General features: G+C 39.7%; 1 protein-coding gene and 2 long non-coding RNA genes across 9 annotated transcripts in view; 1 reads left to right on the top strand and 2 right to left on the bottom strand.

Moving 5' to 3' along the window:
- The window catches only part of LOC310896504, a 55,453-nt gene extending 20,376 nt beyond the window's left edge, over window positions 1-35,077 (top strand). The window contains exons 2-3 of the long non-coding RNA XR_014581557.1: window positions 27,164-28,501; window positions 33,586-35,077. This is a non-coding gene — a long non-coding RNA (uncharacterized lncRNA). The remainder of the gene's footprint in view (window positions 1-27,163; window positions 28,502-33,585) is intronic.
- LOC310896503 lies at window positions 25,632-31,141 on the bottom strand. 2 transcript variants are annotated; one of them, XR_014581555.1, is made up of 2 exons: window positions 29,949-31,141; window positions 25,632-27,165 (listed from the first exon to the last, which is right to left on the bottom strand). It is a non-coding gene; the product is annotated as an uncharacterized lncRNA (long non-coding RNA). The 2 variants fall into 2 exon arrangements; XR_014581556.1 differs by having other exon boundaries at window positions 29,820-29,955.
- Window positions 35,078-65,373: 30,296 nt separating the features above from the next.
- Window positions 65,374-103,821, bottom strand: LOC310897405 (uncharacterized protein). 6 transcript variants are annotated; one of them, XM_083831026.1, is made up of 7 exons: window positions 101,084-103,821; window positions 85,462-85,525; window positions 83,274-83,323; window positions 74,280-74,371; window positions 73,866-74,012; window positions 72,393-72,471; window positions 65,374-71,533 (listed from the first exon to the last, which is right to left on the bottom strand). In XM_083831026.1, the coding sequence occupies exons 1-7, from the start codon at window positions 101,097-101,099 to the stop codon at window positions 71,451-71,453; spliced, it is 531 nt and encodes a 176-aa protein (XP_083687152.1). In that variant the 5' UTR covers window positions 101,100-103,821; the 3' UTR covers window positions 65,374-71,450. The 6 variants fall into 6 exon arrangements, 1 of the variants encoding a protein (XP_083687152.1); XR_014582319.1 differs by lacking the exons at window positions 74,280-74,371; window positions 85,462-85,525 and having other exon boundaries at window positions 65,374-68,716; window positions 72,393-72,523; window positions 73,866-74,027; XR_014582320.1 differs by lacking the exon at window positions 85,462-85,525 and having other exon boundaries at window positions 65,374-68,716; window positions 72,393-72,523; window positions 73,866-74,371.
- Between the last annotated feature and the right edge of the window lie 40,358 nt (window positions 103,822-144,179).

Below are 144,179 nucleotides of genomic sequence, written 5' to 3' on the forward strand. Positions count from 1 at the left end.
ATGCAGCCTTTGTTATGTGCCTGCATTCCTTTGCACTAACCACCTGTTATTTATCAGTTGCACCACACCATCATTGCCATATGCGGAAGAATTGGCTGTGATTGATACAGACACCATCCCTGGAGCGCAGTCTCGCACGAGGGAATTCTGGGGACGTCAAGGACACTCCTTGTGATGAGGAGCTACAGGCTGGCTGCTGAGTGTAGCCCTTGACTTTGGGAGCTTACATGGAATAAATACTTGTGGCTCTTTGTCACTTCTTTGAAAAGGACAAATTTGCATAATGAGAACAAGAAAAACAAAGTTGTCACATCTGGTACTACACCTTCCACTCATGAATATGATTTTTCAACCCTTCTTGGACCAATTAAAACTATCGGTTAAGTGACTAATGAAATATTGCTCAACATTATTAACCAATATTTCTGATATAAAGATGTTCTGCGATAACTTACGTAAACCAAGAAGCAAGGGCTGTGTCTAGCAGAAAAGAATAGGCACAAAAGAACTAAGCACAAAAGTATAGTTTTCATGCAGAAAACCTGCCTTAGCAATAGTGTCCTGCTTATTCACTTTGTGATCTCTTCTTTGCTGCTCTGGAAAGGACCAGAACAGCTGTCAATAAAAATGAGAGGCAAACCTCCATTGATTCCAGCTGCAATAGGCTCAAATTTTAAAACTCTCCTTTTGCTTCACCCATGCATACTAACATGTGTCTGAACAATCCATATAATAAAGTAAAAACTGTACAGAATTTCGAATAGGCTTTCTAGGAGACTTGGGATATACTGTTGAATATTTTCAAGTAACACCTTTACACTTTGTTCATTTACTGCCTGCTCCCACTAAATCTCACTTTGACTGCAGTCTTTTGTTTTTAGCTTCAGAAAGTTTTGAAATCAGCCCTATAATGTTACTGGAAAAAATAGAATTAAAACGAAATCCTGATTTCTTTGAAGTCAATGACAAAACTTCTATTTTATTTATCTTTTAGTGCCAGTGATAACCTTCCATCAGGAAATTGATTCAATTTATATAATCATATTTTCGTGTACGTAATGACTAATGTTTCCCTGTTATTGTTTAAAAGAGATTTCAAAGTCTGCACAGAAGAGAGAAACACTTAAGAAAAACTTGCTGGGACATTGTATGTCCTAATGATATTATTTTTGATGTTCACTGCTTAAAATCAGCTCTGTCTTTTATTTTGTTTGTCTGCTCTTCCTGAATCTGCCAGGGTCATGCTGAGACGGCCATCATCAGTTGTCAAGACGGTCTGAGTCTGAGTCTGGTAAACACAGATGCAGTTTCACATTTCAGACACAGAGTGTTGTGGACATTTAAAAAAATAAAAAAAGAGGGGTGGGGGGCTGGGGGAATTCAATGTCCACCTGCTAATCTGTGTTAGCTCTTTACTTCTTCCAGACATTTACATGTACTGGAAAATCATCATGGCCTTCTTAGTCTAGGCCTTTCCACGGCTTACATACATAAATGACAGTCCTTCACAGTGGTAAACTCCCAAACTTGTGTTTCCCATTACAGCTCTAATTGTAGTTGGTGGGATATGTGGTACAAGGTTAAAATGATGCCATGGGGACCTTAAAGTTTCTTATTCTTTCTTCTGTTATTTTAACAGGTCATAGAATTATTAGAATTAGTAGAATGGTTTGGGTTGGAAGGGACCTTTAAGATCACCCAGTTCCAACGCCCCTGCCATAGGCAGGGATGCCGTCCACTAGATCAGGCTGCCCAAAGCCCCATCCAGCCTGGCCTTGAACACCTCCAGGCATGGGGCATCCACAGCTTCTCTGGGCAGCCTCTGCCAGTTCCACCCTCTGAGTGAAGAATTTCCTCCTAATATCTCATCTAAGTCTCCCCTCTTTTAGTTTAAAACCATTCCCTCTTGTCCGATCATTATCTGAGTAAAAAGTTGCTCTCCATCTTTTTATAAGCTCCCTTTAGGTATTGGAAGGCTGCAATGAGGTCTCCCTGGGGCCTTCTCTTCTCCAGGCTGAACAACCCCAAGTCCCTCAGCCTGTCTTCAGAGGAGAGGTGCTCCAGCCCTCTGATCTCCTTTCTGGCCCTCCTCTAGACCCTCTCTAACAGCCCCACATCCTTCTTGTGCTGGGGACCCCAGACCTGGATGCAGCGCTCCAGGTGGGGCATCACAAGGGCAGAGCAGAGTGGGGCAATCACCTCCCTCACCCTCCTGGCCACCCCTCTGCTGATGCAGCCCAGGACACAGTTGGCCTTCTGGGCTGCAGGCACTCACTGCTGGCTCGTGTTGAACTTTCCATCCACCAGAACCACCAAGTACTTCTCTGAATGAGTTCTTCATCCAGTCTGTCCTTATGCCTGGGATTGCCCTGACCCAGGTGCAGCACCCTGCACATGGGTCATGACTGAATTCACAAATAAATACCAGGTATGCAGTTGCTGTACCTGTTTGTTTTTATTAATACCCACAGGAATGCTTTCAGTCCTTTGGGTGGTGCTACTCTGGGAGGAAGAGGGTTCCTCTCTGTTATTACACCTGTAAATGTCAGATCTCCATTAGCATTTTTCATGACAAAATCCTCTGTCTAGATGTAATAACAGCTTTTTGCTTGAATGCTCAAGCCTATATTTAACATTTCCCTAAATCTTCCATTTCCAAGATTTCCTTTTAGACAGAGATGTCTTCCAAGTCCTCCTAAATACAGCTGTTAGCCTTAATTTTATTTTAAGGCAGGTCTATCTATGACAACAGGAGTGTTATATAGGTCTAAAAAGACAAGCATACAAAAGCCCAGCATTAAAAAAAAAAAAAAAAAAAAAAAAAAAAAAAAAAAGTTACCTGGCAGAAAAAGCTGGAAAGATAATAGTTAGACTTTGTCAAGTCTTAATCAATGCATTCCCTGAGACGGCCACCCTGACACCAGCCGGGTCTTTATTCACTAATCCGCTGCAGGAAGTGTGGCTGGGCAGCAGATTCCTTCTGCTTGCTCCTAATGGCCAAGTAGATGAGAACACCGTGAGGCCTGCTGTGCCAGTTAACACTGAGCAACACTAAAAATCACTGAGACCTGGACCCTTCTCCGTTGCATACATTTCTAAGCATATTCCAACAGCACACAGTGTGAAGCCAAAGCTATGTATTTATTTGTACTTACAGTGGAATTCTCATTATCCCCAACAGTTTGTGTGTTTGTTTGTTTGTTTTGCCTACAGGCACTGAATGTATGGATTGTTCTCATTTTTTTATGAAGAACACATTTTGCAAGAACTATTTCTATCCTAGCAAAATAACCGCAGTTGCTATTTATAAAGTACGGGATCTGGTATTTTGGTCTGGATGCACCAGTCACACCATTTATTTCTGTTTCATGATTCATCGGGTACAGTCCTTGGAATGATATTTTATTTCAATGTTTTTTTAAATTGTCCCTTTGTTATTGTTTTGAAGTCTAATGTTTGGATTTGGTGAGCTTCCTAGAAAATAGACTTAAGTCGTACTCACTTCCATGCTGGCATCTTTTGGAGAATTCAGTGTTCTCTTCCATCAGCTCTTGGAAAGCGGTGTAATGTGTTTAGCATGACAGAATGTTTTCCTTCTCGTGTGCTCTGCTGTAAACAGTGCATTGCCTTTGACTGTCCATGTCTCCAAACTGTTTCCCAAGTAGTCTGCATTCCCAGTTTAGTGCTCTGCCCTCCCCACAGGTTTCCACTTGTTGAGCAGGAGAGGTAACAAATCCAACCCCCACCACCAAATACCTCTCTCACTAGCCGCAGCCTTCCACTGCAGCCTGAAAAAGCTGTCGGTCTCTTTGAGAGGCAGCAGTGTTAATTATTTATATTTGCCTCAGCCTCTCCTCCTTTTCCATGCAGTCATCGAGTGGTTTTACTCCACCGTGGGTGCAGGAGGTGGACTTTGCAGCTGGAGCCCCAGAGGGACATCAGAGCACCAGCTCCTGGTGGTAGTGCTACACAGTGCCTCCCCAACACCTGGCTCCTAACCCAGCAGCACCTGCCTGGGTAGGTCCCATTTGGTCCCATCTTACCCCCTGGCATCTGCAAAGCCACAATTACAACCTCTGAGTGTTCTTTTCGTAAGTTTTGACAACATTTTGCGTTTGACGAGTGTTCTTTAAAAGATGCACTCTTACCAGAAGAATTTCAGAAATAGGATCCAAAGAGGATGTGAGTATAAATTAAGCAAATTTGATTACTGTTTGGAAAGTACATTTCAGTATAGTTTGTGGCTGTTCTTATCCAGCAGTGCTGTGCACATATGGAGGGAGATCATAATTATTTAGAGAGCGGGAAAAGGACTTGGCTTTCTCCAATGCATTCTGCTAATTCTTTGATACATTAGCTACGACTATGCTATATTCCTGTCCAATTTTTAAAAACAATTCAAAAAGCCCTCATAGCTGCCACTTCCTCACCATTTCATGGGTGGCAGTGTGCCGTGGCAGGGTGACCCCATCCCCATCGCTGCCCAGGGAGGCAGCAGCGGGGGTCCCTGAGCATCCGAGGTCTTGGGACCCAGCACGTTCCTCAGGGAACGCAGCCTGCAGCCTCAGCTCTAGGGTCCAACCATTTTGCAGGCTTCAGCTCTCTCACAAGAGACATGCAGACAGAGGAAATGGTCCTTATTCACGCTCTCTGCCGCGCACACACACTTGAGAGCAGCCAGACTTTGGCCTTCTGTTTTTCATTACGACTGAACATTTGAAATGTGGTGTGCATTTTCCAGAAGGGGTATGTTGTGTATTTAATTTATGGAAGTAAAGAGGAGAGGAAGAGTCGTCTAGATTCCTTCTGGTTCAGTGTTTTGTATATATGTGAGAACTGGGGTAGTATTATGCTATGTCTTCCACTGATTATTAGCCAGATGTCTGTGTATATGCTGTTTGATATGAACAATTCTTTTTTATAAAATACATGTGTCTCTGTTTTATTTATTATGTGGTTATGTGCGGGGGTCTTACATTTCTTGATAAGAAAGATATATACCTAAAGGGAAAAAAAAAAAAGAAAAAAAAAAGCCGCAATATGTGGATGCTATTTCAGCTCTGAAGCCTTGATATTTTTAGCACCTTCATTTTTGGAATAACTTCTACCTTAGCTGTATGAAACTTGGAGATACACAATACGTGCAGGGAATGCAGAAAAAGCCTTATTTTACTTCAACTATGTATATGTCCTGGGCTGCATAGTACAGAGTGTGTATTGGGAACTGGCTTAGAGCTGAGACTTGGCAGTGTGCGGGTGTCCACGGGACAGATAAATGAGCAGTTTGTGCTGACGGACCCTGCTCTGCACCTACAGAACTGTAACAAGACCTCACTTGTCAAAAAAATCAGGAGAAACATGGGGTATCGTAAACATGGTTCTTTCCTGGTTTTAAGAGAAGTAAATCAGGAGTAAGGTTTTTTGATCCAGATCTAAATTGAAAAAATGAGCTATCCTTTTCTGACAAGTGAAAACTCATTTCTATTCTGTGAAAAGTTCTGCAGAGCAAAGGCAGCGTACCTCAGAACACGAGATAATGCTTGAGCGAGCACAAGAGGCACGGACAGAAAATGAATAAACAAAAATCCATCTTTCTTTATGGATGGAAACGAGAACGAGTCCCTCCCTTCAGGTAGAGCTGCTGCCGGCCAGTGTTTGATCCTGTCAGGATTCGGTCAGCATCCTGAACCACCTGGCAAAGCTGCTTCCCGAGAGCAGGACTCTTCCCAGGGAAGTGCCAGGGTTCCAGCACAGGAACAAAATGCTCCCTCGGTGCAACAGTGACTGAAGCAGCGGCACCAGTCCTAGGCATTCAGGAGTCGTAAGTCAGACCACAAAAATCATTAGATTGTTTTAAAAATAATGAGATTTAAATGTAACAGATACACAACTCTTCTCATTTGCTTGGGATTGTTGGAAGTTTTCAAATTCATTGCAACTTTTCTCCGCAATCCCAGGGGCAAATTCATTCTTAAATATGGGACTCTAGGAACCAGAGGTTTTTTTTGTTTGTTTGTTTTGTTTTGTTTTTTAAATACCTCAAATGGTAAGAGTTAGAAATATTACTCTCAAAATATTACATGAGTAGCCAGGAAGGACTGGTTTATTACAATTAAGATAAAGAAAGATGACATCAAATTAATTCCAGAACTTGATACTGCTGACATGATGAGGGAAGGTATAGGACAATATAACTTACTAATACAATGCATATGTTTGCAGTGAATCTATTGTAGTGATGGGAGGTTGCCAAAGGCTTTAAAAAACATACACATACACACAAAAGCCCTTCTGCAAGAGGAGTTAAGCATCTCTCTGCAAATTCTGGAAGTAATAATGATGGCTGTATTTCTTTCTTCCCTAATCTCATAGTGAAGCAGATTGGGTGTCAGCTTGGGAAGGAAAGCTTTACTGCCACCAAGAAATATTCCTGGATTTCCCTTAGTATTTCTATCTCACTCTTCCCCTTTCGTTGAATGAGCCACAGACACAGACAATATTTTTTACTTCTCATTCTTTCTACCTACAGCTCTCTGTTGTTACACATGAGCATTCGGGGATGTCAAAGGCATGTTTTGTCCATGCTCCCATGAATCCTATCAGCATGTCACTTTAATGATGAAAGCAATTAAACATGTTCAAGTTGGAGTGCTGATGTTTTTCAAAGCAAAGGCATTGTGCACACACAGAGCTGGGCTTTTGCAGGACAAAGCTCTGTCTGCACCAGCACCAGCATCAGCAGCATGCTGATGGCACCAACCCAGCATCACTCACCAGTGTTTCAAGGGGACCAGAAATCAGGAACAGATGGCTTTGGGGAGCAGGATAGCCATGTGGCCACTCCTCCAGGAATAACTGGTGGTGCTTCTTGCCTCACAGGGCTTTGCTGGAGGTGGCTGATGCACCTGGGGGTACTGCTCTGGGCAGACGCTACAAGGGGCATGCCACAGCTGACATTTTGCTGTTTATGAGCAGCCCCAGGGTGGCTCCACGAAATCCTAGAACTCCCACTACATCGAGGGCAGCTTTAGAGAGAGCAGAAATGAAACATATTTTCACAGCAGGGAGGAAAAGAGAAAGATGAGAAGTGTGGCACTAAACAAGGAAGAAAATCTGAAGAGCTGGCAGCAGGGAGAGCCAAGTCCAAGTACTAGCCTGTGGGTTGCACGAATTATCCATGCAATTAGGATAATAGCTGCCAGGGCAGTTACTGTGGAAGAAGTCCCATAAGATTTCAAGAGAAATCATTAAAAAAATCCAAATGCAGAAAAGAAAGATAAAATGATAAACAGATGAGAGATCCCATTTAGTATTCTTCAACAAACTTTGCCTGAAATACGTGATGATTTCTTATGTCTTCAGTATTTTTCTTGCTCCCTCTAATCAAGACTTTTCTCTCAACTTTCTTTTCTTTTTGCTTGTGTGTAAATCATCATGGCTGGCACCTTCTTGTTGACCTTATCTGCACTAAGAAGTCTCATGCAAAGTAGTTCATGATATGGTGGCAACATCTGAACCATATTTTACATCAATGCTCATATATCATTGTTTGTAACACTGTGAGTGCACAATTGCTGGAGACAAGTACAAATTACCCCGCTGGAAGGACAGCTGGCGAGATTTATGTCACATTGTTGCCTGTTCTTCCAATAGGAAGTTCTCTCTAGTGGTACAAGTATGACCTCTCTGTTGAGCAATATACTACATGGCCAGACATATGGAGTCTAGCCTTTCTGCCTTTATGGTGCAATACAAAAACACACTACAATACCTGACATAACTCCAACTGAACCAGCTCCAGAACTCTGAACAATCTAGCTGCATCAGCACAGTGGTATGCCCAGGCTAATTAAATTAGGGCAGAGGCTGCACTGATGCAGCTATATTGTTCCTAAAACCCAGATAATACCTCAGCACAGAGTTACACTGTGTGATATAGCTAAACTCTTCAAGACTGTTGAGAAAATATGGATATATCCTTTAAGATTTGGAGATGAGCACCCACATAATAGCTTTCGTCTTACCTACCTGTTTTAAATATTGACACTATCCTAAATGCTTTTCAATCTTTATTCCCCAGTTTCCTTTTACATTCAAGGAGCTGCTGAAGAAAAACAAAAACCCACAGCTAAAGATGACGCAAGGAGGGAGTTCAGAAAAGTCCTCAGCAAGCTCTTATAAAATTCTTATAAAATGGAATAGAAATTGTCCAAACCTTTCCACTAATATCAGACATGAAAATTTGTCCACTTTCTCAAAGTTGTCCATTGTTTTCCAATACATGCATTGAATGACTTAGTCCTTTCATTCCTAATATGTTTTAAGTCTCTTCTCACTGTTCTTAATTGTGCTGACTTTAATTTTCTTTGCTTCCCTTTTCAAGTTTTAACAATGTTTTGTAAAATGCATTTCTAATGTATATTTTTATCATAAACTTATTTTTTTCTTCCACTTGCTAATTTTAAGTTCTCAAAGCTGCTTTCTGTACTTTCTGTGCTAGTGACTCCACTTGAGTCTCCCAGCACGTAGAATTTGACTCAGTTCTTTTTTCTTCGATGGCCATGCCTTGCTGAATATTTTCTGCCTTCTGCTCTATGAAGAGTAAGCTCATGTCCTAGATGTAAGTGGTCAAGCCTCCCAGCTGATTTCTTGTTGGCCACTTCTTTTTACATTGAACAGACGCAAGTGATGCTTCTTTATACACCTAGTAAAGACTGCCTCAGTTTCTCTGTTGCTCTCAGGTCATGTTGGACCTCTTCTGTGGATCCAAACGTGGCAAAATCGCCAAGAGCTGGCTTCACAGAATCACATACAATCACAGAAGGGCTGAGACGGCAGGGACCTCTGGAGGTCACCTGCTCCAAACCCTGCTCAAGCAGGGACACCCGGAGCAGTTTGCCCGGGACCACATCCAGGAAGCTTTTGAGGACCTCCAAGGAAGGAGACTCCATAACCTCTCTGGGAAACCTGTGCCAGTGCTTTGTAAACTGCATGGTAAAGCAATGGTACTAGCTGTTGTATGACTGCATATTGTGGGCACTGTATGTGTAAAAAAATTCTGTAGAGAAGGACAGAAAATTTGCCAGCCATTTCAGTTTTATGTGAGACTTCCCTCCTGAGCTCTCTTGTTTCACTAAAATGCAGACAATTAGAGAGACGCCATCATGTTGAGAGTAGGGATCTGCAAGTTGAGCCAGTGAGAAGCCTGTGCAAATTCAAATACCTCTTCATGAAGCCTTGAATATTTGCTGATTGACTGATGATATATTATGAAGAACTGGACAGCTCTTGGGATGGCATTTCATGCCTTGTCAAGGTATAAAAAGATGAGTTGTGGTTAATGACTGCATGGTGTGCAAGGCAGTGTAGTCCGGACCCATAGCTACTGCAGAACATCTTGAGTTGCTGAATGGTTTGGTTCAAACATTAAATGAGACACCAGAGTGTATCCAAGATAGCTATTTCTGACAAATCTGATTAGAGCCAATATCTGTAAGTCTCAGGGAAGAGTCACCACAAAGAACTTTCAGCAGGTACACACAAAAAATTAAAAAGCAAAACTAACCTTCACCTATTCACTCCAAATGTGTTTATCTGCACTAAATATCTTTTCCCTTTACCTGGGCTCAGTAAAACAACAATAACAACAACAACAAAATTTTGCTTTTTGCAACACTCTAATAGTGAACAATTACTAGTGTTCAGATTTGCACATTTCAGAGGAATGAGCTTGTTTCTAGAAGATGACTTAATCATGCTCATTTTCTCTGGAAGCTGAACCAAATCCTACAGCCAGCAAACAAAAATAATGCCCTCTCTGCTGCTCCATGACACTTCATCTGAGCAGCTCCAAAGGTGTTGTACCACATACAAAATCAGAGAAGGACTGAGTAAATCTATCATCAAAAAAAGAGTTGGAAAAACTGTGATCTAGAAATGGATAGTATATAGGTTAAAGAAGTAGGAAATGTATTTAGTAAGTTATGGTTTAATTTATTCATCTTCACCTGTCTCCTTGTGACACCTCCCTAGGCAAGAATTGTGCAAGCAAGATCCATCACGACAACATGGAATGAAAGAAGGGAAATGTATTTCTAAGTCAGATAGGATACGTATCTTATAATCATTTGCCTTTTTAATGGCAATAGTCATGAACTGCCTGATCCAGAAACCCCCAAGATTTGCAGCTATATCCTGGCAGCACACCAAGGGGCCTGGGCCATGCTTACTTGCTTGTGTATTTGCATACTTGCAAATTTAAAAATAGCATATGGAATTGCATTTGCCTGTACTTTAACTTTCTTGATAAGGGTTAGACAGTGACACCCTCTGCATGAGAAGATACGGGCAGAAAGGACTCTGCTCCATGTCAGCCACAATGTCAGATGCTCCAAGTGCATCCTGGGTGTCACCTGCCCCCATGGGAGCAGGAAGAGCCAGCCCAGAGCCCGAGACCTGCTCTCAGAGCTTGCCAGCTGATGAGAAGCAGGATGCTCAGAATGCAGTGCTTCCCTTCGGATGGTCCCACCCATACAGGTCTCATGCAATAAGCCCTCAGAAAGTAACACAAGCCAGTATTCCCAGGGAAAAAAAGCATGCATATGTGCAGCTTAATGGAAAGGAATTTCCTGTTGTTTGTTTGCCTCTGCCGTCTGTCCAGGGAGAGAAACACCTTTCTACCTGGATTGTATCTGAACTCCCTTATTTCTTGTTGTTGTTGAGCAAGAAAGGTCCTTTCTATCTGCTTTCTTGAGTTACTCATGTTCTCTCATGAAATAAGATCAGATATTTTCATTTCTTATCATAAGAAAGGCACTCAGGTCTATAAAATTTTTCATTGCCCTGGTCTAAATGTTTCATTGTCCTGGTGTCCTTTGATTAGATGAAATATACTGCGTTAACAACAAAACACACAAGGACAGAAGAGTAACATCTGCTGTCAGGCGTAATAACTCTTGCGGTCATTTCCAAGAAAAAAAAAATCCTTCCATTTATTTAAGAACTTTTTTGCGTTACCTCTTATTAATAATTTTTTCCAAAACTTAATTGGATTTATTTACTCATTTATGTATTTAGTCTCAAACTGAGTGACATTTTTCTGATACAGATCTTCATTTAGAGGGAAAAAAAGACAAAAAAAAGAAAAAAAAAAAAGCTGCCTGAGAACAGCTTTACAGCTATATTTACCCACTCTACAATAGCCACTGCCAAAAGTAACTTCTGCTGTGTAGCTTAGTAATCACACTCATGCTGCAATATGCTCAAATTGCCCTGCAGATGATGGGTAAAAATAAGGGAGCTAGACATAAAAGCACAGGGTGAGCGAAAGTGCAGGCAGGAGAGAGATGTCCTCAAAGAGATTATACGGGTCAAGTCATGCAAGTGCTTCTATTACTGCTGATTAATTCTGTCAACTGTTATGTTAATGTGTTGCATGGCATGAGCATGCACAGAGCAAACGTACAAGGAAGCTGAGACTATTCTCTAAATAAGGATGTGGCCCAGACTGCTTGAAATGGTGTGTGTGCGTCTGTGCCTTGCAGAGTGATGATGGATGCTTACAGGACGAGAATGAACCTCTATTGCTGTCCTTTTGCAATACAGATATATCACTCTGCGAACTCAGAGAATTAGAGGCAGGTTTTGTGTTGCCAGCCCCAGGCCTTCAAAAAAAAATGAGATGATTTGACATCATGTATTTTTAAAATAATAACCGTGGATTCTGGTTTTGGTTGTCCTTTATTTTCTGAACAGAGAGCATTTCATTTTCAAGTCTTCCACTTCTACTTCTGAAAGGGCTAGAACTGTACTTAGCAAAACAGAAAGCCCAAACCTTGCTGTATGCCAAGAGGTGAGATTTTAGGAAAATTACAAGATGCGTGAGCTTCTGATAACGATATACAAGCTAACCTTTCTGTATGGTCAGGCTGTATTTCTCAAAATGGGAAGTGCACTAAGAAAAAGATGCACACAAGCTTTGGCATGCTTAATTTGTGAAGATTCAGCATTCAGGAAAAGGGCATCAAAAAGAATTTGGGAGGTGATTGCAACATGAGTCTGGCACTTAAACCAAGAAGGTGCTCGAGAGGAGGTGAAGACGATTAAAGAGGTAGGCAGAGCAGCACACAGCCTGTCCTGAAGCAGAGGGATGTGTGCAGACAGCGGTGTGACAGCTTGCTGGGGTGGCTCCATCCTCGTGAGCCACGTCCCTCGCTGGGTGAGTGATGCTGAGTCCTGCTGGCACCACGGCATCTGCCCCCCGGCTGTCACCCACTGCTGGCGTCACACACATCCTCCACGCCTCTCGTCAGCCACAGGGCGTGCGCACGGCTGCAGTGGCTGGAGTTCTTCCACTGCCACAGACTGTGGTGTCTGTCCTGAAGGAAGCACTCTTCCCCGTCGCTGGCTTGGCATCACGAAGACACAGCATCAGGCAGTCAAACGGGCTGTGAGGGGGGTCATGGGAAAGCCCCTGGTGCTCTCTAACTGTGCTGGACTATGTTGTATGACGGTCTCCTGGGAGCCCCAAAGGAAGACCTGGTCTGGGAACTCCCTTGTCACACCAGTATCACCTGTCTCCTGTCCCAGTTGGTGCTCCCTGCCTGCTGCAGCCCCCAGGGTGCTCATTGCTGGGGCAGGACCAGCTTTCCTCTGTTTAAAAAAAGTTTAAAAAATGTCCCACCAGTTCCTGCACTAGGAGGCATCATGGCTACGTGATACATATGCATCTGTGGTGTAAGATCAATCTGACAGATCAAATTCTGGGAGAGGGTAACTTCGTACATTGGTCTGCTGAACTTCCCCTAACAACAGAAAATCCTCTCCGAGGAGCAAATGGCTGGGGAACAAATGGGTTGAAAACCATTTCAAATGGTGCCTTGAAGTAGAGTTTGTGTTCCTGAAAGCTTGCTCGTTTCTTCCAAATACGAAACTAGTCTAATAAAAGAAATTGTCTTTCCCTAGAAGCCTTGCCTTGTGATAGCCATCTGCTAATGAGAGATACTATTGTGATGAATAATGCCATAATCTTTGGGAACATTTGCTCCAAGAGAGCCTTGTGGCAGCAGGAGGCTTCTCTCCCACTCCTAGATGTAGTTTGCATGGGAGCATAGGCTCACCAGGGAAACGCAGCGATGTCTAAGGGCTTGCATCCATCTCAATTGCCATTTGCTAAATCAAAGATGCCAGCCTGCTACGTTTCAGCCCAGAGCAAAAACTTCTGGTTGTGTGGTGAAGGGTGGAAATTTTTATCATCTCAGCCATAATTGGTACAGCTGTGTGCTGCTCAAGCAAGCAACAGACAAGTAGACAAGCAGATCACCAGAACCTGGTTTCATCAGCGTTGGTGCTGTTTAATAGGCAATCTTTTTTTTTTTTTCCCCTTCCCTGTGGGTATAAAAATTGTCTTTTTTGTTGTTGTTGTTACTGTTGTTGCAAGCACAATCTCTTTCAACTTCCTTTCACTTTCAGGTACCTCTGATGATCTTCTGCCAAAATCAAGGGAAACATGGGTCTGGTTGTAGATCAAAGAAGTAAAAATACTATTTAAAATATTGATTGCGATGTTTCCCTGCAGGGAAAGGAAAAAAAAAAAAAAAGGAGAAGAAGAATGGGTATACAGCAGGAAATACAAATGCTGCCAAAAGCTCCCTTCTTTCTGAGTTTCCCTGAGATAATCTATGCTGTTTCTCAGTCTCCAAATGGAATTGTCTTAGATGTGGGTAGTTTTAGTGCCTGATATTTGCAGATAAGTTTATTCTTCATGAATGTGTCAAAGGTTGTTAGGATAGTTCCATTTTGTCTTCCAGGGGGAAGGGAGGCTGGCTGTGAGTGGCAGGAAATGCAAAGCTGGCTGGAGGGGAGAAAGACAGAGACTGAAAGGCGGAGAATACAGGCAGAAGGTTGAACACTGACAAAAACGGGAAGCGACCATATGCACTAGCAGACACTTGAAGAATTCATTTAGCAGCTTTCAGTCCAGCTAGCAGTGGTGTGAATTTTCCTAGAGAAGGGGATCCATAATTGCTCAGCAGACTGCAGGAGAGAAGGCTCCAAACTGCTGGTGCAGAAGCAGCACGTTGTACTTACAGGAGACAGGATGGAGCAGAAATGCAGAATTACCGTGTGAGAGAGAGTTTTACATAGGGTTGATACAGGGCCTTATCAGGAGACTGAGTGAATGAAATAACTCAGAGGATGGTTTGCTCCTCCTCCACATTTTCTCCTGCTGTTCTCGACTTTGCTCAGCATTCACCTTCAGAAATTTTCTGCCTCTCTGTGCCTGATGAAGGGGAAGTGAGCAGGCTGAGGAAGGAGCAGGTCTGCCCAGATTCTGGGTAAAATAAGCTGCAGGCATTTCCCCTGCCCGTCCTGTCCTGTGGCTTCTCGCCCCTCCTGCAGGAGGTGTAGCCTGCAGCTCTGCCGTCGGCATCGAGGGCTTGGCATGGGAAAGTCTCACATCACTAGCACTGGGTTTCTCGTTATGAGGATGGGATTTATCTGGCCCTTGACTTCCCTGGGTTTTGGCAGAAGATCATCAGAGATACCTGAAAGTGAAAGGAAATTGAAAGGCATTGTGTCTGCAACAACAACAAAATCATGTCACCGCTGATTGTTTTTGCCACTAAAAAGAGTCTCTGAGTAAGTGACCCACCGACATGAAAATTCTTTTTGAAAGCTACCATGCTTTTTCTGGGTACTCAGCACCCTTCCTGTAGCAGACTGGTTGGGGTTTTCTTCTTATGACTCCTTTGTAGCCCTATTTTTAAGGTAGCCGGGCTCAAGTAGCCTTAGATCTCACGTTGTTATGTGTAGGAGAAAAGCCTTGAACTCCGCTCTGCTGAAACAAAGCATACCCTAGCACTGGAAACTTATTTCAGAATATGGACTTTGGGGCTGGCCAGTGGAAAAATAACAGAAGCAGAAGGGGAAAAAGCATGTTTTAAACCAACAGCTTGTTTGGTAGCTTCTGTCTCTTTGTGGACAAATAGGGGTACCTTGTCAGTAAGCCAGGCCAGGCGATGTATGCACAGATATCTACTTGCTTAAATCCTCAGAGAAAAAACAAAACAAAACAAAACAAAACAAAACAAAAAACAAACAAACAAAAAAAAAAACGCACTTGCAATGAGACAGACACAAAAGCTGAAAATATTTGGGATCACATTCAGGAAAAAAATATATATATATATATTTTTTTTTTTACACAGCTTCAGAAACAAACAGCAAATCCATTGCTGCCACATAGTTTATTTGGCTTGTAAATGGTCCAATGGTTCTAACACTTTGTCTTCTCAAGGAAAGACTCTGAAGTTGATGTAAATGAGACTTGTTATCTCCTGCAAAGGAAAATCACATTTGTAATCACTAATGAAACTTGTGAGACACACTGCTACCACAGATAAATGTGATGGATTTTAGAAAGTGTTCATTTTAGGTGCACAGTGGTACAACAAAGTACAGATTGGCTCAGCAGCCATCTGAAAAGGCTGCCAGTTTCTGCTGTCAGGAATATGAATACAGATAAACAAAATCTGAATACAGATAAACAAAATAAATTGAATTGTTCAAAACTAATGCTACCGTAAACAACAGCAGAACCTGCCAAAAAAAAAAAAAAAAAAAATGACCAAGTAATTTCCCTCTTCAGAGAAAGAGGTAGGAGAACAGCATCAGTTTTTAGAACATTTTCGCTGCTCATCATTAAAGACTGCTTAGTGATATAAAGCTTTTAAAATAAGTACGGAACGAAGCTGACTCAAACTAGATGCATATAAATATCTGGGGAAGAAGTCCACTTAAGCTAATGGATAGAAATCAGAGGGGGAAAAAAAAAAAAGTTGACTAAAAAGTTTTAGGTTCTCTGTTCGCACTGGGTCACACTGCTTCCTGAAAAGGAGATATGCATTGACTTTAAAGGACATTTCAGAAATACATTTAGCTAACTGAATATAAATTGTACTTGAGATTCTCTGCTAATAAGAAGGAAGACAAGGCAGACCCTGTAAAGGGAGTAATCTCAGATGTTGCCTGGTGCTGTTACTGCATTTTCCTTTGGTGTTGTCACAGAGGCTCAGTTTGTGGCAATGGCCCACAGCAGAATGCTCGCATAAATGTGAAACTAATATTATTTATCTGCAAAATTGCACGGTACTGTTGAACAGCACTGTGCAAGTTACTCTCGGGCAAAATTTTCCCTGACACTTCAGGCGGGTTAATTGAGTAAAAACCGAAGTCTACAGCATATAAAACAAATAGAGGACATCCACTAAGCAGAACCAATTTCTCTTTCTGTGTGATGACTTTGGCGCTGCTTGGCCCCTTACCAGCAAGTCAGTAAGGCTCCCGGTGAATTTCTGAACAGGAGTTTTCAGGGAAAATCCCGGGTGCCGCAAGCAGTCACCCAGTTTGGTAGACAGCAAATTTTCCTCTGAGTCAGCCCTCCCTCACACCTCCAGAAAGCTGGGAGGCACAGCCCGTAGCCCTGTCTTCCCACCCACCCTGCCGCAGCGCCGACTGCTCCTGGCTGTGGGGACCAGGCCTGAGTCACCCCGGAGCCAGTGGGCGCCTCTGGCCCCCTGCCCTGTGAGGACGTTTTCCTGTGGGAATAAGTGATGTTAATGCTGGTGCCCAGGCTACATCTCTGATTCACCCGTTGTGGTTTTGTTTGTGGAAAGATTTAGACTGAGCCGTAAACTGCAGCTCGGTGATTACTTTGTTTGTCTATAATGCCTCCAACTGCCCTTCTAAGAGAGCAAGGCCATGCCTTCCTTGCCCACCCCAGGCTATTATTATGTGGTGCTGAACTGGCTTTTAAGCAAACAATTGCCAGGCAAGAATTTCCGTCTATTATTTTTCTGAATCCTTCAAGTTTCCTTGGTATTAGCAAAGGCAAAACTTTTGGCTGAAGTTGAAAGAAATCATGTGAGATTCGGTTACCACTGAGTTTTGGTGTCTTGAAATAATTTCTCTCCTTTTGCATCTGTGCTTGCGTGTGTTTCAGAAATAGAACTAGAGAATTCATCCAGATTTATAGATTGATCCCAAATAAGAATCTAAGTATTCAGCATATTGTGATTGCAGTTTTGATTTTCTGCAGTTATAGTGCTTCAGAGAGTAGATCTTTAACAAGATTTAAATGGTGACATAAAAACATAAAATGTGCTTGGAAAAAATAGCATAAGCAAAAAAAAAAAAAAGGTCTGGTTTCTGTATGTGTGGCACAAATAAATGGTTTAGCAAGGAGTCATGGGCTAATACGTTTTGAAAAAATGAAAGCAATAAGTGAGAAACATGGACCGGGCTGTATTTTGAATGGTGAGACCTGGGGTAGTATAAACAGACTGTGCTTGAATCCAAGATTTTATTTAACATCTTAACTTTTAGAAAATGTAATATATAATTTCTGATTTCTGGTGGAACCAACATTTTCTTATTTTTTATCTGTTGTTTCTTTATCCTTCTATTAAATAAGAAGAAAGGAATGGTTTCTAGAGAGGGAAAAATAAACAAAAGGTATTCAGAAGATGTTCAGTGCACACAAGGCCAGAGTTCATTTGTTTCTTCCTGTAACCACACTGAGTCTAATAAAATGTGTTGCTTCTGCTTACCGACCTTGCTTCAACTCCTGTGTAATTGCTGCTCTCTAAATACCACATCATGTGCTCTGTTGACGTCATGGCCATTTGAGACTCTAATTATTGTTAAAAACGAAGCAAAGCTATCTCAAAAGGGGAAGAAATGCACGTAGATTTCAGATCATATAATTTTTTTTTCAGGCTGAACTTGGCATATGCATGTGTTGTTGAAGTACCTAATGCCAGAGGTGCTGATAAATCTGAATTTTGTCACAGTGCCATGGAGGAGTCAGTAAGGCAAGATGCTGAAATCAGTACCACCCAGGAAGAGGCAGAGTTTCCCATCTGACAGATATTCCCTGAGGCACGGCCAGTTCTCCACCTGGCACATCTCTGCCTGGGCTCTCAGTTCACCTCCTACTGAGGACAATCAGCCCAGGTAATAGACCTGGAGGAGAAAAATGAACTTCTCATCAGTCAACAAGTGCTACAGACATTGCCTAAGATTGTGGGAATTTTGGTGCTCTGGTGCATGATGTATGTTGGGCTCAGGTCTACAGGTGTTATCCCGTGTGTTACTCCCCCCCCCTCTCATTTGCAGGTTGCCTTTACACCCAGCATGGTGGGGCTCCCACCTGGGTTTTTCTCTGCCTCCCTGCGAAGGTCACCAGTAGTACAGGACTGCAGGGGGTGGTGGTGGTGGTGGCAGAAAGCGAGTGGGTTTTTTAATAAAAGGAAAAGCTAAGGAAAACTGTAAGGTGGCTGAGGCAAGGTTTGGGACAGGGGCATGATCAGCCATACAGCATTTTGTTCAATATACTCATTGAGGTAGAAATTATAGGAGGAGAACGAAGAGGCCTTGGCTCATATAAGTTGCTTCCTTAAAGCTGTGAAGTACGCTGCTGACCACATGGGGCCAGAAGAAAGTACTGAAGTGAAAGAGCTGTGGAGAGACCCTACCAATGCAGGAAAAGTCTCCTCACGGAGGCAGCACTTCCTCACCCTCCAGGCAGGAAGACCCTCCAAGGAGTCTCTGATCATCATTACGGTAGCCCATGGAAAATCTGCAGACAAAGAGACATTGGAGCTATGTTGTGCGTTTAGACTCATCCTTACTTTGAAAGGCAAATTCAGGACAACTCAGCCCCAGGAGATGTATCCTGAGAGAGGAGAAGCTGAGGCAGCAGCCATACATTTAGCAAAGACCTGCTGTGCCCATATCACAGTGGATGTATGCACCAAAGCCCAACAGCCCCTTAATGGATAACTGCCAGATTATCCACAGGGCTGTTTAATGTACTTTCTGCATCTGGGGCTGCAATGTCCGATCTGAAAATTGGCTAAAAGTTGTGTGAGAGGTTGCGAATTAGAGGCCGCAGCTTGTGTAACTGTGCAGAGTGATCACTTCTAATGCCCAGCTTCCCCCTTCTTGAGGGCTCAAGAGAAATGTCTGAACAGTCCCTCGAGGTTTTGTGTTCTTAGACCTTTGGAGGACAGTGTGTGCTGATATCACTCTTTCCTGCCAGAGAGGAAATCCACTTGATACTGACCATAACTGCTGCTACAAATCTACTTCATAAAGCTGCTCTCACTAGACAGTTTTTTTGTTTTGTTTTGGTTTTTTAAAAAAAAGTAGCAGCAATCAATTTTCTGAGTGTTTAAGCTTGGGAGATTTTTGTGGTCAGTGGGATCTTATGGGAGCTGAGATTTCCCGGATGTTATTACTGGAATGCTGCAGCTGCATTTTTAACTGTCGGTGGGCTGGAAGCTCTTTATTTTCCTGTTCCTCACTAAGCAGCTTTCACATGGGACTGGATAACCAAGGTGCTGCAGAGCCCTCTGGCTTAAACAGCCAGCAGAGCTCTGGAGGTCTGTACTGAAGTGCTTTGTTGGATTAAGGTAATGTCTAATAACCCCTTTGAGAATTGTATCTTTGTTGCCCAAAGCTTCTTAGATAATAAAGAGCAATTCAAGAAAGTGAAGACTTCCACTCAGCATCTGCTTTTTACCAGACTTTGGATGGTTTCTATGCACAAATGTATTCATGCATCATGAAAATACCACGTGTTGGGGCATCAGACCATAAACAGCAGTACCATAAATGCACTAGTCATTAGTCACTCTGTGTTATCAGCTCTTATTCCTATTGTTCTTTTTCCTAAAGTCTTTAGTCATCCAACTGGGCAGCGGGGATAGTTCCATGACAGCTATGCAAAGACAGAAAACCTGCTGAAAAGCAGCATCTTGTCAAAATGAGCTGGACTTGGATCTCCTGAGTTTATAGCTCGCTGAACCAAAAGTGCTGGCATTTCTTTGCGTAAAAACAAATGTAACTTTCTGCTCATTCTTGGCACCTGGGGTAGAGCCTGAGGATGAGTAGGCTCCATTTGTGACACATAACTCTACGGGAATGTGCTTGGTCTTGCTTTTTATAAGCTTTAAATCATTACAGGTTTACAGAAACTGGATGATTCCTTACAGAACCAGGAGACATTATTATCATTTAATTGCATCTTGAATTCTTCCTTAGAAATCCAAAGCAGAAATATAAAAGTATATGAAATGTCACGGAATTGCTTGCAATTGAAAACAAAGCCAAGCACGCTCTTGCACAGGCTCTTTTTACAGCCCCTTTCCCTTCAGCAATACCATTGTCCTGGAATTATTTCTTCCATTTTTCGGTTAGCAAAACAGACAACGTTGTTTGAAGGGCTATTCATCTAGGGCTTGTCAACAGATCAGATATCTAGAAAGTGAACTTGAATTTAATTAAAGGAGTGAATTCCAAAATGAATTAATTAAATTGAATTAAACTGCCCTGTGGACACTGTTAAACAAATCACAGTGGTTGCCAGCGCTTCTTCCCTTTCGACGAGTAAAAGTATCTATGTGGGAGTTTAATTTAGTTTATCCAATCCACTTTAAAGATTAATAAGGATTAGCTTTCCTGGGTGTCCTCATCTGTATGAGCGGACAGCCCTCCCAGAGGCTGGCTGCAGCTTCAGCAATGCTGGGGCATTTTTTCTGTGGTTACTCCCCTGTTGTGGGAAAGCTCTTGCACCACTCGCATCCTGCCCACTCATTTCCAGCAGGGACAGAGCCTGGCCCCAGTTATGTCTAAACACTGCAAAATGTGAGTGGTGGTGGGATTTTTTTCATACAGGCAAAGAGGAGTGGTGAAGGCCATCTGATCTGGCGGTGCTGGAACTCGGGGTAGGGAGGAACATGTGCAGGATCCCCTGAGCAGCCCAGCAGGAGCAGGGACTGAGCCGTAGAGCCCGCTTCAGCCTTCCAAAAATGAATTTCGGTAATCCGTGAGACATCACAGAAGAATGAAAGGGAGCTTCAAAATAGCCTCGCTTGAAATAAAAAACATACTTTGGCAAGGCTACGTAAAATGAAAACTGACGTGCTTGACCATCATATTGACATGTTCATCAAACCACTCGACAGACTGCAAATATCCCCGTGGACTCGGTGCCAGACGTCGGGGCGGCCAACCAGATGTGGAGCAGACCGCGGCTGGGCCTATTTGCTCCTCCAGCAGGGGTGGAGGGAAGCTGCTTGCTGGTCTGCTGGGGCCACAGCCCGCCAGGACCATCCCAGCACCAGAGATCCCAGCATCTTGTCTTTTCATGAGGTGTTTCAGGGGGAGGTTTTCTCTGCCTGTTCTGGGCTGGGGACTTGGCTGATGGAAAGCACAGTAGGGAGAGGGTTGAAGTGAGAGCATGATGAGTTTTAGGATGGGGAGTGGTGCTACAAAATACCAGTTCTCTGCAAGTATTTATTATCATACAAAAGCGTGAAGCTGAGCGTGTTTTTGCAGGATGCAAGTGCTCCAGCACATTCCTTGATCAGATGTCTGTACCTTAGGGAACTGGGCTCCTAGCAAGATTTTGCACGATACCAATTCAAAATAGACTCCTATAAGAGCCACTTCAGACTTGTTTTAACTGAAGAGTATTTGTGCCAATAAAGTCACTTACTAAGAGATTGCCAGGAAGCAAAAGCAATAGCTAGTCCAGTCCTGAGCAGCTTGAAAATCTGCTACATATGTATTTATACAATGTCTGAGTGCAGGTGCCAAGACATAGCTCAGGGCTCACAAGTTCCACCAGCACAGGAATAATGGAGTTGATTACTGCAAACACACGGCAAGCAAACATGCTTAAACATCTTCAGAGGAACATTACAAAGGCCCCATTTTTCACCATATTTTCTAAATGTAGCAGATGCTGGGGACTGGCTGTCACGATGCAGGTTGCCAGGCATCTGAGAACCACAGTGAATGTGCTGTTAATCATTGGTTGCACTTGATCAGCTCTGAGCAATTATGAAATGTTGCAAGACATTCTTCAGTGGCTCAGTTACAGTAAAATAGAAGCTAATCTCAAAACAAAGAGACTGTCGAGAAGTAATAATTTCTTGAGAACACAATGATACAACCTGCTTAATTCTCGGGCAACTAACGGTGTGTGACGATGTCGTCCAGCTCTGCAAACAGTGCAAGCACTAAGCCAGGGCTGTGGGGAGGCAGTACTGTCAGCCAAGCAGCCAGACTGCTCTGACAAGCGCCTTTCCCAAAGGCCGCGACTCCACAAATCCAGTTTGTACAAGAGCTGAGCTGTGGTAGGTCAGTTGCTTTCTTTTTACATCGCTTGAGAGAAAATAGGATGGGCTGGCTTGAGAAGCAAAGGGAACGCAAACAATCAAAGAAAGGGAAAAAGAACTTGAAATGCTGATTCTGAGGGAAAAAGCAACCTTTTTCAGCAATGCTGATTTTGTGATTAGTAAAAGGAATCCTAATAGTGTTCTGCAAATATTAGTAAGTGTTGAAATAAGACTTCAGTGCTGAAACAGTCATAAGAATATATTTCCTTTAACGAATCAGAACTACCTACCTTACGGCAGACTCATCTTACCACACACTTAAAGAGAGGGAGGTTTGAACCAAAGAGTAAAAACTGAGTTGGACAATTGTTGTTGAGCTTGCTCCTGAGCCATGGAGAAGTGGACTGGGCACAAGGGACTGGTGACACACAGTCTTAGGGTCAGAGAAATGGAGTGAGGCGCCAGCTTGACTTCAGAGAGCTCTACCACCCTGACAAGTTTCCTGTGTGATGCTGAGTGAGATACGTGCTCTCTTTATGTCTCACTCTATCACCCTGGGCTGCTTGTCTACTTATACTGAAAACTCTCCTGTGATCTGTATCTTTCTGCGTAGTCTGTATTAACCTCTTCCTTAAAATTATTTAACTGCTGTTTGGAATCCTTTGGTTTTTATTCCTTTCAGAGTTGCATAATAACAGAGAATATCCCAATGGAAACAAAAGGAGTGAGCTTTTTGGGCCGCAGCTGCTATTCTGCTTTGGCCCTTTGACAGAAGTGCTTTGCCTGTCTCAAACCAAAAGCAACCATCAGCTGCACTCTCTCAGAATAAAATGGGATGCACCCATCCTGCAGACAGCAAGCAGACTTGAGAGCCGGGGCAGAGGCAGTGGTGCTAAACATAGGCAATTGCAAGCACAGCATTGCTATGTGCTGGGCTTCCATGTGGACAGCCCAAGCACCAGACACGAAGCACAGGGAGGAGCAGGTTTTGACAGCTTGCCCCTCGCAGCACTGTGGCGTGGGCTGCCCTTTGTCAGCCTGGGGAACTGTGGTTCTGGGTACAGGAGCACTACTACAAGCCTACTTCATGGTAATTCAGGGAAGGATTAAAAGGCTGCCTAAGGTTTGCACGCAGTGTGTGACTAAGGGCCAGAGTGGATAAAAACTGCCCTTTTGGAAAGCTACAGGTTTTCTTCTTGCCCTTGAAATCACAGGCTCAGATCAGCTATGAAGGAACCCAACTTAATGCATCTATTTTCTCCCGCTGTCCTATAAAGCAACAGCTGATGGGGTGTAAATGTCACAGTGAAAAGGAGTGAAGCCCTGCTGCACTGCTCCACTCCTGAGGTGCTCTGGGCTCTGCTACAGAGCTCTTGTACACTGTGGCTCTTTGAAGGTTTATGGAAAAACATTTGAAAGAGGAAATACTACTCACTCATACACAACTTGTAGGTGGAGGTGGGGGCTGACTTTTTAAAGTTAAAATGGGTTGCTCGCCTCCTGATTTGCAGTGGGAGTCAGATGCCAGATAACACACTTCTCTCTGCACCCAATGCATCTTATCTCCACTCTTTGTGTTTTAAAAGTCTGACCCTGGGCTCTTGTGTGCTACTTAGACTTACTTTGCTAAAGATAAAAATAGCACACAGGAGCTATTTCTGTCATTTGCAAAGCAGTTCTAGCATTTTTTTTGCTTGAATCTTTGGGTACATTTTCCCTTCTGTCTCTCCTCACTCCTCCGCCCCCCCCCCCCCCCCCCCCCCAGGATCCACACGATTAAATCCATATTTTGCAACTGCATTTTTCTTTCCTTCTGAAATTCTTTCAGATTAACCTTATCTGTTATACCAAAAAATCCCTTTAACTGCTTTCTCCAGTCTTTCAGTCTCATCTCAGTGGGCACATTTGCATAAATGTTGCTGTGGTGTTGTACGAATCTTTACAAAGGAATTGGTTTGCAGAGTTTAAAAAATTATAAAAGATTTTACACTTCTTTGCAAATATGCCAACTATATCATCCTTGAAGCGGCATTTAAAATATAGAAAACAGTTAAGCTAAGGAAAGTCAGTCTTCAGAAGATGTGTTTATTTGCATTTGTATTAAAGGTATGTTGTATTAAAATATATTTTAAATGAAAATACAGTCTAATGTGCATTTGCATATACTGAATATGTATATCTGTAAATATGTAATATGTAAGTATGTAATATGTATATATGTAAAGCATGAACTGCTTTAAGGTTCTTTCAATAACACCATCTTTCAAAAAAAATCTTACTAAAGTACAAAATGTCAAGTATTGACTATAAAAAGTATATTAAACATTTTGAGAAAATTGACAGAAAAAGAAAAACAAAACAAGACACCTCAGAGCTATGAAATGATGGTATTATAGTAATATACTATTTCTACATAGCAACATAAATAAATTTAAAAAAAAAAAGTGCTCTACTCTTCTTCAGCTTTATATTCTATTCTTCCCCCATAAATCATAAGTGGTAAAAGGTAAAGTCTGCAATGCCCCTAATTCATTATATCATCAGATAATGTCCAATAGGGAATACCCAAACCCTTCTTTGGTCCTTCTTTTTCTGAGCACAGCATAATAAAGACCACAAGGTGAGCTGGAGCTGTCTGCATTGTGGATTAAACTCAAGCTTGGAGGTAGGGGAGGTCATAACTCCCCTTCTTTTTTCTTGTTGAAACTTCCCTTCGGAAGTTGCTTTCAAAAAAAATTCAAGTAGAAGGAAAATGGAGCTTTTTATAACACTTCTTAAAACAAAATATGTTGCTATGAAATGACAATATTCAAACATACATCCATTTTTAAAATGCAGAAACAAAATGAAACATCTGTTTTGACTTAGTGCCATTGAATTTTAGCATTTGGAAATTTAAAGATTTCAACTTTTGGATTCCCATGCTTTTTATAAAAACAGGCCCCTCCTTCTCCTCCCCCAACCCTTAAACCTCAAATCTGGAAAATATTTAAAGCAGCATGTAGATATTCTCTTTTTCCCTCGCTTCCCTCCCACCCCCTTTTTCCTGCTGTTTTCTAACCATTTCCAGTTGTCAGGAAGATGTGCTGCTAGAGCAGAATGGAAAGAAAAATCATCCTATGAAATAAACCCAAAAGAATATACAGGTGTTTGGGCTGCATGTGTCTGTGAGAGAGATCTTCTCCAATGTTCATGTGTCCTCTAGAGATGCAGACTTTGAAACAAAATGCTTCGAGCCACGTGTTTGCTTCTCTCGTGCATGTTGGTTAAAATGCATCTCTAGGCTGATCCTCTTTATACCTACAGCTAAACTGAGGAAGCATTACTGCTGCCGGAGGGGATTGTCTGGTATGGTAACTAAATCTGTGAAATGGGAACCATCCACTTTAAATAGGAATAGCAATATTTCTCTTCCTTTGTAAAGTACTTTGAGATTCACAGAGGAAACAGACCTGTAGAGCATGATTACAGGACTTATTTGCTTTGCAATTACTGACACTCACAGCACAAAGAGAGTTTTATGCCTTCTTAATAAGGTGCAAAGAAAGAGTGCAAAAGCATGTTGTTGGTTTTTTTTTTTTTGTTTGTTTGTTTTTTTCTTCTAGGACTGTTTCTGAAGAAGTCCCATTGCTGTTCCTCATACACCGTTAGCCTGTCACTTCTGAAAATAAGGTGACTGAAACCTGTCACCTCTGAAAATAAGGTGACTCCCTTTGAAAATACAGGATGTTTTGGGGTGGTCCAGAGTCAGCAGTAACCAGCAAAGATCATCTGGAAAGTAACTGAGAGCTGAAATATTTTACCTCCTCTCTCCTAGCTTTCATTTGTTCACCCGAGTATTTTTTGCTTTCCTGAAAGGAAAACATTGCTGGTTATTGTAATAGCCATGAATGTGCGCGCAGATATGAAGGTGTCAGCAGCCTCTGGGTGTTTCTGACACCACTGAACTACCCAGGTTGAGCTCAGGGGGTTCAGAACCAGAGCTGGTCTCCACGTCATGCCAACTTCTGAAATGTTCTGATGGGACTTTTGAAATATGAGTTTTGTTAAAACACAGGACGGGATGCAGCTATTTCCATGACCATCTCATTCCGTAAATGACTGATTACAGGTTTACAAATAATTGCTTTAGATTCCTCTGGTTAGTCCTCTGGTTGTCTTCTTCTTGTCCTCTGGTTATCTTCTTACTTGCCAGGTGCTTATGCTGGTATCATCAGTCCGCATTTTGTGGGATCTGGATGGACACTTGATCCCTGTCTCCCATTTAGGTTTGCCATTTCTGCATCCCTGAAGAAGTCTCCTTCGAATAACACTGAAGCTGGACAACTGGCACGTCAATGGGGGTCATAGGGCTGTCTGGAGAACTTGAAGGAAATTGCTGGCTGTGGCTGCCATTTGTCTTTTGGATGAAGAAACTGCCAATGTCTTCTTCTAGGAGAGAGCTCACTCTTAGCAGCAAAAGAGCAAATGTCAATCTGCGTTGCACTAAACACTTCCCATTGAACAAAGGTCTTGGAAAGCTAGTTTCTTACTTTGTTTCCTGGTCATTACCATGTGGGTCTTCATATTAAGTATAAAATTTTAGAAAATCAGAATCCCACTTGCCACTTAGGGGAGAATTTTAGTAGTAATACTGCTGGGCTCTTTGTTTGCCTTGAACTGTACTTGGGGATACTCGTCACACATTTTGCTTCAAATAAAATTTACCCTTCTGTGTTGCATGTTCTACTAGTATTGAGCTTTTCTTGAATAAGCTGTCAGGACCAGAGGGAGGATGAGCAGAGAGATAGATTGTAGTTCTCCTTCCTCCAGCTGGACTGTTGCTTTTTTTTGTTTGGCAAAACGGAGACAATCCCAACTTCAGCTCCAGCCTGTGCTAGTAACTGACAGGCACGAAAGGACAATCTGGTATCTAGTGACTGGTGGACTTCAGGGAGGCATTAATCATGTTTTCTTTCCTTTTCATGGGTCCACAGGGCTGATAGAGAGGAAAACATGAGAAATAGCCTGAGTTCCCTCCCAGTAAGTTTTGTTTGTTTGCTTTACTATTATGCAGACTTCACGGTTAGTTTCCACTGCAGTGGTGTTTCAAAGTTCATTGCTTTTTATTCAAAGTTACTTTATTGTACTGTGACAACCATTTATGTGCTGTCTAATAGAGATTGTTATACTAATGGATGTCCTGTTTCAGCGAAGTTTGTGTCTTACAGTTCAATTCAACGAGTCAAGCTTCAAGCTATTATTGTGTGAGTATTCGTAACTGTGGACTTTGCAAAAGCACACAAAGGAAAACATCCACCCTTATGACTGTTGAGTAGATAATGCTGTGGAAATAGTTTTCCCTGCAAGTCAGTGGCATGTAGTAATGACTTTCATTGGCTGTAACTTTCCTTTGAAAGCTGAAATGCTGCCTGGTGCTGGTTGACACTGATATCTAAAGCAAGAGTGCCAATCTACTTTGTCATTTAATACTTCCTAAATATATATATATATATATTTATATTTTCAAACAAAACAAAACAATTAGATTAAAAATGTCTTTTGCAGCCTGCCCACTGAAATTAGTAGTGTTCCATAGAGAGAGGGAGCTCAGGATTTTGCCCACAGTCATGATCTATCTTAAAATATCACTTATTGTTCCTGGTGAGCATCAGTAAAGACTGCAGTCAAACTATCTCTACATTTGATAAGACTGCTAGGGTAGACAAGGACAAATTATTCCAGAAAGAGTGGTTAAAACATGCTCCTGTGGGTTTTATGGTTGCACGGTTTAATCCACCCCTCGGCAAATCTGCTGTCCTACCAGTACTTTCCAGTTGGTAGTTCTTATATAGGTATATTCTAGCTTTGAACAAAGGTGAACAAAGACTGGAAATGTTATATTGCAGGTATATCTCTACATCTGAAAAAGTAATTTTGCTGGATTAACAGCCTGATGTAGAAAATGGTAGAGCTTTTTTTTTTCTGTAATGTTTTAGCTGATATTGAAACAAATGTGGTAGGTATACTCTGTGGAGGTAAATGCTTATTGTCAAGCTCATTATAATTGACAGAAATTTAAAAAACAGGCTTCTAATTTTAGGTATCGACTTAAATATTTAACACCCACAAAATTTTACTACAGTTAGATGCAAATCAGCTGTGTAAATGAAAGGATTGAGGCACAGTGTATGAGCCATGATGTACCTGTCCAGTTAACAGACAACTGTTTATGCCCTATTTTACAGCATTTGAATGTCCGCTTTGTGAAAGTTTGAGGTGTATTAAAAGATGTGGAGAGCCTGTACTTTCTATTCATAAGGATGGAATCTCAGGTATGCCTTCTTGTGCCATTGGTGCATTTGAAAATATGAGCTCCCAGGCTGTGTGAGCAGCTGGGTGTTTTTATGTCCAGCTGTACAGTAATTTCCTCGTTACAGTTTAATCTTTGTGTGCATATTAAAATTTTGTGAACCGGCTTGTTTCTAATCAGATATGCGACCTACTTTTAAAAAAATTGTGCAATTCTAGATAATTTAAAATTTGTTGTTAGGCTTGTAGCAAATAGCTACTGAGCCACTATTGCAATGAAGGAACTGAAAAAATAATTAGCATTGAAATTAAATCAAAATTATCATCAGGTCTAAATAAACTTGTTGAATACTTTTGTTTCAATAATACCAACTTTTAAGTCATAAAGCTTCAATCAAGCATACATTTGTTTGCTTTGTTCTCATTATTAGCTTTGTGTCAGTCACTGAAAGGAACTGGTTTTTGTGGTGAAATTAGACAGTCCTTCAGGGGCTTGCAGGAGCCTGCAGGATCAGCATCTTAAATCTGATGTGTTATATTTAGTTTCAAGGAAAGCCAGGTGAATAAATTGTAACTACATACGCAGTTAATTTGCTTCCTTTGGCTTGTAAGTGAGAGCCTAGACATTTCACAGTTCTTGATTATTAACCATTTTTGTTGGCTTGAAGGAGGTGGATGGTCTGTAAGAATGCTGTTAAACCTGGGGTGCACGGTGTATGTGCGGGTGCCCACACAGCCCACCTCAGGCCAGTGACTGGGATGCAGTACTTCTCATACCAATTTTAATTTAATTTTATATAGCAATTACTGAAATTTATGACAAAAACCCCATCCCTCTCAGAAAAGCTTTCTCCACCTATGGCTCAATTTTCCACTACTCACAGGTAAAAAGAGCTCAGTAATGAACAGTGCAGCAGGTAAGTGAAAAGAGAAACAAAAAGAACTTGATAGACATTCTCATGAATTAAAATAAATCCTCAAGGACTATTAGTAAGATTACACAAGTGAGCACCAACTTTACATATCTATGCACTAAATCTTTAACCCCCCTGTGAACTCATTATTGTTGCTTTCTAGAATAGCACTGGAGAATAAAATCACTTTTGAAAGAAATTTGTGGGGTTTCATGAATGCCAGTGATGAAGATCCCTGCTGTTCCCATGTTCACCTTAAAAATTTCATATCAGCAATGTCTGAATAAGAAGCAACACAGGAAATTAAGAAAACCCTGCTGAAACCTTTTCAGGGTATATTAAGCTGTGAATCAGATGAAGAACTTGTCTAAACAGATTAATTTCAACAGTACTTAGCTTGTACAAAGTCATTATGATGTACACATACCTTACCATAGCCAAAGTGCTTTTGTTCTTTGCAAGGCTCTATTAGAGGTAAAAATCTGTAGAGACAAGTTGGTTAGCAGCCTGATCAGCACCCAGGATATTGCAAACACTGCTGACTGCTGTTACTGACCTTTGAATGCCACACGTTTCTGCGTTTGCTGGCGAAAGACACAGCCTCTTGTCAAAACATCCCATCAGAAAGGAGAAAGTGCTTGCTTGCTTCTTCTTTTGATGGAGATTTGGATGATTCAAACTCCAGACATTTTAAGAAAGTAAAAATGTTTGAATGCCTGATGGATGAGTCACAGTGTAATTTTGGATCTGTCTGTTGGCATTACAAAGTATCCATTGTAGTGAAAGGATTTCCTGATCTTGAAAATGCTACTGAACCATTGGCTTATAACAGCAAACTTTTTTGCAAAATCTCTGACATTAAAAATGTCTTTTTAAGCTTTCCATCTGAGACACACCTTGTTTTTCTGTCAGGCACTCTCAGGAGAATTTACTCTGCATTTTCAATATTGGAGGTTTCTGTTGTCAGGCAGCTCAGTAGGGAGGAAGAACCAAGAGCTAACTTTGCACAGAGTGCAGGCAGAATGATTTGGAACCTGCTGTCTGGAGACCATTGCTATGACCATTTTGAACTTCTGACTTAAATTCATTTTCAACTAGGTCTTACTGAAATTCAAAAAACAAACAAGCAAACAAACAACAACAACTAAAAAACACCAAAATGTAGAATGCTTACCTATTAATGAATGCAACATGAAAGTAGTAAAAGCAAATAACAATAATCAAGTACACAGAGCAAAAATTCATGAAATGTTGCCCATATATTCTAACAGATAGAAAAAAGTCAGGGATCTTGATGTTCCTTCTAAAACTGCCCAATGACCACACAATGTGCCATGCTTTAATTTTGCTCTCTGCTCTTACACTTAAGAGCATCTATGTATTTATGCATAAATGTATTTCAAATCTCACATTCAGAAGTTTGGTATGTTCAAAACCTTAACACTGGATAATTTTTAAAATGTCATTCTTTTCTGTTTTTCATTCTCAAGATAGAACTAGGGAAAAACAAGAAAAGATTTCTGCAATGCTGGGAACACTTTGCAATTATTTTTTATTTAGAAACAGGTTGGCCAGTCCTCTCCTGAAATACAAAAATAGGTTTTCTGTTTGTCTTCTCCACCATAAAAATCTCTGGTGTCTACTCAAGTGTATACTGAAGTATACCCCACCTTCTAGTTTTCTGTTTTAATAGGCATTGAAGCCAAAGTGCAATGTTTGCATAACATTTTAAACATTATCCACACTTGATTTCTGTGAAGTGATTAGTTCAAACACATGATGTTATCTTTTGTTTGTTTGACTGATATTTTTATATTTCTTAATAAGAAAGATTTGCATTTAGTTAAAATTGTAACATCTACCTTCAGACATTTAGCATCAAGTAATTACTTGATTTATTTGTGGCATAGAAAACAAGTGTTTTGGGGTCAAGACCTGAACTTCAGGGAAATTGGCATTACATTTGTATTCATAGATGTCAACAGAAATTTGCCACCCCACTGCAATAACCAAGATGGCTAGACATTGCTTGTTGAGTAAGAAAATACTGAGCACTTCATGAACCTTAAAATGCTGTTGCAGATAGTCATGCTCACAACCTAAGTACATATTGTATCTAAGTATTTCCTAGTTTGGACTAGTTTCCAGATTCTAGACTAACAAACTAATTGTTCCGTGAGATAGCGCAATCATAGCTCACAAGTATTTTCACAGACCACCTTTTCAAATATATAGAAGGCAGTGATCAAGTCAAGGTATGTTTATTTTAACTCACACTTTTAAAAAAGTGGGCCATGAACTCAGGAATTTTAATAAGGGACAATGTTGTCTTTTCATTGCAAAATTAATTGGTGAGGAGAGAGAAAAAGGGAGAAATGTTTCTTCTTGACACAAATTTGGTATATATTACATTCATCCATGAAAAGAGTTCAAGACTGATATTACCTTTCTTTCCTACATCAAAGGAAGAATATTCAAGTAAGCTTTTCTTTGAATCAGTGGAAACATGACACAAAAGTATTTCATCTTTTCTTCTCCTAATAACTATAATTCTGAGCATCTTAAGGGTGTGGAGGAGCCATAGCAATTCTTCAGAAAACAGGATTATTTTTTTTTTAAGACAGCATGAAAGTAAAAAGAAAGATAACCTTTTTCCAAACTCATTGAAATTCTCAACCTAAAGCAACCTTGCATTCACTTTAACTTTCAACACTCCCAGTAGTGCTAGCTGCTCCAGAGGCAGACTGGACACGTCTTTGTTAAGAAAGCAACCCAGTTCATGGGCTCCAATGGGCTTGCTCTTGGGTCTCAGCACTCCCCAGCCTCAGCCAGGTTTGCTGAGTACTATTTCAACTCAGGTCTGTTTTGGCATGAGAGACATGATCTCAATCGCATGTCAAGGTGAAGGCAGATAAACTGATGTTGATATTGAATAAAGCCCACTCCAAGGAAGAAGAGTTGCAGGGTATCCCAGGTGTATGTTTTGGACCCCGTGCAGGGTTTATCAAGTCTAAGAACAATTTTCCATCACTCTATCTTCTCCCTCAGCAAGGGACAGAGGACACCAACCAAGAAAAAAAAAAAAGATGCATTGTAGGTTTTCTGCATTTCAAAGATGAATCACCAACCTCAAAAGATGCCTTACTTGAAGAGCTTAACAAACATCTATGAGAAAGCCCCTGGGCAGGCAGCCCATGCCCCATGAGCATGCCTCTCACTGGGCTGGCCAGCCCTCCGAATGCTACACCAGTGGTATTTAGAAATCTGTCAATATGCATGGCTCAGGTGTAACATTACTGAACACCGTGTACAGTATTTTGTGCCTGTAAAAGCCAGAACAACTTGCCCCAACTATGGGGCAAGTGTTGTGCACAGCTCGTATTTCCTGGTGGTATTTGCATTGGCAATGTTGTTTGGAATCCAGTGTGTTTTAGTCAGAGTGTTTACCCTTCTGTCTATGAAAAAGTAGCCACTGGATTTGTTTCCCGTGGAGGTGGAATATGATATTTCAAATTCTAGCTTTTTAAACAGCATTTTCCTCATTTTTTTTTCTTTCCCATTTTCTTTTAGCAATTTCTCCTTAAAGCTTTTTTCCTGACTTTTTATTTTCTATATTTTTTTCCACTGCATATTTTCACTAAAGCTTCATTCAGTTTTGGGCATTTCAGATTGGTTTCCTTACATTGGTAACGGTATTTTGCTGTAGCCAATCCTTGCAAAGTTACCTACATTTTTGTACACATAAAGACTATCTGTTTGCATTTTATTTTTGATTTAGTTTTAAATAATTAGATAATTGTAAATTTCATTAGATTAATATTGGAAAGAAGAGTGAACCACTGAAATTTGAAATCAATGTATTTATTAACACTTGTTTTCAGTTACAGATGTTTGTTATTCAAACAAAAACTGAAGCTAGCATTTCTTTCCAGGCTGAGTGATAATTACTGAAGGAGCAGGGAAAAGATCCTGCAGTTGTTGTCTGTAGGTATTTCAAATTCCTATTTTGAGGTCTGAAAACACTATTACCCCATTTTAGAAATTTTTATTCTTCTACTGATGAACAGAAAGCAACTGATATCTGTAGGCCCTTTTTCCATTCAGAAAACTTGAAATTCTTAATTTTGCAATATCAGATTAGCTGTTGTGTTGACAAACCTGAATCTGACACTTTTTTTTTTTTTTTTCCCTAGGGCTCCAAGCATCTTCGTTTCTAGAAAGCAATGTTACCCTGGTGTCTTCAGACTGGCTCCTGAGATATAAGATTGAGTATCTTCCACCCTGTAAAACCTCAAGCTTTTTTGAGTTGCCTAGTAGATATTAGAGTAACCCGGTGATGATATAACCAAAATGCTACTAATAAACATACTGCAATGAATGCTTTTATTTCCATATTAATTCTTACAAAATAATAGGCTTCTGGCCCTTAGAATTGCTCCTGTGATATGAGCTCTACTTTATAACCCTTGGGGTTTCATTAGCCAAGACACACATTCAGAGCTGTGCATTGCATAAGCTTTTCAAAGACCTTTTTCTTGCTCAAGGAAGAAAAAAAAAGAAAAAAAAGGAAAAAAAAGTACTTTCAGTGTTTTACTGTTTGAAGAAACCATTTGAAATCATTTGTTGCTAGTTCTTCAGACGTTATTAAATTGTATGAAAAACAAATATATGAAACATTGCTGAACCTTCTCACCATACTCTGTCTGTAAAATGGGTTAAAAACCCCAAAACAAAGGTATTTTGAATTCTGCAAGTGTTCTGTTCACTACTGAACTATATGGAAGAGATAAGGTTTCAAACATGCTGAGAGGGTTTCCAGCTTCCAGCCAATGCTGTTGGGTCCAGCACTGCATCCCCATGAGTCCTAAGTATTCCTCCTTGCTCCAACTTTTGTGTCCTACTTCAGTTGGACTGGTCCTGAATGAAGCTCACTGACTTCACAGTCTTTCTTTATAAATATTTTCTTTCTCTTTGTTGTTATTCAGCAGTGTTATGACAGAAAACACTGATTGGTTTTGCATGAACACCCTCTGTTCCTTGTGTAAAGTTTATTAGCAATGGTGAGTCAGGGGAATAATTTGTTTAAGTACTGATACAAGCACTGCCATTTATTTTGGAAATAAATTGCTGAGAAGAAGGCTGTACAGCAAATGTTTGCTGATTCTGCATATAGTTCCTACAAAACCTGACCTTGTCATTCCTACAAAACCCGACCTTTCCTTATGTTTTATAACAACCTTGTGAAGTCCACTTGCATTATCGGGTGACAGATTCCAAAATCAAGAATCACACATAAAAGGCAAAAAAGTTTGGGTTGTTGCCCTAATTTCTGTCGGGGGTTGCACAATATTTCCCATGAAACAGCCACTTTACAGAAGAATTAAGTGCATGCTTCCCTCCAACAGCTCTGCCAAACCACCTCAATGGGATGTAGACTGAGTGGGTAGCCCTAATATCTAAACTGTCCCTCCTGAAGATAAAAAACCAAACCAAACAAAACAAAACATTGTAGAGTGGGAGAGGAAGCGCAGAAGAAGCTGTGTGGAAGTTTTTAAAGTAAATTATTGAGCAATGCATGGTGAGCTGAAACACTGCCTAATGCCTCAGAGTGAACCACTTCTAATTCCTAATTATTACATCTTTTTCTTGACCTTGAGGGACCTCAGAATGCTCTTAAGCATGATTTCCAAGCCTTTATTAATCAAGGGAAAAGAAACTCTGTTCCTTGGACTGTATCCTCTCCTGCAATGTACTTAGGCTTAATGATGCATCAAGTTTACAATGAGCATTTTGACAGTCCAAACAGATGCATTAATCATTCTGCATTAACTCAATTTTTAGAGGAGTGGGAAAATGTCCTGTGTGTTCTTATGATATGGAAAAATATGCCTATGCATTGTCCACATGATACAAGAAGAACCATGGACTTCATTTCCCAAGGCACTCTTTCAAAATAGAGAAAGAATTTCATTTGGAAAAATCACTTCAAGGCTTTCAAAGATGTGGTCCAGGTGGGTCACCCAAAGTTTCTGAGTATTAAATCTATAATGTGATGATAATTTCTGCTCTGAAAGATTATATGGTTTTCTTTGCTTTAGCCAAATCCATTTATTAATTAAACCAGAGAAAAGGGACTAATGAAACTAATTTCTACAATAACCTGTGAGAATCAGATGTCACCCTCCCACAAAATATGAAGTGCAGCTGCCCTCATGTGTTAGTTCAGTCCCTGGGCTGCTGTAGAGGATTCACAGCCACCTCATCTCCATTTCAGAGAGTGCATAATGGAGCAATTTCATAACCTTTTGCCTACCCTGGGATATCTATCACCATAGCTTCAAGAGACATGACTGAGGTGGGATTTAGCTATACCCAGTAAAGATGATTTTGCCTTGATCTTGTTCATGTTTATGTGAACAGGAGTTAGACCTTGTAATAGTTCAGGGCAGTTTTAAATTAAATCTACCAAAATACAGTCTAAATATCTGCAAAGTTGCCCATTAATTAAAGATGCTGCTGCTCATGATTCCAGGCAGCCAATATGGCTGTAATGCTGCTAGCCTCAGTTTTGCGGCAGAGTTGTAATGTGCGTGACATCATCTAGAGCACCACATCAGGTGTATCTTCAGTGAAGACAGAAAAACATTGCACTACAGAATGAACCTTTATGAATATCTATTTCAGATTTGCTGTGTCTACGTGATAATGGCTGGTGAGGGAGAAAGGAAGACATTTACCCACTGCTTGATTCCACAAGTCTGCACAAAGACACATACGTCTGAAACAGCCTGAGTTGCAGGATTTAGTTAACACTGAAATGCCTGATGTTAATAAAACCCAAAGCTGTTATATTTTTCCATTTCTGCCCAAAATTAAAGTTAGAAACCTGTTGCATGCTCCATCTCATGCAGAATATGGCTGTTCATTTCTATCAGCTGTGCTTCTAAAGACCTCATTGACACTGGTCTAATTTGAAAAATAAAAGCCCACAACTTGATGTGTTGACCCTTTTCAAAACTCAGGTAAGTAAGGCTGAGATTTAAATAATTCACAAGCTTAAGACAGGTTAGGTTCAACCATTTAGTTTTATGTTTGACTTCTTTAGGAACTTTACTGTAGTTTTTTGTTTTGACCTGGACAGTATTTTGTTCTGTAATACAGAATCATAGAATCACAGAATATCCCGAGTTGGAAGGGACCCATAAGGATCATCAAGTCCAACTCCTGGCACCACACAGGTCTGCCCAAAAGTTTAGACCATGTGACTAAGTGCACTTCTTAAATTCAGACAGGCTTGGTGCAGTGACTACTTCACTGGGGAGCCTGTTCCAGTGTGCGACCACCCTTTTGGTGAAGAACCTCTTCCTGATGTCCAGCCTAAACTTCCCCTGCCTCAGCTTGACACCGTTCCCGCGGGTCTTGTCACTGGTGATAACGGAGAATAGGTCACCTGCCTCTCCACTCCCCCTCGCGAGGAAGTTGTAGACTGCGATGAGGTCCCCCCTCAGCCTCCTCTTCTCCAGGCTGAACAGGCCCAGTGACCTCAGCCGCTCCTCATATGTCTTCCCCTCTAGGCCCTTCACCATCTTCGTCGCCCTCCTCTGGACGCTCTCCAACCGTTTAGTGTCCTTTTTGTACTGTGGTACCCAGAACTGCACACAGTACTCGAGGTGAGTAATCAGCAGCAAATCCAGGAATGGCTTCAATAGTATTTACTCATTCACTGTATTTCTATTGTATTTCCCTTATGCAGCTGGTCAGACCTTCACCTGGAGGGAGTAAACATGGTTTCTTTTGTGACATTCATTGAGGCTTGGGTCTGACTGGCAAATCCTTCAAGTTTTGGTACAATCATGCTTTACTTAACAGATAGAAAAAAAAAAAAAAAAAAACCAAAAAAAAAACCAGGGAAACCAATAAATCAATGCCCTTTTCTCAAATTCGAGTATGCCATTCTACAATACAAAGCAATAAACAAGCACAGTAGTACTTTCTTATTTATTCAGTATTAAGGAAAAAAAAAAAGTGTATCTAAGATATTTTTATTCAGAATAATACAGGATTTTCATCACTTTCACAGCTTTCCTCATGGTGACTGATCTATATTTCTACTTTTAGCAAAGGCTGAACCTAGCAACATTGTGAATGGTAGAGACAAGACTCATTACATCTTCTCTGTCACTTAACAGAGAAGGCACGTTGCCCCAAGCAGTAAGAACAGGAGGCAGGAGAAGGAGGGGAGGACAGTTGCCCTAGTTTCCCTTCCTCAGAAAATCCTCACCTGGTAAAGAAGTATCATCTAGGCATGGCTCCTAGAAAGGAGTTTGCAAATTCTTTTTATCTTTCAATCTTTTATTTGTCTACAAAGAAAATACAACAGCACTTCTACCCATCTCGACTATTGTAAGCATTGAGGAATTCATATTAAACCTATTTCAAGTTTGCTGCTGATAAGAGCTGTAGAAACACAAAGCAAAAATATTTAGAATTGGTCAAAAATAATATAATTTCTGTAGCTGAATTCAGTGTTTGTTTTCTTTGAATTAGGCCCCAAAGTTCCACTTAAAAAATGAAACTTTCCAGATTATTTGATTTAGACTTTATCTGAGTATTCTCACTTGAATAAGACTTAAAGATTTGTTTTCAGCTCAAGTCATATAGAAGGCTGAAGTTAATATTTTGATAACACATTTCACACAGAAAAAAAAATGTGGAAAAATTAATACATCCCTATACATCTCTGTGAAATGTTTCCTGTAACCTTCTCAGCCAGACTGCACCTCATTATCTTGATAGAAATATTTTTTTTTAATAAAATACCCATAAACTAAGACTCCTAAAAAAATATTAATAATAATAATAATAAAAAAGCCTACTATTTCAGAGACTTGATGTCTTTGACCTACCAATTTCTCTGACGAACAAAATGAATCTCAGCCATCTGTTTTCAGTTATCTGGCACAAGCAAGTATTTCTTGTAGTTTAATCTTTGATTAAGCTGAGAAGGGAAATGAATAATTTAATTGAATTGCATTTCTATTTGGAAGATTTATTCACAGGATTAGAAACTGTCTACCTTCCCATGTCACAAATACAAATGAATCCCATGCCCTTAGTCTACTCCGTGGATGCTTGCCTACATCATGAAGGATGCACATAATCTGATACTGCTGATGGCATTACATCAGCAAAAGGATCAGGGCTGTAAAAGCTTAGACAGTAAAATGTACTCAGAGCCGCATGAGACACTCAAAGATAACTTGTCTACTTGTAGTTCAATCTGGCTCTAGTGGAGCATAATTAGTTCTCTTTATCAAGTTCACTGAATTTTTTGCTACGTTGAAGAAGAAAATTTCCTCGTTTTTCTTTGTAACCTTTCTAAAGCTGCTGGAAGGCTGCAGAGCCGTCTCAGATGACCAAGTACACATGAGAAATTCTGGGCATGCCGAAATACCCCTACTAAAGCAAATTAGTTGAGATTTCTCTAAAGATAACACTGATAATTTTTGTTAATGTAGTTGGATTTGCTCACTATTGCAAAAGGTAATTGAAAAATGGTCTCTAGATCAAGGTCAAACCTTTGGGCATTAAAGCTTTTGCTTCTTCATAGAAAATAACAATCATTTCTCTGGAAACACTCCAGATCACTCAAATGCATGTCATTTCCTCAGCTTCTAGGGCAAGAACAGCAGAATATTGTTTTAATCTTTCCAGGTAACATAGTTACGCAACCTCAGATTTTATGAACCTACATTCCTTCCAACTGAAAGTACAACTTAATTAAACTGAGGAGAGGGCTGATAACATTAATCAAGGGTACAGGAAAATTACTCATTTGCCTCTGTTTCTTAAGCAATAACTCAGATGAACAGATGAAGAATGCCACCTACAGTTAAGGTCAGGAATCTTGGTCTCTCCTGGGGTACCTGTTTTGGGTTTCTACTGTGTGACTAGAATATGAACGAACAGTTGCTAAGTCGTAAATACTGCATCATACTGAGCAGGGTAATTAAGAGCTGAAGCTGGATGATATTGCCAAAAGTATAATACAATAACTTATGAATTTATAAAAAAAAAAAAAAAGGATTTAGACTATGATTGTCCTGTAAGCTTGGGCGTTCATCACTCCCTTCAAAAGAATATGCAACTTCTTCTGTGAGCATATATGATATTTTTAAAAACACAGTGTGCTGGGCTTCAGAAGGGACACGTGGTAATTTACAGCAGGGAGAATGCGTTGAAATAACAAGAGGCACATTACAGACTTTTACCATTGTGCTACAATGCAGTAAAAGAGAGTTAAGAGGCAGGTAATTTAAGCTGAATGCAGTATGATAGAAAAGATTATTTTTTTCCCAACAGAAAATTATCATACTACACAAAGTATCTTAAAACAAACCATCTTACTACCTTGAGATACTTTGCAATAGTGACAATAGTTGAATGCACAGTTTTGGGTGTTGATTAGGCTATTGGAATTAGAAGAAGAAACACTACATGTGAATGAAATCTGGAGGGGAGTATTCTACCCTCTTATCAATTAGAAAGGGCTCAGGATAGGACAGCAGCCTTGCTGGCTCTTTTAACTTCATTACTCAAGCATAATTGTACATGAATCAGTTGATTTAATACTGGCTTCTTGGCCTTCGGACATGGTCCAACTTCCAGCCCTCTGTGACTCTACCTTGCTTTCCAGGCAGAATGATACATATGCCGCTTCAAAAAGATGGGTCTCACAATGAGTATCCAACAGTGTGCAAAAGAACACAGTGTCTGAAATCTGTCTCTGTAGGATATTTTCTAGCTTTTGACAGCAATACCCTTCTGAGCAGAGCTTGCACAAATTATAATTTCTTAAATTCTAATGCTGACCAAACTATCAATTCTTTGGACATTATTAAAGGGATTGAACTTGTGATATACACTAACCCAGGTTGATACTGCCCTTCTGAAATAGCTCAGGTTTGTGACATTGCGATTTTACTTTCTGTTTGGGCTATAACTATGTTTTTAGTTTACCTATTTGTAACCTAGACACTTTTTTTCAAATTGCATAGAGAACTGTGCCTTCTTAGCTGTCTCCAGCTGAACCTAGAAGTGCTACTCTCCAAGTGTGCCCTGATGGACCACTGCCCACTGAAGACCATCCTGGGGCTGTGAGTGACATGCTGTGCTCCAGGGTACTCATGATGGCTCAGACACCAACTCCCTGGTCTTGGCTGGGGCAACGTGACTTAGTTCCCCCTCACTCTAAGGCAGAGAGGTAATGCCTACTCTGAGAACATCGTGAGGTTTCAGGTTTATAAAGTGATATACATAAGAACTAGGAAGTGTAATGTAATGATTTAATAAACTTCCCCCCAGTCCATAAAAATAAAAAAGTAAATTTGTCCCAAATAATAAAAACAGGACATAATGCAAAAATAATGTAAAGAAATAGTAGAGATCTTTTGGGTTTGTTGATACTTCTTTTTATGAGAGGGCCTTCACTGACTGCATTAAACGGCCCTTTATGAGTGCTTTCGTTGCAGTGAGTCAGGTAGCCAACACAGAGAACAGACTTCCTGTTTTGCTTTGAAAAGTTGGCTTTTTATAATTTGGGTGTTGCTAAACCTATTCTTTTCTTCTGTAACTCTTCACATGATAACTTGTCAAAGAGTGCAAGGCTATTGCACACCCTGAAGCACTCTCAGTCTTATCAAGAGTTTAGTGAAAGTCATAGCTGTTTTTTTCTTTAAAGCTACGTTTTCTGGAGCATTTCTTGCCACTAAATATCTTTCTCTCTTTCTATTACTACAACAGAAAAACTCATATTAGCTTTAATGTCTCTAGGGAAAAGCTGAAAAGAACACAAACAGTTTCAAGAGCAAGGGCAAACAGAGCCCCACATGTGCTTTGTACTTCGACAACAAAACGCTTCTGAGCAAAGCCTGTACAAACAGCAATCCCTTAAATCCTAAAGCTAATTTGACTATTGATTCCACAGAAAAATTAGGAAAAGCCTTGTGTTTCCATTTGTTCCCTTCAAAGTACAAGGGAACAGGATGGGGTGAGTGGCAAGGCAGCCTGAATACAAAGAGGAGAGGAAATAAGCTTATGTTTGAAATTGTGGGCGCTTCTTGCTGGCTGGTATCCACTAGCAGGTACATGTATTTTTTGGCTTCCAAGCTGAAATTGAATTGACAGCTTTGTCTGTCCTTGCATCACTTTTCTTCTTTTTTTTTTTTTTTTTTTTTTTTCTCTTTCAAAATCCTGTACAGCAGTTAGATGCAAGATCAAGCCCCTTGTCTTTATAATTTCACTGAAGTTGTCAGGAGTTGTGACAGAGGCTTGAATTACTTTGGTGCCAGCCAAGATACTCCCCTAAACCCGTGTAGCTTCTGTTTCCTTTAGTACAAGGATTAAGAAGAGAAAAGGTAATATCAGCTACGTATTCAGAACTTCCTCTCTAAAACGGCTGCTGCTGGTTTGTCTGAGACCTTGCCCCTTCATAGGCAAGGTCATTTCCTTCCTCATAACGCCAACAATACTAATGCCTGCTCGCACGAGACACACTTTGTCAAGGAGCTGTGGGCTGCCTATAGCAAGGGGTGCACTGGGTGTGTTGTGCTCTTCTTGGAAGCCGCAGGAGCTGAGCATTTCCTACCAAGCTGTCAGCATGGCTATACATGTGTTACCTTGATAAGAACTGAGTCATATTTCAATAGGCAATTATAGTGTTAAGATATCAGGATTTCCCCTCTTCCTAGTTCCTTTAACAGGTTTTGTGTAATGCAAAATTTATGTTTTGTTTTAAGCAAGGCAAGGATTCTAAGGAAAGGTAGCAGCATCTCTGGGACTTTCTTGTCTCATTTCAAGCCAGAAACAAAACACCCACACCTTGGAAGTCAGTCTAAAAGCAGGTACCAAAGGTTGATCTGTGGTTCTTAAGAAGGGCTGAGAGACACGAGTTGCTGAAACAAGGGGAAAACCAACACTACCTCTTGGCAAAAATTCATGTTGTTATTACAGATGTGTTCCCAATTGAAAATTTTCAGAGATGGTAATAAATTAATAAATTTATAAATAATTACATAGGAAATGAAGGTTGTCATTTCTTTCTGATTTTTACCCTATGTCAGTTTTCATTTCGTCAGAGCTGTGGTCTAACCATATTAGAAAGCACCCTCAAGAGAGATTTCTAAAAGTGAAATTCTTTTTTAATTGTTTCTTCTACAATTGGTGGTTATTATTCAAAAAAAAAAAAAAAAAAAAAAAAAAAACAAACCTTTGAGTTGGTGAATAAATTCATTTGGTTTGGATGGTCATAACTTTCCTGTGAAAAGCGGGGAGCTAACATCGAGAAAAATAAGAGTTAAATGTGGAAGTGATTAGTACAAGACCATAGGAGCACTCGTCTTCAGAAAACCATGTGGCCATTTGCATTTACATCCCCTCTAACACATTCATTGTTGAAGCCTAGAATCTGTCAACAGCATAAATCGATCCCCTGCACATATCACTAAGTTCAAGTTTATTATACCATCAAGGTGGAGCTCAGCTCTCCCTGCTGTCATGCTGCTTTAAATAAGCAAATAGATGAAGCTAATTTAAATATCATCTGGTTTGGGAGAGAACTGTGTGCTGTACTTGCTTATATTGCAAAGAATTTGTGTTGGATTGGATTGGAAATAACAGAGCCGACTGGGGAATTTTTAAGTAAGGCAGAACTGAAGAGGAGTGAAAACTGATATTGACTTTTTATATAACGCATCAAAGCTTTGGCATGGTTATTGGCTTTATGAGCATGTAACTCTATCTCCTAATATGAATTAATTTCACCCGCATGACAGAGCAGCAAGTATTTTGCTGCAGAGCTAGGCATTATCCTGTGGGCCTTGATGCAATGAGCCCAAACTGATATGACAGAAATAACTCTTACTAACTGCTGGTTTTGCTTATTCTTTCTCTGTAAGAGAATGGTCCAGGTATTCATCTTATGGTGAGATTACATGAAAGCATTAAAAGCTTCAACTAAGGATAAAATTCATTGAATTTTATGAAGACAGTTTCTTTAATAAAGTTCATACTTCCCTCTATGCCCACTAGAAACTTCTGTAATTCTTCCCCATTTTTATGAGTTCTTCAGAAATGTCAGTTGGATGTGAATGTTTAACCTAGATGTTGTTGCACTTCTGACCTAAGGAATAGGTTTGATTTATTTTCCATTTTCTGTGAATCCTTTTCCCAATGTTCCTGCTAGGTGGATTGAAAACTTTCCATCCTTTTTTTTAGAGAGACTATGAAATGATAGAACTAAGGAAAAGATATATTATATGACCTCATTTTACTAATTCAACATTAACTTACACAGCAGATCTTCTTTTAAAAGATCCAGATAAAACTTCCTGATTACAGGTAGGTATAGTTTTCTCTGTTTTTTTTTTTTGTTTGTTTTGTGTGCATGTCTTTTTCCTTATTTGTTTGTTTTCCTGCTTTTAAACACAGAAGTTCTTTTAATCACTTTCATCCCATTGTTCTTGGGCTATGATGAATACAATTCTGTTTCTCTTGGCTGGTTTGGTGCCTCAGATGCTCATCATAGGCTCTGATGATAGATCCTCAGTACAGATACCTTTTTACATTGAAGGACTGAGAATCAGTCTGTAGCCCCATGTCCAGGACATTCACCTGGGAGAACTCAGTCCCTGCTCATCCTCCTATTTGTATATTAAAAATGTCAACAAATGAAAAAATATTCAGCAAGGAGATTAATTTACTGCAGACTGATATAGACAAGAGGGAGAGGCATTTCTCATCTAAATAGGAGATATGAGTTTGATGTCCTGTTCTGACATTTCTGGTGGAAGAGAGATTTTAGCTGAGATCTCCCACAGCTTAATTGGTTGCTGTAGTCATTCAAGAGCTGATGGTTGGAGATGGAGGAATGGGGAAAACACCTTCTGTTTCTCTCCCGGATGTATATTGTGTTTCCTGGGTGTTCTCAGGACACGCACAGCAAGGAAGCAGGCATAATTTTCCTGGTGGGAAATCCCAAAAGCATTTGGAAGTGTAATAGGACTTCAACAAGATAAGGGCCTTGGGTACTTCTGTTGGACATTGCAGATGGGGACTGGTACTTTGAGCTTGGGAAGCAAGAGAAAAAAAGATCTCTGAGGGTCAGAAAGGTTAAGTCCAACGTGAACTCAAGTGGCACGTGAACTCAAACCCAAATGTCTAAGCGCTTCTAAGGAATGTGGCCAACAGTGACTAGGGTAGTTATTCTGCAGCACTGATACACTCCTCACTGTCACCAAAACAAGGTGTGCCAAGCTCAGTGTCATGTCCTATCACTTCAGAAACTCCGTAGTAGGAAAAGCTAGTAACAAGGTACGAAGGTAGGCTGAGGGGTAGCTGAGGGGATTTTCATTTTTTTCATTTCATTTTTGTTCACACTGCGCTTCTTCAGCCCTGGTCTCCGACACCAGTAACTGGAAGTTACAACTTTGGGCCTGTGCAGATTTGCTGCTGCATACATTTGTGCTCACCAGAGCTCCCCACCAGCACCAGCATTAACTAGCACCAGGGCAGCCACAAACAGGAGGCCAGAGCTGACCAAGCAGTCAGTGGCACAGCAGCTGGGCGATGTACGGATAACCCATGTGCTCATTTCAAGTTGCACCTCGCTGGCAGGCAGAGTTTGGTCAGTGATGTAAATGATGCTAGGCTTAGTGGCTCATCTGACTGGGGCTGTTTGTGCTTTGTGAGGGATAAGCTCTACCTGCACCTACCCCTGCATGCAGAGGAACGATGGTCCCAACCTGCATGACCGCCTGTGGTATTAATCACTTTTTAATGCAACGTATTTTCTTAAATTAGTACCAAAAATAAAGACGAGACAATGACTGATTGGAAAAGGATTTTCTTTTTCCCTAATGGGCCGTAAGGAAGGAAACCTCCTGAATAATTTATCAACTGGATAATGACTGAATGTAGCTTTTATAATGCTGAAAAAACTGTGCTAAATTCATCCCTGGTATACCCAATGGAATTACAACAGGGAGCAATTTGGCCCAGTCAATTTATTTCAGACATTTTTAACTGTTTCGTTATCGAAGAGACAGTGAGCAAGTAGCAGTAACAGAGAGTGTCTGAAGGGCCCTTCATGTCATTTAATATGTGAGGTGTTTTTTTTTTTTGTTAATTTGTGATGTTGGTTCTGCAACTGTTACCATAAGATCTAAAGAGGCTGCTCGTTTAAAAATACTGTATATAGTACTGTATTCAACATGAACTGCAGTCAGAGGGAATAAATGACCAACAAATCTAATAAATAAACAAAAATCACATGTTGAAGTTTATCTTGGAGTGTAGCTCTTCCCTGTTGAATTAACCTTATCTTCTAAAAATAATTATTTATAGTAATTTCCCTTTCAAGCACAGGGAATGCAACTTGTCATCTATCAGAAACCATTCGTTAAAAGGAATTATATTGCTGATTATAAACTTGTCAGAAAAGATACTAATAACCTTTACTGCTATAATGCAAGAAAATGAAGTAAGAAGCAAAACTTATTCCTGATTCTTATATGCTCTTAAGATTGTGATCTAAATCTTGTGGCATCTTTTTTTGGATGAAAAAAAAAAAAAAAAAGAGTTTCTGAAAAAAAGTAAGGGATCCTAAGGAACCTAAGGAAAAAAAAAAAAAAGAAAAGAATCAATCCTGCTGCTTTTTACCAATGTAGGAAAAAAGAGACATGGATAATTTAGGGAGGAAACTGTGGATTTGAATGCACAAGAAAAAACAGCAATGGGAAAGAGAGCTGGCTTTGCCTAGCAGAGGAATAGTGAGAACTCTGATGGCTGGGTGTTGCAGCAATAGGTTTTGAGTGCACAGTAATTTTAAATTTTATATTAATTTCCTGATAGTTTGTTCTTAATAAATACGAAAGTCACAGCATGGGAAAATAGAGAGAGATGCCAGATTTCATCTTCTAACCCATTAGGATGTTTCCATCACTGTTGTGTCACATCACTTGTGTCTTGAAGTGTTGCCATACATCAAACACAGATTCCTGAAGTAAACTGTGTGCTTTGGAATGCGGTGGGTGTTCCTGCTGTAAACTTTCATTACCACGGTATGTCTGTCTAGTTATCAGAGGGTGCTAAAAATAAGGGCAGAATTTAATGCTACGCAAAAATAGCAGGACTTTGGAGTTCTGAGTGAACACAGCAAAAACACTGGAGTGTTACAACGTTTTGCAAGCACTTTGTAATTGGCATTTATGGGATCAGAAATAACGCTTAGCACATAAATCAAGTGTGAACCAGACAGCAGGTCTGGCTCACCAAACATTTGTTTTACGAAAGCTCTAAATCCTCAGAGTTTACAAGGATAGTAAATTCCTAAAATATACTAGTTACTAATCTTCAGAATTACACATTTACAACCTTTGTTTCCCCACAGATATTCTCCCGTGAACATAAATCTCGGCACGTGTCACAGTTACTTCTCTCACTGAAACCTTCCCCCGCGTATGTGTGCAAGTGCAAAGCAACAGCAGATGCTTTGTGAGCTTAAAGGGTTCTTTCCTCTCTGGTGCCGCTTCAGAAAGACACAAACTAGGTTTGACCAGAGATAAACTCGTTGGTTTCTGCTCCTCCCGCCGCCTCCACCACTGCAGTCGCCGGCCTCGCCTGGCACGGCCAGGCCCCGGCCCCCGCCCCGGCCCGGCCTCAGGCCCTCTGGGCGCGGCGCGGCGCTGCCCCCTGGCGGCCTCCTGCGGGGCTTGGTGGCTTCAGGGAAGGCTTTGTCAGCAGGAGGGTCCCTGCATTGCTCTTATGTAGATTTAGGTCCTCTTTAGAGGTTCTTTCTTTCCACGAATGAGGAAAGAGAGAGTTGGTGACAGAGAGGTAACGGCCATCTTGCCGTTGGGCTCTTGGCAGCGTGTGGAGGCCCTGGCTTTGCGTTACTTTGAGGGTGGTTCAGAGGATTTGTGCCTATAGTCACTGTTTTTCTCTGACAGCTCGCTCGGCAGGGCAGGTTAATGGCCATCAGCCATAGGTCCTTGTGCTTCCAGAGCGCAGCTTAACAAGAGTCCCATGTAACGCCTTTATCTCCTGATGTGTGGGGAAAAGGGAGACAGCCGGGGTATATATTGTTAACTGCTGCCCTGGATGCAGGGTGAAAACGATATGGAAGTGGTGTTAATGCGACTGTGTAAATACTGATATTGTTTGAGGCAGGCACTGGGATTTCTGCTCTGTTTATGCACAGAACAATTAGAGCTGAAAGAAGGGATTCATAGATTCACAAGCAGATTTTTGAGGCCAAAAGGGACAGTTAGATCATCCAGCCTGACCTTTTGAATAACACAGGCTGCAGAGTTTCTGACCTGCACTGAGCTTCTAATTTGCTTACTGAAATCACATTCTCCAGAAAAGCACCTACCTCTGATATGAGAAAAAGCAAGAGGTAGAGAACTCATCATTTCCTTTGAATTTTGTCACAGTGGTTAATCACTATCACAATTAAAACGTGCTCCTGCAGTCTAATTTGACTTTGTCTGGCTCCAGTGGTTAACTACAGGTCTTAGGCATTCTGGCCTTTAAAGTGAAGACCCTTGAATCCCCAGTGTTTTATTTCCAGAATGTTTTTCTGTGACAAACAGCTTGTCTTTCACTTTTTCACTTGAGCAACTCCATAGATTGAATTCAGTGGTTCTTGCTGTATTGTGTTTTCCTGAGCACTCATATCACTTTCGCAGCCTCTCCAATTAATCAACATGCTTTTGAAATTGGCTCTCCTAAGCAGTAAATATGTAGACCCCAGAGGAAAGGAATGTGTGGTGCTACTATTGTTATCAAGATGCACTTAAGGAACTGGAACTTGTTTACCACATGCTGCACTTCATAGTAGTATGGGCTATGACAAGGCTGCTAGTAGTTTTCTTGAATTATACAGCATACATGTTTGAAAGCTAACCTGTAGGAGAAACCTCTTCTACCTGGGCCTTGGACTGCCAGTGTTGGAGAACCTTGTAGGTGCCTAAAAAAGAGGCTTGCAGACAAGGAGTTGCTACTAAGGGACCACAGACTTTGGAATACGCTTTGTCTTTAGACATTCTACTTTTGCTTGAAGTATCTCAAAACAGATGTCTAATACTCTCTGAAAGGCAAGTTTCAATGAAGTTTGAAGAGAAAAAGCAAATTGTGCACTTGGAGTCAGAAGGAGTTCTTTCTGATTTAGGAGAGCTGCTCCGTTTGGTTTTGTGGAGTGGTGTTTATAGCTTCTTTCAAGTGCTAAGAGTGTTTAGGGACAAGCTTTGTCCTACAGTTCATTGGAGTCCAACAGCACAATTTGCTGCATAAGCTTTGAAGATTTAATTTGCTTTGTTTCTCCCACTCCTGCTCACCCATCTTTTCTACCAGATTTCATAGAATTATAGAATCATAGAATATCCCAAGTTGGAAGGGACCCATAAGGATCATCAAGTCCAACTCCTGGCACCACACAGGTCTGCCCAAAAGTTTAGACCATGTGACTAAGTGCACTTCTTAAATTCAGACAGGCTTGGTGCAGTGACTACTTCACTGGGGAGCCTGTTCCAGTGTGCAACCACCCGTTTGGTGAAGAACCTCTTCCTGATGTCCAGCCTAAACTTCCCCTGCCTCAGCTTGACACCGTTCCCGCGGGTTCTGTCACTGGTGATAACGGAGAATAGGTCACCTGCCTCTCCACTCCCCCTCGCGAGGAAGTTGTAGACTGCAATGAGGTCCCCCCTCAGCCTCCTCTTCTCCAGGCTGATCAGGCCCAGTGACCTCAGCCGCTCCTCATATGTCTTCCCCTCTAGGCCCTTCACCATCTTCGTCGCCCTCCTCTGGACACTCTCCAACAGTTTAGTGTCCTTTTTGTACTGTGGTGCCCAGAACTGCACACAGCACTCGAGGTGAGGCCGCACCAGCACAGAGTAGAGCGGAACAATCGCTTCCCTCAACCGACTAGCGATGCCGTGCTTGATGCATCCCAGGACACGGTTGGCCCTCCTGGCTGCCAGGGCACACTGCTGGCTCATATTCAGCTTGCTGTCAACCACAACCCCCAGATCCCTCTCTGCGGGGCTGCTCTCCAGCATCTCGTCGCCCAGTCTGTACGTATAGCCAGGGTTGCCCCGTCCCAGGTGCAGGACTAGGCACTTGCTTTTGTTAAACTTCATGTGGCTGGTGTTCGCACAGCTCTCCAATCTGTCCAGATCTCTCTGCAAGGTCTTTCCACCCTCATCCGAGTCCATAACTCCTCCAAGTTTGGTGTCATCGGCAAATTTGCTCAAAACACCTTCTAGTCCTACATCCAAATCATTTATAAAAATATTGAAGAGGACTGGCTCTAAAATTGAGCCTTGAGGGACCCCACTAGTGACCATCCGCCAGCCAGATGTGGCCCCATTTACCACAACCCTTTGAGCCCTGCCCATCAGCCAATTGCTCACCCATCGCATGATGTTTTTGTTTAGCTGTATGCTGGACATTTTGTCCAGTAGGATCCTATGGGAAACCGTGTCAAAAGCTTTGCTGAAGTCCAAAAAGATCACATCAGCTGGTTTCCCTTGATCAACTAGATGGGTGATCTTATCGTAGAAAGAAATCAAATTTGTTAGGCAGGACCTACCCCTCATGAACCCATGTTGGCTGGGATCAATGACTGCATTGTCCCCCAGGTGCGCTTCAATAACTTCAAGGATCATCCTCTCCATAATTTTACCAGGCACTGACGTGAGACTGACAGGCCTGTAATTGCTAGGGTCTTCTTTCTTACCCTTCTTGAAAATTGGCATGTTTGCCAGCTTCGAGTCCAATGGGACCTCTCCAGATTCCCAAGATCATTGAAAAATAATTGAGAGAGGTCCCGCGATGACGTCAGCCAGCTCTTTAAGCACCCTGGGATGAATTCCATCTGGACCCATGGACTTGTATGGATCCAGGTGGAGCCGCAAATCCCGCACATGTTCAGGGTCAGTTGGGAGTTTGTCATTCCCACCGTCATGGTCCTCCAGCTCAGGGTACCCTGGGTCCCGAAGCCCAACATCAGTGTTGAAGACAGTGTTGAAGACAGTGTTTAAGACAGAGGCAAAGAAGGCATTAAACGTCTCTGCTTTCCCTATGTCATTGACTGTGAGGAGACCTTCCCCATCTCGTAGATTTGCTCAACTCTTTCTGGGATGAGGTTTTCTCTTTGTCAGTGGTGTTCTGGGAGCCTATAGGCCACCTCTTGTCCCAATTTAATTTCTTTCTCTATGCAATGCTTTCTATATTTACTCCCCTTACTCAGCTTAGGATGTTCATCTTATTTCAAACATTCCTTAGTGCACATCATTCTTTTTCTTTCTTCTTACCTGTCAATTTCCCATCCAGTTATGGTTCTTACCAGACCCTAATTATTCTTGTCCTGGCTATTCATCCTTCTTGTTCAGGGTCAAGTACCTAGCTTGCTTTTGTTTGGAAGCTCATTCATACCATTAAGGCAGAAACTCTAGATACTCTCTAGCTCCAAGGTATTATTAACTCCATTGACTGGACAGTGGGCCATTCAAGCATCTGGATGCCAGTAGTGGAATTGGTATCCACAAGCCATCAGGAACGGAAAAACATGTATGCAGAATGTTTGGCAGTTGACTAGTTGCAGGACTTTGCTGGAGATCTGTTATAAAGAGGCTCAGTAGCAACTACAAAAGATATTTCTGGAGTACTTAGTTGAAAATTCCCACTTGGGCTGCTCTTTGTGATCAGATAAATGAAAGCAACAGAGCACTTGAGGATATTTAACTGACGAGATTAAGCAACTTGTCTCCAAGCTGTTCTTGCAGGTTTGGGTCATTATATTAAGGGTGAAACATCTGTGAACCTACTCATTTTTAGTCTCATTCAGTCATATCCAAAGATTTGCAAAGAAAAGGGACCAACCCCCTTCCTTGTGCAGCAGTAAAAGTCAGATGATAATGTGATTCCAGTTAAAATACCTGACTAGATAACTGCCTGATAACACCTAACTAGTTGTTGGTTTCAGCCAGAGCTGACTTGTTGGTTTCAGCAGTGCTTTCTGACGTGATGGTATTTGTGCCTAATTACATGTTGGTTCATGGCTTGAATCCAAGCTCTCCCACCATCTTCACTTCCTGTTATTGGCTCATATTTCATATTGGCCTCAGGCAAATCAACTGTGTTTATTTCAGGCAGGAAAAATCAAGCCCCACATGGGGAATAGCTGGACCTTGGACTACGCCCAACCAAGCAGCAGGAAGTCAAGACAGCTTGGGTGAATGCCTTGAGCCCATGCTTGGCCATAGATAACAAAGACTGTCTGGAATAGAGTGTTTATGACTTTGACATATAACCATCTCTTAGCCAAGCAATTCATTGAACTGTTTCATCCCTATGTACCAGTGTCATGTCGTTCTACAAGTTTCCAAAGTTTAGATAGTCCCTTCTACACTGAAAAATGCAGTGGAGCAGGGAGTAAAAACATACTTCCATAGTTTTCTTATGCTTTCATAAGCTGCTACTTTTTATACCACTTCAGAGAATTCTCTCATTCTAGCATTTCAGTGCAACATAAAAAATCAAATTGAATAACATCACATGCTAGGGACTTGAGGTGATAAACATGGAGTCATAATTTTTATGGTATATAAAGTCAGTAGCCACCTGATATTTGTAACATACACGTGATTAACATCAGTATATTAAATATCCAGATATCCTATTCCCTGCACCCGAATACATAGGACCTACAGATTGCTCTTATATCAGCTAACATACGGTATTTTTTACTTACCAGTCAATAACTCCTAATTCTGCGCTTAAAACTAAATATAATGTGTAGAATTGCAAGTCCAGCTTCTGATTACGTGAAAGGCATGGATACAGTCTAGAGATCTTGTGTATGTGGGCTCTCCCATGGGGCACAGGCAACAGGGATTGTAGAGGGCTGCTGCATAGGGGTCATGCAATGATGAGTAGGAATGGATATTGTGTTCGATGGCTATGCAGTAGCTGTACCATGGTGCTGGGGACCCCATACTGCAGTGGAGGTGTACCACAGCTAGAAGCACAGCCCCGGCTAATAAATAGTGGTAAACTTATTTTACGGGGAGTCTCCATAGGTTTGGGGCAAATGTGGGCAGCATCAAGTTTCCTGGACTGGGGGCTGCAGGTGGGTGTGTGCAGGGCAGTGGCAGGAGTCATGAGGTGGAGAAGGAGGCTAAAGAGAAAGAGGCAAAAGGGGAAATCAGAAGTGCAGATTCAGCTTTCTGCTTGCTAGCCATGCCTACACCTTCGTACCTGTAAGAGGGACAGCAAGATGAATTCATTTACTTAGTGTGAACAAAAATTGGATGTTAATTGAAGGAGTGATTGAAAGTCCCGTGTTTTTACCTGTTTATGCAGTAAACTGCTTGTACCCTGTGTAGGTCTTTGGCATAGCTGTTCTCTCCGCACCCGCTCAGTGCAGTCCCACCAATATGCAATGGTTGGAAATTCTCTGGGTGAGCACTTGTTTGTACTGAACACTGTGAAGCCATATGCCATATGGTTGGGCATTGAAAGGATATTGATATTCTTGGTAGCCTAGTCTCAACTGAATCAAGAATATATGACAGTCAGACAGATATACACAAAAAGTTACTTGCATTTTCAGGACACAGGAAAATACTTCAACAAGTTCAAGCAATCCAATGCCATATTACCAGCTAAATGCAGAATCAGTGATTATTTGAACAAACAAAAATGTTTAGAAAAGCAAACTGATAGTGATGCCAGATCTCTCAAAACCCGACAATAGCAAAAGAGAAAATGGCAAAAACCAAGAAAGAGCTGGCTGAGGGAATCAGGGCCCAAAGCAAGCTGCGATTATTTCCCCTTTTCTGGAGATAGAAATACCTTAGTCTCAGAGGAAATAGAGCAGACATTCCATGTAGCTGATTTCCTTCTGACTTCCTCTGTGCTAGAGATGCATGTTTTCCTAGAGCTTTTTTAGAAACTAGATCTTTCTGCTGTGAATTCACACTTCAGCAGCTTAAGTCCAGCTAGTTTTCAGTGATATCAGATTTTGCTTATGTTAACAAAAAAAAAAATTACATAAATTTCACTTTGCTTTCCCTAGCAGACCATTTCACCCACTTTGGAATATTCATACACTCCAGGTTGTGCTTTTTTTTATGATCAAGCTGAGTACTTAGGTTGCTCGTGGCAAAGTTCATGTTTGCATTGTTTTCTTCACTGTTTAGTCTGGCATCTGTTTCAATATCACTGCTTTGTGTTAGGACTGGGCAGGAAAAAGAAGCATATTATGCAGTACAATAAGTTTTCATAATCATTTCCAGATGGCAGATCCCATCCTTCCTTTTCTTGTGATTCACTGAAAATCAAAACACTGCGGAGTATTCTGAAGGTAAAAAAATAGGAATAAAACTAATCTCAGGGAAAGGTTGGTGTGACTTGCTTTTTGTGACAGTATGTCACAGAAAAACAAACTTAAAGAATAGTAAGTTAATTGACAGTCACTTGGGGAGGAATTTATTAATCACATTCAGTGCAGAAAATGACCTAGTAAATTATATAATGATAAGGTCCTCATCACAGTATCACAAAAATAGTCCAAATACATAACCTTTTCTTCAGTTTCATCAGTGCTTGCTGAGACAAACCATTTATGTATTAAGATGCTTGTCTAGTGTAATTTTTTCTCTGTTAAGGTATACACAGAATTTGTTGAACTCACTGAAAAATGTTCACCAGGGCTGGGTTAGTTAGCCCGGACAGCAGCAGCTCCTGCTCTAAGACCTAGAGACTGGCTCTGTTCCTATGGGTGGGGACTCATCCCCAGAGTGCTGTAGCTGTTTGGACCACATCTTTTCACCAGGCTCAAAGTTGCCTCACTGAGGAGTTGGTAAAAAAAATCCTTTTCCAGGCATGAGAGATACTGAGATTTCCATCTCTCTGCCTTGCCTATTTCCCCAAGGACTCATGCCAAGGACTTTTCAAACAAGTCTTTCCCCTGTCTCTTTTAAGGACCTCACCTTGATGAGAGCAGGAAGGTGTATGCCCTGTAACAGCACAAAGGAAGAGATTAAAAAGCTATATAATGCTAGAGGAATTCAGCAGAGTGGGGTATCTGGGTGGGAAGAGGGACACAAGTAACATTTCTGCCTGATAAAAAGCATTCAGGAAAAAGTGTAGTTCCTTACTTCCAGATGTCAAAGGAAAACTATCTCAAGGCTGTTCTTGTAGCTCCTGGCCTCTGACTTTTGAGCATTGATTCCATAAGCTCATTTGTATTGGCTAATATAGCACCAAGAAATCAAACTGAAAGAGGCTTTGTGACAAAGTTAGTTTATTCTTCCAATTAATGTCAACTCCATCAGTTTCTGAAATGATAAAATGACTAAGAGTTGCCATCCTACTTGCCAGAAAGTTTGGCAAGGGCTTTCCTCCTGATGCTGTGAAGAGGGAAAGTGTATTTATTTCTACATGTGAGATTTATTTATTCCCTTTCATTTCCATCTCCCATTCATTTATCAGTCCAGGAAAGGAGCGTGTCAGTTTAAAATAAACAAAGTACCCAGTATGTGGGTGGCTCCAGATTCACTACAGATCTTTACAGAGGCTTTCATTGTGAAATATGCATGTTTGGATGTGGTCAAAGTTGAGAGTTTTTTGAATTCCTGCTCCCCTCCATTTGGGTGGCAATGCTGTGCTCTTTAATTGACCAACATGATTCAGTACTTTTTGGTTTCTGTCTGTTTCTTTTTGTGTCTTCCATATCCTCAGTGGTGCTATCCTCTTCCAGTCTAAAAGTTCCTCTGAATGAGCCTGCAGATGTATCTCACTTTGCTGTCAGTGAAATATTCAGAGAAATTAAAGGCAATGGTTTTTAACTTTTATAATCCCTCTTTTGCACAAAGCATGTCATAAAGAGCTCCACATGTCTACTGTAGCCTGCTTGATCGATAGTTTTAAAGAAAAATAAACTCTGTTAGAGAAGTCTGATTTGATGACTTTGTGGCTGATTGTGAACTGCCCATTTGCAGGGCACAAGCAGAACTACATGCTGGGAAAGAAAGGAAAAATAAAAAGAAATGTAAATTCATTGCCATTTTGTTGTGAAAGAGGTGATTTAGAAGACAGACACAGTTGTCACCCAAGAAAGACTCACTGTTTCTAACTTCTTGAAAGATACTTGCTTGATAAATTTGAGGACTGTGTGTGGGCTCTTGTTCTTTTTTTTTTCTTTTCTTTTTTTTTTTTTTTCTTTTTTTCCTGGCACAGATCCTGTTAAATACACAGAGGGTCAAGTGCTTCTCTTGGTCTTACTCCACGGAGGCCAGCTGGAGAGCTTTAGTGTAACAAAGTGCACTTTTGCCTTCTGCATTTTACCTTTGCATGAACTGAGAGTGGGCACTGGAGACCTGATCTTGTTCTCACTGAGTGCAGACCATATCTCTCTCATTCAACACATTGCCAAATAGAGGCCTCTCTGAGTGAAAGAAGAAGATATATTATTGAATGTGCTTTTTTTTTTTTTTTTTTTCTGTAGAGTTATTTTCATGTCCATGATATAAGACTCTGCTGTGTTTCAAATTTCAAATTAGGCTACTATGGGATATTTCAAGTAGATGAGCTAGTAGAAGAATTTAGTGAAAGGAAGCCTTTCCTGAAAGTTGATGTGAAAAAGTCACCCATCAGTTAGCAATTTTGGATGTTCTGTTTGTGTGCGGTGATATCAGAAAGTAAAGGGAGAAACTAGAGAAGAAAAGGGGAGCACTTTAGTGAGAAACTGTTTCAGCTGGGAAGACGCTACTGAACGGTTTGCAGTGACTCACCGTCACTGGATGCTACCCTAGTGTAATTTGAGGGGGTAGCTGGCATTTGATGTACTACAATTACAGTAAGAAGTGTTTCCTTCTTGATTGATTTCTTTGCTAGCGACAGTGAATTCACCTCAGAAATGCAAAATACATGTCAAAATGAGGACAAGGAGGAGCCTAAGTGAAATGGTAGCTGCTAAAAAAAATATTCACACAGATACCGAGACTTGTGTTGTATGTTCTTGTCTTGTGTGAACGTGCACCTTTCTATTTCAGATGGTTGTGCTTTTTGTTGTTGTTGTTGTTGTTTTGTTTTTTAAATGATGAATGGCCATTGGCAGCCAGTTTCTTAATATCTATCTTGCAAATTAAAAATTGAACCAGGAATTAAAGAAGTAGCCCTAGAATGTATGTTTGCTGCAGCTCACACTGTTCTCAACAGCTTTCACATAGAAAGGGGATCATTTCCTAGCAGTGCCTGTATAGACACATTCCAAAATGCAGTTATACAAGCACATTGGCTCCTTGGGGCATGCCTGGGGTGAATTGTGTTGAAACTGAAGAACCTGAGATCTTTTGCTGCAGGAGATTGTTGTTACTTTTTCAGTAGAAAAATCTCTGAACCACAAATTCAAACCCTGGTGATGGAAGGCAGAAGAAATGTAAATATTCTCTCTTAAATAAAGAATTCCCTGAAGCCTGCTGTGAATAAAAGCCATGTAGGAAGGGACAATCAAAGTGTGAGAAGGATAAGTGCTTGTGAGGAAACCAGAAGGCTTTATGGTTTGAGACTGCTTCAACAATAAATATGCAATCAGTTCAAATTATATGGCAAACTCTTAAATAACATCAGTGTATTTTGGCATAGGGGTTGCATTTAAATGCATTAAGCTTTTCAATGAGTAGTAATAATATGGCATTAGAGTATTAAGAATTGGAAGAGCTTTGCCAAACCTTTCCTTTAGCTCTGTGCCTAAAGGCATGTTTAAAAGGTAATTTCAGTGTGGTTTTAACTGGCTGCAGTACTAACCCAGGAAGGGCGAGGAAAAATCTGGCAAGGACGGATGAAGTTTTGAGGTCTTAGATTTTTGGATTAATGTCATAGTAGGATGCAGCTGGATTATTATATGAGCAGAGCTTTGTTGCAGCTTGCATGGCTGTAAAGTGAGCAGAGTTTCACAAGCAAAGGAAAGGCAACAAAATAATATATAGTACCAGCATATGTATCATGGGCCAGAACCTTTTAGAGAGGCAAAACATAGCCCAGGAGCCTTGTGCTCCAGTACCTGCTAATGCTCTGTGCTGTAATGCTGCCACGAGGCCCTCTTCATTTTCAGAAAATCTGGTTTTAATTGTTAGTGGCAGGCAGGATCCCAATAAGCTCTAGATCTGGTAGCGGGTTAACAGCTATCATTCATCAGATGGTAATACACATATTGTCCAGTGAATAGAGTCATAGAATCATGGAATCATATAATTTCCTGAGTTGGAAAAGGGACCCACAAGGATCGTCAAGTCCAACTCCTGGCTCCACACGGGACCATCCAAAAATCAGACCTTGTGTCTGACAGCACTGTCCAAACTCTTCTTGAGCTCTGGCAGGCTTAGTGCTGTGACCACTGCCCTGGGGAGCCTGTCCCAGTGCCCGAGCACCCTCTGGGTGCAGAACCTTTCCCTAACACCCAGCCTGAACGTCCCCTGTCCCAGCTCCATGCCGTTCCCTCGGGTCCTGTCGCTGTCCCCAGAGAGCAAAGCTCAGCGCCTGCCCCTCCGCTCCTCTCGTGAGGGAGCTGCAGGCCGCCATGAGGCCTCCCCTCGGCCTGCTCTGCTCTGGGCTGAACAAACCAAGGGGCCTCAGCTGCTCCTCATACATCTTCTCCTTCTGACCCTTCACCATCTTTGTAGCCCTTTGGAGACTCTCTAATAGCTTTATGTCCTTTATATACTGTGGTGCCCAAAACAGTAAACAGCATTCGAGGTAAGGCTACACCCGCGCAGAGCAGATCAGGACAATCCTTTCCCTCGACTGGCTGGCAGTGCTATGCTTGATGCGCCCCAGGATATGGCTGGTCTGGCTGCCAGGGCACAACTGCTGACTCATATTAAAGATGCTGTTTCCCGTTCTGTGGGATTGCTCTCCAGCCTCTAATCCCCCAGGGTTGTCCATCCAGCACTTGCTCTTGTTAAATCTCATATTGCTGGCGATTTCCCAGCTCTCTAATTTGTCAAGATCTCTCTGCAGGGCCTCTCTACCCTCAATGGAGTCAACAGCTCCTCCCAATTTAATATCACCTGCAAACTTGCTCAATACACCTTCTAGTCCTACATCTCAGTCATTTATGAAAACATTGAAGAGAACTGACTCTAAAATGGAGCCCTGGGAACCCCACTAGTGACTGGCTACCAGACTGATGTAACCCCATTTGCTATAACCCTTTGAGCCTGACCTGTCAACCAATTGTTCACCCATCCTATTACATTTTTATCTAGCTGTATGCTGGACAATTTGTCCAGGAGGATAGCATTGAAAGTTCTGCTGAAATCTAAGAAGATTACATCAACTGGTCTGCCTTGGTCAATTAGGTGGGTAACCTTGTCATAAAAGGAATATAATTTTGTTAAGCAGGACCTTCCCCTTGTGAACCCGTGTTGGCTATGACCAATGACCACATTGTCGTTCAGGTGTTTTTCAATAACTCCCAGAGTCAGACAGAAAAGAGGGCTGGAGGGCTGGGGGAGGCAGGGGGGAGTCTACCTCCTTGGCACTGTCTCTGCTCAGTGTTGGCGGGAGGCAGTGCCCAAAGATGTTTTGGAGCTGAACAGGGCTTAATGTTGAGACATTGATTAAAGATGACCAGTGCTAGCCTTGGGAATGCCCGCTCAGCAATTCCTTTGGTCAGAAAACCAACCCCACCCCTCCTTTTTTTTTTTTTTTTTTTTAAGTATTCCTAATTGAGAACACAGGAAAACAGACTTTCCATCAGATTCTGATGGCTATCACAGAAGTGATATAAAGGTGATCACATCTGCTTTCATAAAAAATTTCAAATTTATGTTCTGCATTTTAAAATTTAATCAGGTTCAGGAAGTTCTTTGGTTGATTTGCAGAATGAACCATCTCATGACCAAGTGCAAATGCTGACTTCTTTTATATCATGATACTGATGGATGCAGTGTTGCTGACGTTCAAAGTTATTTTAAACTTTGAACTGTGAACATTTAAACTGTGGCCTGGTAGGCACAAAACTACACTCAAAAGAGAATCATTTCCATGAACCTTTTTCAGAAAATCAAGGTTAATCTTCATTTTTTTCTGGTTTATTGAAAATTTTGTAAATTTTTTGGTTGATGATCCCACTCTGAATCATCTAATCTGATGATCCACTCTGAATCTTGCAGCTGAATACAAACCTTAAGTATTTGTACCAATTTACAACTTCTTTGGGTATCGTTTTTAGCAGACCTCAGTGAATTAGTAGTGTACCAGGGCTCTAAAATCTTGGAGAGTGACCTAGTGGCCATATGTAGAAGATCAAATCAGTCTGACAGTCTGCACACTCAGGAAGGTGAGTGCCACTACTCACAGAATCTATCAATTTAGGTCAATTTAATTTCATTTAATAAATAAATTTAAAAAAAGAAAAAAGAAAAACCTACTGTGTTACCCAAATTTCCATATGGGCTGTTGTATTCTGAGTATTGTATTCTTCTTAGTTATTCAACAGGAATTCTTGTATACTGTTGTACTACCTTGAGGAGCTTTCCTATGTGTGTCACCTTGTAAATATGCAGGTTCCACCTGTGATTTCCTTAGGCATGTGGCTAAACCAAATTCTAAATAGCATTTACAAAAAGGTCCTGAAGCAGAAGCATCAAGAATTTCCTATAATTTCTGGGTTCATAATATTTAAAATTATATTGGATTCTTCCAGGATGTAAAATTCCACAGAAATGTAAGCCATTTAAGAACCCCTGAGGCTGTATTATACATTTAACCCATTTGGGGATTTTTTATCTTTTTAGAAATATTTCCATTATGTGAAGCCAAATTTGTGTGGAATTCTTTTGTAAAATACTTGATGGATACTTTTATAAACTTCTAATAAGTACTAAATACTTTTTTTTAGCAAGTCATTTTACTTAAGAGATCTCAGGCCTTAACCAATGCCTGTTCCACTTACACAACACCAATTACATTTACAGCACATTTCCTTTGAATTCTAATCCAGAGAATAAAATGTCTGTGAGTTACAGCTTGCTGTTATGGGGCATTTTGAATTACTGCTTCTGTAGTGTGAAAGGTCCCTAGAGTCCCATGCCGTAAGAGAATAAAGAAAAATAAAGATTAAGTGATGCCGCTCTCTAGGCTTTTATTTTTCATTTCTCCACTTTGAGGGTAATGTAAACATCGCTTTCTTAGTGATGTCTATAAGGATCATGTTTATATATCTGTCTGTCTATCTATCTATCTGTCTATTAGGTTTGGTAAATCAGGTATACAATCACTTGATCTGAAGAGAGATTATTAACATATTTAGTAGGCCGTAGGACTACCATAAGGCTGTAGGCCTACTGCAAGGCCATAGGCCATGACTTATGCAGTACAGTTGTAAGGACGTTTCATATGAGAACATTTTGTTCAGATTTGCAAAAGGAATTATGTATCTCACAAACTGCCAGAATAAGGGCATTACTGCTGAAACAGCAGCATAAAAAACCAGCAGGAAAACCTGCCAGAGATGATTTACAGATACCAGAACACTGCCGTAACTGGAATTTTTTTGCCTGCTGAACACCTCATGGAATTTTTTCCGCAAGGTCTGGATTCTATATATATAAATATTATGTATTGTATATATTATATATATTATATAATATTTATATATTATATAATATTAATATATTATATATTATATATTGCATTATATATTATATATTGCACGTTATATATTATATATTAATTATATATTTAACAACGTCTTGGTAGAAAACTTTGTTATAGACAAGATATTTTTCTGTTGGAAACTCATCCAATGTTTTATGCTACAAGCTCTTTGGGACAAGGACTCTTATCTCTTTCAGGGATACACCTTACACAGTGGGGCTTTGTTCATCATTGATCATCTTTTGTTTTGTCTACATTGAGCCCTTTAATGAAGTATGGAGTCTGCTTGTTCGGCATGCTGTGAGACAGAGCTAAGGCAGCCTGTCCCAAAAGAAATGTTTGAAATGAACTGTCTCTTTGGGCCTTTGACATTTGTCCTTTCTCACATGCTTCCTTTAACTTATAATAAGTAATTCTGAGTACAAATATATGGTGTTTTTTTTGTGTATGGAGAAGCTGGTGACTTTCTGAATTTTAACTTTAGTGAGCAGATATTTTTGCATCCTTGTTTGTCTTGTACATGAAGCAAAACCAATCCTAATATAATTCTAAGAACGCATAGTAGAGCACCCAAATCTTAACCTGTAATGACGTGGAAACTGTTGTACAGGTGAAATAACCCATCTGAAAAATCTGTAAGGTTTACCATTATGATGGCCAAAGCAGAAAAGGATGGCAACCTCAGAGTATCTGTGAAAAACTTGGAAAGTTCCAAGTTTTCCATGACACTTTTGTGTTTATGATCAAGTCGTAAAAACAAATGCCCTTCAAATCAGTTTTTCTCTGGTATTCTCTTTAGCTGGACATCAGCAATTCTTTCCCACTTTTCCTCAGTTAATTTGAATTGATTCAAAGCAGTTCCTTCCTTTCAAGGCTATGTGAATCTATACTTTTTCCTCAGGAGAAACACTTTTTCACAAGTTGCCACTCAAATTTTGGCAAAATTTATAATTGCAGTCATGGGAAGAGTTTTGTTCTTTTTTCCCCCAAATTTTATTCAAGCTATGTGCATTCTGCTCGAGGACACTTGCAGAGATTACTGAACAGCAAATGGTGCATCAGCTAATTCAAGCCTAGAGATACAATAAGCGAGGCAAAATTTTTTTTGTAAACAGATGATATTTGGGTAGTACTGTGTGGTACATAACAGATAAGAAATCAAAACAGACATTAAGGAAATTTCAGCAACACTCAAATTCAACCAGCTGGAATAGTGACTGTAGCAAGCAGCCAAGTTCAAGGCAAGGGAGAAAAATAAACAATGACCTGATGGTGATGGGTGAACTGTGGTGAAGTTAATGTGATGCCTATTTACAAGAATATGCTACTATAGAGAGTATAAGATGACAATAAGTAAGGAAGCAAACTTTAAAAGCAAAGACCACTATGAGATGTTGAAATACTGCCCCCTAAATACCCCATTTCTCTTTCTGGAGCCTCGCTGCTTCCAGTATAGGTGGCAGCAATGATTGCAAAAGGTCAAGAAATCTTTGACTTCTGTACAGCATTGATATATTCTGCTTCTCCTCCTGCTGCTGCCAGCACTAAAGAGGCTAATTCCCCATCTGAAAGTGTTGGCAGAATTTTTTTCCTCCCATTCTTTTCAATATGAATCTTCTCTGAAGACAAAAGAATTAACTTCTGGGGGAGGGGAAATAGAGACAAATAAAAATGCACATTTGGAAAGTTCTTCATAATTTTCATGAAGTTATTCTTAAAAAAAAAAGACAAAGCAATGAAAGATAAAAGGGTGAGAACATGGTGCAGACTAAAAGTGACACTCAGATCCATTCCTGTGTGGAATTTCCAGGTGGATGCTGAAGCACTTCATGATACAGAGGATATCTGCAAGTGATTTGATATCTAGTATGCAGAATTGAGTTTTAATCCAGTCAGTCATGTATGGATAAGAACACCTGGTCAACATCTGGAAAAACTTAAATCAGAAGGGGGTCCAGTGCATTCTTTTAGATAGTTTTTGCCTATTACTCTTTCCCCAGAAATTGTTTCCTGTGTGTGCTTCATTTTCAAGTGCACGAAAATAACAGTTTGCTTTCCAGATCTCCATTTTGGCAGTTCAGAGAGAGGAAAAAGATGTACAGGAGTGGTGAATAAGATCCAACTCTGATTATGCCCTTTAAAGTTTCTTAAGTGCTGAGCAAAGCACAATGACATGAATTGATAAGAGGACATGAATGAAGTAAGGATGCTGGCACTCACAAAACCAGGGCAACTGTCCCATTAAGATTAGATGAGGTAGTGTTACTGAGGGTGTCAGTATGTCCTACTTATAGAAAAGCTGTAAATTGCTTCAGAGTTTAGAGACTTCTGTTCATATAGAAGTAACATAAGGGAGTTTTGGAAAGTCATTTTTTTATGTTTTTGGTAAGATTTTTAAAGATGCTATGTTTTCTGTTGCAGTTAATATGATGCTACTCTGCAGAGAGTCAGAGAGAGGAAATAAATCTCTCCAGGCAGTATTCAGGAGAGCTGGCTTCTGCTGACATTGCTGCCTTTGAACCAGGAGCTGCTGCAGCATTGGAAGGGCAGGATGGTGAAAAACTTAATTGAGAAGGCACAGCTTGTGCAGAGAAAAAGTCTTTAGTGTTGAGATTTGCATTCTTCAGCTCACCAGATTGGGCACAGGAAATGTGTAGCACTTTGTCCAAAGAGTCAGCCTAAGACACAGAGGTGGCTTTTGTATTAGCTTTGAGTTTATTGGCAGTACATGGGTTGTAAAAATAAAAAGACTGCTGTGGGACACTTTTCTAATAAATGTATTGGGTCTCTGAAGCAATCAACTTGCAAGGGCATCTCTGTGCCAGACCTTTCCACAGCTCTGATGTGAGTGGAAAGTACCCCACTGCTAAAAGACTTGCCTTTCATTCAATTTTTTAGGGATCCTGTTCGTTTTATATAGGGCAATCTGTCTTTAATAATATTATGACACACAGACATAATGGGAACAAAATTATCTTTATTTTGTGGCCATAGTAACATGACATGGGCCTGAGGTCACAGTCAGTTACACTTTATCCAGTAGTTCTTATGATTATTGTTATGAAACTTTATCCTTGTTATTATCAGGATGGCCTTGAATTTATTTTTTTCTTGTTTATAGTGTTACAGCCAACACGGCCTGTACTATTGTGTCAGACATGTTGGAGTTGTGTGATTTAAGGCAGATTTGGGAGAAACTTCAGCATGCAGAGAAAATCTTAGCCTTACTCAAGTTGAACACAACACCAGTATTAAAAATAGAGAGGGAGGGTATTCAACTGCATGTTTGCAAACTGAGGACAATGTACATGTGTTTACAGAGTGTAAAACAAAATGCTATCTATTTTACTAGGCTCTATTTACAAGCCACCAGGCACTTTTCTTTCTCCTGGGAGTTTGGAGATAGTCTTCAAATGATCCTTAGCTTTACAAGGCATGAAAATAAATTTGGAGCTAAAACAGGCATATACTTGGCAGGGGTTTTCTTTCACTCTGCCCTACGCAACTATCAGTGCAAACCAGGGCCAATGTCTTTGGCTGCAAAAAAATAAAGAGCTTATAAAAATAGCACCACAGTGTTTTGTGCAGGGTTTGTGGCCATAGTCACGTTAAAAGAATAGCACAAGTATTATTATAATAAGCTCTCTATACAAAGAATCTGCTGAAGTCAAATGATGGAATTTTAGGAATTAGGATTTACTATAGGACTGGTCTGTGTGTAGCACTGGATTAGAAAAGGAGAGGTCAACCACTTCTAAGGATTTCTGAAATGTTACAGTGAAATTCTCATCTCTGTGTATGAACTGGCTCTAATGAATGAAAGCAAGGCAAGATTGATCCTTTTGCAGTTACATGGAGATAGAGCTTCTCCCTGGAAACTAAGGCATTATCCAATCTATAGACACCTGAAACTCCATGCATCAGGATTTGGCAGGCATATCCCTTCAGCCACACCCCTGCCAGTCCTCTTTCTCAAGGGTCTGCTGCAATAAGGTGGTGCAAAGAAAAACATGAGTTGCAACCTTACAGGAAACAGTGAGGAAAGAAATGAGAAATTAAAGGCCCCATACATCTTGTCTTGCCCCAGAGAAATTTTGACAGCTCAATTATCTTCATGGTCTTCTTTGCTTAGTGGCAATTTGAGTAAAGAACTTTCTCTCCCACAATTAATCCAGCCCTGTAAACAATCAATTTAAAAATCAGGTGAATAACACATAATCTAAAACACAGGGGACTTAAAGAAAAACAGAGAAATTGGGTAAAAAGATAAGCTTTATTATTATTGTTGAGGGTGAATGAAGAGTTGGAATATGGCCCTACATTCATCAATAGTGAAAAACAGTTTATTTTCTACCATGAGGGTATCCTGCAGCAAGAAATATTGTTTCCTGTAGCAATGATTAGTTTTGGTGGGGTAAAAGTTACACACACATTTCAGGAGTTGTCTCAGTGGTTTGCAGTGAATTATTTGCTAAAGTGAGAAATAAAATATCAGGCTACTTCTCATCCTTTATGAACACTTCTTGTCCTGTCTGAATATTTGCTTTCATTCTTCTTGGAAACATCAACATTTTATTCAGTATAAATTCTTATGCAACATAAGACCTTCTGGCGCTAGAAATTTATTTTATAATAAGGTTGAACATTCCACTTCTTCCAAATAGCAAAAGGCAACATTCAAATTTGCTTAAAGGCAGACAGGATCAGATGGTGGGTAGTTTTTGTAAAGTCAGTTATCCTGGGCTGGATGCTGCTAGACCAGCAAGGCAGCAGTTTAACATGGATTAGACACTTTTTGTCTGCCTGCCTGAGGACAGATGCACCAAAGATTTCCTAGGAAAGATGACATTCACATATCTGAGATTTGGCCACGCTGACTCGAGCTGCTGTGCAACCCAGAGTGGGCTTCCCTTTGCCAGGACTGTCACCAGCTTCTTTTGACAGTGCCACTTCACAGAAGGACATGGCACAAACCCCATCTTTGCATCAGGTTAACTTGTCTCACTTCTATCTATAGCAATAAAGCTGTAGCTGAAAAAGGGCTGTAAAAAAACATTGCACAATATCTTGCTCTCAAAGCACCGTACCAAACATATCGTAATTCACAGGACTGTCGTGGAGATTCTGGTGGGACCAATGACATTAGTTTGGTTTTGATTATGGGAGAAAAAGATTCAGGATTTGCTTTTTGAAATAAACTAAGAATTTCTCCCTTTAACAAACAAAACCAAAGTTATTTGAAATACAGCTTTCAAAAGTCAAAATAGTTTTTCCCAGAGTTTCTTCTGTTCTCACATTTGAAGGCAATGTTTTGGTTAGTTTGGCTGCACACAGTACTTGCATAGTTAGGAGCCAGCTGCCAAGAGGCTTTAAAGATTGACAGCAATCAGAGAGAAAATTGGAGAGAAAAGAAAGGACCAAGCTTCTTCAACCTTTTTCATGAGGTGCAGCAAATTTAGAATGTCAAATACATATAGAGACTTGTCATTCAAAATCCTACATTGAAAAAATAATGGAAAAATCATGATTTATTTAAAGAAAAGAGCCAAGATTGAAAGAGAAATTACTGCTCAATATCCACTTGTACATTGTGTTTTCTGTTCAGTAGGAATAGTTTCTATCTCCAATAAGAATTAGGTGCAATTAGAAACTTAGCTCTTGTGATCATCTGAGTCCTGGCTTATTAAATAACCCAAGATGCTTTTGGCACCTGTGGGTGTTCTCAGTGCAGAAGAATCCCATCCTGATTAGTCCCTGTCATTGCCCTGGGACCAGATGCCTTTTATCAAAACAGCAATATCCTCAAGGCAGTTACGTCTTCTGAGGACCAATCAACAAGTGCACAAAGATAAGCACATGTGAAATGAGTCGTGTGGAGCTAGCTCCAAAATAATCACAGTGCTATGATCAATACCGTCTTGTGAAGATGATTAGCTAGACGCTCTTCGGGAAGTTGTACAAAGCAAAAGCATTTCCTCTAGCTGCTAAAACCCTATGTTTTGCTTTACGCTCAGCTTCTCTGGAGAAAAAAAAAAAAAAAAAAAAAAGTGTGCATTTCCTGCCTGCCCCCATTTTAATTGTTTCTACAGATTTTAAAAATCAAGAGATTTCCTGGAAAAAGTTGTCTATCTCATGCAGACTGCAGAGTTGATGAAAGAGCTGCATTCGTCAGCTTGGGAATGTCACTCCTCACCTCTGCTGTGATGAACTTGGCACTTCAAGCAGCACCACATCCAGCTGTGTGCTTGCTGCTTCACTGGGAGAAAGTCTGCAACTCATCTATGATTTCTTATGCATTCATGCATACAAGTGTTACAAAATGCAGAGGGTAAAAATGCAACAAGTTTGAAATGACCTTTTGAATTGTGGAGGTGAACAGTTCACCAATCATTCGTCCAGAAAAAACAAACAAACAAACAAACAACAACAACAACAACAACAAAATGGTTTATTCATATGCTTGCAGCTTTCCATGTCCATATTGGTTTGTGTGCCGAGGGCTTGAGCATAGTCCCAGAAGAAGCAAAGGGATGCACAGATTTATAGCTGCTTCAGGAAAATGGGTACAACAAGGAAAATTAGTAAAAGAGAAGTGAGAGGGAATGAAAGGCCAGAAAAACTATTATATAACTTATACATAACTATTATATATTATTGTATAACTATTTGTTCATTCATCTTTTCCTATTTGTACAATTACAGTATAAAAATAATTATAATTATAAGACATTTAAAAATGGAAGATATGACATTATTCTATTGGCAATTCTTACCATACAAAAAGAAAATTTTCTGCATTTTTGTGAGGTTTTGTTTTTTAAAGGGAATATTAATGAAATGTCTTACAAACATATGGCCTACTTCTGCTTGTACTTTTCCTGTTAATATGGACTTGTTCCAATGCTGTTCAAGTCAATGGGAGGAGTATCTCTATGACAGGCCTGGTCTGGACCCACAGGAAAATACAGCAAGCACTGGCAAGGTGACAGAGGAACTGCACTTAATAAGGTCATTTGTAATGTCTCCACGATGTTAGCAGCTGTGTAGTAGCTCTGTTGCAGAATTAGATCTATAAACCAGATATTATAACTACAGTATCCTGTTAGGCCATTGCTGGGACAAGATCTTTTTGAAATTTCTGGATTTGATAATTTATAACAATTAAAGTGATTGTGCTTTATTTTCCAAAAAGAAAATGCCAGAACATTTAAACTGTAAAATTATAAATTATATTATTTTAGAGTTGTTATCATGTCTCCTGTAGTTCTTCATATGGTTGTTTATCATAGCCATGATAGAAAGGAACATTAGAGATTTACTCTCCTGCCTGACTTTCCAGAATATTAATTAAAATTACTTTTCAATTATATATATTTTTTCTAATTAGAGATGAAGATATGATAGGGCATATGGGTTGAGTCCAATGCTGTTGAATTTAAGGCTGAGACTCTGACTTCAGGGGATGTTAAATCAGACACTTTGGCCAACCACTGAAACTTCAGCATTTTCTTGTGAAGTGTTGAAATGCAGGAATCAGTCTCATATCAGATCCAGCTTTCTTGACTCTTTTTTATCCTTGGCTAAGCCTTCAAGCTGCTTCTGTTGAAAATAAAAGGTTTGTTACCATCTCTAACATGTGCAGAGCTGGTTAAGTTTCTGAGGAGTCATAGTACAAATAGTCTAGAAAATGAAACTTGAATATTCTTCTTGTGTTGACAGTCTGCTTACAAAAACGCAGCCTTGTATGTAGAAGTGGTATTCTGTAAAAATAAGCTGAACTATGGTTGCCAATGTTTTATAAATGCTGCAGTTTAGGCATAGAACATGTTTTATGTGAGTGATTTTCCTTTCGTCCTAGCTAAACGATGTTATTTCTTATGAAATTTCAATAGGAAATCCCCAAAGGGTTAAAACTTTTGTATGATTGCTATCTTTTTTTTCTGCTTTCCCTCCATAACGAGGTTCAGAGTGCATGATTTCTTACCCCCTAACAAAGTAAGAAGGGGAAGAAATGCCTTTTTATAGCAAATATTTTGAAGCACAACAACTATTCACACAAAATAATTATCAGCTAAAAGAGTGGGGAAATTTTACTCCAAAACCTGCTGATAGGTGAGCAATAATAATCAACTAGCACATTATCTGAAAAGTAAATTATGCATCCAGCCAGACTAACTATGTTAAAATGAGTGGCAGGAGAAGATGTCAAGATTTTTTTCTTTATGACCTCCATTGGTATGTGTTGATTTTTTTTGGCACTGCCCCAGGCCCCAAGTGTATACAGTTGAACAAGGGGAAAAGGCAGCAGATTTTATTGATTCATAATATGGCTTGCTGTAATGTTCTGAGGGAAAACAAAGGGCTTATGTTAGCCATAAGGTACTGTAATATGTATTTAACTGGTATGAATTATAAGGTTGTCTCTCCTTAAGACTATAAAATATAAGGTTTCTTTAGAAAGAGTTTGAAGTAAAAAATGATTAAAGCACTGTCCAAAGTAGACAAATTCTTCAAACAAACTCAGTTATTAAAAGAACACAAACTTATGTATGAATTATTTGGTCCTGCTCAGTTTTACCAAATGCTGCTAACCATTCCCAGCTCCAGATGAAGGGTGAGTTTATACTGAAGACAGCACTATGGCATGTTATGTATTGCAGAATGAATCAGGTAACTTGACTCATTTTTTCTCCTTGCTGCTGTTTCTAGCCAAACTTCTTAAGAATGTGAAGCATCATTTTCTCTGAAAGTTGGGTTCCTTTTCAGCTTAATACAGCATGGGATTTGCACAGAGCCAAATAACTTCCACAGATCCCTGTTTTTCTTTCTCTTTGTGCTATCCTGAAATATATCTATTAATGTCTTTGAGCACCAGCAGAGCATGATGTGGTGGATGCACAGAATTGTCATGGTGCATGACAACATCATGGTGCATTTTAGGTTGGAGAGATTTCTTACTGAAAGGGTTGTGATTCATTGGAACAGGCTGCCCAGGGAAGTGGTTGAGTCACCATCCCTGGAGGTCTTCAAGAAATGTGTAATTTAGAACTTAGTAACATGGTTTAGTGGTGGGCTTTAGTACTAGGTTAGAGGTTGGACTAGATGATCTTAGAGGTCTTTTCCAACCTGAATGCTTCTAAGATTCTATGACAAGATTTTTTGTGTATGGACAGCCCAGGGTGGCAGATCTCTTTTTGATGATGATCAAAATGTACAGTCCTTATCAGAAGAAAGTTGACATTGCTGTGTAGCATCCAGGGTCTCAGAGTGTCAGGGACCTTCCACATGGGGGATCTGTGGGTTGCTCTGCGGCAGCAGACTACACAAGACCAGACATAAGCCCTTGCTTGTGTAGTTTGGGACGAATCTCTGAGGTCCCAACATGTTAAATCATTGATATTCATCCCCAAGCCCATATTACTTATTCTAAGCAACAAGAAGATCAAGAAGATAATATTTCTTAGGAAAAAAACTAATTTGTCACATGCACTGTGACTTTTTGTGCTGGAGTTGATATGTGATCAAAGTAAAAGGGTTCCAAACCTAGTCAAGTGAAAATGAATCCTGAAGTTATACACACAGCATGAAGCACTGTAGAATTTGCCAAACTAGCTATCTAAAATGTAGCTTAAAAGGGTCATGAATATCTAGGGTGAAATTTTGGCTCACTGAAAAGAGTGGGAATTTTGCCATTGATCTGAACAAGGCTAGAATTTCTCTCCTCTTATAGTCCCTCCCCTGCATCTTTTCATTTTATTAGCCATTCTGCTTGCTGTTTGCATGCATTTTTATTTTACGTGAAGAGATTATATTATGTCAGAATATAATATTTCACAATTGGCAAGACACCCCTCTGTCCTGCAACTGCAGTTGTAGTTGCCTGTAGGGAAGTAGTGAGTGGCTAATGGCCAGCAGTGTCGTGGAGCGGTTACAAAGGAAGCAGAGCAGCTACGGAGCGGAGGAGGAAAGGGGCCTCAGCCTTGCATTCTTCTAAGTGGGAGTCAGGGAGAAGCTGCAGTCATCTGTGCTCATAAACGCTGCCTCTATCTGCTCTGCAATGGTAGAGCTGGCTGCTGTGGTGGTCATTCGGGCTCTTTTTCCGCAGTTGTTATCCAGCGTGAGCTGCAGCAGTTTGAACCTTCCTCCAAGCCACTCATTGCATGTATTGACTGTGGAGCTGGAGAACCTGCTACTAAAGCTGAGAGATAGATGATCTGTGCTCCTTCTGCTGAGATCACTTACAAGGGATATTTCACGCACAGTAGCTGACACTCGCTGGTGACTGGGGAAACACGACTAGTAGCTGCACACAAAACACTTCTCTGGGCAAAGCTCAGCCTTCTGATTTGCCTCTGGCAAATATTTCAATCCATCCATCTTTATTCTTATTTCTTTGCAAGGAAAATGTTGCCTCTACTAAAAGAAGAAATTTTGTGAAAAATGCATTCTGTGTATTCCTTGCTCAGGTTTCTCTCTTTTAGCTTTTGTTAGTTTCAAAGAAGTTTTCTTAGACTTTGAGAGCAGAAGGCTTTCAGGTGGCAGGCTAGCCTTACAAAGGCATTGCCTCAAATGATTTTTGCACCCCTTTGCTCACAGCAGTGGTCACAACAAAGCTGCAGTCCTCTGTGGCATTGCACTGTATCATGTTATATTTGCAGTCTTTCTGGAATGCTTTTTTTCCATATACTTTATCCAGAGTTTGGTCATATATTATCTGCCTGACAACTCAACACCTATAAAAATTTATGAATTTGTATTAGAACCAATACTTGATTATGTCAGTGTTTATGAGGTTTCCCATGAGCCCCATATTCTTCAGTTGAATCTAGCTGTAGACCCTCATAATAATAATAAAACAGGCCATATTTCACCATTTCTCTATTAACATGACTCACTGCTAGCAATTACAGTAGCTACCAGCTCACACTTTTGTTGATTTTAAGGATTTGCTGCCTTGTAAGGGTCTTTGCTGATATAAACACACATAGACATATATTCAGTGGGCCTCCTTAAATATGCTAGAAATAGCTGTGAGTGCACTTTCCAGTTTTCAGAGAACGACATATAGCTACAGTTCTTCATGCAAAAGAGTGCAGTGACTCATAATGAATGTGTAATTGTGGGTTTATGTACTGACAATAAGAAGAAAATTGACAACACTAGGTCTATTGTGTTTGCAAATGTTCTGGGCATGGAGACTGACAGAAAATACAGACGAAAAAACAAATATGGTTCTTCCACCTTCAGTAACCCTCTGCAAATTCCCATCTCTTACCTGTCTTGCTCATGCTTAAATATGCTTCATCTGGGGGTTGATAGAGAACTTGTGTGGAGTCCCAGCTGTAGCCTATAAACTTAAGCAAGATGTGAGCCATCTTCTGGCTTCTGCACAGGAGGGCGTTTCACCTACAGTGAATACTTTACAGTTGGGTTTTGGTATTGTGCAATTATTGTATCATCACTATCCAGTTTGTTAAGTCAAAACAATGTATACAATAAGACTAAGGAGAAGTGAAAATCTAGCAATCTAAATTAAAAGATGGTGAGTCTGGGGGATTTCCATGAAGTTTTAATACTAGCAATGGTAACACAGTACTGCTGTTATTGTAAGAGTAAGATGTATAACAGGCTTGCAATAAAAAAAGATTCTTATATCCTAAGAATGAAATAGTTGTTTTGAAAAATTAGCCAGGAAAATAACTTTTTATATGGATAAATATATACATATAATGTAAAACACGTGTTCATATTATCCTAATTCAGTAGACTAATTACTACAGAGGAAGAACACAGAGGAGCACAAACAATATATTTGAAACACAGGAGCAGCTTTCTTTTAATTTCCATTTCTTTACTTCCCACAACACACAGCTATAATATTTCCGTAATATGAGAATTCCACAGGGAAAGTTTTGCTGGTTTGAAGGATGAGCTTGATAGAAGTTGGCTTCATAATTTATAGCTGTACATAAATTTACAACTCTTAGCAATGAATATGCAGCATATACACAACTTTTAGCCAACAGTTATATAGCATTGTAACATATTTTATGAAGTAGAACTACGATGATTCTTGAACTTTTTAGTTCCTTCCCTATCAGATTGTATCTCCAGGCAAAGAACAGATGACTTATGCCTAAGTTTAAATGATTTTGAAGTTTTAACTTCAACAGATGTAGATAACACCAGTACTACTTCCCAAAGACTTTTTTCATGTCTCAAAATACCTCGTCCAACTTAATTGTCTCAAGATAATGGTGTAAAAACCCTTCAGGATGATAGGTCATACTTTTCCAAGTCAAATTAAGTTCCACTCCTATAGAAAACATTTATTACATTTGAAAATCTTGAGACTGCTGGCAAAAGTCATATGTTGCATTTTTGGAAAGTCCTGCAGGACATATTCCCATAGCTTATAAGAAAAGCAGGATTTAGAAAATAAAGCAAAAGGGGAGAGACAATGGTCTCTATTCATATAAAAACCCAATCTTTCCCAGAAACTCCAGTGTTCTGGAGAACCATATAAACCTCGTTATATTTGTTGTGCAGCTGAAAGTGTGGGTGATAAAAGATAAATTGTTTTTAAAAGTGAATAATTGAAAGGGTGGACGACAGGTTGGCCATGAGCCAGCAGTATGCCCTGGTGGCCAAGAAGGCCAACGGGATCCCAGTATGCATTAAAAGGAGCGTGGCCAGCAGGTCAAGGGAGGTGATCCTCCCCCTCTACTCTGCCCTGGGCAGGCCTCACCTGGAGTGTTGTGTCCAGTTCTGGGTTCCCTGGTACAAAAAAGACAGGGATCTCCTGGAAAGAGTCCAGTGGAGGGCCACAAAGATGATTCAGGTCCTGGAGCATCTTCCCTATGAGGAAAAGCTGAGAGACCTGGGTCTGTTCAGCCTGGAGAAAAGAAGACTGAGAGGGGATCTTATTAATGTTTATAAATACCTTAAGTGTTTGAGACAGTGGGATTTGGCCAGCCTCTTTTCAGTGGTTTGTGGGGACAGGACTAGGGGCAATGGCCACAAAATGGAGCACAGGAAGTTCCGCACCAACATGCAAAAGAAGTTCTTCACGGTGAGGGTGACGGAGCACTGGAACAGGCTGCCCAGGGAGGTTGTGGAGTCTCCTGCTCTGGAGATATTCAAGGCCCGTCTGGATGCCTACCTGGGTAACCTGCTCTAGGGAACCTGCTTTGGCATGGGAGTTGGACCCGATGATCTCTTGAGGTCCCTTCCAACCTCTGCAATTCTGTGATTCTGTGAAAAGTAAGGAAGCAGAATCAAAAAGTAATTAAAAATCATGTAGGTCAGGAGGTGGTGGTGGTTGTTTCCTTGTATCTGTTCCAGTAGAAGTGGACAATCTTCCTTTTTAATTTATTTAAAGGAGAGTTTGGGACTCATGCTTTCCATTTGGTAAGAACATTTCCTAACCAGTTGGATGGTTAAGATTTTGTAGTCAACTTTCTACTTTAAAGATGTCAGGAAATGAGCCAAATACACATTTTCCTTCCTTACATATTTCTCTGACTGTAGGATAGAGAATATAAAAATGCTAGGATTATTTTTTTCTCTTTCTCATCCTTCTGAATATGATTGAATATGAATCTTGCCATTAACTTATATGGAAAGCTCCCTGAATTTGACACAATTCTTACCCCACAGTTCCTATGGTGCTGATATTATGAGAGGTGCTGACATTCACTCACACAGATGTATCCATCTGATCTGAAATACTACAAACTCCAGCTTGTGCTCTTGCCCTCTTCCTGTACTCCTCTTCCAAGTCAAGATAGTTTTTAGATGACAATTTGAAGATCTTAAAGGATATTTGGATGACAGTAAAGCTGACTTGCAGCCTAGCTATATAATTAGCAAATACACAATTTATTTCACTAACATAAATCATGTTCCTATGGAATGTAATAATCAAGTTAATATCATTAAATTTTATAAAATATGAAGGACTGATTTCAAGGACAGGATACAAATAGAATACAAGAACCTTGCTTTTAATTATTTTGCTTTTACATACTTATTTTAGTTTTATCACACCATAACTGTTAACGGGAGACAGCTGTAATTTAAAATGTGATCCTATTTCCCTAGATAAAAAACTGGAGGAGGAAAAAAAAAAAAAAAAAGGATATTAGGCACTATATTTGCTGTTAAGATGTTAAGAGCTTGTACCATCTCCACCTTGTGGTCATTTCTCTGTGTAACGAGCCTACACTGCTGCATCTGAAATGGATGTTTTGGCTCTGGGACTCCAGATTCTCTGAAAAATACAGTACATTCAGGGATTTTAGCTAAGAGATTATTTTTATTTTATTTTTTAAAATGTCCTTTGTACTGACCCTAAATTAAAATGAGTATTTGCTTTATGCTTTTATAAGACATTAATATTTGATATTTTATCTGAAAATGCCCTTTCAGAAGGTCACAGAGTGAGACAGTGATAGAAAAGAAGAGTAACGCAGACTTTCTGTTTTACATTGCCTGGCATTTTATATGCCATCTTTCATCTTGATTTACCATATTAATAGTATTAAGAAATTGCCTACTCAACTTTAAGAAACCTTAGATCTCAGAGATTAGTTGCAGAAGTTTAGATGATTTTTTTTTCTTCACATTTTCAATCTGCAAATTTTGTAAGAAAAAGTTCCCATGACATTTCTGGTATTTCCCTGATCAAGATCAGCCAGAAAAAAAAATAGGGCATAAGCTCTTTTGTGATATTTTGGCACTTTGTGATATTTTGCACTTCCTGCACACACCAGAATTTGAAAATGCCAGAATCGTCAAATATAAGCATATTTATGTTGTCTAGGCTTTCAAAACTGTCAGAAACACTTTAGCTCAATATTTTAGATGAAGGTGTTCCCACCTGTTTTCCCACATTTCAGTTCTCACTGTAGCATAATTTGATATTGTCTTTATTGATTACTTATGGCTACTTTACCTTTCTCCATAGAAATTTTTCCTGGTTTTATTGTAGTAGTTGACACTTCCTCTATAAGGTATCATTTGTGAAAAGTCAGTCAGCAGCCTTTTGTAATGCATTATATAAAGGAAGTACGATAAAATCATTTGACACAATGGCATGAATATAAACAACATCACTCCTTTCTCCATTTGTAGAGAAAACTCACAGCTGGAAAAGCTATATTAGTTCTGGTCACTGACCTTTGTTTTTATTTTATCCTCCTCACTCCACTAAAAATAGTACCTTTCTTTAATCTATAAGTGCAGTTCCATAACTGGTAGGATCTGAAGCACAGGATGCCCTGTCACACACTGCTGATATTTCATATTTCTTCCCATCTCTGTTATTTATCCTGAGACAGAGTAGTACCTAAAGTGGCCTTTCTGTTCCCCATTCCTTCTGGGCTGTGTCCAGTCTCTGAATTTAGAGGAAAATGAGTGAAAAGTAGTACCTGTCTCTTAGTACAAAAAATGAGATGACTTTTTTTTTTTTTTTGGATCGCAGAGCTCTTTTTTTCTGTCCTAGGAGTCCTGTTGAATATTTACCTGAACAAGGTCTGGGAGGGCTCAAAAGCTTGAATTCATCTCTTCTTACTCCAGGCAGCATAGCTGGCAACCGGAGACTAGGAAATGAGATTTTCCCAATCTGAATAACCTTCTGTAGGCACCAAAACTTATGCAGTGTTATTCTTTGTGGCATCCTTGCAAAAGCATCTGTTTCAGTACAACTATGGTTGTATATTGTGAGAGCCGATAACAACAACAACTAAAAAAAAAGATGTTTAATTATTCTGTCAGAAGTACGTTGTCCCAGTGAGCAAGTGAGTAAAATTCTGAAGATCTAGAAAATGCACAGTAGTTATAGCCAAAAGAAGTCAAAATTGTGAGAACAAATATCACTCCTTGGGGAATGTGACTGACAAAAAATGAAGTCTTGGAAATTTTCTGTTATATTCAGAGATCGCTTGAAATATAAATCTCACAAAGGAGAAAAGGAGAGGGACTTGACAATAATAACAAGGGGTATATCTTGTGCATATCTACTCTGAGCTTCCTAAGCAGGAGGTACAGTTTTGAGGTGGGGAAAAAAGCTGAAAAGAGGAGATGTGGTGGTGGATGAGGAGGTGGAAAAGTGAGGAATGTGGGCAAACGGGTTAATGTAGAACATTAAGAATCTGGAACAGATTAATGTAGCTAAATATATTGTAGATACCAAGATCTGAGCTAGTCATCCCAGCCTTCTTTCTGAAACATCCTCAGAAGCTTACTCTGAGAGGATGTATTCCTCTCTCATAACTTCAGACAACTGCTTTCTAGTTGTCACCATGTCAACTATTCATGGATTTTGTAGTCAGTACAGAAGAGTAGGTGCTTTGAGGGCATGGTTAATGCCTCCATGAGGAAGTCATGTAAAGGAGCGCATATATATGAATCATGCTCAGAAGTTCCTTTTTCCTCTATTGACTACTAAGTAGGTGAAGTGTAGTTTGATAGGTTGGATACAGCCTAGCAGAGTAGTCTGCTGTTTAAACTAGAGGAAGCACGTCCCACACGACTGATCTCCAAAGGATCCAAATCATGCTCTACTCTCACCAGTGAAAAAGATCAAGAACTTGCTGAAAGACTTCAGCTCCTGAGCTGCTGTGCCACCTGTTCTGGCCACTCTTGTCCCTGGGTGCTTGCTCCACAGCATGGTGTGACCCTAAATCTGGTGTTCAGAGTTGTCCAGACCATTTAGTAGTCTTCTCGGGATTAGATACTGATGATAGGACACTGAACGCAACTACACAGTGATTTCTGAAACAGAATACCTTACACATAAAATGTGGTTCTTCTGTGTGTTCCTTCATGTGCTATAGAGTTTTGATCGCCATATGGGAACTAAGCCTTAGTGCCCCACTTCCCCTGCACAATTTCAGAAAGCTACTGTATTAAATAACTATGGAGCTTTGAAGAGCTGATCAGTTGAGGGATGGGTGGGCAAACATTAAAAGGCTAAAGAAGTCTATTCAAATAACACATTCAGATGCTTATTGGGAAATAATTGATCTGGAAATCAAGCTTCAGTGCCTCCTTCCCTCAGAAGTTTGCAATGCTGAGAGAAAACCACACCTTTCAAACTTGTTCTCTGCCAAAGTTCAGTGAGGCTCCAAAGAGTTTTTGAAATGTTAAACTTTTCAACATTTTTTTCCAAGAGGGAAAATTGCGCCTCGTTCAGTTTGAAAAAAAAAAGTCCGCCTGTGACTAATTAGAAGCAGCATGTAGCACACGTTGCAGCAGGGCTGTTGTCTCCGAGCCCTGTAGGTGGTCCTGAAGACCACAGGCATCTGCCTCCTGCAGGCTCCGGTGGGCGAGGGCTAGTGGCAGTGCTCCCATGAGGAAGAAAGCCCTGGCAGGCCTGACTAAGGCAATGCTGCGGATTGAAGCCAGCTGGAGTTGTGCCTTGGTGAGGGCTGTGGAGCTTGGCCCCGAAAGCTTCCAAACAGGATGGATGCTTCAGCCTCGGAAATGCTCTGCGCAACAGGCTGTAGCTCCCAGATCTGCTTGATATTGGTGGTATGCGGATACTGTGTTCATCTACTGCCATAGTGTAGGATAAAGTTGACTTTAGCATCAACCATACTTTTTCAGCCAAATCCTACTCAAGTCTTACTCATCCTGTTGACAGAGAAATGCTTAGAATGGTCGAAACCTAAAATGTTTATTTTTAACTACTTGAAAGTCTCTTAATTTTTAGGGGGTCATGGGCTGTGTGAAGACACACGCAGCTCTATTACACAGACCATTAGCTAAGGAAATAAGAAAAGTATCTCTGTGGTATTCAATGTGATTTGACAGAGAGGCATAAAGGGATGTAGCACGTTCTCTGACGCCTTTCAGCCATCTGTAGAGTAGTAACAGCAACATTTCCCTTCCAAGCTGTTCTACGGTTTAGCAGGCCGCCTTCTGTAGCAGAGCTTGCAGTACTCATGGTGGGCAATATTAACTGGGATAGTGCAATATCACAATAAAAATTTGAAAACAGTCTTTTACTTTGGAATTGGAAGGAAGTTTGACTTGAAACAATTGCTAGCATGACATGCAACCATGCTGATTACAGAGATTGAGATCTATTATCTCAGTTTTTTACTGAAAGCCACTCCCTGCAGCAAAGAAAACACAAACACTGATTTTTGACATTTATCTTAAATGGATACTTCATCTGCTAGAATATATATTTGGAAGTATTTAAATGAACATAGAGTCCAGAATTTGAAATTTTCTGAAACTGGTTTCTTGCACTGGTTATGGCAGAAGTCTAAAAGAAAACAACGTTCCTTTTGTAATTAAGCAGAGCAGCTATTTATATACTGCCGGCTGCCGGCTGCATTCCAGTACAAAGTGCACTCATGGCATCAATTTAAAGGGCATATGTTGGAGGGAAACACGCAAAAGTGGTTTGGAAAGAGGTAAGGAGTAAAATTTTTGGAAGTGCCTAAGTCCCTTCAAGGAGTTAGACTTCAAGGACACTCGGTTGACTTTGAAAATTTTACCCAGGTTTACCAGAAACAGAAGATGACTTAAAGTTGGCCGTGATCCTCTGTAGCCACAGAAAATTCCACACGTTCAGGATAGGTTTTATTCAAGTTACTCCAGATGTACTTGCCCTTATTACTGTGTTAGAAGAAGGCCCAATTTGATTTAAATGATTTGCTTTGACTTCAGTGACAGTAGGATTAAGTCCTGAGTCACTCATGGGTGAAGGACTTAGAAATTTCTTTACCTACTTTTATGTGACTAATTCCTTTCTTCCTGGAAATTTTAACTTACTTACTTACTTTACTTCTGCTATGTAAGGTGTATTATTAAAAAAGCCTATCTTCAGGACAGCAAAGCATTTTTTTCTCTAACATTTCTAGTTTCCACCAGCCTACAGAGGAAAATGCCTAAGTCTGCCCTCGAGTGTGTACTTTGTTGTACATTTTATTGCATAGCTGAAACCAAATTCTGCATGGAAACATTTTATCAAGTACCTTATTTTTCTACACATTCCTGGAGGACCTGCAAAGGAGGAGCTTGTCAGCTAAATTGAAAACATACTAATAAAGTTAAAAAGTTAATGGGAGACATTTGCAATTTCCCAATAATTTTCCTAGTGACTTAAACTCGAAATAACTGTGTATACTTCTGCTACTGTTTTCCTTACATCTTTGTATCAAATGACATGCAGAAGAATTAGTGCCGGATATCTATCATTTGTCGCACACCTATCAAATTATAGTTTTGCTGGGCAAACTTGCAGTTCAGGTGGCCAGATCTCTGTTTGTCTGGGAGGCTATTTTCAATTACTTATAAGTAATAATGTGTGTTTTATAACTCAAACCACTTGTATAAATAGAGCTTAAAACCTTGTGACTGAGGCAATAAAATAGAAGCAAAGGTTTAGCTGTCGTAACCTACTATGCAGTCCATTTAAGGGCAGTGACTTAAATATAGTTCCAGACACTGGGCCACTTTCGTGCTAACTAGACAATATCAAAATACTTTTTTTACTCTGTAATTAGTATGATTGTTATCCTAACAAAGCAGCTGTGATGATTGCTGCTTCTTTTAGTGAGCCTTGTTTTATTATTTCAAATCAAGACACTTCCACGTGCTCTGCTAAAAGGTATGGGCTGACAGCGTCACCCTTGCCTTATATCTCCAGGCTTGCAAAAGGGTGCCATTTACATATATAATTTTCGTTTAAGGCTACAGGATAAATCCGTGGGGCTTTACTAATTCTGTCTTTCATTCCTGTGTCTTCTTTCCATCTTTCTGTTTACTATGACTAGACTATCATATCTGAATATCACATGGCCAGTCATGTATTTATACCAACTAATGTTGTACATCACTGGCATCCTGACTGAAAGGTCAAGAGAGAAATAGTTTTGATGAACTGAGTAGCCATTTCAAAGGATATTTTTTGTTTTTCTTTTACATTCCCTTCAGAATAAAATTTTCTGTTCAGGCACCTATTTTATAAAATTCAATTTTGTATTTGATATATCTCCTTGACCTCAGGGGAAAAAAAATACATAAAGTGACATTTTATTCCTTTCTTTTATCTGCCTTAAGCCTCCAAGAACATTCCTCTGCATTCTTGCCTCTACTGATAACATCTTTTCTAGCTGCTAAAGAGCTGACAACATATTGTGGGGGTTGCACAGTACTGAACCCTTCTCATTTAGGTTTGGCCTGAATGCCAAAAATGTTGACCTTTTCTGTATTTAATATGGCTCAGAAGAGGCATCTTTCCAAGTCTTAATATAATCTACTGCTGAACCTTCTCATCCTCCACCGCTTCCCTTCCCCCTTGATCTTCTAGCACTCCTAGTTCTGTGTATGGGATTTGGATACCCTACATTGCCTGGCATATCTGTTTACCTGTATCCAGGGGATTCAGGAATTCTTACGAATTCCTTAACTGCTGAAGTATTTGTGCTACTAGTCATATTCTTTTATCAGTTTCTGATATCAGTTTGTGTTTCAACATTTAATAGTCTGTCAGTGTCCCACATAACACTTTTGTGAGAGAGATTTTTTTGGAAAAAAAAAATGCAGAATATAAACAATATAGAATGTGAACAGGATTGTACAATAACATTTTTTTGCTCCCTTTTTCATAAATGTATACATCTAATATTATCCCAGACCAGCTGCTTTAGATCTGTTATGTATATTTAATTATCTTTCACACCAGACTGATCAAAACAGGATTAATTGATCAAAACTGAATTAATTTTTATGATCTGTACTTTTTCTGAAACAGAGATCATCCTTGAAAAAACAAACACTTTCAATAGCTGCTGTTGGATTTGGTTAGATATGACTAAGTTACCATTTTTAGCTGTATACAGGGTGAATAATACAGTAATTGCCTTGAAAGTTCTAGCTCACAACTGACCGAACGTTGTAATTTTTACAATTTTTATCCCACAGTCTTCTACCTGATTTGCCACCCATCACAGATACTGAAGAAAGCAGTTTTGAAAGCTTGCTGCCAAGTTTTTCCCCCCATGAAAAGAAATACTTGTATTTCGCCTCCAGATATACTATAGCAAACATAAAGATGCAGTTCTCAAAAGTCATTCCCACTAAAACTTACTCTTTTGAAGCCAAGCCCAAACCATGGTGATACTGGGAACATACTTCCAATCAAACAGCACCAAGCCTATTCTTATTCTCCACAGGGTGGTGGAAAGCTCCCCAGTAAGATCAATAACACAACCCATGGGAAAACCATACCAAGCTGTTAGGATGTCATTTTTGATGAGAAGTCCTATGGTCCCCAGAGATCATTTCCACATTTACTCAGCAGATTCAGCTCTTCTAATGGAACAAGCAAATATAATACAATGTGCTTTTCCTGACAGGAAAGGATCTGCCCTTCTCTTCCTACTCAGGGTAAGTTTACCCTATTAAATCCTCAAAGAGAGTCTCCTTTTCAAGTGCAAAGAGAGTCAAGGGAAAAGATATCCTTTATTCTAAATTACTGTATCATACTTTAAATTAAAAATGGCAGAGATTTTTAGAACTTCAAGCCACTTCAAACTGGGGAATGTAACCCAGTGGAGCTTCACTCTTTCAAATTTTCTTTTCATTGTCGCCTTCACATAACTTTATCTCTTCCTTGTTATCCCCTTCTTCTCCCCCTATAAACCTTCTTGTAACACTGACCAAAATAATAATAATAATAATAATAATAATAATAATAATAATAATAATAATCTCTTTCCAGCTCGCATGGAGCAATTACCCCATATGACAGTCTTCTCCAAGAGTTACACCAGAAAATTTCCAACAGTATAGGGTAAAGTTCCCATATAAAATTCTGTTTGCTTTGTGATCTTGAACAATTGGAAAATGATGCAGATGGAGAATTCAACCTTGTATCTTCCACTTACAGAGCATTTAGAGCAATGGCCAAGAAATGTATAAACATTTGTGGATGAATCACATTTGGTGACTCAAAATTCATGTTAGGCATTATCAACACATTTCAGTTGTATTTCTCTATCAGCTAGTATCAGTGTCTATCCTTTCTAAACATGGAGAGCAGGAATTAGGAAGGGAAGACTCAGTTCTAGCTGTAAATTCTGCCTTTCTAAACCCACTGACCTTTCTACTCTATCATGCTGGGCTGATACATTACCTTTGCATTGTGTCCATTGTATGATTAAAACCCATGGAAGTCCGAAAACACTGAAAAAAAAAAAGACAGTAAAAAATCCACCATTTTAAAATCAAAAAGTTTCAAAAAACTAGTCTTGCACTAGTTAAACTCTGATGCAACGTTTGGATTTAATTACAGTAGGCCAAATTCTGCCCTCAGATACACCAGTCTACTTGGGTAAGACTTGGCAAGGAGTCTTTTTCAAATCTAATACCATGGTATTTTTCTAATACCATGCCAAATAGGGCATAATATATTTTTAGAAACTTTCTCATTTATAATAATAAAATGGTCTTCAAGATGATTCATATTATAAGAAACAATTATTTTGGCTTACAGGACATATTTGTAACTATGTGTAGACACTTATTTGGACGCAATTCAGCAGCATGTAAATTCAGAACATGGATGTATGCCAGTGGCAGGAATGAAAAAACATCTCAAGGAAGCAAGCTGTTACTCGGTAGCTGTTGCTGTTTCCTTTGCCTGCTAGCTCAGAGCTCCCTATAGTTTCACAATGACGAAGAACTAGAAGGAACCTGTACAGATCATACGATCTATACTCCTGCAGAGGGATAAATTCAAACTGACAAGGATAGACATCTGTCAGCAATGATCTAGTATCAGCTTAAAACATTTTTAAAAGGAAATTCCATGCCCTCCCACAATATTCCATATCTTTTCACCTAGACAAGCTTTTCCCAATGCTGAATTTGAAATAACTTTTCATATAAATTAAGTTATTTTCTTCTTTTTCTTTCAACTGTGATCAGAAGGAACAGCTATTCTTCATTGGAAAGTTGACAGTTAATTGCGTCTCAACCTCCATCTCTTTCACTTACAGTGCCAGAAGCACTTTCTCAGATCAGAGCAACACTGAGGGCAGTATAATAATCGTGTTCCAAAGGTTGCATATAACTTTTCTCACTTTGCAATTGCCTCACAGTCCTGACTCACATTTAATCCATAATCCACCATGAACATTAAGCACATCTACCTGTACTATTTCCTCAAGATTTTAGGCCATTTCTCTGACTTGTCAAGATAATTTTGAATTCTAATCTAGTCCTCCAAGGGTTTTCACTGGCACAGGTTGCCCAGAGAAGCTGTGGATGCCCCATCCCTGGAGGTGCTCAAGACCAGGCTGGATGGGGCTTTGGGAAGCCTGGTCTGGTGGGAGGTGTCCCTGTGTGTGTCAGGGGGTTGGAACTGGGTGATCTTTAATGTCACTTCCAGCCCAAACCGTTCTGTGATACTATGATTCTTAGTACGCTATAAATAAAGTGATTTCTTTCCTTGGATGTATACATCATTTCCAAGACAAAATTTTAAAACCTTTATATTTAGGATGCATGGTCTTAAGAAAGAATGTTGTTAAATCAGAGCTATTACTTCACATACATTGATAACTTGAATGCAGGAAGTCTATTAATTATCATGGCTGAAAAACAGAAAAGGTAATTAATATTTAAATCACTTATATAATATCACATATATTTAAATATTTTAATATGTAAAATCATTCACAGGGGGAGGTGAGTGGGCAAAGAGGAGGAAGGAGAAGGAAAATAATATTCCAAAACTTATTTATAATGTAATGTGCCATCTTTCTGTCAATGTCAAAAAAGAGACTGTAGGACAACATTTCTGATTTATTGATTTTTGTCACTTTTTTACCAATGTTAAAGCAAGGAGGGCTCATATACTCTAAGCACAATGAGTGGTTCTGCCTCAGGCTTTATCCTCTCCCCTTTTCTTCTTCACATCATTCTTAACATGAGAGGTAAGTTTAAGCCATGTTTTAAGAAAGCTGCTACAATATTGTCTTGTGGAGAACACGTTTTGATGTTGGCCAGAAGGTCACAGAGCTACTGCATTAGCACATGGTCTCTGATCCTACAGTGCTTCTGCCTATGCTCTTCTGGCTTCTCCCTTGCATCTCCACTTCACGCATCAGTTTAAAATATACTTGGCGAGGGTTTGGATGTTTTTGTAATAATTGGCGTTTTGTTATTCAAAACCAGTTGATATTTAAATGAAACAGGTACTAACCTTAGATGATATTAAGCATCTCTTGTGTACTAGACAATGTGGTAAGAACTTTTGATGCATTCATAAGTGTAACATTATTATTTTATTTATTTTTTGGATGATGATATGTTATTACCTCTCCTGGATGAACAGCTTCTGGATAACTGGGTAAATAATAAAGGCCTTTTCTGCAATGATTTCTGGAAATAGTAAGAAAATACTTTTTCAGGTTTAGGCCTCAGGGAATTTAAAAGCAGAAATCTATCAAAGAATAACAACTCGTTTGTTTGTTTGTTTGTTTGTTTGTTTGCAAAGACTAAACTTTAGAAATTTATAAACTTTAGAAAATTTAGAGAATAGATCCTATCTGTTGGTAACACAGTGTTGCAGACACTGTGATGTCTGCAAGAATTCCCCAGTATGCCTCACATCAACAGTCCATGTTGAGTTGATGTGTTTAATTAGGTGTGTGGTTATATATATGGTATATTTGTGGGTGCCTGTGCCAGTATGAGAACGAGGGACATGGAGAAAAAGTAGCATTACTAAGACCTGGACTTTTTAAGCGAAGAATTGGTCTGTGCTTCTTATGACCACATGCGTTAAGATTCTTTTTTATGATTTTAATTTTGGCTAGGTTTGGGTTCCACCCAGATTGCTGCAGACACCAGCAGACTGGTGTCTGTAACGAGTTGTCCATAATGAGCCTTCCAGTTGTCTGTAATGAGCCTGCCGATCCTTGACACAGAGCAGCACATCAGGCATGGCTCAGCTGTAGCCCTTTCAAAGGATGAGACCTGTTATTTGTGGGTGCTCGCACCAGAGACGCAGTTCAGAATGCGCACAGCCTGGCGCGCAGGGTAGGCAGACTGCTCAGCTCATTCTAGCAGGGGAGAAACCTGTCAACACCATCTTTATGAACTACAAAGTGGTGATAAATTTGGGACTTCCCCTACCAGTCCATTTTCCCAGCACACAGGCAAGTCGTGCAATTTAGGGAAAACATAGACTTGTTTGTGCAAGGTGGTGTAGATTTAGGGCAAGCATAACTGGTGTTTTCTAGTTGTTGTAAATCTCCTTAATGATGTGTAAGGGATGGTATGGAATTTTCTTTGTTTTCCCCTATATCTTTATGGGGAAGTGCACGTAAGTTTTCCTTATGGGGAACTTTCCGTAAGTTCCCAATATTTTCCTTCACAACATTTCCCAAGGTATGTTCCCTTGAGGTTGTGTGCTGGGTGATCTAGAGAGACATGGAGGGAAGAGTGGCACAAAGGGAAGGTAAGAACAGAGCTGCCTGACCTGCATGTCCATACCTTCATATTTAACTTGCAAATCACATATTTGTAGCTGTGGTGTCTGAAATGTATTGACCCAGCTCCTTTCAGTCATAGTTATAAGATGTTTATGACTGGTTGTGCTTTGTGCCAGCCTCCAAAAATCAAGGCAGGCACTGTGTATGTCTCTCTGCACCGTGAGAAGTGTACTCTACTTTGTGGTGAAACACCTCGAGTGCAAAACACCACCAAAGGAGCTTGAGAAAACAGTGCCTCTTCAGAGATAGGGCTTGAATCTATGCCAGTGCTCTGCTTTTTTCCCAAGTCAACTGCCAGACATCAAAAAATATTGGGCATAAGCCATCTCTCCTAGGACCTTACCTCCTGCAGGTAGTAGAAAGTGTCCCTCATTTATTTATTCTCTTTGTGAAGAAGTTTACTTCATCTGTCACCATTAGTGACTGGGAAGCATGTTCCCTCCGTTGGTCCTCAGACAGACCACCCTGTCTCTCATTAAGGCTCTGCTTTAGGACAAAAGGAAGTTTTCCAGGAGCACAAATAATCAGACCTCCTACGCTCTTGTTCCCTATTGCCTAGAAGAAACCTCTTCCATCCTTTGGCTCCTCACTTCTCCATCACACCTTTCAGTGTGTATTTACTTCAGTAATACGTATTAAAAAAAAAAAATCAATAGGTAGTAGCTATTTTCTCTTTTATTTCAGCTACACATATGCAATAGGGCCAGCTTCGCACTGGAGGGTCTCCTTCCCATGGCTGCCCTTGGCTTTTCTCCTAGTGTTGTTCTGTCAGTTTTACCTGGCCCTCTTTTGCCCCAAGTGGGTCTGCTACTGGCATATCTCATTTGCTTCCAGACTGATAGTCCAAAAATCTCCTCTTAAAACATTGCCCATTGAGTTTTTCATCTTTCCTTCTTCCTGGGGTCTTCTTTTACTACAAAGCCTCGGTAGTCCTTTTCCAGGAGTCAGAGTTTCCAAATCACAGCATGCAATCACAGCAAGTCGACCCTTGTAATATTGTCAAGCTGATTTTAACCCTCACAACGTTTTGTCTTTTGGACATAAAGTTCACTCTCTGAAGCTTCCAGGTTTTGGGGGACAGAAATCATATCTGTGACACATCTGGAAAAACAGCTAGCACATTTTGACTGTTGCTGTAACATGAAAATAATATATAATAGCAGCAACAAGCAGATCATATTATCTAGAGAGCAAGATTTTTTTTAAGAAAAAAAAAAGTAAATGTCTTAATATATTGAAGACAAAGATAGGCACAATGTTTTTTATGCGAGCCAGATGCTATCTGAAGTGCAAAAGACCCTTATTTATAATTGAATGGACTTCAGAAAGATTCTTTTTTGGTTACCTTCAAGATGAGATAACTGTAAATTATGAAATAATAGCAAAGAGAACATTATGTCCATGGATGTCATTTTAGAATATAATCCTTCTAAGGTTATTGCATGAAAAAAGCTGTACCCTAGCAGGGGTTAGTATCAAAGGTGTAATTCAAAATGGGAAAAACAAACGCAATGATTTTTAATGAAAGACATTTATTAAATAGGCTAAAAGATCATTTTCTTCAAAAGATTGTATGTTCTTTAAATATCTTCTCTGTACAATATTTCAAGTATACCAATGGGCTGGATAAAAGAGTCACTGAATTTACGATGCCTCTTCAGTTTGAACTTAGCAGGTCTTTGCCATAGAGTGAAAGGCCTAAAATCTTTTTTCCTCCTTCTCTTAAAGAGAAAAAAGAAAACCTTATAGTTGTACCAAATCATTATATGATGTGGTTAGTATTCATAGTCTCCTCTGTATTGTCATCTGTCCAACAAAAATAAACATCCTGGGTCGCTTGGAGGATGTGGTATTTGTCACATCAAGTCTATGATCAGAAGTGAGCTGAGGTGGCTTCACAAAGTGCATGATTTACAATAAGCCCTAAACAAAGCATGCGGATAGTTTGCTCTTTATCCATTGGCATATACAGTGCTGACTGCATCGTGGGTTTGCAGATGAAACCTTCCCTTACAGAAGGTTCCCAGAAAAGAGAAAACACAGATGGAAGTTCAAATTGCCACCTTTGCTGACATACATCTATCTCCCAGTGCTGCTGTGCTCCCAGAGCTGCTTCCCTGTGGCCATACAGCCCCCCAGCTGCATTAGGGAGGGCTACAGCTTTCCCTGGGGCCATCGGTCAAGTGACTCGGAGAGAAAGCCTCAAGCCTGAAATTCACAATGCAGGACTCTTCTTCAAATAGGGCTTTATAGATAACCCCTGTGTAGTTATACAGCCACAGAGTTTTCCCCTGCATGTGCATCAGATAACATGGGGGAGCTCAGCACCCCAAGTTTAGAGTGACACATCTGAAATCTGCCTGTGTAATCTTAATGAATTCTAGCACTGCTGTGGAAAGCTGCACAACATTTAAGAAATATCTGGAAACTTTATAATTTTCTTTTATTTTCAGTTGTGTTTATATATATATATGTATATAAAATGCCTAGCAGTTCTTACATGTAACGTTGTGTTACCTGCAATCTAGCATTTTAAATTTAAACTCAATGTGTAATTGACTCTCTGGGAGGAACAATCAAATTACAGATTCTTTTCTTGTGTTTTTGCATGTGCTTAGGCAGAGATACTTTTATCGATATCCTGAGAGCCAGGAGGCTGGTTGGAAAGTGAGCGATTGAATTAGTACCTGTTTCTGGAGCTTCCCTGCTTTCTGGAATAACAGCCGGGCTCAGGACTTCTTCTTGGCTGTGAACATCACCGAAAGAATCACTTGGACTTATGTTTGACATATCGGTCTTGAGACTTGGTCTCACTTTATATTTCTATCAGATGCTGAAGCCCTTCAACTTCTTCTGATTGACTGATTTTTCTGTGCTTTAAATAACAGTTTTGTGTAATGTGATCTTTGTTTTTAACACTTCCCAGGTGATGAAGAGAGCCAAACTTTGAAGTTTTGTAGAGTGTTTTTTTTTTGTTATTGTTCTTCTGTTATTATTTTTTTACAAGAAGAGTTTAGCTGGAAATCAACAACATACATGCACACACACACCAGTAGAAGTCATGTAGAGCTTCACACACTGAGTAAGTTTCGTCCTCACTGAAGGCCTGATTGAGTTTGATGAATGCAGCCTCTAACTGTGAAAGTCCCTAAACCCCCGTATTCCTACAGTCATTCCCCATGACTTTTACTGGCCACAGTATACACGGGTGGGCTACAAGGTTGTCTTGATCTGACTGGTACAACCAAATTCACTGAAACATAGTTCTGGTAAAACGTATTGTTTGAAGCTAATCAAGTGCCTCTAGGTCCTTCAGTGGCCTCCAGGTCAGAAGTTCGTGTTAAGAAGAATTAGAGGAGAGAAAGATCAGTTTTCTTGGGTTTCCCGAGCTGTTCTGCCATAGTCAGGACCCATTTTATTACAAAATACTTGAACGTTTTGCGTTGCTTCTAGTTTGTGCCATTAGATGGCAACCCCTCCCCGGGTAAATCCGCGCCGGCTGACAGCTGCGGGAGACGGATGAAAAGCCGAATTTCGGTTCCTGTTCTTAAATGCCTTCCAAACCCCAGGCTTAGATACTGTTCCTGGCTTGTGCGGGGGGAGCTGGCAAGCCTCAGCCAGTCCCAGTGTGGTGCCTTGGGACCACTGCCCGCCTCCTGTTTCACCCTGGCTTAGTTGGGTTATCGTGCCGCTACTTGAAAAAAAAAAAAAAAAACTGCAACATAAAGAGAAATACATACACTGGTATCTGTGTGAAAAAAGCAATGACTTTTGCTTAAACTGAAAACATATCATTTATGAGTTTTATTAGAGTTTTGAAGCTGTCTTTTGGCAAAAAAAAAAAATCAACAAAAATGTAATAGCTTTGCAGTATAAACTATAAACGTTTCATTAATCAAGTAATGGATTGCGTTAATGTGTTTCTTTACTTTGCATGCCTTCAAATTAAAAACACTAAGTAGCATCAAAACAAAAACAAACAAACAAACAAACAAAAAAGCTAGAAGAGGTCCTCTTAGTCATTCTGCTGCCCAGGGGTAGGACCAGCTATACTGATATCATTCCCAGGCTATGCTTCCCTAACCTAGTCTTAAAGGCATGAAGACTTCATAACGTCCCAATCAGATTGGGTCTTTCCTATGTCACTGACTTTGTGGCCCTTAAATACTGTTTCTCAAGAAAAGGTCAAGACTTGTAGATGAAACATGCAGCCAAGTTTGAGTTTCCAATGCCAGCTGCTCTACCTCTTCAAAATGCCTAAAGATATAAAGATGGTTGAGTGTCTCAAAACATGTTACTGTCAATGAACGCAGGAAGTAACAGAGTACCAATGGAATTAGCCATTTAATTATATAGAAATTTTCACAACACTTGTGCTTAATTTTTGCCTAAGCCAGGTATTGATCAAAGTACTGATACTTGTGGTCAGAACTAACACCCAAATACCTTGGTTTCCAGTACTAAGATACTCACAATGAGTAAGTATTTTAGGCTCATGCTTGAATATTATTTATTTTCCATTAATTCATATTTCCATTAATTCACATCCATTGTGCTACTATATTCATATCTGACCTTGGTAAGAAAATACACATAAGGTTTTCACACATTCCTAATTTTTTTGTAATTAAGTATTCACCTTTCTATTCTAGGTTATATTAGTTTCTTCATCAAAGTGCTCCTATTGATTTTCAGTGTAGCTGAGTGGTTTTCCTTTCTCTTTTTAGCTCATCCTGCTGTTCCCATACTCCTGTTTCAAGATTGTACTGGAACTTCATTTCCTTAATGTTCAGAGTCATTTTGCAATTCACCAGTAAAACTGCGTTTGTGTTTGCAAGCATTATCTGTCACTTCTCCTAAGACTTTCTGAAGCATTGATGTGTTTTTGAAATTATTGTCAATAACCCCTCCAGCTGGGAAAGATAATTTTTTCACTTGATATGAGATTTTTTAAAACATCAAACAGAAGTGCCAAATCATTGCGCAATATCTATTTACTTACTTCTGTTGACACAGAAATTCAGTGCTTCCTGTGGAGGGAAATGCTTTTATCACAATTTTTATTACACAGTGTTAAACCTTCTGTCCTTCCTCTCTTAACTTTCTCTTGGACCCAAGGATGCCATGCAGGGAGATCCTTCACTGATATGATAGTAAAAATGTTGCTTTGAGTGTCTTGAACTGGCTATATATTTGAGCTCGGTTCATTCCTTACATAAGCTTCAATCCTTCATGTACGATATTTGCCCACACCACCTGGATTTTGGATTTACCAGCTATCTTCCATTGCACTGGGTGACCCAGCCCAAAAGCAAAATGTAACAATGACTAAAATAACATACTGTGCCAAGAAGAGGCCTCAGATGGGATGTAAATATTTAGTTTCAGCCACAGCAAGGAGGGTAAGAGGAAAGTGTATTTGAGAATTTATAAGTAATTCTGCCTACCTCTAAGCAGGATTTGCTCTATTTATAAAAGTTAATCATTAGGTCAGTTCTAATTAATAATAAACACTAAGTTAGGCATTTCTCTGCCTTTAAGATGGCACTTGCATACCCTAGTAAATTAAAGGCCTACTTTTAATGTACTCCACAATGTATTGTCAGACTTGTTCATAAAATTAACATCTTATCCAGAAGATGCCTTGGTTACTGGAATGTTACAGAATAGCTTTTCTGGAGTAATTTTTTTGTAGTTCCTCTTAGAATTAATTATTGCTGTGGCACTGCCATAATAATTGAAAGAAGACTATTATTCTTATAATGGCAGCCAACAGCTGACAAGAATAGTCGTCATGACAAATACGAAGATTGTACGGAGTGTAAAAACATTACCCACAGATCTCAGAACAGCAGAGATGCTCACACAGCCATCCTTCACAGAGAGGGCCCTTGACCTGACAGGGTAGAGGAATGGCATCCTTCCAGGTGGTGCTGATTTATGGGACTCAGCTAACTCCGAGCAAGTCTCCTGTCTTACTGAGGAATGATTTTTCTCACATGTATATGAAATATTAGGCCCATTATTTAGGGTGTAAATTCTTTCTTGTGTGTGTGATTTCATCTGTGCCTACAGATCAAGCTGTGGAAACAGCAGAAGTCCTAGAGTGCATCACCACTATATTTTGCAGACCAAATACTCTTTTGCAACTGCTGGATTGATTTTTTTTATTTTTATTGATTTTTTTGTTGTTGCTGTTTTTGTTGGTCTTTCTAAGTATGCTTCCAATGTGCTTCTTACCATATTAACACAAAATCTTGTCAACAAGTTTCTCTTCCTCTTCCTCTTCCTCTGATATAAAGAGAAAATGTAAATGTACTGTACACCTTCCTGTCTCCTGCTTCATAGATTGTGGAAAACTGAGTGAACATATAGTTTGCAGTGATTCATCTGGCAATTTTCATCCCACATCCATGGGGTAACTGTCCATAGAAAACCCATGGCTTTCTGGAATATATTTGGTTTTCAAAAAGTATTCTTCAAATGACTTTGGCCATTAATCCAGTTACCTAAACTACTTGTGATAAATGACTGTTTAGTGACAGTAAATATAATTCACTTTTGTAGTAGAGTCAGTGTTTGTGGGACATGTTGTAGATACTTGTATGGCTCTAGCACAAAGCCCTTAATAAGGGAGACCGGCCACTGGATCATAATCCTTCACCTAAGGTGTGTTATCAATCATCCATTTTTGGTCTATCCGTGGTCCTCATGGTCCACCACAGCTGAGGTCAGACACCCTACCCACTGCAATGCAATATGTCAGTAACCCCTCATGTGTGTCTGGCCACGCATGGCCCTCCCTCAGCTGGTCTTTGCCATGGGCTTTGCCTCCACACAAAGCACCAGTGGGGGGCTGAAGCCTTGGAGCAGTGGAGACAGAGGTGCAGCGATGCCTCTTCTGCTGCCTCTGCCACCACTCTCTGCATTTGGCAGAAAATGGAACAGACAGCTGGGGAGCACAGGGGGCAGAAGGAAAAGGGATATTGTCATAAAACACGCAGCTATTTGCTGGAACAGTTGGGAATCAGAGGCTTCTGTTGGTTTGGTAGTATGCCCGTTTTTCAGAATAGTCTGATTTCTCCCCAGGGTCATGATACAGTAAATCCATTATTTCTAGCACTGGAACAAAGATGACACAGTCATACAACACAAATTGCTGATCCCATGTAAACTCAGTTTGTTCATTCAAATTCATTCAGTCATTTCTGAAAGGCTAAATTTGCAATAGCAGACTATAGGTGTTCCACGTCCTTGTACAGACAGAATAAAAGCATAAAGCTGGCATAAATTTCAACAGTTGCTATTTCAAGAGAAATGTGAACATTTGTCTGCTTCTGATGTGGATCAGATCTGTCCCATCATGACTACAGAGTGCCCAACATCCAACATCAGTAGTTGTGGAACTGCAGCCAGAGGATGCTGGTGGGAACATCTCTTAAATCATGTTCAACATCTCACAATGACACTTTTCATCTGATCCTGCTTTTCAATTACTACTATGCAGAATCAATTTGCAGTACTCACTCTTCTTGAGAGATTTCATATATTTTGTAACCACCTAGTTAGATAATAAACTGGTTTCTGCACGGGATGCCTGACTTCAGAATCTGATTCCCTACGCTAGGTCTTTCGAGGATCACAGAATCAGACACATCTTCTTCCTGACTCCTTCATTCCTGTGCAAAAACCCATCTTTCCTGTACACTCACTTCAAGCACTATTATAATAAATTGGAACTCATGTTGTTGTCATATTTTTTTGAAATAATGCCAAACATGAAAACATCACATTTTATGCACTGTTATCATCTATAATCATGCATTCGTTATTGATTAACATTATTTTGCTATTTGCTATTATCAAGCAGCCATGACCAATATGTTTAGAGTGAAACAACAGATACCGAGAATTTGACATCTACACCATACATGTTGCAAGGTACTTAATTTCCTACTAATTCCAGTCTGCTCTGATTGACTAGAAGACCATTCTTGGCTGGAGTGAATTAGGTACATTCCTACAACATATCTTTGAAAAGAAGCTCAAGAAACTCAGTTAGTGCATGCCAAGGCTCCTCTAAGATGTTAACTAAAGCACAGCAACTGGGGACAACTGTTCTCTTCAGAAATCAGTCCTGATCAGAGCTAAAATGCTAACACAGAGGTACCAGCTGATGTCCACAGAGTGGGTCAGAAAACACTCTGAGTTGTTCTATGTGGGGCATTTGCTTAATATGCAAAGAAGGGTTGCTATCATTCAATTAATTTTAATTATTTTATTTTTTTCTCCAAGTTTCACCTATACAGCTGTAATCTTACTCTTAAACAAAGCATAATTTTCTCCCCAAAATTTAAGTTAGGGAAGGTTGAATAACTTCTAGGTTAGGAAAAAGTGATGAAAATATTTTTATGATGTAAGAGATTTTAAGATATTTTACAGCTCTAGCACCTCTGCAAAAGGTAATGGAAACTTGAAATTTGGCAGGAGTATTATTCCTGTACTGGAAATTGGCTTTGTTCAGCATACAACTTAACTGTACCCCTTTATGCATCGACTTTAAGAAATATATTTTACTTACACGATCACAAAGTATTTTTCTCTTCCACAAGAAAACACTGTCTCACCCACTCTATGGCAGAACTGCCTCATTTTCTGTAAAAATGGACTGTTGCTTAATTTCCAGGTGGGGAGTCTAAGGAAATGGAAAGATACATCTGAGAATTGGATTAAAAATGGAAAGACCTGGGCTCCGTTTCTTTTTCAGGCATCCCACCCAACCTTAGACGAGTCAGTTACAGGTGGCTCTGGGTAACTCTGCCAGATGTATCAACGGCTAACGTGAGGACCAGGAGGAAGGTTGGATGAGGGGTGCCCTCATGGTACTCAGCCCCTTCCTCAGCCAGCAGTGTGCACCAGCTGGAGCCACTGCTGTCTCCATAACCTTGTCAGGCTTTGTGAAGCTAAACTCATTCCAGTTTGCGTGGTGCTGGGGATGTGTGGGCAGCCTTTAAAGGGCTTTTTATTGAAGACAGACTCTGGTTAGTGAGCACATATCATGCTCTAAACAGTGAAAAGAAAATGAGGAAATGTCCTTTAATAAAACATCCTCTGTGTGCAATTGTCATAGCCAAGATTTGCAAAAGCACCTGTACATCCATCTGCACAAAGATAAAGTAGCACTTTATTTGTATTTGTAACACTGCAAACCTGCATCAGAGACATCTGTGAGATAGACTATTATTCTAGGACTATCTTGTACTTCAGGGAATAAGGGCAAAAGCTCTGTTTTGAAAGCAGCAGAAATTTGCCCGTTTCAGTGGTTGCATCATCACAGCTGCTTTGGAAAAACATTGATTTCCCTAATCAACCCAATTGCATCAGTATCAGGCAGAAAAAGATCAGGGGCTTCCATGTTACCAGATCACACTCAGAGGACGGCTCCTTCCCCTCTAGCACTGCTAATACATCCTGGTTATTCCCTGAAGGATCCTGACATAAAACTTCCTTTCCTGAACAGGGCAAAACAGCTGTCCTGAATGTGATATCTGATGGGTGACTGTTGTGTTTCTTGAGTCCTGTGATGTTGTGTGTCACAATGCAGAAGTGCCTTGATGGATCTACGGTTTGATTTTTGAAAGTGCTGTGCCTGCCCACGTCCTTTCTACAGTCCGTTGTGTGGAGACCTTTCTGCCATAGGTGGGAGCAAAGGACCAACCAAATATTCATGGCCTTTATATGCCACATTTTGCAGTGTAGTTACATTTTTGTTTAATAAGACAAAAACCCTCTGGAAATTAGAAATGTGTAGGTGGGAAGGGATCTCTGGAAGTCTGTAGTCCACCATCCTACATAAAGTTTAGGATGCTCAGGACCTTGTGTCTCACTGTTTCATGTACGTCCAAGGATGGAGGCTCCACAGTCTCTCCGAGCATCTGGACCAGTGTCTGACCATCCTTACAGTAAATAATTTTTTCTTTACATCTAATGAGAATTTCTCATGTTCCAGCTTCACTTCTGGACATTTAATTTAATATCAATATCATTTTATACCTTCATGAGGGATAATTAAAATGAGCTTGATATTTTTAACAGGTCTCAAAAACTCATAACCATCTTAAATAAATGCCACTTGTGGTAGCAAATTGAAGAGCCTCTAGAAGATAGTCATGGAGATAGATGGTATCCTTTGTCCCTGGAAGATTTCAAGTGATATGTGATGCATACGGTAAGTACAGAATGCGAAACTTGTGCAGAGGATGTGAAAGTTCAAGGCCACCCGCCAAATCAGACTTTGGGAGGGCATTAATCAAAATGTAAATCCAGTTCTTAAAACTAAAGCAGTTTAAGTTTTGAACCTGTGAAGTTTGGTGTCCTAATGTGCCAACTAAACTGCCCCTTTTGAAGTTTGTGACATTCCTTCATCACCAGAATAAATTTCCTGTAAAACCCATCTCCTTCCCACCTCGCTGAGCACATATTCCAGGTGGAGTTGACTTTTTTGAGTCAAATGCCACAGACAAACATAGAGAGCAGGATGGTCACATTTGAAAAGGGAAGAAACCAATTTTATACAGAGCAGGTGGAAACCAGATGGACTTAAATCTGGGGTGAAAAGAAGCAGAAGTGTCTTGACAATTGAAAATGATCGTTTCCATCAGGTTACACAGCTCTGTATTTCCTAGACCACATACCTGGACTTAATTAAGTTTCTCCAAGAAGAATGTTGCCTTTTCTATTCTAATTAAAAAAAATAAAAAAAGAAAAAGAAAAAAAATGGAAATAAAGTACCCTATTTTTTTCTTAGAAGTGATTGGAAAATTTATAGATTTCCTAAGATTCTTGTTTAAAACCTGAGTGTTCATTGATATGTGATTTGTGCCTTATAGAAGAGTAGGAGCTCTGGGGTAGTGTAAAAATTTTTGTTTTTAGAAGGTATTTTTTTTTCCTAAGTGACCTGAAGTGAAGGTATTTTTGAAGCATGCTCTGAAATCTGGTGACATTGGAGATACTCTTGTTCCCAAGGTGACAGTCCTGGCCAAAAAAAAAAAAAAAGACTTTTTTTGACATTTGCATGACTGTTCAGTAGCACCTCAGGGGGCCAGGGCTTGGTCTCCGAGGGGCACAGGGACATGGGGACCCCCATGCATGAGGAACCTCTGTGCCACGGAGGGCTGGCTGGCCATTTGGGTGAGCAGCTCCGAGCAGAGCACTGAGTGAGGTGCTGAGCCTGGTGGCAAGTGTGGTGGGCATGGGCTGGCTGAGGAGCAGGTGGGATGCTGCCCCCCCCACACACACACACAGTATGCCTTCTGCCCAAAGGAAATAAAACCTGTCCCAGGGCAGGAGGGGGACAGAGGACTTCAAAACTGCCCTTTAGATTTCTTCTGCGTGTGCCAAAACCTGGGAAAGCCAACTACCCTAATGTGGTTGCAGCTTCCCTCCTTCTATCTGAAGTGACACTGGAAGATAACCTGATTTATTGCAGAAGTTACCTTAAGTGCCTACTGTTGTTATTCTGTCTGGTCAATGGGGGAAGAGCAACAGAGATGAAGGTGGACAGGGGGATGGGACTGACTGACCTTTGGGGCAGAAAGAGGGCAAAAGTGACTGCGGAGGCAAAGATGTTTAAGGAATGCTTGAGGGTTTGAAAGACCTTTGCTGAAATAAGCATACAGTCAGTCACTCTGCACATCTGCAATCAGGCACTTTGGATTTTAAGAGATCCAGGAGGACTGTCTTGTTGCCCATCCTCAGGATGAAATAGTAACAGTCTGTAGTCCATAAACAAGGGGTTCCTGGTATCTTATTAGTTGAGGGTCTGTTGTCATTTTTAATCTTAAGTTTGAAATACTTGAAAAGAACAGCCTCAGATTAATAAAAGTTTAACACTGAGAATCATCCTTATAAAGAAATGCGCTTATATTGCATTTTTGGAGAGATCCACAGGAATGATGTGACTGAAGCTCCTGGAGGGAACTCTGCCACATGCAAGTGTCCCATTCCACCCTGCAAATGTGGAAGAGAGGGCAGAGGGGAGACAAGGGGGAGAGACAGATAGAGACAGAGGAAATGCAGAGTTAATGCTAAAGCTCCATAACTAACACTTTGAAAGATCATATTTCACTTGCTGTTGTGGATTCAAACAGTTTAACTCTGTGACCCAAGGAACCACCACCAGTACTGTAAAGAGTAGGGAAAAAAAAAAAAAGAAAAAAGAAAAAAAAAAAAAAAGCTTCACTGGCAAAATGCTGGGAAAAAAATGACAGGAAAAAAAAAAAAAGAGGGCATAACTGTAAAAAATAAAGGAATTAAAACTAGCTGGAGAGGATAAGCTGTGTATTTCTCTTTTTGACTTAAGATGTTAAGATGATTGTTTTTATTATTGAACTTGTATGGTAGGTTCGCCCAGGAAAACATTTTAGCCCAAGGAAATCAGCAAGCAGCACTAATCAAGATACTGTGCAGCGTTACTTTATCTGGGCTACATGGCAAAAGGTGCAAATGCTGGGTATACTTTGGAGCTGGACCACCCATGGGGAGAGAGCAACAGATGTTCTGTGATTACACATAACAAATATTTATATTCCTGGCACCCTTTATTCCTTGCTAAAACCTATACCTTTATTACGTGCATGACTGACTTTCTGCTAAATATGAAATGAGGACACACTCTCTCATTCAACTATACAAAGGAGGTTATAAGACACATAACCTGGTAGAGCTGTGGCTTCTCAGTGATTATTCATTTAGCAAAAGTAATGAAGCTTTTGCAAAAATCCGATCAAAACACAGTTGGTAAATTTGACAGAATCTTCTGTTACTAGTGTGTTTCCTTATATATGTGGGACTGAAGCTGACTCATATCTTCCAGAGAAAAATGAGAATTTCTTGTTCTACCAGTAACATAAGGAATTAAATAGATGAACATATCTTATCTTGGATTTGGAGATTAACATAAGCTCTTGGCTTTGATTTGTTCAAAAGTGTATCTAGCCTTTATAACTAATTGTAGAAAAAATATTGAAGATACATCTCCCTTTTTTGCTCAAAAACTACCAAGTAAATTAAGAGAATCTAAAAGCATGAGCAGTTTTAGAAGTAACCTCATGTTTTTTTGCTGCCGTCAGCAGCCTTTCGTGCCTTTTGAACTCTGGTTCAGAATAATAATCCTGAGAATTAACTGAAACTTATCTAAGTTCCATCATGGAGCACAGATGACAAGCTTTTGATATTAATTCTGTAATATGATGAATTATATAAATACATATGGTCTTGCTTTTTTCTTCAGCGTTCTTTCATCACTCTCCATAAAAGTTATCTTGTCACGATTGTGACAATGACTAATTTGTTCTACAGAAAATATGTCTTTCCTCTTCCCACATTACTTATGAGATACTAGCCTATTAGTAACTGGTGGATATTTTTAGTAATTTACAAAATATATTAAGATCAAATGTTTCCTACTTGCTTTTTTCTTACTTGTAAATATATTACATTTTTGTAGATTCCTCTGTAGTTTTTGTTTGGATCACTGTTGATCACTGTTTGGTTGGTAGTGTTATTTCTGCTTATTGATTAAATGAACTTTCAGAAAGCATTGAAGGCCTTTCAGAGAGCATTGAGCCTATTAATTCTGTTTTCTGGAAACAAATGTTCCCATGGGTGAATAATATTATTACATTTTCTCCTTGTTTGGCAGCTCTTACAAATGATATTCTGAATTCATACAAGCTTTTTCAGCCTGTGAATAAATTTAAATTCCTACTGCTCAGGCAAAATGAAAGGTTTTTTTTGTTTGTTTGTTGGTTGGTCAGTATTTTTTTTTCATTTAGAAGAATGTGTGTAAAAACAAATACACAAACCCTTCTATATTTTTCTTGCCTTAACTGATAGAGTATCATCCACTGGGAATCTATCTTTTAATGATGACTGCGTTGTTAAAGGATGGTTACTAAAGGAAAAATAAAAAAAAAAATAAAGAAAGAAAGAAATGAGAGAAATGATACAACTGGAAGATTCCTTCTTTAGTTGAGAACCTGCATATGTGCCGTAAGTATACTTTTTGGGAGGACATGTGGTAGTTAAAAGAACAGAAATGACCCCTTGCTAAGATCAAAAAATCTCAAATGGGTAACATTATCTATGTTTGTGTACATTCTCCACATTTTTATATTTCTTTTCAACTTTCAAAGAGAAAAGAAGTAACAAGAAAATGATAATCTAACTGCACAGAAAAGATGAGTTAGAAAAAAAAAAAAAAAGAGCCTAATAGGCAGAGTGGGGCTGGAGGGGACAGAAGAGAAGAAAAAGTACAGAAGAATGAAACACTTGAACTGCTACCAAAAAATAAAAGAGAAAGAGAGAGGAAAAGATGCTAAAACTTCATTTATTCCCCAGCACCTTCTCCCAGAAGGAAAGGAATACAAAATCTTCATCTTACCCTTGCCCAGCTGCATTCAAAGCTTGAAGCCGCCACTCAAGAATGTGAAACACAGCCTTATTCCTTCGTGGTCACACAGTTCAGACTGTGATCAAAGGGTAAATGATTCTTCCAGGAATCATATTAACTCTGCCTTTCTCTCATTTACAAATCTGCTGCTGCAGACTTTCTTTCCTCCTAGGATTAAGCAGTTCTTTAGACACAAGAGCCTGAGGTAGGACCTCTAGTTCTCTTCTTGTTTTAAAAGAAAGAAATGCAGTTATTTGGCAACAGATTATTTTTTTTAAGAAAAAAAAAAAAAAAAGACAAAACTTTGGAATGGGTTTGGATCTTTAAAACAAAACAGAACTTAAGGACCTTCCTAAAAGGCTGTTGGTTGCTGCACTTTTACTAAGCTTGGTCTTACTTGCTCTTTGCAAGGAACCTCAAATTATTTTACAAATACCAGAGTAACTACTTTTTTTTGCTGATTTTCTAGGAAAATACAAAGAGGAAGCACATCTCTTGTATTTCAAAGTTTTTCATGTTCTGTAAAATGTATTTTAAATGTGGTTATTCTTGGAATCCTCATCTCTGGAGGTATCTAAGAGACACGCGGATGTGGCACTAGAGGTCATAGATTAGTGATAGGACTAGGTTAGGTTGGTGGTTGGACTTGGCGATTGTGAAGGTCTTTTCCAACCTGAATGATCCTATGATTATAAGATTTTTATAGAAAAGTACTATGGGACACTGCTGCCCTTGCCATCTAAAGGACAGATGACAGGAATACCCTCTCTTTTTCAGTAAGAGCCCTGATGACTGCTGTTATTAAATGCTACTTGTTTTCATTTGGTGGCTGTCAGTCTGGCAGAAAACTCTGCAGCCTGCTGCTGGGGCTGGCATATAAATTGTGAATGTGTTCCTCAGGTGAATGTGAGGAGATGTGTCATCATAAACTGATGGCTGGTTGATGGAAGAAAGAGAATCAAAAATATATTTTTATTTATTTATTTATTTATTTATTCTGGAATCTCCTGTAATTCTCTGAGATTACCCAAGGGATTCTCACCTCTTGTGCGGCTGAATGAATCTCTCCTAACAAAAATGATTGTTCTTCAAATCCCCTCCAAACACATGGCCGAATATTTAGGCAGTTGTTCTCTTGTTAGTATACATGAAACCTCATGAATTTCATGATGGATCATCTCCCCGGCAGCTTGGAGTCCATGGCTACATATTTGTTGATACAGCCAGTTGAGATCTAAGCTCTTTAATTTGCAATTGTAATATGTAATTTTCTAGAAATAAAATGCAATTCAGTCTCAGGACATTCAGAATCACTCAATTCTAATCTATAATGTCAGCAAGCCCATTTCACTGACATTATTGTTTTGACACTGAGTGTAATAGAAATGATTAAGCCAGGAAGAGAGCAGCACTTACTTGACTGCTGTCAGCTACTGAACCACAATAGCCCAGCACACAGACTCTATTCAGCTGATGAAACGTGAAACTTGATATGCTGCTGTGAAATGTTAGTAACCACAATGCTATATTTCAATCCCTACTTGATTTTATAAATGTTTAGTCTCACTCCGTTAGACCCAGCTTCATACAAAAGCAATTCCTGTTTCACAACTGGGAGAAATAGCAACCAAACTTCTTCCTTTTAAATTTGCTGTATCCAGGCATGTGTCAAGACCTTTTTTATTATTTTTTCAAATGGAAGAATGTATTCAGATGGGGGATGAAAATGGAAAGGATACGAACAATAGTAGCCCTTGTGACTTTAATGTGAAGATTAAGATTCATGATGGTAGAAATGTAATGGGATAGAAATATATATCATGGCCCTTCCAGCCTTCCAGCAGAATGTATACTTTGTTCTGAAATAATTTGTTATTGCTCAGCTCGGGGATGCAGGCATTTGAACTGAGTACTAAAGTGGGTATTTCTTCAAAATAGGTGTTTGCTTTCCTTTACATTTTATATAATTTTATGTCATTATGCTGTCAAGTGTCCTATGGTATGAGGCTAAAAAACTGGGCACAGACAAGGCAGTGTAATGTTATAAGTAAATAACTCTGTCTCTCCTTTGTGTCTGAAGTGAAAACTCCCTTTTCCTCTTGGCTATGTGCATAGAAGATCCATAGTGTTCCTTCAAGATATTTCAAATTACAGTTATAAGCAGTCTAAACATTTTGTTTCTGATTTTATATTTCAAAATAGTTTAGACTTCTCAGTTGTTCAGAAAGAATTATTCCCACATCATCTAAGGCACTGCAGAATAAATATTTTATTCAGAGAATCCAGATTTGATCAGAAATTTGGAAAGGATAGGTGACAATGAAACGTAGGACAGCCTATGAGAGAGATCTGACTCAGAAGGTACTGAGAGTCCCCGGGAGCAGGGGGAGTTGAGGTCTGTCCCCAGTGGAGGTAGGTGGCTTCTAACACTCTCTGTGGATCTGTTCTTGCCATCATGCTGCCCTGTAGTGCTGCTCTTCTTCTACTACTTCTTCTCAAAAGGATCTGACTTTGTATAAGGAAGAAGCAAAAGTGGGAAAATGAAAAGAGTACTTGCAAAACTTTCAGCAGAGCAGAAGCCCTCAGATTTCTTATAAAGCAACTATATGGTAACATAAATGGCTTTATAAGTTTACCACTTAAATAAAATATCACCTTAGGGAAGAGCCTGATTTCTTTTACTGCTGTGTAAATAGAGAATATGTTTGCATTACTTATATCATGTATATAACAACTCCTATGGCTGTTGTCTCTCCATGTACTGTAATATGTTCAATGTTACAAATACCTGATGGCTTTCTTCCTGATGAGAGTGTGAGCATTTCCTACAGACATGCTATGTGTCATGAAAAAGAGAGGTGTTGTGCACTTTGAAGGAACTTGAACCCTTCTAAGCTTTCTCATCTTCCTGTGTAGTCAGCCAAACAGCTGAAACACTGACCCAGGAGAGAACATGCTTAAGTTCTTATCTTTTAGTTTGTGGTGCAATTTTAGCATTATTTGAGCAGCAATGTCCTAGACATGGGAGAACTTTATCATACACTTAGTATATTTAGAGAGAGAAAAAACTCTGGACTGAACTGGAAATGGTGTAGTAGTGCAAATAATATATTGTTTATTTGTATCAGTAATAGAAAGGGAGGCATACATGCAAGTGTGCAGTAAACTAAAATGATTATATGTCCTGGGATACATTAATTGTCATAATTCATGTGCCAAAGAAAGTAGAAAAAATGGCAAAGCAGGGAAGCAGCATGAATGGGAGATGAGTTCATGTTTTGGAGCCGGAAATTTTGGTTCCATTGCTGGCTATTGCTATAATTTTTGGTGTACCAATACTAAATCACTTAATTAGCCCTTCTGTAAACGGTCATGCTCCTATGCAATTTCCAGGCTGCGATGAAACTAAAGGAAATAACAATTATAACTGGGGATATAAATTCTTCATATGGAAGCTCACTGTGCAGAAGACCTTTCCTTCCACGGCAAGTGGTTGTAGCAGACTGTAAGACAGCGGGACTTCCACCTGAGGAGGGACGTGCAGACGGGCCAGCGGGTCCATGTGCGTGCCATGGCGGTGATGTGGTATGTCCTGCCATGAGACCAGCCTCTGCCTGACTTTGCTCCTGTGTCACTGCCCAACCCGAGCAGAGAAGGGAGGGCTCAATCAGGAAAGGGGCTGACATGAGCTGGGGAGGAGACCGGTTCTTCTTCCCTCATCTTGCAGTAATTTTTGAGGTTTAAAAATACAGATCCTGTTCCAAATGCACCTCGGTTTAAAAAAGAAAACAAACTGCTGAATTGCTTGCTTATGAAAACAATCAGAAATGGTGAAATGTTTTACTTTTATACATGCAGCATGTTTAGGTTTTGCTTTTTAAACTATTTCAAATTTTGGAAATATTTTATGCATTTTCTTATTGTAAGCTAACTCATATACAACAACTTATTCTGAATGAAAATGAGGAACATTTCCTATTCCAGGAATAGCTACAAGAAGGCTGTTACACTCTCTGTCAGTGGCCGGTGTGACTTTCCTAGTGGCGAACATGCTGACGGCTCCGTATGCACACACTTTGCACATGTTTCAGTTCCCAGACATAATATATCATTAGTAAAGGTTTGGGGTTTTGTGCTTTGGGCTGGCCAGGCTCAGAGTGAAGAAAGGGAGACTTACACTGTGGTTTCACAATTGGCTGAGCCCATCTTGGTGTGGGTTGTCGCCGAAAGCAGCGCTCCTGCTCTTCCCTGATGCAGAGCAGGTTGCCTTGCAGCCAGACCCTTTGTCCCACAGCCGCATCCCCCTGCTCACAAGGGGAACATGCTCAGGTTGGACCGCAGGAGAGGTGCTCCCAGCAAGGGCAGGAAAAGGGACACTCCTTGGGTGCAGCTCAAATAAACCACAACGGTTCAAATGCCCTTGGGTTGAATTCCCTGGCCCCTTTGATAGCATGTGCTATGATCTTGCAGTATCTTCATCTTTTCAGGCACTGGATTAAGTCAGTACCTCTCGGGGGGGCGGACAAAATGTGTTTTGAACTGAGAGTCAGCAGCATCAATATTAGCCATGGACATGTTGAACCCTGGATTGATGGAAACTGGCACCAAAATAATCACCTCAACTTAAGTCTTTTGTTTCCAGTGCTGGGAGGATTGCTTTTTACTGGTGGTGGAGACCTGAAGTCTCAGCACAACTTTGTGTGCATGTGCACGTGCACAATCAGACAGTTTACACCATTGGGAAAAATACAGGCTTTAGTCAGAGTGGTTTTAAAGTGGGTGTTAAGTTTATTTGAACAAGGTTATATAGAGGAATTGTCAGTTCTAATAAAGGAAAAACCATTTTGAAATACATCGCATGATAGTATAAGTGTGATGGCTTTATGAGGTAATAAGTTGATGTCCAAATGATAAGGATGACAGAAGTAAAGCTATTTTACTGACACAATACTATAAAATAAAATAAAAGTCTCTAAAAAGAAGAAAGTAGCAACACAATGTGCAATCCCTCTTAATGCCTATTTACACATGGTTGGTTTTGGTTTGGTTTGGTTTTCTGAAAAGGAAGCCATATAAATGTTTTGGAAGTGGTTTTTTAATTTATAGCTTTTGTTTTGTTTTGTTGTTTTTTGTTCTGTTTTGTTTTGTTTGTTTGTTTGTTTGTTTTTAATTGGTTTCCCCATGTCTTGGTCAGTAACTTGAGAAAGCCAAGAGGTAAGGCAGATGTTCAGACAGAAGATGTAAAATCTTGTGCTTTAAGGAGCTGATTACCACCTTGGTGAATTGAACTCTGTTTCTTGCCCTGCTAGCGAGCTGTTGGCAATGGTGGGCAAATCACACACCAAAATTTTCACAGGTGGCCACTGACTGTATTTTCCTCAGATCTGAGCACCTACTTTGAGGTACCTGAGGTCTGACTTTAAGAAGTGCTGAGCTCTTGGAAAGACAGCTGAGTCAATAGAAGCTGTGCCTTGAAACTGTAATGTGCCATAAAATGTTAAGTACTCCAAAAAATCAGATCCAAGCCGTCTCCTGTTAGGTACCCAGTCACTCCTGGTTATTCTCCTTTTTAAAACAGGAATAACATTATGCTTTACATCAGTAGATGCTGGAAGATAAATTCAGTCATGCTCATAAAATATCCTGTGCCAATTAGCACCTCAGAAAAACCTATAATGGAATTCGTAATTACTCACCTTGTTCAGAGTTTGACTAATATATGGTTAAAACTTTGAGGAATACTCCCACACTGGCCACTTTTATCCTGCATCAATGATCCCAGTGCATAGGACTGCAGCTATAGGCAGAGTAGATGCCTAATTCTGAGCAAAAGGATGACTCCATTTCACGCAAACTTTTTGAAGTGAGAATATTCTGTTGCAAAATGTGTGCATCCTATTCCTTCCCTCCTCCTTGTTCCACCCTCATTTCACCCTGCCAGCTGCACCTGTGCACTGGGAAGCAGTGCCTCAGCCTTGGCACAACAGTTAGGTTGGATTCTCTTTGAGATCCAACCTAACCCACTTAAAGCAAAACAAAAATATTTATTTTCAGAGACAATTTCTTAGCTCAAAGCAATTAAGCCAAAACTATTGAAAAACAACATGTTTTAGACATGGATTGTTAGTGAATATTATATTCATAGTAGCTTTATTTGAATAAATACTTTTCTTATTACTGATATAGACTTAAACTTTAAAATCAGTTCCCATGCTGTAGGACCAATCAATATCATGTTCTCTTATGGCAAGTAGCTACTGTCTGTATATGAAGGCAATTATCTACTGTTATGTATTAAGCTGTTTGAACAGAACAGGTAGAATATTGAAAGCAATGGCAAAATTCCATCTACCTTTAGTAGGGACAAGATCTTTCCTAATTTTTTAAAGGGTTTCATAATCATTAACTTACTTTTCTCTATCTCATTGACTTACACTAAGTCAAAGGGAATTTTTATTTCACAAAAGATCAGTGAAATCAGACACGTGGTTTCCTTGTTTACCTACAAGCTGTACATTTTTCAAATAACATATTTAGTTTGTTTTCTGTTTCTTATCTCCAAGAGCCCTCTTTAATCATTCATAAAACCTAACAAAACGAATACTGTATAATTTTATTTTCTAAAAACATAAACTAAATACAGAACAAGAATACTTCTCCAGTTATTTTCTATGCTCATGATGTTTGTAGTTATTTCCTTGGATGTTTCCTTTTGAAATAGTGTACAGAACTTTCCTCCCTTCCTCCCTTCCTCCCTTCCTCCCTCCCTCCCTCCCTTCCTTCCTCCCTCCCTCCCTCCCTTCCTCCCTTCCTTCCTCCCTCCCTCCCTCCCTCCCTTCCTTCCTTCCTTCCTTCCTTCCTTCCTTCCTTCCTTCCTTCCTTCCTTCCTTCCTTCCTTCCTTCCTTCCTTCTTCTGTCCCTTCTTTTCTTGCTTCTTTCCTTCTTTCCTTGCTTCTTTTCTTCTTTCCTTTCTTCCTTTCTTTCTCTTTTCTTCTTTCTCCACCCCTTCTCCCTTCCTCCCTCCCTCCCTCCATTCTCTCCATGAGATATTGCCCAAGTAACAACTTCAGTGTATGTTTTTATCTTCAGATGGCATACTTAATGATGCCTTAAAAAATCTCACACACCCTGACCTTTTAAATAATAAATAAACCTAGTTTTTGCTCTTTTATCAAATATATCCTTTGCTAAAACAAGGGTAGATCAAATATACCATCAATGTTTTCAAATATGACAACCTTTGCAAGTGCCTTCTTTAATAATAATATTTTAAGACTTGTTAAGCTTTAATTTAGCCCATCATATAAGTCAGACCACAGATTCCTCTTTAGATACAAAAGGCTCAGTGTAGTTTCTGAATTATAATATAAATGTACATGGGCCAATGGTCACATCTGCATTCCCATAAATAAGTCAGACCTCAAATACTTTGATACAAATCAAAGATAAAAGGTAATTTTAGCATAAATGCTGAGATGTGAGCATTTTCTCTTTTGGGAAGCTAATGACAAAGGCACTGCCACTTTTCCCATTTAAGTTAACGAAGCTTCTGTCAAACCCATTACTGTGATCCATCTTCCTGAAACCAAATTTTGCCTTTTCAATGAAATTTTGAAATAAGCGATAAGAAAAAAAAAAAAAAAAAAAAAAGGGAAAAAAATAACCCATAGTCTTATGAAGACACAAAATGACTGCTGCAAGAATACAGCGTCAAACACATGCAGACTTTTTGCAATGTCACATAATGGAAGCAATTGCTTGTGGGATAAAAAAGTTCTTGTAGATTCTTTAAATGTTTAAATGAAACAGATAAAATACAGATGTTTCTTCACCATAAAATCAGTGATCATGCGTGGGTCAGTAGTAAGGTCTGAATTTTTTAGATACATATTCATACACAAATCTCTGCTGCTTTAATAAACTATATAAGCAGAAACAAATTTTACAGCAATAAGCTGTTCTGCCTGAATGATTTAAATTCAGCAAATTCATAAATATTTAAAAACTGGTCCTTATAATGGGAGGTATTCAGGAACTCTAACTACTGCTGGTTGTGCAGGCTCTGCTTGAAGAGCAAAGCCGATGCTAACCAGTTGCGCTCAAACGCGATTCCAGCTGCCATTCACTGGAGTTGTGTGCAGTCAGTTGAGAAATTTGGTTGCTGATTAAGGTATACAATTATAATTGTAGCAGACGTACAGTATTTTGGTATTTATAACATGGGAAGGGGAACAAATTTAGACCTAGTCTAATGAAGTCTAAAACTGATGCTAAACTGCCTTATCCCTTCTCTGAAGGGATTGCCCCAAGCAGCTAGAACCACAGAGGCTTTTTCTCTCAAGTCTGCACATTTCAGCTGCCATCTTAGCAGGCGAGAGGCTAATTTCTGGCTTGATTCTGGCCAGAGTGTGGTTAACCTCACAGAAATGTAGCATTCCTGCAACAAGAATTCATTTTTACCCACTGTTGCCACTAACCAAATGCTAACATTTTACTTTGGAGAGCACAGTATTATTCAAGCTGTCTTGCAATACTTAAAATGTTTGTACCATTACAAACTGATGACAAACTGATTTGTTCATTACATCTTAAATGTAACTGCCAAACATTCTCTTACCAATTTAAACTGTATGTTAGGGATATACTAACACAGCCTGTATGTATAGGTAGGCAGCCAGCAAGGAGCACAAAAATCTGGCTTTGTTCGGAGCAAAACCTGCTGTTTCTTTAAAGCTCTGTGTGAAGGGAAAAGTTGTGGGTTTTTGTTGTTGTTTTGTTTTTGTTTGTTTGTTTGTTTGTTTGTTTGTTTTCCTAAATAGTTGATCTTGTGGAGCATCCAGAGATGCATCTCCAGTGAGGGCACACAGACCTGGTGTTGGAAGGGTGCAGAACGGCCTATCCTGGGAAACCCCCTGGGAAAAGGCTGTGCACTTCCAGGAGGTACAAAAGGGACATGGATTCACCTCTCCTCCTCAGAGGTGGTCTGTGACTTCTTCCCTCCTAGTCAACTTGGAAAGTAACAAACCAGCCCGGAAGCCAACACGGGTAGGCAAGGCTGTGCTGTCCTCTCCTATCTATGAAATACCTTAATGACTTTTCCTAAAGCATAAGAGATGCCTTATTGCAGTCCCTGAAAAGTCTTTTTTACTAGTGTTTCCTGTAGCACACACTGTCTATCTTACATACGTAATTTATTTCCTACAATTACAATAGGGAAATCAATTTCTGTGGACTGGAATTTGATCTTTTAACAGGAATGTTTTATATATTTGTTAACCTTGCAAAGCATTTCAAACATTTCATTCTTTCACCCAGGAAAAACAACTTCATTCAGCAATTCTCAGAGTCCTTTGAACTTTGCACAGGAAACCACCTGGAAATGCATGACAAAATATACCATTAAAGGAGTGGAAAAAGCAAAGCATATCACACAGGTTAATAGCCTAATATAAACAGAATATTTCATCCATGGACAGTAAGTATGCCTTTTTTCCTCAGTAGGTTAGACTCAGTTTAGCCCAAACCACTTGTGATTTTGCTTTTCACTAGCTACCATATGAAACGTCTTTACCTTACTGAGTACAAATTGGCTAAACACCAGGCACATATGTATAGTTTTTCACACTGGAACTTCTTTGCTGGAGCCAGGTTAAGAGACCAGCAACAAGATGCCTCTCAGACAAAATGTGCTGGAGCATCTGAACCCCGACTGTTAGCAAACAGAGGTCCCAGGTGTGCCACTACTGACACCCTGGGGTCACTCTGGCTGCCAGCTGCATGCCAAGCCCAGACGCTCCCAGGCTGGAGCCAAGGGACTCCTGGAGAACCACTGCTGTTGCCACCCGTGAACCCTTCTTCTCCTCGCTGAGGTATGTGGTATGTGTTTCCTGGCTTTCAGCTGTGCGAGGGATTGGTATGTGGTTTATAGGCTCACTTGAAGGTTGGGCTCACTTGAGCTATAATCTAGTTATGTGCTGTTTCTTTTGAGCATCTTCCTTCTGGAACACACCAGATTTATCACCACATACTTACCCAGCTCTGCCACTTTATACAAATAACCCCCAAATGCAGTACATCTGAACATCAGCAGACGTGTCAGGGGGTGTACCACAGCCTGGGCACTGGTCACCACCCTGGATGTCTCTCCATCCAGACAACCTGGAATTTGGCGGCCGCTTCGCTGAATGCGGCTCCGAGCTGAAGCATCTGCTTTGGCTGTACTAGCAGTGAAAGTTTTCACAGCTGCCAGACTGGGCTCCATTTACTCTGATTTTACATGCTTTTTAGGAGCTGGCCTAGTTTGCAACAGCACATAACTTTAACATTAGACATATAAAATGAGCCTTTGATGCATTGGAGCCCCATGTGTGTACTCTCTTCCCAACAAGGAAGAGCTGAACAGGAAGCACAGGCTGATGGGCGGTATTACCCAGTGAGTAATTTCATTTCATCCCTGCATTTCATAACAATTCTGAAAGGACAAAACAAAGTATTGACATTCACAGCAGAGCACTTAAGCAAAGGATATGTATGTCAGAAGAGAAAATGGAGTTAACTCTTGCTTTTCCAAAGGCAGACATTTTTAAATATGTTGGTCTGTTCTGCTCAGAACAATTAACAAGTTACCAGTGTAACCATATGTACTAAAATTCTGTAGGGCAGAACTATCAAGTTGAATGTAAGAATATATTACTTGTTGTAAGTAATTTCAGAACTGTGCAGTTCTTGCAGTTAGTAGTACGATCCTTTCATTTTTTGTGATAGTTATATTGAAGTAGACACCAAAGATGCCATGACTAATCATGTGTTTACCATCTGTTAGCAATATCTCCATGTGAATTAATTAGTGAGGGCCTGTGAGTCCTCTGTTTACAGTGTTCTATGAAAGTAATACTGATTGGCACTGACACAGTATTAAATTGCTTCCCCTTCTAGCATGGCCCTTTTGACAAAAGATTAGCCCTGCCACCTGTCCCCTTGGCTGGTGATTACTCTTCTCAAGTATTCCTCTTCTCAGATGAAACTTAATAAATACAAGAACATTTTACCACTGAAATCACTAGATACTAAACTGTAAGACACTAAGGAGCATTCAAAGACGGTTCTTGCTATTGTCAGTGTCTCACTCTGAGACTACTATTGTCTTAAGCACAACCAAAGATAGAAAACACTTTCACTTAGATGTTAATGTTCCCACCATTTTGAATGCATCTCCTACACTGAAACTGTTACTGTTTTATGTGTAAAGTGGTATCTGCAAAAAGAGCAAAGCATTCAGAGCTGAAGCTGCTCTGAGCAGACACTGACAATCTCCTGTTTTCCGGATGAGCCTGATTGTTCTGAATAGTTTCACATGTGAACACTCATGGTCCTGAATCTGATGTTCTGCAAATATCCTGTGATGCTGATTTACAGCCTACTACTCTGGCAAATGTTGCTACAACGTATTTCCAGAAAATGAAAAAAGGTCAAAAACACAAACAAGGCAGGCTCATTAACCCTCCCAACACCCTTCCCCCAAAGTCCCCTTCAGCTGAAATCTTTAGATGACTTTCAGCAAATATTTTTTGAAGTATTCCTTCACCTCTAATCAGATGGCAAAAGTGTTTGTTTTATTTAATCATGGCTGTGAAACTGAGCCTTTATTTTTTTTCTTATCTTCCTTTATTCATAAGGACCCTTTTGATTTGCCTCTCCCTTCATGACCACATGAAACTTGGCTAGTGATGAAAAGACCAAATGGGCCCCAACAAAAACTTTCAGAACATGCAGAGTTCAGCTCAAGGGGCAGGCAGGTCTCTGGAGGAGCTGCAGATTAACTGCTACTCAACTTATATCCAGAAACCATGCTAACTTTAGAATGTGCAGTTACCTACTGGGGGTAAAGAGCCATGAGGAATCTCAGTAGCAGGAAGGGAGTTAGAGATGTTTTAGGAAGGAAGTCAGTATGGTCACATAACTGACAATATGGAGCTGGGGAGGAAGACCAATTGTCTCTGAAAAGCTTGACTTCTGAAAACTTCTTTTGCAAATGGAGAGGTCATAGTCAGGACTGGAGTCTTGGAGGAAAACAAGGTTGGGGAGAGATGTTGACATAAAAACCTCTGAGTGCTCTTTGCAGGAGGCACCTGGTTTGGGGTCCCAGCAGAGCTGCTGCTTAATAGCCCATCTGGGTACCAAAAACCTGTTTCATGACCTCCTTGGCTTAAGTGTTGCAAAAGTAGTGGAACATTTTTGCTAAACAGAGACTTTAGTCTTTAAATCATTGCTTTCTGGATGAAAACTTAAGAAAATTGAGAGTAATGTCAAAATGTTAAAACTTCAGTTCTTGTTCAGACACAGTTTTGTCCTGAATCTCAATGGCTGGCTCCAGAGTTTCCTGATACATAAATAGTTGCCCTTTTTTACGAACAGTAATCTGCCATGTCCTCTGAGCATCATGGATGAGCTCGTGTTCCATCAAGTGCACCTCCAAAAACTGCCATAAGCTCAGCTAATGAATCTTGCATTACTTCTAGCATTAATACTTATGAGATTTAAAAACATTCACTAAATGGAACTTGCCCAATGTGCAGCTGGAAAAACCAGGACATATTATTCTTCTGGAAAAGTAATAAAACCTTGGACACTTTTCAGCTATATTTCTATGCAGGATGGATCAACTGTTCTGTGCTCAGTTAAGAATTCTAGAAATGCTCATGAAGTCATTCCTGATAAGAGGAGCATAAACTACTTGTTTTGCTACGCATCTGTTTGCTTACAGGCCACTTCGGTGACCTGAAATGTGTTACATGTATATATCTGAGGTACATTCTAGGAGTAAATCTTTTTCTATTTTCCTTTAAAAGCTTTTTCTCATTCCTTCTGAATGCTCTGACTCTAAGATTCAATGCAGCTAATGATGAAGACAGGGAGAAATCATGCAGCATCTTTTGGTCCTTTGGGGGAGAGCAAGAAATGCGCATACAGGACTGGATCATTTCATAAATTAACCAGACAGATGAAACTGGCTTCCCAGGATGACCCATAGCAGCACAATGCTGAACTAATGTTTTCAGGCCAGAGCCTTTCTCCTTACCAACAATTTGTCTATTTTGTCTATATTCATAGTTTCTTTGTTTTTTCACACTGAAGTTGTACACACAAAGACTAACTGCACTGAAGTATTTTAACAATTTCGTATTGATTTGTGGGTTAAAAAGTTGTAATTATTCAGACAAAATATGTTATCAATTTAGCTTTATTTCCCAGCTGTGCTCACCTGTCATTTTTAATTATTATTTTCAGGATCCTGGTGATGATGTCATCCCCTTAAATTTCCCAAAAGCTCCCCAGCGTTCATTCCAAATGATTAATGAAGGTATGAAAACTATGAGTGCTTCCAAATCAAATATGTGTATAAAGGTAAGCAGTGCACAGGAAAAGATGATTAAAATAAAGAATTGTGTGTTTCCTTGAAATTCACCAGCCCATTGATACTGCAGCAGTTCAGATCTCAGTGGAACTTTTGTGTAATCTACTGAATACTTTTTCTATGGGAGAAAAATATCTAGACAAACTTGAGTGTTAGACCTATTTGAATTTTATTTTATGACTGTGGCTTTCACATACTTGTGACATGAAAAGGACACAACTGGGCTCTGTGCTGAAGTGATAGGTCTGGCAAATCCATACATCAATTGTCTTGAAAACTGTGGGCCTTGAGACTTACTGCATTTTGAATGTGGGTTTTTAATGAAGAAAATTCAATAAATTGATATTCTGAATTTTTGGCTTGCAATAGGAAGCTAAAAGCTCTTACAGTGTTATGTGTTAATAAGCACTCAAGAGTCAGATTTGTCAGGAGAGAAAGTGCAGTGCTTTTTATTAACTGAATGAGCATTGTGTTTAGCTGGGCTTTGCCAAGGGCTCTGGAAATGCCTAATTCAAGTGGAAGCAGGTTCAGATACTTAACTGCTAAATTAGCGTGGTGTTTTCCATTCTAACACAACACTGTCTTAAAACCATCATTCCCATTCTAAACTTTGTGTCTATCCCCTCAGTGTACGAACTTCAAATGAAGCAAAACTGTGTAAGTCACAGTCAGAATGGAAAACCTGGAAATGATTATTCCTTTAGCAGAAGGTGAAACATAAGATTGCTCCACAATTTCTGTCAAACACAGCATACAATAGTTCTATATGCAACGTATACTTTTACAGTAATAGTTTATATACCATTTTGTTCATATATCACAATGTTCATCAATAAGGTCAGCAAAGGCAGAGTGCAGGAAGAGCCTTAAGAGGTAAAAGCGTCATTTTTATAGAACCAGAGGGTTTAAGTCCAAAACTATCACTCAGAAAGACCTATTCAGATGCTATCTAGCAGTAAAGTAAATTCAGTTCACTATGTGTCTGGGGAGGGATTAATCAGAACAGACTGATGCCTCCATTGTGGATAACTACATCCAAGACAGATGGCCTTCAGTCAGTGGAAAGAAACAAACTATCTTCAGGGCATGATTTATCTCCTAAAGTAGGTGCTAAAAGAAGCAAATTAAAAAAAAAAAAAAAAAAAAAAAAGATAAAACAATAAAATCAAGTAAATACAGTGGATAATTTATCATCCTAAAGTGCTGAATGCTTAAGAATATCTATTTCTCTCCACTAGCCTTCAAGGGTCTCAAGGGCTGAATTTTTTGGTAAAAACATCTCCACTGTAGAAGTCTGAAATCAGGTACAGTTTTCCATAGAATTTTATGTAGGTCTAAACTGGCCTTTTTTGACCAGCTAAGTAATTGTCTCCTCAGCTGGGCCAAATGGCATCCTGAAAATGGGTTTTGATCTACTGAAATCTCTTGAGGGGCCTTATCTTGCTGGTGTTTCCAGACAGTTAAGCACTGTAATGATCTGGTCCTTCACAAAATGTCATTGTGGTGTTCTCTTGAGATAGTCATGGTGATGGTATGCACTGTTTATGTATGAATGTTGTGGTAAGAGCCCTTGCACAGAATGGGGAAGATGTGATTTTTATGTTTTCCCCAGTTAGGGGAGGTTCAAGATCACATCTTTTCACTTCTAAGTGTGTGTAACCACAAAGCCATGGGAAAATGAGTGGCATGTAGTTCTGTAAATGACTGTGTTTTTCTGGAAAAGAAACAAATTAAAGAGTTGATGATCCAGAGAAATAGAAAGAGAAAGAACGTGTCTGTGTAGCCCATTGCTCAGGTTACTTAAATGACAGTCTGAAGACCTAGTTTCCAGTCTCTTTTCAAATAAAGGCACCCACTACATCAAGGAACAATCTTTTCTATTTTAGAGTTTTACCTATCCAGACATGTCAGAATCATCCTCTACAAATGGTTCTGTAATCTTTACAGACACTTGTACAAATAACGTTCAACATTTTGTTTAAAATTTCTGTGAAGATGACAGTAGCACTTCTGAAATGCACATTAATTTTAAAAGCTATAAAAACAAAAGATATTTTTGAGCTCCCTTAATGTAAAGATGAAGTGATGCTACTGTCTTCACTGGAGCTTCTCCATTAGCCAGAGCTAGCTAGAGGTCTGTCCTACTGAAATACGTTGCTGATGGTTTGTTTAATACAGCAGTAAATGAATGTAAATCATAGCCAACAGGACCAAACTGGTTATGCTCCTTTTGCCCTGTTCAGTATCATCACTATTTTCTCCCATACAAATATGTGATAAATAGTTGGATATTCAGAAAGCATTAGTGTGGCAGACCTGGTAATCAACTTCTTCATCCTCTTCTGAACCTGACTAGTACCAGTTGCAGTGTCAACAAATGCTCCAAACCTACAGAGTGCCATTAAGGTCCTGACCAAGCAACCATCTTACAGGATTTTTGTATTTTTTTGAACAAGGGTGGAAAATATAATTGTTAGAAGTGAGGTCAAGCAGTCAAGATGGGAGAACATTTTTTTATTATATTTTTTGTCCTTAGCTCCTAACACGGTATTTGTGGGAGAGAAGGATTACCAAAGTGGAGAACTGAAGGTGATTTCCATTTCCCCTCTCTCGTTCATGCATGTGTGACTTTTGGCAAACTGGTGTGTTATGAAATCCAAACGTTCACCTGTGGGTAGAAACCAGACTGTGTGTGTGCCACTCATCCACTTCACAGACCAAAAAGCCCCATTGCATGGGTGGGTATTAAAGTAAATATGTCACTATATTAGAAAATAGAGTCCCTGTTAATAAATAAGCAGATTCCTGTTGCCCTGTCTGATCTGTTCACGTAGTGGGAAGTCACACACATCTATAGTCAAAGATCAGTTTGACCAATTATTCCTAAGCAGTGTATGTCGCACAGTGTATAGGTAATATGGTCTCTCAGGAACACTGTGATGTCTGCAGTGCCTGGCTTCCTAACATGGCCTAATTTAATCCTATATAAGTGTCTGAGTAAATTGTTTGAAATATGAAGGTATAAAATGCAATCATTTTTCATTCAAAGATCATGGGAGAACCCTGGGAAAATAAAAAAGCACTTTTGATTGTAATAGAGATGAATCTTTACCATGTGATTTTCTCAGTGTGTGCTAGGTTTCACAGATGCACAGCAGTGCAGAATTTTCTCCTTTTATATCAGAGTGAGAGAACTAGTGGAGATGCTAGGTAAACTATTTTGTAAAATGCAAATGAACAAAGCTGAGCATGCACCAGAAAAATAGCTATGGAAGCAGTCATTGAAATGGGCTTCTTTCCTCTCTTGTTTTGTGTTTACTGAGCTTGAATAGTCTAGTAACCAGTTTTCTAGCAGGAACAGTCACAGAAGCAGAGAACTGCAGTACTCTTGCAGAGAGCAAATGCTGGCATTGTAACTGGGACAGCATGTTTCCAAACTATGATAATTCACCCAATTGTGTCTTGGTGGCTTCTGCGGGCAATCGAAGCTAACCAGCAGAGCTCAAACACTGGGTAGCAGAGTCTGACAAAGCAAAGATGTTGGAGGCTGTAAGATTTGGACCAGGCTTTGAGACAAAGGAGAATATATGTTCAAGGAAAAAGGCATACTCCCATCTTCTGCCTCCGATGGGAGGAGTCTTCAGGAGCTCTTCCAAAGAGATCTCAAATGATTCTGTTTTCCTGAAAATCGGTGGACAATGGCCTTGTCTCAAGGACAAGGCTGGGACCTCTACTGCATTTCTTGCTTAACAGCACTGTTCAGCAGTTGCACAGGTATTCACTTGCAATGCCAGACCATAGGGATGAAGACTTTCTGACAAAGGATATGTTGGAGTAAAACAGAATAGAAAAGGAAGGCAAAGTTTCTGAGTAAATTATTCATTGTGAATTCTTCACATAGCTTTACTAATAGTCATCTGGGATAAGTTAGCAAATGAAGGAGAACGACTGAAGTCAGTAATAAATATAAATCAATCCAACGGAGATGTAGGATTACTTGTTAGTTGTGGAAAAGGATGACATTGATTGAGTGATACAGTGAAAAAAGCAGAAAAGTAGAATAAGATAAACAAAGAAAGGGTGGCAAATTTGGCTGTATGGCATTTTCCTGTTCCAGAATATCCTATGTCTGTATTAGTGGCAGTTCGAAGCTTTGCTGATTGTTGCTATTTTACACATACGGTGTGAAACAGAAAGAACGACCTCCATTACTCTGCTTTTCCCTGAGATTGACTGCCTTAATTTAGAAGTCAATAAACACCATGCATGCTCACAGTATCCCAACTCAGAGCTATTGGAAATTGGCACACTTGAACTTCCTCCCACTGGGAAACCAAGGCTTGGCTTTCAAAATTCATATTTTTATGTCCTTGCTAGTTCTATTTTATTTAAACATAATATGTGATTTTTTTCCCTCCAATTGGTTGCTGAAAGCTGCCTTTGTTGAGGGAAAGCTAATGTTAAAAGCAAGGTTGTTTTCTATTAAGAAGGCAAGTGCAGCTTTGTGATAGGAACTGGAAGCGTGTTAATTAAAATGTTGCTCATTCTTTATCTTTAATGTCACATTAGCCTTATCTCCTGCTCATGCAGCCTCTAGATGATTTTGCTGGGCATTTGGCCATCTTTTGTTTTTCATTTTATTGTTTCTACTTCAGTATTTATGGCTTGAGCCTAAGCTCATGAAACTCCATGGTAACACTCCTATGGAGTGGAATAGACTTTCCAGCCCTGTAGTATAGACTTGCTCTGAAAAAATAAAATAAAACAAAAAAAGACAAAAACGAACTTGTAGGTTTGTATGTTTGTTATCTTCCAGAGATCTACATGCAACACTATAAATAGGAGCCTCTTAGCTGCCATCTTGATAAATGCATGTCACAGAGGTTACATGGCATTCTACCCTCTCAGTCATCTTTAACAGGAACAAAGTGCCTGCAGGCCAAAGGAATGCCCTCTGACACCTGTGTAAGCTCTGGAGTCTAATGGGTTGAAAACTGGTAAACAGTTCTTTCTAATGCTTTATAGGAAAAAAGATAACCCATTTGCTGATTCTGCAGGCCTGGGAGAAATTGGGAGCAATAAAAACATCTTAGTACAATTTGCAAGAACAACCCAAGAAGCATATAAGTATGTAAGTTTTGAGTAACTTTAGGTTCCTTCCAGATTCTTTAATGCCATTTAGGCAATACTTCCTGCAACTTTTTTAACAGTCACACACTTTATAGCATCACCATCACTGTCAGCAAATAGTATTTTAGACAAGGAGATTCTATCAGTGTTCTGTATTTTTGAGATTTTTTTCAGGGAGAAGCATGATATTTTATTGAACTAGAGAGAAAAGCAGATGACAAAAATTAGACACCATGCAAGAAAATAGCAATAAACTAATATATTTAAAAATAGCAATAGACTAATATATTTTAAAAGATATATAAATTTATATATATATATATGTATATATATTCAAGGAAGGCGGGTACCAAACTTATCTGTTAAGTGACAAAACATAAGTTTTTTTTGTTGATGTTGATTTGTTGTTTTGTTTTGTTTTTTTCCCTTTAAACACTAGAAGGTTGGAAAGATTCACAAACAGAGGAGAGAAAGCTCTTGGATCACTGACCCCTGCTTTTCTATCCCTGTTAATTAACAGATTACTAAGTCTTTAGGCATATAAATACATTTTGTACTCAGGGAGAAGTGCATTTTATTTAGGTAGTTTTACTTCACTGATTGTTCTATGAAGAAGCAGCACACTATAGTACTGACAAAAGGTTGAAATCTATTTTTTCTCCTTATTCAGCAATTGAGTTAAAATCATAAAGTTAATTTTCCATGAAAAAATTCCTGCCCTTTGAGTCTAGCTGTAAATCAAAAAAGAAACTGATACAGACGGAAAGGCTTAGAAGTGTCAAATTAACAATACCTGTGGTAAACTGTGCTCATCTCTAGTGGAAGAAGGCAGAATTCAGAAATAGGATCATTAGCAAGATTTCTTTGTGGTCCTACAGACCCTTCATGTACCTCAAAATAGTGAGAAGGGCAATGGTAGACTGTAGGGGACTTTGGGAAGCTTCAGGCCACCAAAGCTGTGCTAGAGAGGTCATAAGAAATAAGGAAACGCTTGTACATGTCCGATTTAAATCAGATACAGTCCTTGGAGCAGGGTCCATCTTGTCTGGTATTTGACAATAAGTTCAGTGTTCTTGCAGTTACAGCTGGAGCACTTTAGTACCAGCATGCAAGTGATCAGTACAAAAATAATACAGATATAGGAAATACTGTGTGCATGTGATGTTTGATCAGGTGTGATGGCAGAAGATGGAAGGAATTTCATACTATTACTCAGTAGATGCAAGTGTGCACCCTGGTAAAAGAAATGCTTGGTTGAAAGTAATTTTGGTTGAAAAACCCCAAAGTAGATGAATTACTTGGTTGGTGTTTTGCTGGCTATTTTTAAGAAGAGCTGCTCTGAAGAAATCTGAATGAGCAGAAAGAAGGAACAGGAGAAACTGGGATGGTTCTTCTCAAACTGGCTAACAATAATAAAAGGCTAGGACGGATCAGAAGAATCAATAAATTACTTTTCTTCTTTCTGTCTGGCTTCCTCTGCCTGTGGTTGCTACCTTCTCAGCTACTCCCTGGATAACAGTAATTGGAGCCAGGGGATTGTTTGGTTCAATGCTGAAAACAGGTTTTAACAGCTATAAATACTGATTAGTAGCTGACCCGTTAAAAATCTAAGGGGCATGTTAAATTCTTTTGGTTTTGTAAAAGAAATCTTTTCTGAAAAGAAGTCCTTTAAATGTGTGTATGTGTTGCATTTTTCATATGGTTGTCTATTTTGGGGAGTGTAACTGGTTTTGATGAATGAAGTACCCTCAGCATAGCCAGCTAACTTCCTAGATATCTACCTATTTGGGCTTGGAAAATATATTCATATTCCAAGAGAAACTTGCCTTGAGGAAACCAGCTAATCATACAACATCAAGCCATAGACATTATGTCCAAGATGCACTACTGCATAAATATCTTCTTCAGTGAAAGATGAAAAAAAGAAACACTCCTGAGAAATATTAAGTCACATTGTGTAACAGATAATGGAAGTCACTCAAAGGCTACATTAATTACTGTGGTAGAAGAACCAATTTGACTAGTATGGGACAAGGTGCAAAACAACACTGTCAGCACAGACAAAGGGTGCCACTGACATTCAAAAGGTGTTTGTATGCTTTCAGTGATGAAGGCAAGACTTGGCTCCATTAGAAAGGATTAATTCAAAAAAAAATTAATTAAAAAAAAAAAAAGACCAAACCCTCTACTCTAAACCAATAGGCAGGGATGAATAAACGTGTCTTGCTGTTGAAAGCCCAGGCTGGATAACATATTGGGATACACACAGACTTCAGACAGTGGTCCCCAGGCAGCTGAGCTGTGATCACACGGACACGTTCAGCCCATGAAGCCAGCAGATGAAATCAATGACTCCAGTCGTTGCTCATGGTAGCTCAGCACATTCCCTGCTGACCTGGCTGAAAGAGTGCTTTTATGAAGTACAACTGATTAAAGAAACAAATGATGTAAAATGAAATGTCATCATGGATACAGGGTTTAGGGCTACACAAACAACTGTGGATTGAAATCATTAGACGCTCTTTGCTGTGGAATGGTTCAATATTTTTAGAGGATTAAAATGCCTTTTCTAGCCTTTGGTCTCATGTACTTATTTGTATGTCAACATAAGTATTTGTCAGTGTTTTTCATGCTTTCCTAAGTCAGGAAATTTGTAAATTCATCATATAAAGGGACTGAGTCTTAATTCCTGGGCCTGCTAGTCCTGGATCAAAGGTTTTGATATATTATTCTTAACTTCTTTTATTTGGAAAAATGTAGCCAATACCTCTAGCAGACAGCATGGACCTGATCCAGAATCCACTGAAGTTATTTAAAATACTCTGATCAAGTTCCATGAGTTTTGGTTCAGGTCCTGTGGCTCTCATCCAACACAGCACTTGAGCTCATATGTAATTGCTCAGGAGCTTAGTTTTACATACAAGCATTAATGCTCTACCAGATTGACACATTCATATCAGCTGGTACAAGTAGATTGGCTCTGCATAACTGCTCAGATGGCATTCACTGGTTAATATGCTCATTTCCAAAGTTAGAAACAGGATTTTTCACACGTCGGGTTAGTAAGTAACTAACAAATACGAACAAAGCTAGCTAACAAATGGTAACAAGTGAGTTTCACAGTAAGACATAGGGCATTGTCACAGCAATAAAAGGTGTGCTTGTAAGGAACTTTTCCTATTGAGGGCTGGGATGCTGGAAAAAGATGTGAAATAAATAGAAACTAGTATAGGAAGGGGAGAAAAAGTGTTTATTGTCAAAATGTTAAAACGTAAAGCAGCATTTAGAAGGGAGCATAGTTCTTAGGAACTACATGGACAGCAGCAGCAAGACTATGTTCTACCAGTTGGCAACCCTGGCTTTCTTCTCTCTTGCTTTCTCCATTATGCTTTGATCTGGAATGTGAATAAACTGTAATTAAGGACAAAAGGCCCCTTTGGTACTTCCAATAAAAATGAAAATAGCAGCTTCTTTTGCTGTAATGCTCCATTGCCACAATCTGCAGGGTGTAAAGAAAGGAGATTACAAACTCATGTAGAGCATAACTGATCATCAAACAACAATCAGAGATAATTACAATCCACTGGCTGAATAGCTCACAATCACTACTAAATCTGGTACTTCATTCTAGTTTTCTGTATGAGACTGCCACCAGAACTCGAAAGCAGCAGTTGTTTGTGCTTAGGCAGGAAGTCCTTCTGCAGCCTAATGCCTGCATTGGGCACTGGGGATGGTCTGGAAACTGCTCAACTGTGATTCGTTAGCCACTGTGGGAGAGAGATTGTGCAAAACACAAGTTATTGGAAAATGTAAGTCATCTGTATCTCTTTAAACCTACCTGTAGGTGTCACTTCTGTTTCCTGACCAGATGAATTTAACACAGAGAGCCTGGTGAGGCTGTAGCCAAAGCGATGCTCATGCTGACATTGGCAGGTGCTAATCTCCAGGACACAGTTAGAGCTATGAATCTTTCCACAGGAGGTATCTCTAGGTGTTTAATAGATGCTGATAAACAGGGCTATGCTATTCTACAGAGAATTGTGAGGTATTTTGAGAATTTCCAGTTGTAGTGTTCTTGAAATAGGAGTTAATACCAATTGGAAGCAAATAATACATCATTATTCCTGTGTCTTTCTTAGTTCCCACTGTAGTGTCGTAAAGGACCAGCCGCAGTCTTCAAGCAGCTTTATTGCTTCTAATGAGGTTACTCAAGAAGTGCATTTGATCTTCTGTTGGCAATTTTTAGCCTTGAGAAAACCAGTTATGTTTTGAGACAGGGCTTTAAAAAAGTAATAGCAACATTTAATAGTATAATTACTTCAGATTATTTTGCATTCTCTGACTTTGCTTAAATGAAACACATTGCATGCTGAAATAATCTTGCAGGGAGGAATATTCAAACAAGATAAAGACCCTGCTGAATATAATGTCAGTTCTTTTTATGCATGCTGAGTGACCTGCTGTGCTTTGGCAGCTTTAAGACTGAGCCATATCGTGCTCATATTGGAAGCATGCAAATGTCTGAGCTAGCAGTATGAAATGTGGCCGAGCAGTTATTACTTCAGGAATGTTAATTATTACTTTTATGTGGATAAGCTCTCTGGAGCTGCATCCATTTAAAAGTCAACCACAGACACTATGCACAAGTTTGATGCAGTCTCAGTGTTATAATTTTTCTTTGTTTATATATTGGTAATGGTACCATGCTGGTGTCAACAGACTAAGACCTTATGAAGTGAATGTAGAAATAAATATTATTGTTAAAGAAAGGATGAATCATTTGCAGTCAAGCGAAACTGAAGATTTGTCTAGTTGCAGAAAACCATGACTTGAGGCGCTGGAGCACACAGAAATAACATCAAAATGTCAAGTAAAACTGAATAAACTTTAATGCAAGTGTGTAAATACGATATTGTTAATTGTAAAGCCAACAGAGAGCCAGAGTACAACGCCTGAGTTACAAAAGAACATGTTGCAGACCCCAGTCCTGCACGTCTCCTTGAAGAAGTGTTGCTGTTTCAGTTCCCCCAGGCTAGATCTTGCCAGGTGTCTAGTGCTTGCAGCTCCTGTAGAGTCCCAGACATTTCCACAACACAAAGCTCTAGTGCTAATGAACCATTATGACCCACCCGAATTTTCAAACATGGATTTTATCTGCGTGGCTTAATGATTCAAGAGAGGCAAATGAAGAAAGCAGTCACTTTTTAAAATTTGGACCCAAACCTGCTATCTTCTTTTTGAATATTGTGTACTGTGGATGTGCTTTCAGCATGAGATGTTACTGCTTGTAGTTTACAAAAATCTCTTTCATCTATTACGGTAAACTTTTGGAATACATTAGTGAAGACCTGTGGTAAGTAAGCAAACTGAACAGGAAAAGCAGAAAAAGAGATAAGGAGAAAAGAAAGAAAGAAGAAAGAAGAAAGAAGAAGAAAGAAGAAAGAAGAAAGAAGAAAGAAGAAAGAAGAAAGAAGAAAGAAGAAAGAAGAAAGAAGAAAGAAGAAAGAAGAAAGAAGAAAGAAGAAAGAAGAAAGAAGAAAGAAGAAAGAAGAAAGAAGAAAGAAGAAAGAAGAAAGAAGAAAGAAGAAAGAAGAAAGAGGAAAGAAGAAAGAAGAAAGAGGAAAGAAAGAAGAAAGAAGAAGAAAGACAGTTGGCCATAGGTTGGTGAGAGTCCATGGAATAGTTTCTTAAAACCATGCTATCAGTTTTAGATTTCCACACAAATCTCTAGGTCAGCTGCATGTGTATGCTCAACAGGAATTGCTTCTGACTTTGCATTGCCATTTAGTTGAAAATAAAACCAGGACACTGAAGCAGAGATGAAGAATTATAGATCTGTGCTCATGCAGCCATGTTAGAAGGGAGTGCGCTGAACCCAGACAAGAGGTTTGATTCCAGAAGGAGCTGAGAATGTCACAGAGGCAAAATGTTTTTATATCCACTGAATGGGACCTAAAATAACAGTGATAGTAATATTCCAAAACAATTTCTGATTCACTGGTTAACTTCTAAAGCTGCTGGTAATCTATAACAGAAAGTCAGATCCAAGCTTTTTGACAAGCTTTTCAATACCACAGGTTAGGTGTGGTGTTTAACACATTCGACAAAAACACCCATGGTGAAATGATAATTCTGTGATGCTGCTTGAGACATGGGATTACTTGCAAGACACAGTAATGCCGCACACCTGTGCTCAATTTCTCTCCTAATTTAATTTGCACTTTCTGTACCAGACCCCAGTGAAGGGAAGCATCTTTACTCGGTAAAGCCATTATACATGTTTGAAGTTCTATGAAAATTTAAAACATATGTCATTGTTGTCCAGAATAGATCTGGTTTAATAGCCTGAGCTCCAGCTTTTTTTTCCACACGGACCACGTTTAGAGCACTTAAAGCAACTCTGTTATACCTGTGAGAATTTTTGCAAATGCTGATTGAGAGATCACAACCCTGTTGGAGTACAGAGGACAGAGAACACAGGTAGGTCATCAAAAATACATGTAGAGTAAGACCTTACTTAATGTGGTAAAATCAGCATGAATTTGTGATAGCCATGTAGTAAGCAATGATAATAAAGAGTTTGTAAATGTGTACAGATATGTATATATATATCCATATACATATATGCATACATACATATACATACAGGTACACATGCATACATAAATACATGTATACATATGCAATATATAATAAAAAATGAACACTCATTCTTATTTATTTTCAAAATTTTAAGCAAATATTAAACCATTGTTACTTTTGCCATAGAATTAGAATAAGAGAAATGAGTACCCTTTTAAGCTTTCTTCTTAAAACTTGAGCCAGTACTGGTGGGTCCTCTTGGATCCTAATACTTTGCTTTTTCTCAGAGATGCTGAAATACTCTCTTGAATCCTTAGTTGCCTGGGTTCTTCTTGTTAGGACTTTGGTACTTTCCTAGACCTCTCTATTTTCTTCACAATGACTTATTGAACTTAGGACCTGGCCTGAATCTCAGATGAACTTCTCTTAAGGAAGTCAGAGTCCAGAGTTAGCTGGATCCATACCCAAATGGAAGTGAACAAACCAGAATGGTGTTTTGCTGGTATTGTTGTCGCTTATCTATAAAACACATTTAGGTTACATATAATACACCCAGGAATAAATGGTCACTGTACTATCTACATGTTTCTGCTTATATGTATTAAATAGTCTTAGAAGGAAAGTAGTCATATGAAGAAAATACAGAGAGGAGAAGAGGCAAGGGAAGAGTTTTGTCTTCTGTTTTGTAGCAACCTGTTTTTGAATAACCTATTCTTATTATTGCAGGGCAAATGAGTTTTGTAAAGCAAGTGTTTCATTTGCCATTTTGCATTAGTCTGATAAAATGTAAATTCCAGGAGGTGGTGGAGGACAGCATTGTTTTGGCAGAGTTAACAGGAGCATGGGGGATTCCCAGACGGGTGTGCACACAATCCCACATTGGGAATGCCCCCTTGGAGGGCAGCAAGCTGTGACTGTGCAGCTGCAGGCTTGAGGGTCCTGAATAACCTGCATTCAGAGACTGCAAAGCCATCAATATTTATGGGCCGGTGGGATCATCCCTGGCACAAAGCTACATCTGCCAGTTCTCCATTTCCTCCACATCCTTTTCTCTGCAAGTTTCAGGTTCTTGCTTCCTGTGACTACTAGGTTTGCACTTTGAAGCAGCGCTCCTTCAGTGAAACAGAGAAGATGCTTCCTGAATCATACTGAGCAAGCATGTTAACCATCCGCTTCAAGAAATACCCACTGCAGCAGATGTGGTGTGAGAAACGGGAGCTGCCACTTCCTGCGGTTTCCCAGCTTCAGCCTTGCTTTGGTGAACGCAGCGCGCTTGCTCTGCCTAGTTTCCTCAGAGCTGCTTTAACGCAAAAGAGGTCCACACCTTGTTTCAGCAGGGACTGCCATTGTGTGCTGAGGCAGAGCCTGCTGTGGAGAAGAAATGTCCATTAAGATGTATTTTCTCTCAAAGGAAAGTCTATGGCACAGATAGCATTTGGGTAGATCCCACAGCACCAATGCAACACTTGAAGATAATCACTTCCAACAGGCCATACCATTTGTTTCAGTCTGAGCTGATCTAAATAAATAATTCTTAGCTTTCCAATACAGAGAAAAATAAGAAAAACATTTTGGTGTGGAAACTCTGTATAGCTTTGACAGAGAACACTCATTTAACTACTTTACCTCTTAATCTCAGGATGCTTAAATGGCAGACTAATAATAACATCATTTTTTATTACTTTAAAATTAAGTTCATTAAGAATGCCAATGCATTGTTGGTCTTTTCACATTTAAGAAACACAACATTTATATTCTTGCTTGTCTAAATTTGTATTTCAAAGCTGTATAGATGTATCTTGAATAAAATGTAACTTCTCTCCAAATAGCACTGAGTCTGTACTGGGAGACTTGTGCTGCAACAGCCATCTTACATTCTGAAACCCTTTACTTCACCTAATTGTACTTTTATCACATTTTTCCGTGTATATTCAGGTGACAGAATTCTACCAGCATCTATAGGATTTACCAGGACTATAGCATCTACTAGATCCTATGCATAATGAATCTTAATCTTGAATATTAAACTTTCACAAAAGTGCATTTTCAATTAGTATCTAGAAGTATTATCAACTGAGATTGCCAAATAAAAGGTAAAAATATTACCCTTTGTCCAAGCACAGATCCCTACCTCCATATTCCATACTTCTGATTTTCCCTGTATGAGGAACATCACTGTAATGAATAATAAAAAAAAAAATTCTTTAACAGAAATCATTCTGTGCAAGTAATTTATGCAGTTTCCAAACGTCATCAAAATTTCATTATTCAGGAATTATTAATGACATTTCAGAACAATGAAGAAGCAGAAGAAAAATATTTCACATTCCCACTTATTCATGTGTTGATTTTTACTTGGTGTTTTTGTTTTGGTTTTGTTTTCTGCATGTTTCCAAAGACTGACTTAGTTTATCATAGAAAAGGCAAAAAGCCTGAAGGAAAGGCAGTTTCATTGTCCTCTCTAACAAAGAAATTTCTGAATTCATATGACCCACTGGATGGACATACACATGGTACAATGTAAAAGCCTCTTGCTCAATCATATGATGCCACTTTGAGTTCTGAGTTCATATGGCAGTCAGGAGGGTGGAAGCATTACTTTTACAATTTTCCTTTCCTACGGGACATGTTAGTGCAGTGCGCAAGTCACAAAAAATTATCAATGAATTCCAGTTTTCGTAGCGTAAGAGGTTGTATGTGAGCTGATATACACAGCTAAACTGTTGGGCTTCAGAGCCCTTGCTGAGTGCAGGTAGTAGAAGACAACACCTGCCTCATCTTCTTAAGCCTACATAGTATCTGAAGCTTTAGAGTAAAAAGGAACTTTTCTGGGTGATGCCTTTAAAAACATTAGTATGTTCTGCTCCCCTTCAACATGGGAATGGCAAGACTTTGTCTCAAGAAATATTCAACTAATGTTATAGAGTATTCTGGACCATGAGTAGCATTCCTGCTATATATAAATGCTTCAGGTGATGTTAATCTCACAAATAATAGTTATTTATGACATATTTTTGCCAAGTGCTTTCCAAAAAGATTGCAAAAGACAGTGTCTAAAGAAACTTTGGATCTTCACTCTGTCCAGGAAGATATTTGTAGAGTACAGCCTCAGCAGCGGGCTGCTGATGTCTGATGGGTGCCAGGTAGGAGGAGGGCAGAGAAAAGTGAATGTCAGTTCCCACGAGCAGAGGGATTAGGGTGCCAGAAAGAGAGTAGAGGAGCAAACAGAATTGCTGGGGAGTAGCAGAGCTAAGCATCAGCGAGATGGAAGAAGACTCTGAAGCACGTGTGAGAGCAGAGCTTTCAAAGTAGAAAGAAAGCATTTAAGCCAGAATGAGCCCACTCTCTGTCCTGACTGGTGAATGCCCCAGAAATTAGGTTGTAAAGGAGCACTGGGAAAATCACTCCCTGGTGCAGGGCATGTTTATGTGTTTAGACAAAGCTGAAAATCATCTGCACAAAGTAATGCAGGTACCTCCTGGAACAGGCTTTGCCCTGGCAGCTGGGGCTCCTTCTGGTGAATGTGGGTGCTGTGGGGTTGAATCCTTTCTGGCAGAATAATGGATGGGACTTTCCATGGCTTGAGATTGTGCTCCTGACTAGCTTTAGATTTAACAAAACTGCAGCTCAAAAAAAAAAAAAAAAAAAAAAAAAAAAGAGAGAGAGAGAAAGAGAGAATTATTTTGCCAAAAGTATAACTAAAATTGGGCGCTATTTCAGTTGGGTAAAACTGGAGCAAGACTGAATGCCTACACAGGGGAGGAATTCTTATTTTAACTGAATCATCCTTTATTAGCTGGATGTTTGTGGTACAAACAGCATGGTTTGATGTCAAACTTACTTTCTTCTTCTGCAATCCTCTCAGTATGCCAAGTTCTAGCAATTACTGTTTTAAATTTTCTTTCCCTCTTTAAGTCATGGTTTAGAAGCGACACAGGCATTCAGGCGGAAATCTGTTTAAGCTCTCATTGCAATATCCTCATGTCATTCATCTCTTCTGCTGTGCTGGCTGACAAATGCCTACAAGGTAGAGCTACAGTACCTGAGGATGACAGAAGGATTCAAGGCAGCCGCAACATAAAAGACTTCCTCGCTTTGCTTCCTTGGCTTTATTGTTTTAAGAAAATCCTTGCAGTAGAGCAGTATTCCATGTTTAAAATTCATTTGCTTTTTTATAGTAGCATTAAAAAGCCCATTCACCCACATTTTACATGCTAGATTGTGGAAGACAAGACATTATTTTAATGCCTGCATCAATTACATAAGTCTTGGTATCCCTGGGATCCTAATTCCGTGTACTGAAATTTTGTGATGAAATTATGTTCTAGCAATATTTTTCTAAAAATATTCTTTGGATTTGTCCCCAAAGTGTGTAGGAATACAGCTGCATTTGCTATCTACATAGAGGAAGCTCCAATAGCACAAGATTTGTTGAGGAGCAAGTTATCATACAAGAGAATAACTTCTAATTCCCCTTTCTGGGGTTGGTAAGCGCTTAGCAAAAGAAGCTGAAGACATATACTGAATCAGAGCCCATTCTAGCTGCTGTGCTTTGGCCTAACTACTGGAAAATTTCACACTATTTGTGGGTTGTCCAGCCATTTTTAGGGCTCAAAAACTAGCAAGAGACATAACGTGCTTTCAGATGCACTCAGATCAATGCTGAAAAGCTTTGTTTATTATAATCTCTCAGAATACTTGTAGTTCGCCCAAGGAAGAGGGTGAGGAGAGGAATTTTTTTTTTCTGTCTCCTTCCTCCTCATTCTGCCTCATGGTTTGATGTCACAGTCAGTGGTTTCTCCATTAAATACTAAACGCATTACATAGTTTCTGGTTATAAAACCCAAGTCTAGAGGCATCAGCTTCTTACTCTTTCTTCGTGAGTATGCAGCCTTTGGTTTTCATCAATCTTTCCTGCTTCTTTTCTATTTCATCTGATTTTTACTCAAATCATGCAGTGAGCGCTGATTTTCATCAGCTCTCTGTACTTGAAGGCTTTTCATCAGTTTTGCTCCTTGGTCCTGATCCAGTAACCTTGTCTCTTTGTTTTCATGATGTCAACTGTCATGCTTTGATCTGCAGCTTTTTTTTGTTAGTAAAGTGTGTGCTTTAAAAAGGTCATAACTAGCAGGGGAAAGATACATGGAGAACCATATATCAAAAGTGCTTCTCATGTGTATTTTTGACATGTGGGAAGGGAAGGAGGAGAAATTATTCCTAGCATTATTTTTTGTTTTTCATGGCCATCTAATTCCAGATACGACATCAGAATTAGACTGCTTTCCCATATATAAGTACTTAACTGAGACACAGAGATTGTCTATGTGGCTCTAGATGCAAATCAGTTTACATGCAGTGGGACTGAACCCTTATTTGTCCAAGGATTTTCTGTTGCCTTCTGCTGTAGGATCTCTGATTCAGTTCTTGACTCTTGTACAGACTTTATACAACCTAGGAAGCTGGTTAAATTATATTTATGACTACTGTATGGTAGAAGAGCAGGCATGCCTAATAACATTTAGGAAAAGCATTAAGAAGTCAATGGCAATGCTCCTTCAATAGCTGGGGAGAACAACTTGGACAGTTTCCAAAGGAGTCCATGGAAAAACACAGATCATATCAAGCAAGCATTAGCTGTGAGAGTATCCAAGGTTAGAGGGAGACTCATGCTTCATTTATCAGCCAGGATTAAAGGCAGTGGAGAATGTTCATTGCAACTGTGCAAACATAAAACATATTAAAGGGCCAAGACTTAGAAAATGTCAACCACTGCTGTTCAGAGCCTATCTATCACAGTGAGCTGGGAGTCATTGCTGTATCCCACAATGAGTCATGAGTGAAGCAAATGTTACATAAGTTTTTTTTTACCCACGGGGTTTTCAATTAACTTTTCAAATAGAGATGCATTGTGTTGAATGTCATGCTTTATCGAAGACCTCCACAATGTGGTCATGCCCATAGACATTTTCAGATTATTTAATCAGCCTTGTCTGGAAGGAGTAAGGTAATGGGACTCTTGGATTCAAACAGTTTTGCCAAAACTGTAGCTAGCAGCTCCCAGATTATAGGTAACCCACTACAGTTAAGAGTGATATTTGCTGGTCGCAATCCAGTATCACATGGTGTGGAGAATGAACTCACAAAGCGTTGTGGTGATGATAGCTTCAATCATCAAGAGACAATCAGTGTGTCTCAGCACAAGAATGGCCCTCAATGGGGCTTACATTGCTGTCAACTTGAAGTCTCACTTTATCACATTCCCAAAAGACTGCATTGCTGCACACCGAGGATTACATAGGCTGGAAGGTTTTATTCATTCTTCTTACATTTCCCTAAGTTATCGGGGGGAATTACTTGAGGAGGACTCACGAAGAAAATTCTCACCAAGTGAGCACGATTGTCTTTATTTTAAGCTAACTCTGAATGCAGCATTGAGGGAGTTGAGAATTGTATAATAAGGTTACTCACCTATCTTCTTATAGGAAAGCGTCTCTTGACAGACGAGAGGAACTTCACTGACTGATAGACACATTTTTGACTTATATGAAGCAACCAAAATAAGAAGAAGTAGTTTTAACCCATGTCAGTCTCCATGTCAATGATCTTCACTCTCATTCTGTTCCCTGAACCCTGGATTTTTATGCTTCCCATATGATGGATATCTCTTTCAGATAGGTAAGATTCAGGTGCCAGCACCAGAAACTTTCTTAAGTGTGGTAGATAAGCATAGCACTAGCATTAGTCAGTAGAAAAGAACAGAAGAAATTATGGGGAACTTTTAAAACTAGCAGACAAACAAAGGAGAGAAAAAGTTGGTTTTAGAAAGGTTATACTTGTGAGCAGAAGTCCCTGCAGTACACAATTCGATCGGTTGTACAGATATGTGAAAAAAGCTCCATTGGATGCAGATACCATAAATGAGAACTGCACAGTTACAAGGAAGTTGTAAAAGATCTCTTTGCACTGTTAAATGCAAGAAGTGGGTTGTACTTTTGTGGGGGTGGAGTGAGTTGAGGTGGGTGGGAGGTGGTTTGGTTTGTTCTATCCCAGGCCTTCATGTATTTACCAGTCGATTAATTCTAAATGTAAGAGTGATCCCATTCATTTTAACTTTGAATATCAGAGTCTGATATGGTGTTTTATAAAGAGTTTCAATCTCTTGGTTTTTAAGATAGATTCTTGACTGCTGATTTTACAAGCTAGTTCTCTTTGTCTGCTTCTCACAAATAGACCACTGAAATGTCACACAAAATGGTTTTCTGAGTAAAGACGTAGTTTAGGATGTTCAGAGGTATAGCAATTAGTTGTTGTGCGTTTTCTCTGTCCTCTGGTACAAATTCCTCTACTATTTTGTGAGCATGAAGACAGACAGAAAGCACACACACCCCATTTTGGGAGAGAAAAAAAAAAAAAAAAAGGAACACAAACCTTTTTTATGTATTCAACATCTTTTTATAATGAATTGCCTATAAGCAGAATGTTAAAATTGAGCATGGAAACAGCAATAGCTTGCAGGCACATTCTAACTTTATGTAGCAATCAATTTTGATTTGACCGTGCCAGTAAACAGTGAAAATTCTTCTTAGGATTGTTGCAAGGCAGTAGAAATCAATGTTACATGCTTTCTTATTAGCTGAGAAATAACAGTGGACAACTTGCTGGTGTTTTTTCTATTTTAGGATCTCTTGAGCAACAGTAGTATAATACACTTGAGACAGGAATTTTGTAAGACAAATATCAAAATTCACTTGAATATTTTCCTCAAGTTTCTTTCACATTTTTAATTCCAGGTGAATTTCATATGTATTTAAAAACATTCTGTCCTACAATATAGCAAGTAGAATGGGAAGTCTTGTAGATTTGAATTCACTGTCCTAGCTCCCTGAGAAAAATGCCTACTGCAGGAAGGGTGGCAAGAAAATAATCTTTGACTTCCTAAAGAATATGTTATGGTGGCTCAACTGCTGAAGTCTGTACACTTACAACAAGGTGGATTTCAAGGCTTAATAATGTACTCTCCATACTGATATGAACTCCACAAAGCACTCAAAAGAATAAACAATTCATTCAACAGCAATCCAGCAATCTAGAGAAGAAATCAGAGCTAAGCCCCATTGCCCTTTCCCTACAAATCCACTGATTCAGTAGGGTTAGACAGATGCCTGAAGGGGACTGTACAGATGTAAATGTCTTTTAGATATACGGTTGGGATTCTCCATCCTGATATTCTCTTCTTTCAGATTCTTCTGTGGTTTATGAAATCTCTTCCTGACCAGGATGTATTTATTTATTTATTTATTTATTTATTTATTTAATATGGAAATGAAGTAAAAATATATGCATATAGTCCTGGAAGTTTATGTCTCAGGAGAAGGTGTAAACAGCTTGGAGTGCCCAACAGGAACAGGCTAAAGGGTAATGTTATAAAATGTAGTTACACCATGCTGTGACAGCAGTCAGCAGTCCTGGGGCTGTCAGCCTGGTTGCCCCAAGGGTCATCCCATTGACCTGTCCTCCCACAGCCCCACATCGCTCCTGGCACCATTCAATGGGCTGAATGCCATAGGGATGACAGCCTATAACAGCCTCCCCATGTATACTGCCAGGGAAGAAAAGAGAATCAGCCGATTATTCTTCCCAGAACAAGGAGAGACAGCATGCCTCAGAAAGCTGAAGAGAGAAACGCACAAGCTGGAAGAGAAGCAAGGTAAAGAAGAACTGCGCTGTCAACAGCTCACTTTAAAAGCAGATACAAGAAACTCCCTTAATTTCTCTTTGAAACAAACAAAAATAATATAGAAAATTGGGCACAAGCATAGGCATAGGTAATAGTGTGGTTTTTTAATCTTCTTTCTTTAGGCAAAATTCTGCACTTCAACTCGAGTTACATCAAATAAAGTTGCCTGCTGACTGTCATTTCTATTTAGTATAAATAAAGGCCTATTATGAGCCCATTTTCAGTGGATTTAAAAAATAATAACAAACACAAAAACTCATCAAATCCTTCAGTATATTCCTTCATGGTGTTAGCTGTGATTTTGCACAGCAAAGTGAAATATTAAAGCACAGATATTTTGCAAGGCATCTACAAATTCAACTAAAAGTCAGAGGAAATTAAAATAAATCTCCACATTTACCTAATCCCAGATTATTTTCTGAATAGGTGCATTTTGTCTACTTAGACCTGAAACTTTTGTCTACTTAGGCATTGGAACAGGTTGCCCAGAGAAGCTGTGGATGCCCCATCCCTGGAGGTATTCAAGGCCAGGCTGGATGGGGCTTTGGGCAACCTGATCTAGTGAATGGCATCCCTGCCCAGGGCAGGGGTGTTGGAACTAGGTGATCTTTAAGGTCCCTTCCAACACAAACCATTCTCTGATTCTAATTTATTTTTATATTATTTTCCTTTTTTTTGTTTTATTGCATATGGATACATCAATGCTTGCAGCCTCACATCACTCCCATGAAAAGGAAAGTGGCATTACTCTAATGAGGATAGATATAGGAACCTAAAACTAGGAGGTATTTAATCAGCATACTGCAAACATAACCTGTGAGTTAGACTGCTGCTCTGAGCAACTGCAAACATAAGCAAGCAGGGCACCTTAGCAGGGCTCAAAGCCACTGCAGCAGGAATACACAGCCGTCTGTGTCAGCCCATTAGACAACATCGAATGTCTGTGTCCTTGTCACTCCTTCAACACTAGATCATCCTTGAGCAATAATTGCCAGAAAGCTCATAGCCGTGTAACTTTAATACATTGTTTGCAAACCAGGGTCTTGTTCTTGTGTTGTTGGTTTTTTTGTTGTTGTTGTTGTTTTTTCTTTCTCGAATACTTCAACTGGAGCCCATTCTTAATTTCTTTCTTCTAAAGCAATATTTCATTTCAAGAACCACATAAGCTACAAAGATCTCTAGATATCTTTATGTGCAGCTCATGCAAGTGGATTGAAATGTTGGCATGCTTTTCATGTCATTGAGATACTACCTTTTAATTTTAATCCCAACTTAAATAAATTGTTCCAGTGGTCTATAATTATGGTAAAACATGCCAAGAAGGATATAACCTTTGTGTCTAAGACTGAAATAAAGACTCAGGATCCCCCTGAGTCTTTATTTTCCTGTTGAGGACTACTTTGCAAAATGCCCTTCACCCATAACAGTAGCAGGAAAAAAGATCTTTAAAGCCATCAGTGGGGAAACAACCCATCCCCCATGGGGATACTTACACTATAAATCCATACAATCTCATTCGTCTCTGTGCTACTCTTGTTTATTTCTGTTCTAACCACTGTTGTCAGTGGTTAGACTAATACAAAACTGGATTTTGCAGTAAAAGAAAAGGAGAGGAATGATTATCCCCAAGGGCAAAGAGATTATATCACACACTTTATTTTGAAAGTAAAATAGAGAGATGGACTCTCTCTTTGAGAATATCTGCAGTGTAGAAATACACATTTTATATGACGCCTGCTATAGCAGCTACCCACACTTGCTAGCTGGATAATCAAGAGCAAATGACAGAATGAGCCATGAATGTGAAAACTAGACCCAATGCAATGTAGACATTTTTGGTCGTCCTGGAAGGCCATCTCACCCTCGTGTGATATGTAACAGTCAGACACAGCCAGGCGACATGTGTGTGTCTCCCACTGTGACAGGCAGAACTCTTTGTTTCACAGGATAAAAAGAGATTTAAAAGATGTTATCCCTTTTGTGAATATTTTATTGAAGCGTCACTTTAAAGGATTGGGTTGGATTGCTTAAAGAACACAAAGCAGGAAAACCCTTTTAAAGAATTATATTTTCCCCAAACAACATGCGGTTGGCAGGGAGTACTGTCTTCCCAGGACCTTTGTTTAGTAGCCGCAAGAAAACTCTGTGTGGGCAGACTCAGAAAGCAAATACTGTATACCCAGTGTCTGCTCTGTCTAGGTTTCCACAGCACACCCAGAATTGTATTATCTCAGCAATTGAATGTTATTTTTTTTTAATAATAATAATAAATTTATTTGTACAATCCTGAAACATTTTTACTAGGACAATCAATTAAAACTGCATTTTTATTTTGCCTTTTTGTTTTGAATATTTTAAAGAAGAAAGCTTTTTCCCCTGCTGCTGTACAGAAACCTGCACAAAGCGCAGCCTGTTAATGATAGAAAGAGCCAGAATTCACCTCAGGTGAGCTCCTCCCATCTGCACACTGGGCGACTTGTTTTGCTCTGCAAAGGAGGAAAACTATCACGTAGGGTGGTGCGAACTGCCTGGCTGCTTGTCTTTAAATCCAGCTGTGAGGTCAGCCTGCTGCCCTTCTTGTACTGCCCTAACAGCTCTGTTTTCTAACACATAGGAAATGTTAAATATTGAACATATTTGTCCTCCATGAGTAGAGGTAATAAAACCCGCATCCACAGAAAGTCCCCTGCAGACCGTGCCCTTTCTCACAAGGGTACCCAGCTGGGTCTCGGGGCTTAGCGGCTGTGGAGTAGGTGGCAGGGGTTGCTGCTTCGGTGTGGGGTGCTTCGGTAGGGGATGTTTATGGCCTGGCTTCGGTCGGGACAGGCAGAGCAGAAAAGTGGCCTTCTTCATAGCTACTGCCAAGTGTGTTTCTGAGAATAGTACAGACCTACCTTGGCAGTCCTTTAACAAAAGCAAACAAACAATTACATCCACCTCCACCCCCCCTTCCCCACCTCCCAAAAAAAAAACCTTCAAACATATCTGAATATACCTTTGTCATCATTCTGGTCTGTTTGCCAACCCAAAATGACAGGATCTGCAGTCCTAGACTAGGCAGGAGTCTACATTGTCTTCTACATCTTGTGTGTTTGCCATACAAAAAAGCTTGAAAGTCTTGAAAAGCTTGAATCCAAAATGCTTGAAAACTCGCAGGTCTTTCCTTCGGGATGCTTTCACTAATGGTTTACAAAGACAGCCACTACAGTCAAATAGCTGTTTCTTTTATCAATGGGAATGATGCTTTAGGAAAAAAATATATATATATAAAATAAATAAAACCACCACCACCAACAAACTACAACAACAACAACATCAAAATAGAGAAACTTTTTGGTGTATAGACTCCGTAAACTTGTGTTATCTTCTGTCAGTGATTTGTGCAGCCTTACTTCTCCTGACACCCCCAAGAGGCTTCTCTTGAGCTATTCTTTTTCCCTGTAGACCCACTGGACAAAGCAAAATATTCTGACAACAAACATCCCAACTACTCCATTAGCAAATAGCACTAAGGAAATATCATAAAGCGGTTCTCATTTCATTACAAGTGTTATGACAATAAAATTTGATATCCTTCAGCTCTGAGGAACAATGTCAGGTGTCCAGCAAAGCATATATCACACCAACATGCAACTCTCTCATGCCTGCACATTTTGTGTGAGTGCCAGTAGGTGATCACACACACACACACACATATGTAGATATCTGTGCACCTTAAAACCCATGTATGGAAAAGCTGTGTGGATTACAAAATGACCATTTTGTTCAGTTTTAGTCGGTCACACAAAAATTTATAGTGACTGTGGGGAAAAGGCTGCTAAGTACAGTGCTGGCAAAATCCTCTTTCTGATTTCTTTCCCCTGGCTCCCAAAACTCATTTGTTGTCATGTTCAGGCTTTGTTCTAGATGCGTAGCCTATGGCAGTGAGTGGGATGTGTGAGAAGTCAAGAGAATGCAGGACTTAGCAAAGTGCAGCAAATTGAAATGTCAGAGATGTGTTGGCGGCAAGATGAACCCCTCAGCTGGACAATGTATTCTGTGCACATCTGTGGCAAAGTCCCAAGCACACAAGCCCCCCAGATGTTACCACTGATGTCCATGTTTGCGTTCTGAAATCCCAAATGCACTAATAAACATAAAACACAGTAATTCGTGGAAAACTAATGGCTGAAATTTGTTGGCAATGCTGCACCTTGGCATAGAAATCAGCCTTAATGAGGCTGAAAATAGTCATGCAGAAGAGACACACAGCTTTTATATATGTGTCATAATATGCCACAAGAGCCACTTTGTACGGAGGCACACAGAGGGTTCCCAGTCACAGCTCCCCGACGTGAGGATGCCCACCTAGCACAAAGCTCAAGGCACCACTGCCCCCTCCCATGCTGCAGGTAGGAAGAGCATCTGAGGCCGGCATGCTGGGCTGCATAGCTGTCCTGATGTGAAGCTCTGGCCTTCCCACCATGTAAGAGCAGAAAACAGCCCAGCCAGGGATGGTGGGATCACAAGAGGCACACAGGGTCTGCAGCGGGGAGTTACACCACTGCTTTTAAACCATGGCGTCAGAGGTAGGGGTTAGTCCTTGCCCTTTGGAAAGTTTCTTAATTAAAAAGTGTTTGCTTGGGTGATGAGAAAAGGTGGTGGTTGACTGCAGTAGGCTGCATGTAGCACACCTACTGATAGCTGGGCCAGCAAGAATGCTTTTATTTGTCAAAGAGCTTATTCAGCACAGTTAGGCAATGGGTAAACACTACACCTACTGTATTTGTGAGGAGCGGGTTTCAATGGGACCCCTGGAGTGTCAGCAGGCTTATTCACCAGGCTTAATGAGTGTAAATTGGTATTTGCTAGTGTAAAAAATGCCATATATGGGGGAAAAGAACTGATCTCTCAATTGATCGTTAAGCTGCGTTGCAATTGACACTCTTAAGATGCCAGCAAAGTTAATTAAGTTGCCGAAGATATTTTAAGAAGCTGAGCTGGGTTTTGTTTGAAGGTCTGTCATTTCCAAATTTGAGAGAGGCACTGCAGCACTGCGGGTGATAGCAGTGTAAACAGAGAATGAGAGGGAGTAAACACGATCTCCGCAAGGGCTGGGCTTTACTATAGGTGAGGGTCACACACAGCTCCTGCACCATGCCAGGGCTACAAGCACACATGAAGGTTACAAAGCTGAAAAACAGAACTGCTAGTCAGTGCAGGGGAGTGGAAAAATGGATAGAGGGATTTTGGATCAACTTCCAATTTTTCACATTTAGTGGAGAAAAAAAAAAAAAGTAATAGAACTTAAACCATAAAAGAATAAAGCACATTTATACTCATACTTGGCTTTTTGGCACCAGGGCCCTACACATGCATTCTTTGAACAATTCCAACCGCTGCTTTCATCTTCTGCTCTTATATGTTCAAGAGAATGAAATGTGATTGACTTTATTCTGTGACAACAAGTATCTGTGGAATGCTTTCCAAAGCGGTCCTGATACATTGGGTCTGCATTGAGTTTATTCCCATGTGTGTGTGAATGTGTCTGCATGGGTGTGCCCTGTGTGAGCGGCGTTTCTCACTTGTAAGAATAGTCATCAGCTTGTGGTTGGAGGCAGTTTTCTTCAGGGGAGAGTATCTTCCCTCCAGTGGGCATGGCATCTGCTCTCTTTAGCTTTGTTGTCCTCTCTATGAAAAGATCACTTTGGCTGAATCAGAGTGAAAAATGCTTTTCCTTGGAAAACCAGAAAACAGTAATAATGCATTCCTCCTAAAAATCCTCCATGTGCAGAGCTCCTTCCAGCCCACAGGAGCTCAGTGAAGGAGGGGTTTACAGGGTTTCTGATAAGATAGCACAAGGGAATCAGCAACGACGGAAGCAACGTAATTTACTTAAGGAGTTTTTTTCAGAGAAAGTATAATGCTAGAAAAATATATGGAATATTACAGAAATCATTGTTTTGCCAGCCAGAGGTCTTAGTACAGGAAAATATCAGGACAAAAATGGGGAAAAAATGCTCTGGATAATTCTTTTCCAGTCATGATTATAATTAATAAGAATTAATAAGGATTTAATTTTGCAAATTTCTCCATTCAAATCTCTCTTCAAATGATACATCTTTGGAATGGGGGTTGTTTATTTAGTTTTTAGGTTCAATAACAGTGCTGGAAGGATGTTAATTTTGTGAATATCTGCTTGTAGAGAAGAGCTGAGGTAATTCCTACAGTAAAAGACAAAAGGTACAGGGAACATGTTTTGTTTTCTTGGTTAACAAAGAGCCACCCCATCACGATAGTATGAAAGAGAAAGGCATGTCTTCCTATTTCATGCACATTAGCAGGCCTATGCTGCTACATGTCTCCATGAATACGAATTATGGTGGGTGTTTGAAACACAATCTTCGGACAGCTTCACTTAGAAATGATTTTAGCACCTTCAGCTAATACAAGTCCTTTGAGCTCCAGGAGATCAATAAATTCTTGTAGGTGGAGGTTTGCTGGTGATGCACAGCAGGAGCTGTTTCTCAGCTGTATCACTGATTAGCAGGAATCTCACCTTGCCAAGCCTTTAAAGCCTTGCGGAAAATGCACCAATTAAGTGTTCAAATCCTTCAGCCTTAAGCCATATGTCAGGGGAAAATAATTCACTGGCACAGGGCTTTGGGTCAAGCTTCTTAGCCCAGCAGTTGATGTGATAATGCTTTCGCATTGTGCTGCTTGCCCACCCAGGAGGAAGGAGAGACCTGGCTATTGTTTCTCTCTAAAGCAGAGCTCTTAGGAATATGAATGTAAGTGTCACTCATTAATAATCTCAATTTTAAGGAAAGGTGATGGAGGAGGAGAGTTTAAAGTATTCTTGGCTGAGTTTAAAGCAGTCTTGAAAAAGCATTGCATTGTGCTGCCTCGCAGCTCTGCCTGCAGTTCAGGTTCTTGCCGTCACTACCCTCAGCTTGCACCAAGTAAGCAGGGAGATTTGTGGGTAGGTTTTGGGGAACAAGCAAGGAAATCAGATTTATTCATGGAAAGGAAGTGTTGATTTCTTAGGGTTGGCAGAGAGCATATGAGGGTTCACTGAGGATAGCCACATGTTTAGCTGCAGGCTGAGTTAAGACACAGGCATTGAAAGTCCATGAAAAGCTCCTCAGATACTGGAATTACAGGGTGGGACTGGTACCTTCTGCCCCGAGTCCATGTAATGAGGACACTAACCTCTGAGGAGGCAAAGCAGAGCCCCAAAAACATGGCTGAAAACTCACACTGACTATAGGGGATTCTCTGCTGTACCTAAAGGTGTGAGAAAGGCCCTACTCTTCTGAAGTGTACAAGTTGCTGCTTTTCCTGACAGAGAAATGTCTGGGGCACACAGTCATTGCAGTTCTGCCATCCAGAGCCCTTCTTGCCTGCCCCAGCATCTGGCGGTCTTGCACCCACTCTACACTGAGGTGCAGCAGGAGCAAGAGGAAGCCCAAAGGCTTTATTAAAAAGACAAAGCAAGAAATACCTCAGGCATCCTCTAGCAGAAAAAGTCTCTGCACTGAGATGAACACTGGATGTTCAGGTATCACAGGCCACCTCTTCCCCTCCCCGTGAGGAGGTAACTTGCTGGCAGAGCTGACGTGGTGAGATCTGTGATTGTTGGCTGCTAAGTTGAAGTTTTGGTACCTGATTCTCCTGGCTCTGGACTCCTGTACACCCACCTGGCTCCTGCTGCTCAGCATCTCCAGAGTCATGTGGGTTGGCATAGGAAGGAGTCTGCAGCAGGACAGGGAACCAATGACGGGAGAGGCTAAGTTTTAGGTCTATAACCTAGTTATTAAGACAATCTCACCCAGAGCTCACATTTGTCCCATGAATAAATTTCTCTTAAGCATGTTGCAGCTTTAGCTCCTAGCAATACCAAATCTGAAATCTATATGTGTAGAGAGGAAAAAAGAGAATTAGGTTAATTTAAATTAGGTGCAGACACAGAATACAAAGATTAGATATTGTGAACAAACACTGGACATGAGTTTGGTTTGAAGTGAGTTTCCCCACCTGCCTATAGTTGTCTCAAATATGACCATAGTACTGGCTATGGTTTTGCTTTTACAAGGTTGCTACATAAATGTTTATGTGCTGTGAATTAAATCATGCACTTAAAGAGGGAAGAGGATGAAATGGAAAACTTACTAGCCCTAATGATGGATGGATTGCTCATTACTCATACTAACAGACAGCCAGTCCAGGCAGGAAGTTTCCATCCAGTAAATGTATCTCTCTGAAAATTTGCCAGGTAGAGGTAAAGAAAAATGTTAGTTTTGCCATTTTGAATTACTTCTTGGAGGGCTCTGGACTCTTTCTGTAGAAGGAATAAAGAAAAAACTATGAAAGTGATAAATATTGAACAACAAGCATAATCTGAGATCAATAAAGCAAGTTATTCTATTTGTCTTTTTCTATAACTTGTTCTGCCACCTGTTCTATCTGCTATATTTATTTTATAATGTGCATGTCTTTCTTCATTAAAACCAACATTGTCAATTAACAGTTAAGGAAAAAGTTTTACAAACCCCTCAGCTGAAAACGTGTGTAGTGTAAAATGACCAGATTTGCAGTACTCTGTGTCAAATATTCCATTTATTTCAAATCTTTGGGAAGATGAATGAGACTTGTATCTTCAGCCAGCCTCTTTGTTAAGCTAACCTCAGCTCTGCTAGACAGCTGCAATAAAACAATAGATCTTGGAAGTTATACCAGTATTTTATCTGTTGAAATGAATTTTTTAAAGCACATCATTTATATATATATAGATGATGATCATATATACATATATAAAGCAGTGTAAAATAACCCACAAACCATAAGTATCTTTTGATTATATTAAATAAATCTAAAAATCCACAGTAATTTTCACTTCTGTTTGCACGAGTATTTATACAGTACCTGCAGATAAAGAACTCACAGGTACAAATAAATACACTCTGCTATTTCTTCTGTGAGCCATCTTTTTGTTGTACTTTTGTACAGGGGAAGCCTGTCCTATGAGTAGCTTTTAGGTGAGAAGGACTAGGTGGGACCAGTCCAGGTTTCACACATCATTAAACTCTTTTAATAAATTGATAAAACTCCACCCTTCAAGGCGTAGAATTATTTGCTCAGACTTCTACTGGAAGATTATGGAAGAACTAGATCTCCCATATGTCTGTTTTTCCACAGACATTTCCTGTTTTTCTACCTTTTTTTTTTTTTTCCCTGGGACAAAT

Source organism: Anser anser (assembly GCF_964211835.1).
Source record: "Anser anser genome assembly, chromosome: 3".
Lineage (NCBI taxonomy): Eukaryota > Metazoa > Chordata > Aves > Anseriformes > Anatidae > Anser > Anser anser.

Bases quoted from the DNA above. Each gene is read 5' to 3' on its own strand.
- LOC310897405 (XM_083831026.1), bottom strand. The intron at 83,324-85,461 runs GTAATAACATAT...TTTTTTTTTCAG, and splicing joins AAGCTGTTCATCCAGGAGAG to TGTTTTCGGACTTCCATGGG. The intron at 72,472-73,865 runs GTGAGGCCTGCC...ATCTTGCTTAAG, and splicing joins AACTGGACACAACACTCCAG to TTTATAGGCTACAGCTGGGA.